This window comes from Saccopteryx bilineata, chromosome 3 (genome assembly GCF_036850765.1).
Source record: "Saccopteryx bilineata isolate mSacBil1 chromosome 3, mSacBil1_pri_phased_curated, whole genome shotgun sequence".
Taxonomy (NCBI): domain Eukaryota; kingdom Metazoa; phylum Chordata; class Mammalia; order Chiroptera; family Emballonuridae; genus Saccopteryx; species Saccopteryx bilineata.
This window is the reverse complement of record NC_089492.1, coordinates 150,251,862-150,385,383: the sequence shown is the minus strand read 5'-3', so window position 1 is coordinate 150,385,383 and position 133,522 is coordinate 150,251,862. Positions and strand designations below refer to the sequence as shown.

The 133,522-nt window shown below is 46.5% G+C and overlaps 3 protein-coding genes, 2 long non-coding RNA genes and 2 pseudogenes across 6 annotated transcripts; 4 read left to right on the top strand and 3 right to left on the bottom strand.

Moving 5' to 3' along the window:
- The first annotated feature begins 14,848 nt into the window (after positions 1-14,848).
- Positions 14,849-50,111, top strand: SNRNP200 (small nuclear ribonucleoprotein U5 subunit 200). Its single transcript, XM_066267741.1, has 45 exons — positions 14,849-15,026; positions 15,456-15,619; positions 20,063-20,234; positions 22,364-22,556; positions 23,028-23,083; positions 26,307-26,405; positions 27,063-27,215; positions 27,319-27,418; positions 27,585-27,721; positions 28,287-28,370; positions 28,465-28,638; positions 28,926-29,063; positions 29,299-29,454; positions 30,264-30,434; positions 32,345-32,538; positions 32,756-32,879; positions 34,531-34,680; positions 34,902-35,012; positions 35,564-35,695; positions 35,861-36,049; positions 36,370-36,567; positions 36,957-37,109; positions 37,221-37,301; positions 37,569-37,652; positions 38,286-38,392; positions 38,730-38,848; positions 39,135-39,289; positions 39,403-39,592; positions 39,743-39,916; positions 40,892-41,052; positions 41,371-41,598; positions 41,936-42,127; positions 42,210-42,388; positions 42,597-42,748; positions 43,894-44,002; positions 45,710-45,818; positions 46,635-46,824; positions 46,914-47,078; positions 47,289-47,410; positions 47,629-47,772; positions 47,868-48,044; positions 48,330-48,490; positions 48,589-48,670; positions 49,523-49,615; positions 49,706-50,111. The coding sequence occupies exons 1-45, from the start codon at positions 14,982-14,984 to the stop codon at positions 49,847-49,849; spliced, it is 6,411 nt and encodes a 2,136-aa protein (XP_066123838.1). The 5' UTR covers positions 14,849-14,981; the 3' UTR covers positions 49,850-50,111.
- Positions 50,112-51,219: 1,108 nt separating this feature from the next.
- On the bottom strand, positions 51,220-57,229 carry CIAO1 (cytosolic iron-sulfur assembly component 1). The gene is made up of 7 exons (XM_066267743.1): positions 56,946-57,229; positions 56,291-56,439; positions 56,043-56,154; positions 55,849-55,937; positions 55,411-55,612; positions 54,691-54,778; positions 51,220-53,588 (listed from the first exon to the last, which is right to left on the bottom strand). Exons 1-7 carry the CDS (start codon positions 57,082-57,084, stop codon positions 53,348-53,350), a joined length of 1,020 nt encoding a protein of 339 aa, XP_066123840.1. The 5' UTR covers positions 57,085-57,229; the 3' UTR covers positions 51,220-53,347.
- Positions 57,230-57,397: 168 nt separating this feature from the next.
- Positions 57,398-78,953, top strand: TMEM127 (transmembrane protein 127). Of its 2 annotated transcripts, none has more exons than XM_066267740.1 (4): positions 57,398-57,545; positions 57,939-58,256; positions 75,735-75,899; positions 76,637-78,953. In XM_066267740.1, exons 2-4 carry the CDS (start codon positions 58,013-58,015, stop codon positions 76,942-76,944), a joined length of 717 nt encoding a protein of 238 aa, XP_066123837.1. In that variant the 5' UTR covers positions 57,398-57,545; positions 57,939-58,012; the 3' UTR covers positions 76,945-78,953. The 2 variants fall into 2 exon arrangements, with proteins under 2 accessions (XP_066123837.1, XP_066123836.1); XM_066267739.1 differs by having other exon boundaries at positions 57,874-58,256.
- A 310-nt stretch (positions 78,954-79,263) lies between these two features.
- Positions 79,264-91,698, top strand: LOC136330645 (uncharacterized). The gene is made up of 3 exons (XR_010730352.1): positions 79,264-81,353; positions 85,244-85,422; positions 86,715-91,698. It is a non-coding gene; the product is annotated as an uncharacterized lncRNA (long non-coding RNA).
- On the bottom strand, positions 81,701-83,224 carry LOC136328853 (CKLF-like MARVEL transmembrane domain-containing protein 7 pseudogene; annotated as a pseudogene).
- A 9,037-nt stretch (positions 91,699-100,735) lies between the features above and the next one.
- On the top strand, positions 100,736-102,647 carry LOC136328852 (uncharacterized). The gene is made up of 5 exons (XR_010730103.1): positions 100,736-100,808; positions 101,267-101,335; positions 101,647-101,679; positions 102,025-102,146; positions 102,341-102,647. It is a non-coding gene; the product is annotated as an uncharacterized lncRNA (long non-coding RNA).
- Positions 102,648-107,096: 4,449 nt separating this feature from the next.
- Positions 107,097-129,668, bottom strand: LOC136329913 (cytoskeleton-associated protein 2 pseudogene; annotated as a pseudogene).
- Between the last annotated feature and the right edge of the window lie 3,854 nt (positions 129,669-133,522).

Genomic DNA, 133,522 nt, shown 5'->3' with positions numbered 1-133,522 from the left:
TTGAGAAATCACTAATTCAGTAAAACCTTAAATGGAACCTGCAACAAAGCTCTACATGTTTTGCAACCAATGGTGGTAAAAATATATGCGGAGTGGACAAACTTACAAAGTCTATGAAAACGTAAGGTGATTAAAGCCTATGGTTATTCATTGTTTTAGTCATCAACAGATACTTCGTGGAAAATATTTCAATCCATCATGTATTAGTGAACAATAGTGCCAATAGTGAACTCTGTTCACTCTCATGGATTTAAAAATCACCAGTGTGGTGACTTTTGGTCAGAAATAGAAGCTAAATATCCTGACGTGCTCTTTCACACATCAGTTTTGGTTGCTTGGCATTAGTAAAGTCTTACAGCAATTTCTTTTGTGTGTGTGTGTGTGACAGAGACAGAGAGAGACAGAGAGAGGGACAGATATATGGGAAGGGAGAGAGATGAGAAGCATCAACTCTTTTTTATGGCACTTTAGTTGCTCATTGACTGCTCCTTCATATGTGCCTTGACTGGGGGGCTACAGCAGACCGAGTGACCCTTTGCTCGAGCCAGAGACGTTGGGCTCAAGATGGTGAGCCTTGCTCAAACCAGATGAGCCTGCGCTCAAGCTGGCGACCTTGAGGTCTTGAACCTGGGTCCTCCACATCCCAGTCCGATGCTCTATCCACTGCACCACCGCCTGGTCAGGCAAGTCTTACTGCAATTTTTTTGAGCTCGAGATTAAATTTTTTCTAAATGAGAATTGCCCTCAACTGCTATTATCAAATACTAAATGATATGAGAAATTCTTTTATTGCATACTTGATACTATTTCTTAATGAATTTGAAATATAGAAAAAAAGGCTCTTAGCATAAATAACTTCATTTAGCTTCTCTTCTATCTTAAACTAAATAACACCAGAACTTACTTAGGTCTAAAACTCCCTACCCCTGGCCTTAAAGTTAGCTTCACCAAATAGCAGAGGTGTCAGAGGGTGGGCCATAAACCCTAGAATGTTTAGAAATGTTTTTGTGAAGCATACGCAACACATATCACTACTGTGTTATCATCTTCAAAGCTTATAGTCTTAGTGTGTAGTGTTTTTCTTTTACATTGATCCTATAGATAAACATTGTAATAAGACAGTAAAATTTAATAAAGCTTCTTAGAGAAATTAATGAATATGTTTTATTGCTTTTGTACCATGCTTTGCTGGTCTCCCCTCCTTCCCATGCCCCAACCAGTATGTGATTTTGTCTTTGAAAGCTGGCTTACATGACTTGAATGACTTAGATCTCCTTGCCATCGCCAGCTTTAAAATAAAGACTCCTTAATTTGGCTACTTAATTGTATGGCAAAACATCTATTTCTTGCTGTTCTGATACAACAGATTAAACGTAAAATCATAAGGCAGCCTGACCAGGCGGTGGCACAGTGGATAGAGCGTCAAACTGGGACGCGGTAGACCCAGTTTCGAGACCCCGAGGTTGCCAGCTTGAGTATGGGTTCATCTGGTTTGAGCAAAGCTCACCAGCTTGGACCCAAGGTTGCTGGCTTGAGCAAGGGGTTACTCCGTCTGCTGTAGCCCCACGGTGAAGGCACATATGAGAAAGCAATCAGTGAACAACTAAAATGCTGCAATGAAAAAAATGGATGTTTCTCATCTCCCTTCCTGTCTGTCTGTCCCTATCTGTCCCTCTCTCTGACTGTCTAAAAAAAAAAAAAATCATAAGGCAAAATGGCTTTTATGTGTAAAATGTGATGACATCATTTCAACAACTAATTTTAAATCACAAGTAATATCTTAATACACTTTTCATGCTGTCAAAAGACAAAAGCTGCCTGGCCAAGCGGTTGTGCAGTGAATAGAGCGTTGACCTGGGACACTGAGAACCTAGGTTCAAAACCCCGAGGTTGTTGGCTTGAGTGTAGGCTCATTCAGCTTCAGTGCAGGGCTGCTGGTTTGAGTATGGGATCATAGACATGACCCCATGGTTGCTGGTTTGAGCCCAAGGTTGCAGGCTTCACAAGGGGTCACTGGCTTGGCTGGAGCTCCCCCTTCCTGGTCAAGGCACAGAAGCAATCAATGAATAAGTGAAGTGACATAACAATGAGTTGATGCTTCTCATCTCTCTCCCTTCCTGTCTTCCATCCCCCTCTAAAAAAAAAAAGTAAGATGATTATAAATTTTGTTGCAAACATATTTTCTGAGCTCAAACTATAATTCCATCAGAGTTTAGCAGACATCAGTGTAAGCAGAAAGGACAGGTCCATACTTCAAAATCCATTTAATTTTGCAACTGTGCATCTCCCACATTACCTTCAATTAGAAGTGATTAATCTGAGGTGCATAAAAGGCAAATATCAAGAATCTAACTACATATTTAGAGTGCCTGTCTAATGGATTAGTCACCCACCTCCCCTGGGCTTGATATCTGCCATCGGTGTTCACATTATGAAATATGGCACTTAGAACAGAAACCTGCATCTTGGTGGTTAGTTATCTGTTGATTTCTCTAACATAGATCTGATACTCTTAAATAAAATGTTTGGGTTGGGACTAGTGGTGGGAGATCGAGGTAACTTGGCAAAATAACTGTGATATAACAAGCAGCCACAGGACAAGCCATTTCTGTTAACCATAAAGTTTGAAAAGTTATGTTTTTTACAACTGCAAGATTTTCATTGAACAAATTTCTTGTAATCACAAGCTCAAAAACGTATCTTCCTCTGGTGACAAAAATTTGTGAAGCTTACCTGTGTAGATAAACTTGTATGTTTATCTACAAAATAGATGCTTATGATTAAATAGGTACTTGGAAGCTCACAGCAGATTCTCTCCAAAGCCTGTCATAATTAATTGTCCATTTATGCAAAGTATTTATTTGATCTTTTTTTTTATAACCATAAAAGGTATATTTGGACCAAGACAATGAGAAGTATGAGGACAGGGTCAAAGTTCTTGACAGATATCACAGTGCTAGACACACATTTCCTCATTCTCTCCCGCTCATCTTACTCTCAGTTTGCTGACTAAATTCTCTCTCCTTAATGTCCTGGTCTTCCTCATTATGGATTTTTCTTTCCATATCTGGTCTATTTACTTTTTCTTCTTGCTTTTCATTTGCATTTTCTTCCACTTTTTTAGAGTGCTTACACAGATTTTTTAGTCATTTATAGTATATATTTCTTAAATATTTAAGCCTTCGAAGTAAACATTCAAAAATGCAATAACAGGCCCTGGCTGATTGGCTCAATTATAGAGCGTTGGCCTGGCGTGTGGAAGTCCCAGGTTCGATTCCTGGCCAGGGCACACAGGAGAAGAGACAACTGCTTCTCCACCTTTCCCCCTCTCCTTCCTCTCTGTATCTGTCTTTCCCTCCTGCAGCCAAAGGCTCCATTGCAGCAGGGTTGGCCTGGGCACTGAGGACTGCTCCATGGTCTATGGCTTGGGTGCTGGAGTGGCTCTGGCCTCAACTGAGCGATGCCCCAGATGGGCAGAGCATTGCCCCCTGCTGGGCATGCTGGGTGGATCCTAGTCGGGAGTCTGACTGCCTCCCCGCTTCTAACTTCAGAAAAATAGCAAAAAATCCCCAAAACAGCCCTGCCGGTTGGCTCAGTGGTAGAGCGTCGGCCTGGCGTGCAGGAGTCCGGGGTTCGGTTCCCAGCCAGGGCACACAGGAGAAGCGCCCATCTACTTCTCCACCCCTCCCCCTCTCCTTCCTCTCGGTCTCTCTTTTTTCCTCCTGCAGCCAAGGCTCCATTGGAGCAAAATTGGCCCGGGTGCTGAGGATGGCTCTGTGGCCTCTGCCTCAGGCGTTGGAATGGCTCTGATTGTGGCAGAGCAACGCCCCAAGATGGGCAGAGCATCGCCCCCTGGTGGGCATGCCAGGTGGATCCCAGTCGGGCGCATGTGGGAGTCTGTCTGACTGCCTCCCCGTTTCCAGCTTCAGAAAAATACAAAAAACAACAACCCCAAAACAAACAAACAAACAAAAATCTATTAACAGTCCTGGCCAGTTGGCTCGGTGGTAGAGCATTGGCCTGGTGTGTGGATGTCCCAGGTTCCATTCCCAGCCAGACCACACAGGAGAAGTGCCATTTACTTTTCCACCCTTCCCTCTCTCACTTCTTTCTCTGTCTCTCTTTCTCTGTTTCTCTCTTCTCCTCCTTTCCTGCAGCCATGGCTCGACTGAATGAGTTGGCCCCAGGCTCTGAGGATGGCTCCATGGCCTTTGCCTCAGGCACTAAAAAAATGGCTCTGGTTGAAAGGAGCAAGAGCCCCAGATGGGAAGAGCATTGTCCCCTGGTAGGCTTGCTGGGTGAATCCTGGTTGGGGCGCATGGGGTAATCTGTCTCTGTCTCCTCTCTTCTCACTAAAAAAACCCCAAAATGTATTAACAGCCTTGGATGGTGGCACAGTGGATAGAGTGTTGTCTGGAGCGCCAAGGTCACCAGTTAGATCCCAGGGGTACCGACTTGACCCCAAGGTCGCCCGTTTGAACCCCGGTCAGAACACGTATGAGATGCAATCAATGGGTGCACAACTAAGTGAAGCAATGAGAGAACTCTTTCTCTCCTCTCTCCTTCCTCTCTCTCAAATCAATAGAAAGAAATGTATAACATATTTATTAAATAAATACATGGTCAGAAAGACAGTCTATCTCCCCACACATTGCTTATTAATTACAAAAGGAAAAACAGTCACTTAATAGCAGAGAAACCTGAAGGTCACCATCTCAACCAAGACACAAAAATGAACATCACTGTATGTGTGATGCACTGAGGACGCAGCAGGGCTCACATGATACTCTTGCCTCAGATGCATGACCATCCCATGAGGAAGCAATATCAAATTGAAAAACACTTTACGGCCCTGGCCAGTTGGCTCAGCGGTAGAGCGTCGGCCTGGCGTGCAGGGGACCCGGGTTCGATTCCCGGCCAGGGCACATAGGAGAAGTGCCCATTTGCTTCTCCACCCCCTCCTCCTTCCTCTCTCTTCCCCTCCCGCAGCCAAGGCTCCATTGGAGCAAAGATGGCCCGGGCGCTGGGGATGGCTCCTTGGCCTCTGCTCCAGGCGCTAGAGTGGCTCTGGTCGAGGCAGAGCGACGCCCGGGAGGGGCAGAGCATCGCCCCCTGGTGAGCAGAGCTTCGCCCCTGGTGGGCGTGCCGGGTGGATCCCCGTCTGGCGCATGCGGGAGTCTGTCTGTCTCTCCCCGTTTCCAGCTTCAGAAAAATACAAAAAAAAGAAAAAAAAAGAAAAGAAAAACACTTTACAAAGTAATATGTATACCCTTCAAAATGATGGAGTCAATAAAAACAAAAAATAGCTCCAGATTTATGGAGACTAAAGACATAAGATAACGTAAAAAATGCTATAAAAGACATCGAGATAACTGTCAAAATTGGAATATGGAAGTAGTATTAATATGAGATTTAAAAAAATGTCCTTATTCTTTTTTTTTTTTTAATTTTAAGTGGGAGGAGAGGAGCTAATGAGACAGACTCCTGCATGCGCCCCAACAGGGATTCACCCAGCAAGCTCATCTGGGGCTGATGCTTAAATCAACTGAGCTATTCTCAGCTCCCAGGCTGACACTTGAACCAATCGAGGCACTGGCTGCAGAAGGGGAAGAGGGGGGGGGGGGAGAGGGAGGGGAAGAGAAGCAGATGGTCGCTTCTCATGTGTGCCCTGACCCAGGATCGAACTGAACATCCATACACCAGGCTGATGTTCTATCCACTGAGCCACTGGCCAGGGCCAAAATGTCTTTATTCTTTAAAAGTTCACACAGAAGTATTAAGGAATGAAGAGGAATGATATGTACAACTTTAAACTATTTCAGAAGAAAACATTTGAGAGAGGACTAGAGAATGATAAAAATGTGGCAAAATGTTTAGAATTGATAAATGTGGTTAAAGGATACATATAAGTATGAATTTACTTTAAAATAAAAAAATTTAAGATTTTTATTTTTTTTTATTTATTTATTTTACAGGGACAGAGAGAGTCAGAGAAAGGGATAGATAGGGACAGACAGGCAGGAACAAAGAGATGAGAAGCATCAATCATCAGTTTTTTGTTGCGACACCTTAGTTGTTCATTGATTGCTTTCTCATATGTGCCTTGACCGCAGGTCTTCAGCAGACCGAGTAACCCCTTGCTTGAGCCAGCAACCTTGGGTCCAAGCTGGTGAGCCTTTTGCTCAAGCCAGATGAGCCCACGCTCAAGCTGGCGACCTCGGGGTCTTGAACCTGTGTCCTCCGCATCCCAGTTCGACGCTCTATCCACTGCGCCACCGCCTGGTCAGGCAAGATTTTATTTACTGATTTTAGAGAGAGGAGAGAGGGGGGAGAGAGAGAGAGAGAGAGAGAGAGAGAGAGAGAGAGAGGCAGAAGAGGAACAGGAAGCATCAACTCGTAGTTGGCAGCATTTAGTTATTCATTGATTGCTTTCTCATACCTGCCTTGACCAGGAGCTCCAGCTGAGCCAGTGACCCCTTGCTCAAGCTAGAAATGTTGGGGCTCTATGTACAGCCAGGGGCCTTGGACTTCAAGCCAGTGAACTTTGGGTTCAAGCCAGCAACCATGGGGTCATGTCTATGATCCTACACTCAAGTCAGTGACCCCATGCTCAAGCTGGCAACCTCGGAGTTTTGAACCTGGGCTTTGTTTTTGTTTTTGTTTTGTGGCAGAGACAGAGAGAGTCAGAGAGAGGGACAGATAGGGACAGACAGACAGGAACGGAGAGAGATGAGAAATATCAATTCTTCGTTGCGGTTTCTTAGTTGTTCATTCATTGATTTCTCACATGTGCCTTGACTGCGGGGCTAGAGCAGACTGAGTAACCCCTTGCTTGAGCCAGCAACCTTGAGCTCAAACTGGTGAGCTTTGCTCAAATCAGATGAGCCCGCGCTCAAGCTGGTGACCTGGCAGCCTCGAACCTGGGTCCTCCACATCCCAGTCCGATGCTCTATCCACTGTGCCACCACCTGGTCAGGCTGAACCTGGGTTTTGAACCTTGAGGTTTTGACCCCAGGTTGATGCTCTATGCACTGCACCACCAGGTCAGGCAATCCTGTTTTGTTTTGTTTTTAAATTTTATTTGAAATAACTTTATTAAGATATAATTTATATATCACACAATTTTTCCATTTAAATGTACAGTTCAGCCTGACCAGGCAGTGGTGTAGTGGATAGAGCATCGGACTGGGATGTGGAGGACCCAGGTTTGAGACCCTGAGGTCGTCAGCTTGAGCACGAGCTCATCTGGTTTGAGCAAAGCTCACCAGCTTGAGCTCAAGGTCGCTGGCTCGAGCAAGGGGTCAAGGCACATGTGAGAAATCAATCAATGAACAACTAAGGAACCGCAACGAAAAATTGATATTTCTCATTTCTCTCTGTTCCTGTCTGTCTGTCCCTATCTGTTCTTTTCTCTGTATCTCCCACAAGAAAAAAAAAAGTACAGTTCAGTGCTTTTTAATTTGCATTCAGAATTGTGCACCAATTGCTAGTCTAATTTTAGAAAATTTTCATCACTGCAATAAGAAACTTTGTTCCCATTTGCAGTCTTTCCCTATCCCTCCTCTCCACACCCTTTTAATTTGCTAATCTTTCTGTCTCTGTAGATTTGCCTATTTTTGACATTTCATATAAATAGAATCATACAATATATGATCTTTTTAAATTTTTTTATTTTTTTAAAATTTATTCATTTTAGAGAGGAGAGGGAGAGACACAGAGAGAGAGGAGAGAGAGAGAGAGAGAAGGGGGTAGGAGCAGAAAGCATCAACTCCCATATATGCCTTGACCAGGAAAGCCCAGGGTTTTGAACCGGCGACCTCAGCATTTCCAGGTCGACGCTTTATCCACTGCGCCACCACAGGTCAGGCCAATATATGATCTTTTGTGATGCTTCTTTCACTTGTTAAATTAATTAAACAAGGAGGCCTAGACTGAGTTGGTTCTAATGCCTTAGCAGCCTATGTAAGCAAATCAAACCGAATGCTGAAATGCTTCAAGCACATTAAGAAATTAAAACCTAGGCTCTGGCTGGGTAGCTCAGCTGGTAAAAGCATCATCCCCATATGCCAACGTTGCAGGTTTGATCCCATCAGGGCACATACAACAAGGAATGCATAAAAATCAGTGGGACAACAAATTGATATTTCTCCCTCTCTCCCTTTCTATCTCTCTAAAGTCAATTTTAAAAAATCAAAACCTAATGACAACCAATCGAAGAGCCAACCAAAGAGCTTTCCCATATAAGGTAAATGCTTAAGCTACAGCCAATCAAATAATTTCCTTGCTTTGCTTCCTTATCTTCTCTACAAAAGTCTTTCTCCTTCTTGCTCTAGACCAGGGTTAGTCAAGTTTTTTATACCTTCCGCCCACTTTTTTTTTTTTTTACAGGGACAGAGAGAGAGTCAGAGAGAAGGATAGACAGGGACAGACAGACAGGAATGGAGAGAGATAAGCATCAATTATCAATTTCTCGCTTTGACACCTTAGTTGTTCATTGATTGCTTTCTCATATGTGCCTTGACAGTTGGCCTTCAGCAGACCAAGTAACCCCTTGCTGGAGCCAGCGACCTTGGGTCCAAGCTGGCGAGCTTTTTGCTCAAGCCAGATGAACCCGCGCTCAAGCTGGGGACTTTGGGGTCTCGAACCTGGGTTCTTCCGCATCCCAGTCCAACGCCCTATCCACAGTGCCACTGCCTGGTCAGGCTACTGCCAACTTTCGTATCTTTGTTAGTAGTAAAATTTTCTAACCGCCCACTGGTTCCACAGTAATGGTGATTTATAAAGTAGGGAAGTAACTTTACTTTATAAAATTTATAAAGCAAGCCCTGGCCAGTTGGCTCAGTGGTAGAGCATCGGCCTGGCGTGCAGGAGTCCCGGGTTCGATTCCCGACCAGGGCACACAGGAGAGGTGCCCATCTGCTTCTCCACCCCTTCCCCTCTCCTTCCTCTCTGTCTCTCTCTTCCCCTCCCGCAGCCAAGGCTCCATTGGAGCAAGGTTGGCCTGGGTGCTGAGGATGGCTCTATGGCCTCTGCCTCAGGCGCTAGAGTGGCTCTGGTTGCAACAGAGCAACGCCCCAGAGGGGCAGAGCATCGCCCTCTGGTGGGCATGCCAGGTGGATCCCGGTCGGGCGCATGCGGGAGTCTGTCTGACTGCCTCCCCGTTTCCAACTTCAGAAAAAAAATATAATAAAAAAAATTTATAAAGCAGAGTTACAGCAAGTTAAAGCATATAATAATAATTACTTACCAAGTACTTTATGATGAATTTTCGCTAAGTTTGGTAGAATAAATCTTTATAAAACAACTTACTATAGTTAAATCTATCTTTTTATTTATACTTTGGTTGCTCCGCTACTGCCCACCATGAAAGCTGGAACTCCCACTAGTGGGCGGTAGGGACCAGGTTGACTACCACTGCTCTAGACAATGGAGTGCTCCTAACCACACTGCCTAATTTGAATGTTCATATAAAATTTTAAATAAAATTTTAAAAATGTAATATGCGTCATTTTATCTCTTAAAACACTTAACACATTTTTAAGATTCACCTATGTTGTAGCATTTATCAGTACTCCATCAGTTTTGGGAGTTGAATAATATCCATTATACAGATCTACTCTACCACAATTTATAAATTCATTCATCAGTTCATGGGAAATTTGGGTTGTTTCCACTTTTGGCTATTATGAATAATGCTTCTGTAGACATTAGCATACAAGCTTTTGGTTGAACATGTAATCAATTTTCTAGGTAAATACTTAGGAGTGGAATTAATTTTTTTTTTATAAGGTAAATTTTTTTTTCTAATTTTTATTTTATTTATTCATTTTAGAGAGGAGAGAGAGAGAGAGAGAGAGAGACAGGGGGGAGGAGCTGGAAGCATCAACTCCCATATGTGCCTTGACCAGGCAAGCCCAGGGTTTTGAACCGGCGACCTCAGCATTTCCAGGTCGACGCTCTATCCACTGCACCACCACAGGTCAGGCCAGGAGTGGAATTATTAGGTCAAATTATAACTCTTTGTTTAACTTTTTGAGGAGCTATCAAATTATTTTTCAAAGTGGCTGTACCACTTAACATGCATGGCTGGAATGTATGAGAGTTCCAATTTCTCCATATCCTTGTCAGCACTTATTATTACAGCCATCTTACTGAGTATAAAATAGTGTCTCCATAATTTTTGTTTTGTTTTGTTTTTAAGTGAGAGGAGAGGAGATAGTGAGACAAGAGTCCTATATGTGCCCCGACTGGGATCCACTTGGTAACACTCACCTGGGGCTGATGCTTGGACCAACTGAGCTCTACTCAGTGCCTGGGGCCAGTGCTCAAACCAATTGAGCCGCTGGCTGTGGGGGAGAAGAGGGAGTGTAGTGGGAGGGGAAGAGAAGCAGATGTTCACTTCTCTTGTGTGTCCAAAGTGGGACTCGAACCTGGGACATCCATACGCTGGGTCTATGCTTTATCCACTGGGCTAACTGGCCCAGGCCTCCATATGGTTTTGATTTGCATTTCCCTTAATGACTAATGATGTTGAGCGTTTTTTTTATGTGCTTTTTGATCATTTGTGTATTTTTTTGAGGCATATTCAAATCCTTTGCTCATTTATAATTGGGTTATTTGTTTTATTATTAAGTTGTAAAAGTTCTTTTTTTTTTTTTTTTTTTCATTTTTCTGAAGCTGGAAACAGGGAGAGACAGTCAGACAGACTCCCGCATGCGCCCGACTGGGATCCACCCGGCACGCCCACCAGGGGCGACGCTCTGCCCACCAGGGGGCGATGCTCTGCCCATCCTGGGCGTCGCCATGTTGCGACCAGAGCCACTCTAGCGCCTGGGGCAGAGGCCACAGAGCCATCCCCAGCGCCCGGGCCATCTTTGCTCCAATGGAGCCTTGGCTGCAGGAGGGGACGAGAGAGACAGAGAGGAAAGCGCGGCGGAGGGGTGGAGAAGCAAATGGGCGCTTCTCCTGTGTGCCCTGGCCGGGAATCGAACCCGGGTCCTCCGCACGCTAGGCCGACGCTCTACCGCTGAGCCAACCGGCCAGGGCAAGTTGTAAAAGTTCTTTATATATTTTGGATACTATCTCACAAATCTTTTCACCTTCCTGATGGTGTTTTTTAAAGCACAAATATTTAAAATTTTTATGAAATCTAATTAGTTTTTCTTCTCTTGTTTGTGCTTTTGGTGTCAAATCTCCATTGTCAGAAGTCTGGGAATTCTCAGGAACATTTTTCCTCCATTCCCTCTTGTACCAAATGCTGCTTTCACTGAAATCTCTCTAGCTCTGTGTCTAGTATTCCATGACCTAGGTTTCCCTTCTCCATTTCAACTTTCCCTGGACACTACCTTCATTCCTTCACTCCCTAGAGTCCCATAAACACAACAGCGTTTACCACTCAGGATTTGAGTAAATGAATGGAGAATGTAGTAAAGTTCATATGGGTAGCTACTAAAAAACAATTTGAACATCACTGCATAAAAGTGCATAAGCCAATCACCATGATGAGAAATTTTCTTTGATAGTAGCTCCTTTAGGTCCTGTCTGACTGTCGTCTTCCTGAGCTCTCTTGCCTCCTGGATACCTTTCTTGTTTCTTGTCTGCATGCCAACCTCAGATTGCTCCTCTTCTTCTTATTTTCTTAGGTGAGAGGAGGGGAGTCAGTGAGGCAGACTCTTGCAATGTACACTGACTGGGATCCACTTGGCAATCCCCAGTCTAGGGCCAATGCTCAACTAGACAATAGCTCAACAGCTATTTTTAGTGCCTGAGGCTGATGCGCTCAGACCAACTGAGCTATCCTCAGCACCTGCGGTCACACTTGAACCAATTGAGCCACTGACTGTGGGAGGGAAAGGGAGAGAAGGGAGAGATGGAAAGGAAGAGAAGAAGATGGTTGCTTCTCTTGTGTGCCCTGACTGGGAATTGAACCTGGGATGTCCATACACCGGGCTGACTCTCTATTCACTGAGCCACCAGCCAGGGCCACCTTTTCCTTTTCTTACACAGTTCTTTCCTTAACTTGCTTTCATCAAGACCAGCCTCACCCTTTTCACTAAGAAAGGCCATGAAGTTTTTATGAACTGTTTCGCCCAACGTAACTCCCATCTCTGACTTAAACTATTGCCCCTTTCCTAGGGTGAGGAAGGATAGCTGCCACTTTTTTCTCTATATATTTTTTTACTTATTCATTTTAGAGAGAAAGAGCGAGAGCGAGAGCAAGAGCGAGAGAGAGAGAGAGGTGAGGAGGAGCAGGAAGCATCAACTCCCATATGTGCCTTGACCAGGGAAGACAGGGTTTTGAACTGGTGACCTCAGCATTCCAGGTCTACGCTTTATCCACTGTGCCACCACAGGTCAGGCACTTTTTTTTCTTAAAAAAATTTATTTATTGATTTTAGCCAGAGAGGAAGGGAGAGAGAGAGAGAAAGAGAGAGACAGATAGACAGAAACATCTATCTGTTCCTGTACGTTCCCTGACCAGGGATTGAACCAGCAACCTCTGTGCTTCGTGCCGATGTTCTAACCAACGAAGCTATCTGGCCAGGGCTTTTGTTTTCTTTCTATACCTACATTTCTCTGTGATAATCTTTCTTGGCTGCATCTTGCTCAGGTGGTAAGCTAAACCACTCTATCTCTAAAGCTCTTTCAAGTACTCATGTCCTCTGGAAATTTCCAAATCCATCTAAGTTACTATATGTAGAATTAAGTTTGGTAGAGACTGCTTAGCAAGGAAAAAGAAAGATTGGGGAATTTTCCTTTTCCTCCTGCTTCAGATTTCCCTCTGGCCCACTCTCAACTGTGAACATGAATACCACTCCTCAGAAATGCAGAGCAGAATCCCGGAAATACTTTTCAAACCCTGTTGTGTCAGGTGGGTAGACCACAGCATGACCATGGAATGAAAGTCAGTCTTGAGGATTCAGATTTCAATAACCTTCAGTGAGCCCCTACCTTAAGTATTAAGGCACTTTGCTGGTACTTTTAAACACACTACCTCATTTAATCATAACAGTCCTATAAGGTTTCATTGCCTCAATTTTAAGGATGACAAAATGATCCTCATCCAGAGAGACCAGGTAGCTACCTCAAGGCAAAACAGCCGCTGGGGCGCAGAGCTGCTACAAGGATGACTGACTGTTCCTTGGAAGTCTCAGAGCTACAAAAATCAGGTCAGGGCTACAAACTCAATGCCTACAGGGGTCATGCAGGTAACACCAAGGAGTGAGGTGGCCATGTATGAGAGAACAGGAGCAGTGGGAGGAGCATGTGTCCTCAAAGGCTGGCAAATGCTGATTAGCACTGGAAGGTATGCCCTGTAGGAATGCGGGTCTCATGTGGCCAGTATTGATTTCTTCCTAGATGCTGGACATCCGTATTTTGTGTGAACTATTTTAATTTTTAAAAATAACTTTTTAAATTTATTGATGGGGGGACTGACTTGTTTCACTTATTTTATGCATTTATTGGTTGATTGTTAAACGTGCCCTGACCCCGGATCCAATCCACAATCTTGGTGTATCGGGAGGACGTTCTAACCCAGGGGTCGGGAACCTATGGCTCGCGAGCCAGATGTGGCTCTCTTGATGACTGCCTCTGGCTCGCAGATAAATCTTTAATTAAAAAAATGTTAAAAATATAAAACATTCTTATGTATTACAATCCATTCATTTCCTACTGCTCATGTTCATGGTTGCAGGTGGCTGGAGCCAATCACAGGGGTCCTCTGGGACAACACCAAACTTTTATTGGATAATGCGTAAGGAATTACATTTTAAAATATGTGTTCATGGCGTTCATGGCTCTCTCAGCCATAAAGGTTCCCGACCTTTGCTCTAACCCAGGAACTCGCGGCCCGCCCACCAATTTTGTGCGGCCCACAGACTGGCCGGCAGATTAATCCACGAAGTTTGATTAGTCTGCGGGCCGCACAAAATTGGCGGGCGGGCCGCACGGCCGCGAGTCTAACCTATTCAGATAACCAGCCAGGACTGAATTATCCCAATTTTAAAATAAGGAGTGAATAGTGAGCCAAACAAAATATTCCTACAAGTTAAACTGGGCCCCAGAGACAGCTTGCTATTGAGAATGAATTCATTTTTCAAAAGCAAACAGGGTAATGTACCCATTCAACTGTTAGTTTCAATTCTGTAGGTGAGACCTGGTGGACTGGGTAGGGAGGGGGTGGGGTCACAGGCTTTGTCATAGGATGAGTTCACTGTCTTTAAGGATTTGGTACTTGCCTTCACCAAGGGTCCTAGTGAGAGCCCTGCTGTAGAATTCGACAAGCATTTGGGAAGAAAGTGAGAGCCCAGCTAGCCTAGGGCTTAAAGTAGGGCAGACAGGGGAGAGGAGCAGTTTTCCTTTTATTCTAAACTATAGAAGAGAAACCCAAAGGAAGATCAGTCTCTCTCTCTCTCTCTCTCTCTCTCTCTCTCTCTCTCACACACACACACACACACACACACACACGCCTAAATCACCTTAAACGTTCTTTCGTTTTTCCAGCCCGAATTTGACTCTCCCCGCCTGCCTAGTGCACCAAAAAGTTCCAGAATCAGAAGCGGATAGAAAAGTGGTCGGGTTAGTACAGGGAGGGGGGTGGGATGGTAAGTAGGCGTTAAATTTCGTCAAGAAGCTAAAGAGTCTTGGGGGTCAAAGGCAGGAGCCCGAAGCGGAGGTTCAGTACTGGCCGTGGGTCCAAACTGCCAGGAAGTAGTCGGCCCAAAATTACGCGATTCCCAGACTCAGGAACCGGGAATACGCTCGTCACATCCGGTAGGCCACAAGATTACGCCGCCGAAAGTACGCCCCACCCACACTTCCGGCACTCGACCCGGAAGCGGAAGGGAACTCTTTTTTTTGCCTTAAGTGCGTTGCTTCTGCGTTGTCCCCAGCCGTGGGCAGAGCGCAGAGCGGTGGGGAACGCAGAGCCTGTGTGGTTTAGGGCAGTGGGTCGCTGAGACCCCAGGGCCACCGCGGCCATGGCGGATGTGACCGCCCGCAGCCTGCAGTACGAGTACAAGGCGGTGCGTGTGGGCTCCGGGAGGACTCCGGGTTAGGACTCCGGTGGGGAGCGGGAGGCTGAGTAAAGTAGGTTAAGCGTTAAGGCCTAAAGGAGAATCATGAAAATGGAGGGGAGAGCAGATCGTGGTCTCTGGCCTCTTATCGCTATACCCGCCCCCGTTTCAAAAGTCACCCCAACGTGCCCTACACTTTCCCGGTGTGAGTTTTTATAGGTATTAGGAGCGGCATTGGTCTACGGATTTTCTTGCCCTTTGCTCACGCGCAGTCATACGATGCTATTTCTTCTTGAAAACATCTTTTTATTCTTAGTGATTATCAGCGCTTAGTTGCTCCGGTTTTTACTTCCTTTGTTGTCATCTGCCAGTATCTTTGTGATACAGGAATTGGCCCTGCTTATATCAGAATTTCGATAATATTGTGATCTCTTTTAGAACTCGAATCTTGTTCTCCAAGCTGACCGTTCTCTCATTGACCGGACCCGCCGGGATGAACCCACAGGAGAGGTACTATCCCTGGTCGGTAAGCTGGAGGGCACCCGAATGGGAGATAAAGCGCAACGGACCAAACCACAGATGCAAGAAGAAAGAAGAGCCAAGTGAGTACCAAGGGGGGAATGTTTTTCAGATGCAAAGGCCATTTATTTACCCTTGAATATTTGAGCAGCCTTTTTGCTGAAATGCTGGATGCAAGATGAGACATCAGTAGCGTTAAAACAACTTAGTGAAGGTGAAAACAACTTGATCCTGGCCTGGTGGTTCAGTGGATAGTCGGGATAGTCACAGGTTGGATCCCCAGTCAGGACACACATGAGAAGCAACCAAGAAGTGCACAACTAATGAAACGAGTTGATGCTTCTCTCTCTGTTCTCCCTTTTCCCCCTTCTCCCTTCTCATTACTTGCTCTCTCAAATCAATGGAAATTTTTTTTTTAATTAAAAAAAAATTGAGAGTTAAAAGGTCCTTTGGCCTTAACAAGTGTACCTGAAATGGCAAATAACTTTTAGACCATTTTTTTTTTTTTTGTATTTTTCTGAAGTTGGAAACGGGAAGGCAGTCAGGCAGGCTCCTGCATGCGCCCGACCGGGATCCACCGGGCATGCCCACCAGGGGGCGATGCTCTGCCCTTCTGGGGCATCGCTCTGTTGCAACCAGAGCCATTCTAGTGCCTGAGGCAGAGGCCACAGAGCCATTCCCAGCGCCTGGGCCCACTTTGCTCCAATGGATCCTTGGCTGTGGGAGGGGAAGAGAGAGACAGAGAGGAAGGAGAGGAGGAGGGGTGGAGAAGCAGATGGGCGCTTCTCCTGTGTGCCCTGGCCGGGAATCGAACCCGGGACTCGCCAGGCCGACGCTCTACCACTGAGCCAACCGGCTAGGGCTAGACCATTTTTTAAATTTAAAAAGTATTTGCAGCCTGACCAGGTGGTGGCACAGTGGATAGAGCTTTTGATTAAGATGCGGAGGACCCAGGTTCAAATCCCCAAGGTTGCCGGCTTGAGCAAGAGCTCATTTGGTTTGAGTAAGGCTCACCAGCTTGAGCCCAAGGTCACTGGCTTGAGCAGGGAGTCACTGGCTCAGCTGTAGCCCCCCCCTTCAAGGCACAAATGAGAAAGTAATTAAAGAATAACCAAGGAGCCACAACAAAGAACTGATGCTTCTTATCTCTCTCCCTTCCTGTCTGTCCCTCTGTCTGTCTCTGTCACAAAAAAAAGTACAGTGGTACCTTGACACATGAGCACTTTTTTTTTTTTTTTGTATTTTTCTGAAGCTGGAAACGGGGAGAGACAGTCAGACAGACTCCTGCATGCGCCCGACCGGGATCCACCTGGCATGCCCACCAGGGGCGAAGCTCTGCTCACCAGGGGGCGATGCTCTGCCCCTCTGGGGCATCGTTCTGTTGCGACCAGAGCCACTCTAGCGCCTGGGGCAGAGGCCAAGGAGCCATCCCCAGTGCCCGGGCCATCTTTGCTCCAATGGAGCCTTGGCTGCGGGAGGGGAAGAGAGAGACAGAGAGGAAGGAGGGGGGGAAGGTGGAGAAGCAAATGGGCGCTTCTCCTATGTGCCCTGGCTGGGAATCGAACCCGGGTCCCCTGCACGCCAGGCTGATGCTCCACCGCTGAGCCAACCGGCCAGGGCCCACATGAGCACTTTAAATCATGAGCAGTTTGAGGAATGAGCAGTCACTTGTGGGATTTTTTTGCTTTAAGTCATGAGCGGATATTTGAATCACGAGCTTCTGCCACCTTCCACTAGATGGCCTGCTGAATGTTCTGAAAGGGAGGAAGAAACAAACTTCCATGGAAGGGTTTTTGTTGAAACAACCCCTAAGTGAAAGTGAGGAAAGTGTGGCAAAAAAACTAAAAGTCAGTGAAGAAAACGATGATTAAGCAAAGTAAAATAATAGCAATTAAGTTTAGCGATAACGTTACATATCATACTTAGTGTGTAAGTTAAATTTTGCAATTCAATGTAGTGTTGTATTGACAGTAAGTTATGTTAAGCTATAGCACACCAAGTGCAAACCTTCTCTGCCAGTCTCCTCCCCTTTTGCCGGCATCTTCGCCTGACCTTGAAGGTAAATACATTTCATAAACCGGTTTATTTCTTTACATTCTTTCTTATTAATATATATATGTATTTGTTATTTATAAAGTACATTTCCTTATTTGAAAGCATATAAAACAAAAAATTTGCCCTGGCCGGTTGGCTCAGTGGTAGAGCGTCGGCCTGGTGTGCAAAAGTCCCGGGTTCGATTCCCAGCCAGGGCACACAGGAGAAGTGCCCATCTGCTTCTCCACCCCTCCCCTTCTCCTTCCTCTCTGTCTCTCTCTTCCCCTCCCGCACCCGAGGCTCCACTGGAGCAAAGATGGCCCGGGCGCTGGAGATGGCTCCTTGGCCTCTACCTCAGGCGCTAGAGTGGCTCTGGTCGCAACAGAGCGACGCCCCCTGGTGGGCGTGCCGGGTGGATCCTGGTTGGGCGCATGTGGGAGTCTGTCTGACTGTCTCTCCCTGTTTCCGGCTTCAGAAAAATACAGGGAAAAAAAAAAAATTCATGTGGTTTTTGGGGGCCGAAACAGATTAATTATATTCCCATTAATTTAAGTGGGGAAATTTGATTTGACACAGGAGCAAATTGAGTCACGAGCTCAGCTTTGTAACAAACTCGTGTCAAGGTACCACTGGATTTGCAGGTTTTTTTTATTGATAACATAACTGAGATACTTTTTTTTTGGTGAGAGAGAGAGACAGAGAGAGGGACAGGCAGACAGGAAGGGAGAGAGATGAAAAGCATCAGTTCTTTGTTGTGGCTCCTTAGTAATTCATTGATTGCTTTCTCTTATGTGCCTGATGGAGGGTGGCGGTGGGGTGGGCGGGGCTGCGGCTTAGCCAGTGACCTTAGGCTCAAGCCAGCGATGATGAGGTCATGTCGAGGATCCCACACTCAAGCCAGTGACCCTGTGCTCAAGCTGATGAGCCCGATTTCAAGCCGGCAACCTCAGGGTTTCAAATCTGGGTCCTCTGCACCCCGATCCAGTGCTCTAGCCACTGTGCCACCACCTGGTCAGGCTGTTCTACTTATTTTATACATTTAAATTATTTTCAGATTTAATAAAAATATTTTGCTACACTATAATTCAGAAATGAAAATATACAAAATAGTTTTAGGAACACGTGTTTTTACTTGCATATACATGCATATATCATACAAAGATACATATTTAGAAAGAAAATTTTTGATTATTTTGAACTTTTATTTATTGATTGATTTTAGAGAGGGTGGGGGAAAGAGAAAGAAACATCGATTTGTTGTTCCACTTATTTATACATTCATTAGTTGATTCCTGTATGTGCCCTGCCAGAAATTGAACTCGCAACTCTGGCATATTGGGATTACACTAACCGACTAAGCTACCCAGCCAGGGCCTCTTCATGATATGTTCAAGACTTTCCCTGTTCCTTTGTCTCAGTCCTTTTGTTTCTTCAATTACTAACTTCCCACCCCTACAAATTTTTCTCTGCTGTAGTCCTTTCCTTACTTTTGTTATAAACTGATATTCAAGCATCTGTTGCATGAATGACAGGTTATTTTTGTGTGTTTTATTATTATTTCTTTTGGGGGGAATATGTTTAAAAACTTAAGAAAGTCATTCGATTTCGTCTTACCATTTTCTTTTGATCCTGATTGTCTGTTTTCCTCTTCCCATGGTGAAGTCTCAAAAATTCATAGCCCCCCCCCCCCTTTTTTTTACAGAGACAGAGAGTCAGAGAGAGGGACAGACAGATAGGAACAGAGAGAGATAAGAAGCATCAATCATCAGTTTTTTGTTGCGACACTTTAGTTGTTCATTGATTGCTTTCTCCTATGTGCCTTGACCGTGGGGCTACAGCAGACCGAGTAACCCCTTGCTCGAGCCAGCAACCTTGGGTCCAAGCTGGTGAGCTTTTGCTCAAACTAGATGAGCCTGCGCTCAAGCTGGCAACCTTGGGGTCTTGATCCTGGGTCCTTCCGCATCCCAGTTCGACGCTCTATCCACTGCGTCACTGCCTGGTCAGGCTAATGTAGTTACATTTGAAATGAGTTAATGTATTATTCATCTTTCATTCTGCAAAGTATGACTTCTTTTCCAGTTTTGTTATAATTTGGGAATCAATGGCAGTAGATTTCTTTGGAGCTGTAGGTTTTCTGGCTGGAAAAATAAAAAAATCTGTCTGTAAAGCCAGTCAAAATCTAGTTATAATATTGTCATACAAAATAAAAAGGGTTGTGTTTTTTAAATTAATGAGAAGGTGTCTCATTGTAATGTTTAATGTATCTAGTGAGAGAATGGCTCAAGACTCCCTTTCTGTTACTGCATTCCTGTCAAGATTTAACTCCTGCGAGTGACTAAGGCCAAATGGCGATTATTTACTAAAGTACAGATTCATGTTTTTAAATATTACCTGTTTGCCACAAAGCTAAGGAGAGGAGCGTGGGCTTGATTTAGACTTGCCTCTGGGAGGGAAGGTTCTGCCTGTTCACCATCACACTACATGTCCATTAGGCGAAGAAAGCGTGATGAGGACCGGCATGACATCAACAAGATGAAGGGGTACACTCTGCTCTCTGAGGGCATCGATGAGATGGTAGGCATCATCTATAAGCCCAAAACCAAAGAGACCCGGGAGACCTATGAAGTGCTGCTCAGCTTCATCCAGGCTGCCCTTGGGGACCAGGTGAGAGAAGTCATGGTTTTAGAGAGGGAGAGAGTCACACCTGAAGGGGCCAGAATAATCTCATCAGAAGAACCTTGTCTGTGAATGTTCCTCTGTGGGTGTGCCAGTTTGCAGAAGTGGCTAATATTTCCTGAGGACTTTATGTGGGATACCACTTTATACAGGGGTCCCCAAACTTTTTACACAGGGGGCCAGTTCACTGTCACTCAGACCATTGGAGGGCTGGACTATAAAAAAAACTATGAACAAATCCCTATGCACACTGCACATATTTTAAAGTAAAAAAAACAAAACGGGAACAAATACGATATTTAAAATAAAGAACAAGTAAATTTAAATCAACAAACTGACCAGTATTTCAATGGGGACTATGCTCCTCTCACTGACCACCAATGAAAGAGGTGCCCCTTCCGGAAGTGCAGTGGGGGCCGGATAAATGGCCTCAGGGGGCCGCATGCGGCCCGCGGGCCGTAGTTTGGGGACCCCTGACTTTATGTGTTTTCTCTCTTAAGTTCTTTTGTCAACTCTGTAATTAGGTGCTATTATTCATTTCCAATTTTATAGAAGAGAGATGTAAGGCAAAGAATAGTTACTTAATTTTTCCAAGTCACCAAAGTTGTATTTGTTGTTTTTTTTTTTTTACAGAGAGAGAGAGTCAGAGAGAGGGATAGACAGGGACGGACAGACAAGAATGGAGAGATGAGAAGCATCAATTATTTTTCGTTGCGCATTGTGACACCTTAGTTGTTCATTGATTGCTCTCTCGTATGTGCCTTGACCGCGGGCCTTCAGCAGACCGAGTAACTCCTTGCTCGAGCCAGCGACCTTGGGTCCAAGCTGGTGAGCTTTTGCTCAAACCAGATGAGAAGCTGACAACCTCAGAGTCTCGAGCCTGGGTCCTCGGCATCCCAGTCCGACGCTCTATCCACTGAGCCACCGCCTGGTCAGGCACCAAAGTTGTATTTGGCAGAGCCAGGGTAAGAACCCGGGCAGTCAATATCCAGAATCTGCTTGTGACCATTATACATGTGTGATGCGATTAAGGGCCTTTATGAGTCTTAGAGAGGCTCTGGTGAGGTGGGTGCTAGAGAAGTTGAGGACAGAAAAGTATCAGAAGTTTGGCAGGCCAGAGGAAGACTATGGAGTGCCTCTGTCACCTGGAGAAATGTGGCAGACTGTAGTGGAAGTCGTGTTCTTCAGAAGACCACCTGCCTAATCTTTTTTTTTTCATCTTTTCCAAGTGAGAGGAGGGGAGATAGACAGACTTGTGCATGTATCCCGACCAGAATTTACCCAGCAACCCCCATTGGGGCCAATGCTTTGCCCATCTTGGGCCATGCTTGCAACTGAGCTATTTTTAGTGCCTGAGGTGGAGGCTCCACAGTGCCATCCTCAGCACCCCGGCTGATGCACTCAAACCAATTGAGCCATGGCTGCGGGAAGGGAAGAGGGGAGTGGAGAAGCAGGTAGGCCCTTCTGTGTGACCTGACTGGAAATCTACCACTGAGCCAACCGGCCAGGGCCTGCCTAATGTTTTTTTTTTTGTTTTTTTGTTTTTTTTTTAACAGACAGAGAGAGGGACAGATAGGGACAGACAGGAAGGGAAAAAGAAGAGAAGCATCAATTTTTTGTTGCGGCTCCTTAATTGTTCATTGATTGCTTTCTCATATGTGCCTTGACCGGGGGGCTACAGCAGACCGAGTGATCCCTTGCTCAAGTCAGTGACCTTGGGCTTTAAGCCAGTGACCTTTGGGCTCAAGCCAGCAACCATGGGGGCATGACTGTGATCCCACGCTTAAGCCAGCAATCTCATGCTCAAGCCTGTGAGCTCATGTGCAAGCCAGATGAGTTTGCACTCAAGCCGGCAACCTCGGGATTTTGAACCTGGGTCCTTTGCATCCCAGTCTGGAGCTCTATCCTTTTACCACCACCTAGTCAGGCCTGCCTAATCTTTTTAAAATGGGTTTTCCTTTAATTTTGTGACTCTTGGTGGCATTTGTTTGTTAACATTAATGAAAACGATCAAAACGTATACAAATTTTAAAGAGGTAGGTCTTTTCACATCTAGATTTTACATAAAGCTGGTCAGTGATATTCTGCTTCTCATTGTTTTGTTGTTTTGTTATCAGCCGCGTGATATTCTTTGTGGGGCAGCTGATGAGGTTCTAGCTGTTTTAAAGAATGAAAAGCTTCGTGACAAAGAAAGGAGAAAGGAGATTGACTTGTTGCTGGGGCAGACAGACGATACCAGATACCATGTGCTAGTGAACTTGGGCAAAAAGATCACAGACTACGGTGGAGACAAGGAAATCCAGAATATGGGTAAATGAGTTTTTTATGTCCTGATCATATTAACTGGTTGCCTGTTGACCCCTAAAGATGATCTAGCTTTAGTCATTAAGACACCTGAATGTGTCGGTTCCTATAACCTGTTTGGTATAATATTGAGGAGTTCATGCTTAGTGGACACCAGAATCTTTAGAATAGAAGCCATTTCTTACTCTGGACCATTTTATTGTGTAGAATATGGGGGGAAACTTGGGCAAAGCCTGCTGGACTCAAGTGGTTGAGCAAGCAGATCAGGGTCGTATCTAAGATTGGCAGATTGGAGAGGGCCTCACTGGTGGCACTGCAGGTGGCTCTCTTATGTTTATCCTTTTAAGGTCTTCGAGTCCTTAGACCTGAGCTCTGTCCCAAGGAGAGGCAAGTCAGGCAGTTGGGGAGGAAATGTGCTGTGTAGTACCTCATTTTCCTAACTGTTTCCTGTCTTCTTTCTCTAATCCCTCGTTTCAGATGACAACATCGATGAGACATATGGTGTGAATGTACAGTTTGAGTCTGATGAGGAGGTGAGTGTTAAAACAAATGGACTTAGTTTATTTTTTGTTTTTGAAATTGTTCTAGTGTAAGGAATTCAGATAAATTTTACAGTGTCACAAGAGTGTCAAACTTGAGTATAAGTATTATTTTTCTAAAAAATTATTATGGTCGTCTTCAGTTTTGTTTTGTTTTGTTTTTGTATTTTTCTGAAGTTGGAAACGGGGGGGGGGCAGTCAGACAGACTTCTGCATGCGCTCGACTGGGATCTACCCAGCATGCCCACCAGGGGGCAATGCTCTGCCCATCTGGGGCGTTGCTCTGTTGCAACCAGAGCCATTCTAGTGCCTGAGGCAGAGGCCACAGAGCCATCCTCGGCGCCAGGGCCAACCTTGCTCCAGTGGAGCCTTGGCTGCGGGAGGGGAAGAGAGAGACAGAGAGGAAGGAGGGGGGAGGGGTGGAGAAGCAGATGGGTGCTTCTCATGTGTGCTCTGGCTGGGAATTGAACCGGGACTCCTGCACTCCAGGCTGACACTCTACCACTGAGCCAACCGGCCAGGGCCTCATCTTTAGTTTTTTTTTTTTTTTTTCATTTTTCTGAAGCTGGAAACGGAGAGACAGTCAGACAGACTCCCGCATGTGCGCAACCGGGATCCATCCGGCACGCCCACCATGGGGCAACGCTCTGCCCACCAGGGGGCGATGCTCTGCCCATCCTGGGCGTCGCCATGTTAGCGCCTGAGGCAGAGGCCACAGAGCCATCCCCAGCGCCCGGGCCATCTTTGCTCCAATGGAGCCTTGGCTGCGGGAGGGGAAGAGAGAGAGACAGAGAGGAACACGTGGCGGAGGGGTGGAGAGGCAAATGGGCGCTTCTCCTGTGTGCCCTGGTTGGGAATCGAACCCGGGTCCTCTGCACGCTAGGCTGACGCTCTACCTCTACCGCTGAGCCAACCAGCCAGGGCTCATCTTTAGTTTTTATAAAGCAAATTAAACTTATAAATTAATATAGTAATTTAAAATCAAATGCATCAGCAGAAAGAAAAAGATAAGTACAGTGTATACTGTACTTCATTGAAGGTGTATGCTGCCCCATTTTACCTTGTGATAATGTCCCACTGGTCAATGCTATGTTCTGCCAGTTTCTTTTTTTTGTATTTTTCTGAAGCTGGAAACGGGGAGAGACAGTCAGACAGACTCCCTCATGCACCCGACCAGAATCCACCCAGCACGCCCACCAGGGGAGATGCTCTGCCTACCAGGGGGCGATGCTCTGCCCCTCCGGGGCGTCGCTCTGCCGCGACCAGAGCCACTCTAGTGCCTGGGGCAGAGGCCAAGGAGCCATCCCCAGCGCCCGGGCCATCCTTGCTCCAATGGAGCCTCGGCTGCGGGAGGGGAAGAGAGAGACAGAGAGGAAGGAGGGGGGGGGGTGGAGAAGCAAATGGGCTCTTCTCCTATGTGCCCTGGCCGGGAATCGAACCCGGGTCCCCGCACGCCAGGCCGACGCTCTACCGCTGAGCCAACCGGCCAGGGCCACCAGTTTCAAATAATGTACATTTGCCCAAGAACATAGACTTATTTTGTACATGGTTATGTAATAGTTGCAGCAGCCACTGAGGTTTACCACCTAATCTTAATTTCTTGAGTATAACTAAATACGAACAAGTGGAGCTCTTGAAAATCTTTGCAAAGTTACCTTAGAATTCTTAGTGGGTGAGTTTGACTCTTTTTTTTTAAATTTTTATTTATTTATTCATTTTTAGAGAGGAGAAGAGAGAGGGAGAGAGAGACAGAGAGAGAGAGAGGGAGAGAGAGAGAGAGAGAGAAGGGGGAGGAGCTGGAAGCATCAACTCCCATATGTGCCTTGACCAGGCAAGCCCAGGGTTTTGAACCGGCCACCTCAGTATTTCCAGGTTGACGCTTTATCCACTGCACCACCACAGGTCAGGCTGAGTTTGACTCTTGAAGATAAAATGCAGGTCTTCCACTATCATATGCTGGGATGGGAACAAGGGCAGCATAGGAGAGGCAGGAGAGAGCACCAGACAGTCAGGAGGTCTGAATGTTGGTCCTGTAACTTGGGCATATTGTTTCAGTTTTTCCATTTGTCAAATGAGGTGAGGGAAATACTTCACTGCTAAGCCACTTCCTGTAGTACAAGTTGATAGAAGTTTGGATTTTAAGTAGCAAGAAACTGAAAGCATGCTTTGCTCATAAAACTCATTTATTTAACAAATGTTTGTTATTAAACACCTGCTTTAAACATATCACTGTGCTGAGTCCACAGTCTAGTGTGAGCCAATGGGTGCATAAAGACTGGTGAGCAAGCCAAGAGTGGTCTGCAGTTCTGGATCCAGGCATGCTTCTGCATAGCTCTTCTCACCTGTGAGCTCTTTTTTCACATATGTTGTTTGTGTGTGTGAGAGAGATTGTGGTCCAGTTGGTTGCCTTTGTGGTGGCCTTAGGTGAGAGGCAGAATAGAGTAGAAGCACCTAATGAAGCCAGGCTATATGGACTTAGAATAGTGAGTAATAATACATTCTATTAAATGTACTCTAGATAAGACCAACCCTGGTCCCAATACGTTGGTTTCACTCCAAAGCTGTTGCTATAACCATCTTTTAAAAAAATATTTATTTACATCCCTGGCCCATTGACTCAGTAGATAGTTGGCCCAGTGTATGGACGTCCTGGGTTTGATTCCTAGTCATGGCACACAAGAGAAGCGACCATCTGCTTCTCTTTCCCTCCCTTTCGCCTTCTCTCCCTCTTCTCCCATAGCCAGTGGCTCAGTTGGTTCGACCATTGGCCCAGGTGCTGAGGATAGCTCAGTTGGTCCAAGTATGTCAGCCTCAGGCACTAAAAATAGTTGGGTTCTCGAGCATTGGCCCCAGGCAGGGGTTGCCAGGTAGATCCCGGTCAGGGCGCATGTGGGAGTCTGCCTTACTATCTCCCCTCCTCTCACTTAAAAAAACATTTACATATTATTATTTTTTTTTTAAATAAAATTTTAATTCTAGAGAGGAAGGGAGAGAGAGAGAAATGTCAATTTGTTTTTTTATGCATTTGTTGGTTGATTCTTGTATGTGCCCTAACTGGAGTTCAAACCTGCAACCTTAGTATATTGGGACAACACTCTAACTAACTGAACTACCTGGTCTGGGCCCTCTAACCAGTGAAGTGATTCAGGGGAGAGTTTCTGTGGCAATGTCAGAATCAGCTCCAAATCATGGGTTGGGGTTGGGGCTTTTTCCACAGGAAGGCGATGAAGATGTGTACGGGGAGGTTCGAGAAGAGGCTTCTGATGATGACATGGAAGGGGATGAGGCTGTGGTGCGCTGCACCCTCTCGGCTAATGTGAGTATAGTCTTCTCTTGCCCACTGCTGCAGGCCAGGTTCTTTCCCATAAGGTCCTATTCTGTCATGTATTGAGCTCCCTTTTTATGGGGTAGACTATCATAAACATTTAGTGTCTTGATTTCCTTAAGATTTCAATCAGTCGTTCTCCCTCACAAAGGCACATGTTGGTGAGATCTTATTTTGTTGTGTTCCCAAATTCAATATGGCAGACTTTTTTTTTAGAGGAACAGATAGGCAGGAAGGGAGAGGGATGAAAAGTATCAACTCGTAGTTGCGGCACTTTAGTTGCTCATTGATTGCTTCTTGCGCATGCCTTGACCTGGGGGCTTTAGCTGAGTCAGTGATGCCTTGCTCGAGCCAGCAGTTTTGGGCCTGAGCCAGCGACCATGGGGCCATGTCTGTGATCCCACACTCAAGTTGGATGAGCCCGCAGTCAAGCCAGTGATCTCAGGGTTTTGAACCTGGGTCCTCAGAGTCCCAGCTTGACACTCCATCCACTGAGCCACCACCTGATCAGGCAGTTTAGCAGACTTGTCTTTCCTTTGGAAAGTTCTCACTGGGAGGTAGGCCATCGGTGGCAAGTAGATCTCTGTTGCAGGATGAGAAAGTGGTTGGGGTTGACATAGACATGAACTCTGCTTGATACTCGTGCAGCTTGTAGCCTCTGGTGAACTAATGAGTTCTAAGAAGAAGGATTTGCACCCTCGGGACATTGATGCATTTTGGCTACAGCGGCAACTCAGTCGCTTCTATGATGATGCCATTGTGTCACAGAAGAAGGCAGACGAAGTGTTGGAAATCTTAAAGGTATGGTCAAAGTCATATTTTTGCATTTAGTGTATCATGGGGGATGACAGAGTGTATGAAGCAGATGGCTGCATTTGTAATCCTGGTGTTATCTTCTCTACAGACGGCCAGCGATGACCGAGAGTGTGAGAACCAGCTGGTGCTACTTCTCGGGTTCAACACTTTTGATTTTATTAAAGTGCTGCGGCAGCACAGGATGATGAGTGAGTACACAGTGGCCCTTCTGTAGAGTGTGTGTGCACCTGTGTGATGGAGACAGCAGTGCCGTCATAGCTTCAGCATGTGTTTCATTCATTTTCCTTTATACCCTGAGGTTGAAGGTCGATTTTATTCACTGCCTCCTTACCTTTCTCCTTTTGCTGTGTGTAGTTTTATACTGTACCTTGCTGGCCAGTGCACAGAGTGAAGCTGAAAAAGAAAGGATCATGGGGAAGATGGAAGCCGATCCAGAGCTATCAAAGTTCCTCTACCAGCTCCATGAAACAGAGAAGGAGGATCTGATCCGGGTAATGGCTGGGCTGGATTTTCTACCTGATTCCTGAGCTAGAGTGTTTGCTTTGGGAAAGAGACATTAGTTAAGATTGCATCATAAAGCTAAATGTCTATTAACAGTAAGATAAAGAAGTGAAGTTTTTCTCTAAAGTTTTTAAGGTTTGTAAGTGATACAGATTATAGTTGACATTCATAGTGGTATAATCAAGAAACTTCTGACCTATCTACTTTTCCAGCATGTGGGCCCTCTTTTGTTTGTTTACACAGTAAATCATGGTATTTTGTCAATATAGAGGGAAGGACACGTGTTTGCTGAACAGAGGGAGAGCCCTTGATGCTGACTTGTTGGCCATCTGCGTTTGAAGTCCCCACACTATGCATTGACCCTTTAAAGCCTTTTCCTTGCTTTCATCATCTGGTGGTCCCCATGGCAAGTGTCTGAAGTTGCCATGGGGCATCTTTCTCTTTTGGGACTTACTGGTCAGCACTTGTGAGTGAAGTTCAGCTAAGGAGGGACTGAGAAGGACAGTACCTAGAATGGTGATCAGTTGTTGCCTTTTTTGTCTTTGCCCACTACAGGAGGAGCGGTCCCGGAGGGAGCGTGTACGGCAGTCCCGAATGGACACTGACCTTGAAACCATGGATCTGGACCAGGGTGGGGAGGTTGGTGTGTGAGCTCTTTCCAAAATTCTGATGGATGGAAGTTCACTTGCTCAGTTTCCCATTGTCTTTGTATTTCTGTTTTTCCTTCTCTCAGGCATTGGCTCCAAGGCAGGTTCTGGACTTGGAGGACCTGGTTTTTACCCAGGGGAGCCACTTCATGGCCAACAAACGCTGTCAGCTTCCAGATGGATCCTTCCGTCGCCAGCGCAAGGGTTATGAAGAGGTGCATGTGCCTGCTCTGAAGCCCAAGCCCTTTGGCTCAGAGGAAGTGAGTTAGTTGCTTCTCTCAGCTTTCTCCTCAGCCCACCTCCCTTCCAGTTTGAGTTTCAACCCACTGACTACAATGTGATCTCATCTTGAAGGCAGTCTTTTCTAGAAGTGGAAGCTTTCCCATTTTTCTTTTGAGCCCAGGGGACAACACTGATCCCTCTGGTCTGTCCTTCAGTGGAAAAGAGTATGCAGGGAGCTTGCTAGCAAATGCAGTCCTGGAGATCCTGCAAGAATAGTCTGCTCAGAGTGCGGCCAATACAATACGAATGCCTTTCTTCCTTTCAGCAACTGCTTCCAGTGGAGAAGCTGCCCAAGTATGCCCAGGCTGGATTTGAGGGCTTCAAAACGCTAAATCGGATTCAGAGTAAGCTCTACCGGGCTGCCCTGGAGACAGATGAGAACCTGCTGCTGTGCGCGCCCACTGTAAGCACTGCCGTGGCTGCTCCTTTCCTGTGGAATGTGAATGTTTTAGGTGGCAAGAGGGTTCCTCTCCACCCATACTTTCCAATTCTTTATTCTTTCATGGAAGAAATGTTAAATGGTATAATAAAATTCTCAGGACATGCTCTACTCTCTGTTTTGGTTTTAAGCCCATGGGAGTTAGTGCAGTGAGCATTCCCATGTAAACAGGCCGTCTCACCCTTGATCTCTGTCTCAGGGTGCTGGTAAGACCAATGTGGCCCTGATGTGCATGCTTCGAGAGATTGGGAAGCACATTAACATGGACGGCACTATCAACGTGGATGACTTCAAAATCATCTACATCGCTCCCATGCGGTCCTTGGTGCAGGAGATGGTGGGCAGCTTTGGCAAGGTAAGGGTAGAACTCTTCTCTGGAAGGTGCCAATGGCATCTGGCACAGGGTTGGGGGCAGGCCTGGTGCTTCACTGCTGCTTGTTTCAGGGCATCTCTGCCGTGCCCAAGGTGATGTTTTTTCACTTCAAAGATGGTACTTGACCCAGGTATAGAGTGTTGCTGAGCCAAGAATATCCTGGATCTGTCCTGGCCTTTGCAAGGGTGTGTCATCTTTCTGTCACTCTGCACAGCAGTTTTCTCCAGCTCTCCCAGAGAGCCTTTGTCTCCTTCATTTGCTAGAATGTAAACTTGGATTTGTTCATATGGTCGACCTCATTCTTTTTTTTTTTGTATCTTTCTGAAGCTGGAAATGGGGAGAGACAGTCAGACAGACTCCCGCATGCGCCCGACTGGGATCCACCCGGCATGCCCACCGGGGGCGATGCTCTGCCCCTCCGGGGCGTCGCTCTGCTGCAACCAGAGCCACTCTTAACGCCTGGGGCAGAGGCCAAGGAGCCATCCCCAGCACCCAGGCCATCTCTGCTCCAATGGAGCCTTGGCTACGGGAGAGGAAGAGAGAGACAGAGAGGAAGGGGGGGGTGGAGAAGCAAATGGGCGCTTCTCCTATGTGCCCTGGTCGGGAATCGAACCCGGGTCCCCCGCACTCCAGGCCGACGCTCTACCGCTGAGCCAACCAGCCAGGGCCTCGACCTCATTCTTTAGTGGGTTGATACCTACTTCCAATACCTTGTGCTCAGACTTTTCAGACAGTTTGGTGACAAGGCCTCCTACGAGCGTTCTTACCTGTTGTGCTTTTCTTCCACTCAGCGCCTGGCTACATATGGCATCACTGTTGCGGAACTGACTGGCGACCACCAGCTGTGCAAAGAAGAGATCAGTGCCACTCAGATCATTGTCTGCACCCCTGAGAAGTGGGACATCATTACCCGCAAGGGCGGGGAGCGCACCTACACCCAGCTTGTGCGGCTCATCATTCTGGTGAGTGAAGGGCACTTGCTGGGGTGCAGAGACCAGTTTGGTCCAGGACCTTCTCTCTAGTCACTGGCCTTTGTCGTGAACCCTGTTGTCAGCACTGCTTTCACCAATAAGTGACAGCCTGCATGTCACTGAAAATTTCCCAATAGGTGCCTGACCAGGCGGTGGCTCAGTGAATAGTGCGTCAGACTGGGATGCAGAGGAACAGGTTTGAAACCCCAAGTTCCCAGCTTGAGTGTGGGCTCACCTGGCTTGAGCATGGGCTCACCAGCTTGAGCATGGAGTCGCTGGCTTGAGCGTGGGATCATAGACTTGACCCCATGGTGTCTGGTTTGAGCCCAAAGATTGCTGGCTTGAGCAAGGGGTAACTTGTTCTGCTGTAGCTCCTCGGTCAAGGCACATATGAGAAAGCAATCATTGAACAACTAAGATGCTGTAACGAAGAACTGATGCTTCTCATCTTGCTCCCTTCCTGTCTGTCTCTCTCTCTGACTCTGTCAAAAGAAAAAAAAAATTTTTTCAATAGGTGCATGGTGACTGCAGTGTTATACTTTATATCTTTTTTATGTCTGAAATATTTGAGATATATGTAAATGGACAAATGGAAAAAACTTAAGTGTTTCCTTCTAGAACACTAAAGGGCTTTATAGATAAATAGTCCATTCTCAGAGGGAATGAGTTGAGGAGTTAGGATGTCATGTTCCACAGAAGCAGAACTACCAAGGACCAATGATTGAGTCTGAGTGTAGTTTAAGTTGTCTGGGAAGGTGGAAAGGAGAGCTCACATGTTGATTTTGGCTAGTGTGGCTGCTGGATTTTGTTTGATTGGAACCCAGCCATACCTGTTGGTTGATACTGTTTTCAGCTGCTTTTATGCCACCATGACTGAATTAACTGTTTGTGATAGGGATTGTGGCCCATAGGCCTGAAGTATTGACTCTCTGGCCCTTTAAGAAAAAGTTTGCAAACTCCAGCTTTAGAGCCTCGCAGCTCAAAGTCTTGGTAGAAATAGAGTCCCTGGCCCCAAACCCAGCCACAAAATGCAGTGTGCCTTTTTCATAAGGTCTCCTGCTGCTTTGTTTCCTCGCTGAAATTTGAGAAGCACTGGTTTAGGCTCTGGGAACTCACCATTTGATGCACACACACCTTTGCTCTTGGTGAGGGTAACTGCCCAGAGGTGAAGCCTTATTTGATGTAAATGTGGTTTGATCAGAAGTTTCATTATCAGTAAAGAAATATACCTTTGGCCTTGGACTGGCTCAGTGGTAGAGCAATTGCCTGACGTGTGGAAGTCCTGGGTTTGATTCCTGGCCAGGGCACACAGGAGAAGTGCCCATCTGTTTCTCCCCCCTTCCCCCTCTCCTTTCTCTCTCTCTCTCTCTCTCTCTTCCCCTCCCGCAGCCAAGGCTCCATTGGAGCAAAGTTGGCCTGGGTGCTGAGGACGACTCCATGACCTCTGCCTCAGGCACTAGAATAGCTCTGATTGCAATGGATCAACGCTCCAGGTGTGCAGAACACTGCCCCCTAGTGGGCATGCTGGGTGGATCCCTGTTGGGTGCATATGGGAGTCTCTGCCTCCCTGCTTCTCACTTCAGAAAAATACAAAAAAATGAAAAGAAAAAAGAAATATACGTTTGTGTGAAGTTGGAAACCAGTTTACCTGAAGTATCAGATTTTCTTACCATAAAGCGTCATTTCATTGGGCTATAGCAAAGTGGCTCATGGCAGAGCTTGGTATATATTTCATGGTGAATTTTGTCTCATCTCATTGTTTGGTCTCTCTGGCTTGGGATCCCTTTTCTTGTTGTCTTTATCTGGCGTATTAGGTATGTACCAACAAAACGCAACTATTCTCAGGGAAGGGGCTCGATTTCTCTAGTCCTAGAGGTAACTTGCTGCTCTCCATTTCTTAGGATGAGATTCATCTTCTCCACGATGACAGAGGTCCTGTCCTGGAAGCTTTGGTGGCCAGAGCCATTCGAAACATTGAAATGACCCAAGAGGATGTCAGACTCATTGGGCTTAGCGCTACCCTCCCCAATTATGAAGATGTGGCCACCTTTCTGCGTGTTGATCCTGCCAAGGGCCTCTTCTACTTCGACAATAGGTATGAGAAGAGATAGGAACAAGTTTAACCAAGTGACCTTCCTGTTATCTTTCCCCTTTGCCAGGGTGTTCTGTTGGATTGGGTTTTAGAAGGATCTTAGGGTTTTTAAGTGGTATGACTCCAAAAAAGAGGAATATTGCTTCTGGGCAGTGAAGGGCTACTTATTTCTTAGAAGTCTGTGCCCAAAGCCTCATTTTTCTAACTGTTGAACTTTTAGCTTCCGCCCAGTGCCTCTGGAACAGACGTATGTAGGCATCACAGAGAAAAAGGCTATCAAGCGTTTTCAGATCATGAATGAAATAGTCTATGAGAAGATCATGGAACATGCAGGAAAAAATCAGGTCTGTCTGTGGTTTCTTATTCTTGAACTCTGCTTTTGAATTCTTGACTTACTGATAATTAGGCAAGATTGACAAAGGTAAAGCGAGAAGACACAATACAACTCTGATATTAGGAATGAAATGGGGTATTTCAGAAGCTGTACCCATTGAAAGAATGATAAAGGGATACACTGAACAACTTTTTGCCCATAAAGTTGACTACCTGGAAGAATTGGGCCATTTCTTCAAAAACTACCAAAATTCTGCCTAGATGAAATAGCCTGAATAGTTCTATAAACCACTAAAGAAATTAAATTCGTAATTTAAAAACTCCCAGAAAAGAAATGCCTAGGTGCAGATAATCAGTCTATTTACCTACATTATCAAGGGTTCTTCCATAAAAGATCTGGGTGGGTTTTACTAAAAATGTAACACAGTAGAGAAAAAAAAAAGAAAAAGTCAGCTAGTGAAAGAGGATATTTTAATAGAAAGTAGGATACAGTTTTTCAGTTGAAACTGACTTTAACTTTATTAACCAAGATAAAAACTAGGGAAAAGTGACAGGTTATGTATTTATTTTCATCTGATAAAAAGCATTGGATTTTGGTGAGGAGATGGATTTAGATGAAGCAAATCTTTTGGCATTAAATATGTGGAAGACTATTTCCTACAAAATGATGTTCATCTCATATTGAGACTTATTTCTTAATCTCCTTTTATAAAGGCCAGTTCCTGTTATTTCATAAACATTTTAGCTGTTTATTTGGCAGACACATTTGTCAGGTGGCTTAGAATCATATAGGGTATCTGAACACATTTTTTTTTTTAGAGAAACAGTGATTTGTTGTTCCTCTTATTTATGCATTCTTTGGCTGATTTTGTATGTACCCTGACCAGGAATCTAACTCACAATCTTGGCATATTGGGGCAATGCTCTTAGCAACTGAGCTACCTGGCCAGGGTTGAACATAAATTCTTAATTGAGATTCCTGAATTTGAATCCTCATTGTATGTAAACTTGATGTTACCGATATGATGCTGAGAGTTTAGTTACCCACGTCTAGGACTGTACTGGATAGTTCATTCTCTTAGGGTCTTTTTTTTAAAAATTTTTTTTTTGTATTTTTCTGAAGCTGGAAACGGGGAGAGACAGACAGACTCCCGCATGCTCCTGACCAGGATCCACCCGGCACGCCCACCAGGGGCGATGCTCTGCCCACCAGGGGGCGATGCTCTGCCCCTCCGGGGCGTTGCTCTGTTGCGACCAGAGCCACTCTGGCGCCTGGGGCAGAGGCCAAGGAGCCATCCTCAGTGCCCGGGCCATCTTTGCTCCAATGGAGCCTCACTGCGGGAGGGGAAAAGAGAGACAGAGAGGAAGGAGAGGGGGAGGGGTGGAGAAGCAGATGGGCGCTTCTCCTGTGTACCCTGGCCGGGAATCGAACCCGGGACTTCTGCACGCCAGGCCGACGCTCTACCACTGAGCCAACTGGCCAGGGCCTTCTCTTAGGGTCTTACCAGCCCTGTTTAGGCTTCTGAGTGAATACACCCTGCTCCTCTTTATGACCTTGGCTTCTGGTCTTATGCTGGTGCAGGCTCTGCTTCTTGCTGCTGGTGCTGGCAGAGGCACTGTGGGAGCTGTGTCTCTTGACTGGCAAACCTGGTTTCTTCTTAGGTTCTGGTGTTTGTCCACTCCCGGAAGGAGACTGGGAAGACGGCTAGGGCCATCCGGGACATGTGTCTAGAGAAGGACACTCTGGGTCTGTTTCTGAGAGAGGGCTCTGCTTCCACAGAAGTTCTTCGGACAGAAGCTGAGCAGTGCAAGGTGAGGAGAGACAGGCTTGTTCTCTCATTCTTCCCTGGGTACTGGCTAAGTTTGAGTTTCTCCAGATAGTATTCAGGACTGCCCCCTGGTGCTGCTGCTTCACACCGGTTCAGGCTGAGTCTGCATGTGGTTGTGTGGAGTGGGTAAGGGGAGGCTCTCTGTGAACAGGTTGATTTCCTCTGGGAGGGCTTACCTCATCACCTGGTTTTCCTGTTCCCCAGAACCTGGAGCTGAAGGACCTTCTGCCCTATGGCTTTGCTATTCATCATGCGGGCATGACCAGAGTTGACAGAACACTTGTAGAAGATCTTTTTGCTGATAAGCACATTCAGGTGAGGATGGGTAAAGCACAGACATAAGAAACCCCGGAACTTCAAAGGCAGTGCCATACATTTGTGCCTGGTAGTTTGTTGTTTCTAGCTCAGGTAAGCCGGGTCAGAGAGTTGTGGGAGGCACAGCTGTGGCCCCACTTCTCTCAGCTCTTCCCATACAGCCTGGGGGAAGGTGATTGAGTTTAGGAAAGTGTCTAGAATCATAGCGTGCTGGTGACTTCAGTTAGTGCCACATAAGGCCTCACACAGTCAGGACCTTCCTTGTTTACTCTTTCCCTTTGGAAAGCTTGTGTGTTTAATTGTCTGGTAACCTTAACTTGGTTAATGAATGTTACAGTTCTGCCTCTTAGATCTATCTGTGACCTTGGAAGGTTAATTCTTGAATAGATTAGGAACTGAAGGACTTTTCTCTTTATTTTGGTGTTACACTGAGAAGGATGGGACCTACCTCAGTCCTGCTGGAAGCTCTGGGACTGGTTGCCCAGAGAAGTTGGGGATATTGACTGTCTGGTGGTAATACCTGTTTTTATTACCTTGCTTTGCCTCTGTAGGTTTTAGTTTCCACAGCAACTTTGGCTTGGGGTGTGAATCTCCCCGCACATACAGTCATCATCAAAGGTACCCAGGTGTATAGTCCAGAGAAGGGGCGCTGGACAGAACTAGGAGCACTGGACATTCTGCAGGTATAGGTCTTTTGGGTGTAGTCTTGGTGGGGAGGAGTACCTGTTTATAGAATGCAAAGATGTGAAAATGTGACAGGTGGAAGATGAGGGTCTGTGAAGGAGAGCCAGGAATCCCATCCAGCTGCCCTGTGCCCACAGCCTCTTGGTTTGCTCTCTCTGCCTTAGATGTTGGGACGTGCTGGAAGACCCCAATATGACACCAAGGGCGAAGGCATACTCATTACATCTCATGGGGAGCTTCAGTACTACCTGTCCCTGCTCAACCAGCAGCTTCCTATTGAGAGCCAGATGGTGTCAAAGCTGCCTGATATGCTCAATGCGGAAATTGTGCTGGGGAACGTCCAGAATGCAAAGGTAGGATAGCACTGCCCTTAGGCCTCTTGCCTTCTCCAGAGAGCCAGAGAGCAGGGGTAGAATGGCGTTTATGGTGCTATGGGCCACCAGTACGCAGGGACCTCCAGCTCCAGTATGAGCAGTCTGTCCAGCTGCTTGGCTCTGTAGCTGACAGTTCCCCTTATTATAAGGTCTTAGAAAGGACCACTTCATAATCAAATATTCTAAACTTGCAGAAGGCATGTAACACATTCTTATAGTTGGGAGTCCATTTCTAATGATCTCTGGGAGGTTTTCATTGGGATACCAGTTCTCCATGCTAAGACCCATGTTTCTCATAGGATGCAGTGAACTGGCTGGGCTATGCCTACCTGTATATCCGGATGCTCCGATCCCCAACCCTCTATGGCATCTCTCATGAAGACCTCAAGGGAGACCCTCTGCTGGACCAGCGCCGACTGGATCTGGTTCATACTGCTGCCTTGATGCTGGATAAGAATAATCTGGTCAAGTATGACAAGAAGACAGGCAACTTCCAGGTGCGTGGGCTGGAGTGGAAGCAGAGCTCTCAGCAAAAGTCCCAGGAGACATTTTCAAATTGCTGTCTAAATCTGAATCCAGCCTAATGCCCATCACTTGGCACAGCAGAAAATGGATAGTGCTGTGCTGATTGAACCTAGGAATTCCTAAAATGGGACAGTAAAGTCTGATAACATCTCCTTTCTATACCTTGAGTGGAGGTGGCTATTTATCTTTTCTCTGTGGGCATCAGTTCACTGTACCTTAGGTTTTTGTGCCATCTTTCTTCATGCGCTCGGGCCAGGCACCTGTATTATGATTTGTTCACTGAGTGGGCACCTATTGTCTTCAGTGCGCTGTCGCAGCCTGTTAACGCTCAGTCAGCACTGGATTGTGTCTTTTTTCATAGGTGACAGAACTGGGCCGTATAGCCAGCCACTACTATATCACCAATGACACAGTGCAGACCTACAACCAGCTGCTCAAGCCCACTTTGAGCGAGATTGAGCTTTTCAGAGTTTTCTCGTTGTCTTCAGAGTTCAAGAACATCACTGTGAGAGAAGTGAGTCCATAGCATGTTGGAACGGGTAGCTGGTACTCACTGCCAAGTTGCTGGGTGGGTTCTCTCCTCAGCCACCTGGCTTTTCCTTGACCTGTTTCCTTCTTATGGCAGGAGGAGAAGCTGGAGCTGCAGAAGCTGCTGGAAAGGGTGCCAATCCCTGTAAAGGAGAGCATTGAGGAGCCCAGTGCGAAGGTGAACCCACACCTCTGCTGGGGGAAGGATAGGTGGTTTTCAGAATCCTCTGAAAGATGGACCTTGGATTGGGGTTTGTACCTGGTAACCTACTCAGTCCTCCCAGTGTTCTCATGTGTGCTTTTCTTGTGGAGCAACAGTTACCTAATGTCTAAATCAAGAGCTGTAGAAGATCTTATCTGGCAAGAATGCCCAGAGCAGAAATGTGATTTATTTCATTGGACTGTTCAGTGATTGCTGTCTTCTAGCTGACCTTGCTTTTTCCAGATAAATGTGCTTCTTCAAGCCTTCATCTCGCAGCTGAAATTGGAGGGCTTTGCACTGATGGCCGACATGGTATATGTCACACAGGTGAGGGCAGAGCTGTGTTGCTGGGAGAAGGGGCCTGAGCAGTTCACTCCCCTGTGTGCTGTGTGAATCTTGGAGAAAGTAGGCCAAATACTAGTAAGGGAGAGGGAATGCTGAGATTTGCCCTGGTTGGCTCCTTGATTGATGCATGTGTGGTACAGCCACTGTTTACTGCTCTTGAGCATGTGGGAAAGGTGAGGCCTCAAAGTGATGGGAGGGCTCCATGGAGAGAGCCACCAGGCATAGCATCAGCTTCTCAGTGACTCCCACTGTGGCTGCTGGGCTCAGAAATAATGCAGAACTGACAAAAGCCTTTAGTAACTACTCTTTGTCTTTACTTCTGAGAGCAAGCCACTAGAACCCTTGTTCTTGCTAGAAGCCTAAATGCTAAATGAGCCAAAAGCTTTAAAACACACAGTGAGCTATAGGTTAAAATGTGTGGTGGGCTCAAGCTGCTTATTCTACTTAGTCTGTTCAGTAAGCACCTGTTATATGAAGGGGGAGAGTAATTACAGTGGGTCTTTGTTTTTGAGTTGGTAAGGCTGATTGCATCAGAGAAAGACAAACTGTAGAGTGGCTTTATTAGTCTAGGGACAGTGGGGACTTGAACAAAGGCAATGCTTTATCTTTGCCCAGTCGGCGGGCCGGTTGATGCGGGCCATCTTTGAAATTGTCCTGAACCGAGGTTGGGCACAGCTTACAGACAAGACCTTGAACCTTTGCAAGATGATCGATAAACGCATGTAAGGGCCCAGGGCGCTGGCAGCTGGTTACCATATTGGGGTCCTTGAGCGGAGAATGGTGGGACAGCTGTACAGTGTCCCTGACCTCTGGTCCTGATTGCTGCATCAACTGGGACATGCACCTGGGGGAGTTGAAGGCCCTTAGGGGTGGTGCTGGGAGTGGCATGGGGTAGTGAGGGTTGGCTTTCCGGTCCCACAGCTGGCACAGTTACAGATGTTGATTTGTTCAACAGTTGTGTCTTAGGTGGTCATGGCTTATCTGTCAGCAGCCATGATGAGAGCAGTTTGTTACAGGCCTCACACGAGGGACTAAACAATATTTTTTCTTGCCGGGTAGGTGGCAGTCCATGTGTCCACTGCGTCAGTTCCGGAAACTCCCTGAAGAAGTAGTGAAGAAGATTGAGAAGAAAAACTTCCCCTTCGAGCGTCTGTATGACCTGAATCATAACGAGATAGGTGTGTGGGAAGCTATCACCCTTCCAGGCTTACAGCCCAGGTGTTTTTCTAAGCCTTCATACTTTCCAGTTCCTAGACTTTGTATTCTAATGTACTGGTTACCTCTCACGGCTCACGCAAACACTAGACCAGCTCCTGGTCTTGGCCTTTGACTCCTTTGAGCTCCCCTGAGAGTGAAGGAAAGAGCCTGCTGAAGTAGACTCTACCGCATCCCCGGTGACCCCCAGTGTGTGCAGGCATGTTTGGCAGGGGGCTACAGCCCTTGTACCCTCTTGTGTCCTCATAGGGGAGCTCATCCGCATGCCAAAGATGGGCAAGACCATCCACAAATATGTCCACCTGTTCCCCAAGCTGGAACTGTCAGTGCACCTGCAGCCCATCACACGCTCCACGCTGAAAGTGGAGCTGACCATCACGCCAGATTTCCAGTGGGATGAAAAGGTGAGCTTTTGCCTGGCGGAGGGACTGGCTTCTGTGTAATCTTGAGCAGAACTGGGACAGAGGTGCTGTGTGCCCACACTGGTCATGTCCCTTCTGCTTGTGCATGCTTTCAGGTCCATGGTTCGTCTGAGGCATTCTGGATTCTGGTGGAGGATGTGGACAGTGAGGTGATACTGCACCATGAGTATTTTCTACTCAAGGCCAAGTATGCCCAGGATGAACACCTTATTACGTTCTTTGTGCCTGTCTTTGAACCGCTGCCCCCTCAGTATTTCATCCGCGTGGTGTCTGACCGCTGGCTCTGTGAGTGTCCTCTGCATAGCTCCTTGGGGACACTGTAAGAATGACCTTATTGTGGGAGAGCAATCCATCTGTGGCCTCGGGGTTCCAGTGTGTGCAGGGGATCTGGGGCCATTAGGTAAAGAGGACTGCTTGCTGTTTCTCCTCTGGCAGCTTGTGAGACCCAGCTTCCTGTCTCCTTCCGACACCTAATTCTGCCAGAGAAGTACCCGCCTCCCACTGAACTTCTGGACTTGCAGCCCTTGCCTGTGTCCGCTTTGAGAAACAGTGCCTTCGAGAGCCTTTACCAAGATAAATTTCCATTCTTTAACCCCATCCAGACCCAAGGTAGGTGTGTTGGTTCTTTGAGGCCTTGTCAGGTCACTGTGGAAGAGCTGTTTTCTGTGCTGAAAGGCAAGTAGGGTGCTCAGGTCTCAGCAGGCATGGCAGTCCAGCAGTGCTGTTGGAAGGAGCATACCTTGTCATTTCTCCTCAAGTCCCTGGTTTGGGTTAGATTGGCTTTGCTTCTTTGTCTCACTGAGGAGGATTGGTGAGGCTCGGTCATTAATCATGGTGCATGGTCGTTCCTTAGGTTCAGGAAGCTGCCTGCTTAACACTCAACTATTGGGCAGTGTCCATCATTGACTGCCCCCCCCCCCCCCCCCCCCCCCCCCCCCCCCCCCCCCCCCCCCCCCCCCGTCACTTTGGATAACAGTTGCGTCCACAGAGCACACCTGTGTTCTGAGTGATATAGGCTAAGGGCATCGTGGACATTTTTCTCTTCTTTTCCTCCCACCAGTGCTATGAGGGATTTACTCTGTGAGATACTACTGTCAGTGTTCTATTTGACAGCTGGGAAAATGAAGTAGAGAGACATCCAGTTGGATGAGCTAATACTCAGGATTTGGACTTTGACCCAGCCTTGATGGGGGGTTAGGCTGTTCCCTTCTTTCCACATCAGACTTGCTAGGAAGCCTGAGAGAGCTGGAGGCAGGCAGGCAGCCAGAGCCCTGCTGCTCTGTACCCTGCTCCCTGTGAGGACCAGCTGAGGAGGAGAAAAGGAGACTTGGCTTCCTTTGCTTCAACACATTGATTTGCAAGTGTTCTTGGGACCAGAATTCTTTACTTTGGTCCCCGCTTCCTTCTGTATGGGAGGGAGACCCATGAGGGGATAGACAGGCAGCCCAACAGCAGGGAGGGGCCCACATGCTGTTGCCACTTGGTGCTGGCACCTGCACTGATAGCCGGGTTGCTCCTGCTGTCTCTGGTGATGAGTGCTCTTGAATCTCCTTGGTTTTATGCTGTGGCTCCATTGGTTTGCAGTGTTTAACACAGTATACAACAGTGACGACAACGTGTTTGTGGGGGCACCTACGGGCAGTGGAAAGACCATCTGTGCGGAGTTTGCCATCCTGCGCATGCTGCTGCAGAGCTCAGAGGGGCGCTGTGTCTACATCACCCCCATGGAGGCTCTGGCAGAGCAGGTGAGTAGTGGAGTGCTATTTCCTCTGAGCCCTCCCAGAGACTGTTTTCATCTGTGAGTCCAAGCCAAGCTTCTTTTAGCCCCAACATTTGCAGGGTCATTTGAGGCAGGACTGTTTGCTTTTTCTTGGTCATTCTTTCAGTGCATGAACTAAAGAGAAGCACCCCATTACTTAAAGGTTGGTGTGGGTTATAATGTAGATCAAGATTTACAGGGCAACAGGTCTCTCTCCTTTGGCTTCTCAGCTTTTCCTCAGAATAAAGGAAGCATTGTCCAGCCTGGCCTGACACTTTCTGCCCTTGCTCTCATTGCTTGCCAGGTGTACATGGACTGGTACGAGAAGTTCCAGGACAGGCTCAGCAAGAAGGTGGTGCTCCTGACGGGCGAGACCAGCACAGACCTGAAGCTCCTGGGCAAAGGCAATATCATCATCAGCACCCCTGAGAAGTGGGACATCCTCTCCCGGCGCTGGAAGCAGCGCAAGAATGTTCAGAACATCAACCTCTTCGTGGTGGATGAGGTCCACCTCATCGGAGGCGAGAATGGGGTATGGCCTGACCTTGCAGCACAGAAGGGGGGGTTGCTGGTTTGGGCTGCTGCTGGCCGGATGATCTTGGCATTGAGCCTCATGTTTGAGTCTGAGCCAGGGACTAGGGCATTTTTCCGGAACTCTACATGTCACCTTATTCCAGAGGAACAGTGTGAGACTTTTTGTGGTCCTCTTAGTATATATATTGGCTGCTAAGGGACAGGTGGAACTCCTAATCAGAGAGGGAACTAGGAGATTGTTTTGAGGTCATTGGACTGTACACAGGCATAACTCAGGGCCGAGGGTGGCGCCTGGGCCTGTGGTGACTTCCCCTCGTTCTGTCCCTCTCTCCCAGCCTGTGTTAGAAGTGATCTGCTCCCGGATGCGCTATATCTCCTCCCAGATTGAGCGGCCCATTCGCATTGTGGCACTTAGCTCCTCGCTCTCGAATGCTAAGGATGTGGCCCACTGGCTGGGGTGCAGTGCTACTTCCACTTTCAACTTCCACCCAAATGTGCGCCCCGTGCCCTTGGAGCTGCATATCCAGGTAGGACCTGCTCTTCCCGTTTCTGTGGCCTCCTGTCCAGAGTACCAGGTCTTGTAACCTCTGTCTCTTCCATGATCGTTAGGGCTTCAACATCAGCCACACACAGACTCGCCTGCTGTCCATGGCTAAACCTGTGTACCATGCTATTACCAAGCACTCGCCCAAGAAGCCTGTCATCGTTTTTGTGCCTTCTCGCAAACAGACCCGCCTCACTGCGATTGATATCCTCACCACGTGTGCAGCGGACATCCAGCGGCAGAGGTCGGGCGGGGCTGGGCTCTCCCCACTTCCTCTTGTTTAGCCTGGCTTCTGGGAGTTGGGTCAAGTGAGGTTGGCCCACCCTGAAGGGTGATCTGTTTATGATGAGGGGGTTAGCCCCCCTCTGGCTAGGGGCCGGATGACTGCATGGTTGAAAGGTGTCTGCTGGGGCCGGACCTCTCTGAGCTGAATCAGTGCATATGCTGCCTAGGTTCTTACACTGCACCGAGAAGGATCTGATCCCATACCTGGAGAAATTGAGTGACAGCACGCTCAAGGAAACGTTGTTAAATGGGGTAGGCTACCTGCACGAGGGGCTCAGTCCCATGGAGCGACGCCTGGTGGAACAGCTCTTCAGCTCAGGTGAAAAGCCTTGTGAGGTCATTTTATGCAAGGGTGTAGGTATCAGTTTTCTGCAGTACACTAGTCATTTTCAAAGTACTCTGCAGGTTATTGAATCTGTTATCTCAGTTGATACTCCCAATAATCTCGTGATGTCGGTGGAACAGACGTTATTCCTTCTTGCTAGAAAATAAGCAGATATGCAAGGCTGTATCATTTCAGAGCCTGGTATTTTTTTTTTTTTTTTTGTATTTTTCTAAAGCTGGAAACGGGGAGAGACAGTCAGACAGACTCCCGCATGCGCCTGACCGGGATCCACCCGGCACGCCCACCAGGGGCAACGCTCTGCCCACCAGGAGGCGATGCTCTGCCCCTCCGGGGCGTCGCTCTGCCGCGACCAGAGCCACTCTAGCGCCTGGGGCAGAGGCCAAGGAGCCATGCCCAGCGCCTGGGCCATCTTTGCTCCAATGGAGCCTTGGCTGCGGGAGGGGAAGAGAGAGACAGAGAGGAAGGAGGGGGGGGGTGGAGAAGCAGATGGGCGCTTCTCCTTTGTGCCCTGGCCGAGAATCGAACCCAGGTCCCCCGCACGCCAGGCCGACGCTCTACCGCTGAGCCAACTGGCCAGGGCCCAGAGCCTGGTATTTTAGACCAGCACCTTCAGCATCTGTACCTGGTTTTCCAAGGAGAGCAGACTTGCCAGGGTCGTTAGACCTCAGAGATGTGTAAATGGTATTATCATCTTGGACCTGGTGGAGCTACAATGGAGATGGTTCTTCCAGAATCACTTCCTATTGGGTGTCTGGTTTGAGGCATGGTTTTGATTGAGAACTCAATTTTGCTCCCATAGATTGAGTCAGCCAATGGCTGAGTTGGCAATTTTCAGTGAGCAGGGAGTCTGTCAGATATCTAAGCCTAGCTTTCCCTGGACTAGGAATTTTGTTCAAGTCTACCTTTTAGCCTCTAGGATAGTCCTCTAACCAGGTGACACTGGCATGGAGCCACCTCTTTTAGTACTGTGTTTGCTCTCTTAGTCATGTCAGACTTGTTCCCAGCAAGCTTTGCTCTAGGTTCTGAAATAACATAATCCCCTGCCTGCCCAGGAGGCAGCAAACCCTACCCTAGTCAGGGAGCCCTGCACTCAGTTGTCTTCTCCCCTTGCTGCTCAGGGGCCATCCAGGTGGTGGTAGCTTCTCGGAGTCTCTGCTGGGGCATGAGTGTGGCTGCCCACCTGGTGATCATCATGGACACCCAGTACTACAACGGCAAGATCCATGCGTGAGTTTTCCTGTACTCTGCTAAGGGAAGCCTTTCCTAAAATGGACATAACACTTGCAAATCCAAAAACTAGCTGTTAAGGGAGGAAAGGTGTTCCAGCAGTCAATAGCCAGCCAAGGTTCCAGCATAGCCTGGTTTGGGAGAGAGTTTTCAGTCTCAGGACATAGGTTCACATTGGCTTTTATAGTTCTCCTGTGTTTTTTTCTTTTTTAGGTGAGAAGAGGGGAGAGGGCAGGCACTTGCATGTGCCCCAACAGAGATCCCCTCCAGCAACCCCATCTGGGGCTGATGCTTGAGTACTGAGCTATTTTTAGCACCCGAGGCTGATATGCTCTAATGGAGCTATCCTGGATGCCGGAGGGCCATGCCTAAACCAGTTGAGCCACTGGTTCCAGGAAGGGAAGAGGGAGAGAAGGGGGAGAAGGAGGGAGGGAAAAGCACATGGTCACTTCTCCTGTGTGCCCTGACCGGGAATTGAACCTGGGGTGCCCATATGCTGGGCTGATGCTCTATCCACTGAGCTACTGGCCAGGTGCCTGTGTTTCAATAAGTAGAGAATTAGGGAGTTTGAGCCAGAAGGAACCTTAGGGATTATGTAGTTAATGTGCTGTTTTGTAGATTGAGAAAATGACTTGATCCAGGTCATCTAATACGTGGGGTGACAAGAAGTAGAAGACTTGGTTTTCCTCAGAAAAAGCTGAAATAATTTAACTTTTAGTAATAATTTTTCCTGAAATGGAGATTATTTTTGAAATGAGTTTTATTTATTTTTAAGATTTTATTTATTCATTATAGAGAGGAGAGAGAGAGAGAGAGAGAAAGAGAGGGAGAGAGAGAAGGGGGAGGAGCAGGAAGCATCAACTCCCATATGTGCCTTGACCAGGCAAGCCCAGGGTTTTGAACCAGCAACCTCAGTGTTTCCAGGTTGATGCTTTATCCACTGCGCCACCACAGGTCAGGTTGAGTTTTATTTTTAATGTCTAAATCTACTTGTAGGTTTGGATTTAAGTCAGGTGACCCAATAATTCATGAAATACACAGCTATTAAGTTTGGGCAGCTTTAGTTACATGTGATCTTTTTTTCTTTTTTTTGGTATGTTTCCGAAGTTAGAAGCAGGGAGGCAGTCAGACTCCCGCATGTGCCTGACCAAGATCCACCCGGTGCACCCACTTGGGGGTGCGGCCGGAGCCATTCTATTCTAGCACCTGAGGTGGAGGCCATGGAGCCGTCCTCAGCGCCTGGGCCAACTTTGCACCCATGGAGCTTGGCTGCAGGAGGGGAAGAGAGAGAGAGGAAGTAGAGGGGGAAAGGGTAGAGAAGCAGATGGGTGCCTCTCCTGTGTGCCCTGGCCGGGAATCAAACCCAGGACTTCCACATGCCAGGCTGACGCTCTACTGCTGAGCCAACTGGCCAGGGCCACACGTGATCTTTTATTAGGGAGTTACTTTGCTTTTGGCATTAGATGGGTTTGTAGCTTTGAATTGAGGATCCTGAGCAACAAACTCAACTCTTAAACTTGAACACTGCAATGATGTTTGCATAAGCAGGTGAAACTTGTGCCTCCACACAAGAACTCATAACCCCAAGTGTGCTGTGATGTGCCCTCATCTCCCCATGTTTACATTTTATTCTGACATTAGGGAGTCACTGCCTCCTGATGTGGTTCCTGTGTTGATGCACTTCTGCCTCTTTCCCCTCTCTGTCAGGTACGTGGACTACCCTATCTATGACGTGCTTCAGATGGTGGGGCACGCTAACCGGCCTCTGCAGGATGACGAGGGGCGCTGCGTCATCATGTGCCAGGGCTCCAAAAAGGTCAGTCCTGGTGTCTGCACCATCTGATCCTGGGCTTTGAAACAGCTTTCATCTTCTGATTGAGGTTTTAGTTAGCTTTTACCTTCTTTCTGTCAACTGCTTCTATTTTCCATGTTGCTTTGTGATGAGCCTTTCAGCCACAGGGAGTTTTGTAGCCTTTTGTTCCTCTTGATGGTGTTGCTTTGTGCTAAGGTCCTCGTCCTCTGGCTGGTTTCCTCTCCCGTGTACTGCCCAGCCTGCGGGTTCCATGCATGCCTGTTCCCGCTATAAAATACCCAGTGAGCCTGACCAGGCGGTGGCGCAATGGATAGAGTGTTGGACTGGGATGCTGAGGACCCAGGTTCGAGACCCCGAGGTTGCCAGCTTGAGCGTGGGCTCATCTGGCTTGAGCAAGATAAAAAATGCTCACCAGCTTAGACCCAAGGTTGGTGGCTCAAGCAAGGGGTTACTCAGTCTGCTGAAGGCTAGCGGTCAAGGCACATATGAGAAAGCAATCAATGAACAACTAAGGTGTCAAAACGAAAAACTGATGATTGATGCTTCTCATCTCTCTCCGTTCCTGTCTGTCCCTCTCTCTGACTCACTCTCTCTGTCCCTGTAAAGAAAAAAAAAAAAAAAAAAAATACCCAGTTATGTTGGAGGGACAGGCACACATCCAACATGTCAGGTCTGGACCCAGCTCATTTGCAGCTGCTTTCCTCCGTTTTTGTGTTATTTGTGTGTCACACAAAGGCCATCTCCTACTGATTAGTCCTTGGCCTTTCTTTGTGACCATGGTGTCATTGACTACTACTATATCCCCTCCCCAATCCACAGGATTTCTTCAAGAAGTTCTTGTATGAGCCCTTGCCAGTAGAGTCTCACCTGGACCACTGCATGCATGACCATTTCAATGCTGAGATTGTCACCAAAACCATTGAGAACAAACAGGATGCTGTGGACTACTTGACCTGGACCTTCCTGTACCGCCGCATGACACAGAACCCTAACTACTACAACCTGCAGGGTCAGTGAACCTAGGAGCACACTGTCCCTTTGTGGTTTTTGTAACTCTTGCTGTCTCTGTTATTCCTCACTAACCACTCTCCTTAATAGGCATTTCCCACCGTCACTTGTCTGACCACTTGTCAGAGCTGGTGGAGCAGACCCTGAGTGACCTAGAGCAGTCCAAGTGCATCAGCATAGAGGACGAGATGGACGTGGCACCTCTGAACCTGGGCATGATTGCCGCCTACTATTACATCAACTACACCACCATTGGTGAGGGCCTGGCAAGGGCCTCCCTCCATCTGCAGGGAGCCCTGCTTTGAAGGCTGCAGCTCCTGGGAAGAGGTTTCAGGCTTCTAGTGCCTTTGTCTGTTAGAGGGATGTGTACGCAGGGCAGGGCAGAGCAGGGGTGCCCAGGCAGTCAGCTTCACCCTGCTCCTTTCTGCTGCTTTTGACTTCTCCCAAATCTTGTGTGTCTGTCAGAGCTCTTCAGCATGTCCCTGAATGCCAAGACCAAGGTGCGGGGGCTCATCGAGATCATTTCTAATGCAGCCGAGTATGAGAACATTCCCATCCGGCACCATGAGGACAACCTTCTGCGGCAAGTGAGGATGCCTAGGCTTCAGGAAAATGGCCTGTGGGCCCAGAGCACACGACTCTGTTACCATGGGGAAATTCCGTGTCCCATCATCCACCCCCCACCCTAATACCCTCTGAGTTTGAAGGATTGTGAGGCTGGGGTGGATGGTACTTTGGGCCTGAGAGCTGGGCTGGTCTCAAGCTAGGTCACCTGTCCATCACCAACTGTTTTTGCACTTTCCAGTTGGCTCAGAAGGTCCCCCACAAGTTGAACAATCCTAAGTTCAATGACCCACACGTCAAGACCAACCTGCTCCTTCAGGCTCACCTGTCCCGCATGCAGCTGAGTGCTGAGCTTCAGTCAGATACGGAGGAGATCCTTAGCAAGGTAGCATGCACGGTATGGGCATGCTTGGGAGGGCCTGCAGGGGCTGTAAGGTAGCATTCCAACCCCACCTGCTCTTGTACTCCTCCCCCACTCAGGCAATCCGGCTCATCCAGGCCTGTGTGGATGTCCTCTCCAGCAACGGGTGGCTCAGTCCTGCTCTGGCAGCCATGGAATTGGCCCAGATGGTTACCCAAGCCATGTGGTCCAAGGACTCATACCTGAAACAGCTGCCACACTTCACCTCAGAGCATATCAAACGTTGCACAGACAAGGTTAGCTGGGTCCAGACCCACTGAGTCTGAGAGCTGAGTGTCCTGAACTTGGGGTAAGGGTTGGGAGGGGGGGTGAGTCCAGGAGGGCAGTCTTGTTCTCTCTGGTTCCTCTGAAGGTGATACACACTGAGATGCTAGAGGCTGCCGAACATGAGCCTGTTCTGTCTGAAGCTATGTCTTTAGATGTCCGACAGTGTAGGATGGAAAGTAGCAGCCACTGGAAGCCCATTTCATTTGTTGTTAGCACGTGTTCTCTCCTCCCTGACCTCTGCATGCCCACTGCAGGGAGTAGAGAGTGTTTTTGACATTATGGAGATGGAAGATGAAGAGCGAAACGCGCTGCTTCAGCTGTCTGACAGCCAGATGGCGGATGTGGCCCGCTTCTGTAACCGCTACCCCAACATCGAGCTGTCTTACGAAGTAGTGGATAAGGACAGCATTCGCAGGTAAGCCAGACACAGCCAGGTGCCTAGCCCTGGGTCCCTGCTAGTGTGCTGTGACTGCTGCCTGGCACTAATGTGTTGCCCTGCTTTTCTCCCCTCAGTGGTGGGCCCGTTGTGGTACTGGTACAGCTGGAGCGAGAGGAAGAAGTTACAGGTCCCGTGATTGCACCTCTCTTCCCACAGGTACGTCCTGGTAGCTGGCTTTTCCAGATGTCTGCTGGAGACCTTTATCCTTTGTAGAGTCAGAGTATGAGAGGCATTGTCACTGGGGAGAGGAATTTAGAGTGATGACAAAGTCATGACTCGTAGACTGAAAATTTCAATGTGTTTTTTTTTGTTTTTTTTGCCTTAAAACACTTTAGAATACTGGTCATTGTTAAAAAATTCTGTTGAACAGTATTTTCAGTCTGTGACTGTTAAAACATATGTCTTTAAGTTAAATGGCTCCACACAGTTGGGCTTTTCTAGGAGTTTCTGCTCTCTCCTCTCTCAACTGCCACTTCCTGTGCATCCAGTTGGCTGTTTCTTACCACCAGAAAGAAAATCTGATCCTTTATATAGGCGAGTAATTGAAGGTTGAAAGCAGAAACCAGATACAGTAAGTTTAATTTTACAAACTAGTTTAATACACTTTGAGGAATGATTCTTTCATCTGGTGTTGGGCTTCCTCACAGTGGCCTGCAGAACCCTATTGATAGAGGCAGGCTCCTCTCATTTATGTTTTAATCAATCTGGCATGTGTGGCTTACAAGGGTGTCTGAAGAGCTCAAAGCTGCCAGGCCAGAGTCTAGATTTCATGACACTTGGATGCAGTGGCAACTACTGAATGAAGAAGGTACTCTGAACCAGAATCAAAGAATGAACCCATCTACTACTTAAAAATTGAGTTGAGATACCTTGTAAGTTTTATCAAATTATACTTCAGGAGGTAGTGTTAGCTTTCTATCTGGTTTTTGTTTTCTTCTGTAACCATTCTCATGATCTCATGGCTGTCAAGTTTTATGTGCTGAAATTCTCGGCTTTTGGTGACTGCAGAAACGTGAAGAGGGCTGGTGGGTGGTGATTGGAGATGCCAAGTCCAACAGCCTTATCTCCATCAAGAGGCTGACTCTGCAACAGAAGGCCAAGGTGAGTGTCCACTCCAGCTTTTGTTTTGAAACTGTCAGGGCAGGAATGCGCTGTGTCCTGCTCGCCCTGAATCTTGCTTCCTCTCTCCAGGTGAAGCTTGACTTCGTGGCCCCGGCCACTGGTGCCCACAACTACACTCTCTACTTCATGAGTGACGCCTACATGGGATGTGACCAGGAATACAAATTCAGTGTAGATGTAAAAGAAGCTGAGACAGATAGCGACTCAGATTGAGTGCCGAGGCCTTTGCCTTTACACAGAGGAGCTGAACTTGAATTAGGCAGGGTCGCAGCTGTGGAGACTGGGTCTGTTGGTGGGAGCAGTGCCAGCCAAGGCAGGTGCTGCGCCAGCCCGCCTCTTCTCTATTCCCTCCCACTTTGGACCCAGTGTCTGCAGGTGTCGTGTAGCGACCCAGCATAAACTGTACAGCACTTCTAAGCATGTTCACGGTAGTTCTTTGATAAAGTCAAACAATTGAATAAAGTTGGAGAAATCATTTGTCTTTGTGATGATTCCAAATTGTTTCCTAACTTAAGGCCTTTGGCCAAAAAGAGATATTTCTGGCAGTGATACTGTACCTGTTTTCTATTTATTGTTATAGTTCACTGTCCTTGTAATCAAGATTTATTTTACCATGAAACTTGATTAAAATGAATACTTCTGGAGGACAAGGCTGTTTTTTGGATTGTCACTGGTAGCCCTTTCAGCAGGTATGGAGGAGGGGTTAGGTAGCTTCCTGTTAGTAATCTTGGCTCCCCCCTCGTTACCCAGTTATCACCACCACTGTAGGAACTAACACTGAGCTGCAAGGACAGATCATAGGTTAGAATTTTCCCAAGATCTGCAGTCTGCAACCCCTTCCCCCCACAATAAGGCAGCAGAGGGACTAAAATACACCAGCAGGGTGTGACCCAGGTTTGTTAAACTGATACTCTGATGGGACTTGCAAATTTCCCTCTGGTTTCTTGCCTTGTATGTAATTTGTTTTTTCAGAGGCAGGGAGAGCACTTGAGAAACGGACAGAAATGTTAAGCTGTTTCTGTATGTGCCCTGACCAGGGATTGAACTGGCAACTTCAGGATGATGCTCCAACTAAGTTATCTGGCCAGGGCTTAATTTTTTATTTGAGTTTTAGAGGGACAGAGAGGAAGGGGGAGTGGGGAGGGAGATGGGAAGAATTCATTTTACTGTTCTGCTTCTCATGTGTGATTGGGGATCAAACCCACAATCTTGTCGTTTGGGGATGACACACCTTGTGTTCTTTAGGGAAAACTAAAATTGTAAGGTGATTCTCAAGGGTAGTTTTCTTAGGTCAGCAGTTTCCTAGTGATTTGGTCTTAGCCCTTTACACTATAAAAATTAGGAACCCCAAAGAATTTATTATCCTTTGATATTTACTGTTAAAAATACAAACAATACATTAAGAGTAAATTATGTTGACTTATAAAAAATTACTTCCAAAGCAAATCTAGGGAGAAGAGTGGCCCGTGATACTTTTATGAATTTCATTCCTGTCTAATATAATAGAAGATAGGAATTCTTGTTGCTTCTACAACTGTGCCTGTTTAATTGAAGTGGAATAAAGCAGACTTGACACGCACTCAAGCAGATAGGAAAGGTTTTTATAGACCTTAGGAAATTGTGGCTATTTCATGCTATAGTGAGGACACCACAGTGCCAGTTTAAGTACAATGTGTAATCTGAAACCTTACCAGAGCTGCTTACACTGTTTCATTCATGGGTCTCCCTTACTACTTTTTTTTTTTTTTTTTTTTTTTGCATTTTTCTGAAGCTGGAAACAGGGAGAGACAGTCAGACAGACTCCCGCATGCGCCCGACCAGGATCCACCTGGCACGCCCACCATGGGGCTACGCTCTGCCCATCCTGGGCGTCGCCATGTTGCGACCAGAGCCACTCTAGCGCCTGAGGCAGAGGCCACAGAGCCATCCCCAGCACCTGGGCCATCTTTGCTCCAATGGAGCCTTGGCTGCGGGAGAGGAAGAGAGAGACAGAGAGGAAGGAGGGAGGGGGTGGAGAAGCAAATGGGCGCTTCTCCTGTGTGCCCTGGCCGGGAATCGAACCCGGGTCCTCCGCACACTGTCCCTTCTTATGTATGAATGATTCTGTGACATCACACATTAATCATTTGGAGAATGCCGATTTACTGAATCATGCAAATCTTCCAAATGTTGACATACTTCATCATACAAATCACACTTGGTTAGTATTACCACCAATCTCGTCAGAAAAGTCTCAAGTATTGGGAAGATGTCAAGCTCATGGTGCCTATACAAGTTTTCCAAAATTCTAATTTTAGCTTGATCATTGGCAATGCTATCAGTTGCTGTTGAAGTGAAATGCTCGTTCATTTCCCAGAAATTGTAAAGTTTCAGTATCATAACTTGCTACTTACTTCAAGTAAAAGGTACATTGCTCATTCAGCTTGCAACTCTGCTACACAGCTTTTTCCTCAAGACAGTCACACTTAAGTGTGCTTTTTGCATGCTGCCACTGCCACAGGACACGGCAATGTTCCCAAGCATCAAAATTTTATACAACTGTATTTGTTCTTGAAGGACATTTCTAAGTGATTGGCCAATACTTTCACTGAGCATAAGACTGAAGACCACACTACCAGTTGGTGCCACTACCATGGTTCCTGCCAACATGGCAACAGCTGACCGACCTCTCAAACCCCCTCACCCCCAGGTGCCCGGGACTCCCGGGATCTGCAGAGCACACCTGAGAACCACTGCTTTCAGTACTGCCCCCACCGTCTCTTCAGTTCATGATTATGAGTTTGTGGTGTAAAAACTAATGAAAACTGTGGATTGGGGAACAGTCAAGCCAAAACCCATATGGAAGTAAGACAACCTGAGAGAGATGGCACAACTGGTCACCTATGGCACTGATTCTCCACCTTTTATTACCTCCGCCAAGGAGCTGTATCAGACATCTTTCCTACTTGCCCTCACCATGAAAATTTAATACCACAAGGTATACTATGTATTGTGTGCTACGGTCTCTTGGCCACAAATTATTGTCTTAAGATTTTTTTTTACCCCTCAAGAACCAATTTTTCAGCCTCATTGAGAATGTATGGCATGTGGCAAGTAACAGCTCACCCTTTTAGAGTTTACACCCTTCCCCGTTTATTTTCTGGCATTCCCCACAGGCACAGAAAGAAGATAATGAGGGGAAAGCAGGTGTCTCTTTCTCTAAACTTGCCTACATTAAAAAAGTCTTCAATTTTGATGAAATGTCCTAAATGCAAAAACTTAAATCAGGAAGGCAGGACCTATTTCAGAAAAGGATTCCTCATGGAAATGTTATTAAATTGTGAATGTCCTAATAATATAAATAAGACTTGGGACTCAAGTGGATTATTTCTATAAAGCTTCCAATTTCAGAAAGGTCTCAGGGACACAGACCCTCCCCTACACATAGCATGATTTTAAGTACATTCAGCCCCCAAATTTTAACACTGTGCCCTAAAAGGAAGCACAGTCTGTGGCATAACTCCAAGATATTGCCGTTTTGTAGTTCAGAAGAACTAAGGGCCCCATGTCAAAGGAGGGAGTGAGTGGTTCTGTGGCCCTGCATGTCTATACAGGTCTGAATGGAAGACAGCCATGTTAAAGGAAGGCCAGGCTGCTCCTCTAGGTCCTCGGGCTAGGAAAGTCTTACAACATTTCCTGGGGAACCATGATTCTGTCCAAAGTCGAGGTGGATCAGAGGCCTTCAGGCTGCTGATACTTCCAGAAGGCCAACTCTCCATCATCACTGCAGGACGCTAGGAGGCCCTGTTCCTTGGGGTTCCAGGCCACACAGTTGACATCTTGGGAATGGGCCTGTGGCAAGTGGGCTGTCAGGGAGAAGGTGGGCTGCTGCGGATCTGAGCCAGGGTCCTCCTCAAATACTCGGATGGCATCATCCCCACAAGCTGTAGCCAGGGCCCCTGTCAGCGAACACCTGGGAGGAACACATACACCAGTATGTATGCTGGTGGCTCCTTCCTCCCCAGCCCAGCAAGTTAGTAGACACTATTGATTCTACAGTCCCTGGCTGGCTTTCTTCCCAAACGTCTCTTATTGAAGAGCTCCCCTAATTAATACACAGCCACAGACATCACCCCCTAAGCATTCAATTGTTGCCATCTAGATTTACCCCCAACATAATTAACTTTAAAAAGTGCTTAAGAGTCTCAATTACACTTTTGTCACTTAGCTCTGTCATGACGTTTGTTTAACCATTTTTTTTCTTTTTGAGAGAGAAGAGGGAGAGGAGGAGATGGGTGAGGGAGAGAGAGAGAGAGACACACACACACACACACACAGAAGCATCAACTTGTTACTCCGCTTTAGCTGAGCATCCATTGATTGCTTCTCATGTGCCTTGCCTAGGGATCAAACCAGCAACCTTGGGCTTCAGCTCCTGGGTTCTGAATTGGTGCTCTGGGTCGATGCTCTATCCATTGTGCCACCACTGGTCAGGTGCTTAACCAAGTTTTTAAAAGTGATACAACAGACCATTGAATTTTATCACTTAAATCTGTTTTTCTTATTCCAAATGTTTGCTAATGTAAATAAAGCTTAGAAGCACATCATCTTTTTTCATTATTTAGGATCATTTCCTAGAGACAGATTCTTAGGGCCAGAACTGCCCCTTGACCAATTCTATAAGAATGAATGGTATGGCTTTTCTAGAATCCATAAGGGTAGAATCAGTGATACCAAACTACAAAAACCCCAGCCATAAATAGTTTCATTAATGAATATTTCTGGATGGTACAATGCTGTGTGAGCCACCCCAAAGGCCGGTGCTGTTCTCACAGCCTAGAGTTTAACATAGGTGCAGGACTGGGTCTAAGTCTATTCTGGATTCCTGTGAACCTAGGCCAGCCAGCTCTAAGCCTGCTGGGTGGACATTCTGACCTGTTCTGAAGAAATGAAGGTGCTCCTCTCTATTCCTGTGCATTTTCAAAGTAGGCAAATAGCAGCACAGGTCTGACTTCTCTAAAATGTCTTCACATTGGGGGTGGGGTAGAGATGGGGAAAGGAGATGGAGATCTTACCAAGCGACGTCATAAATGGTCCTGGAGTGGAAGCCTGACAAAGTGCAGATACATTTCCAGCTGGGGTCAGAGCTGCTGCATGCTACACCTGCACGACAGACTTCTCTTGAGTCCAAGACACATGTATGTCCCGGGCACCTCAGGGGATTAAATACCCCACTTGGCAGATGATATCCTAATTTGCCCTTGCACACCCCTACCCTCAATCACGACTCCTCTTAATTCCTCTGTCCCCATCTTCACCGGCCTGCTTTATACACTGTGACCACACTGCTGTTTTACAGCAGAATTCTAAGAAGGTAATGTTGTTCTTCAAAAAATCCTTTTGCTGCAGACTATGTTCAACTAGCTGGCCTACCTTTGAATGTCACCAACCAGCCAGCCCAAACCACCTTGTTTCCCCAAACCCTTTACATATCCTATGCTTCACCTGTAGGTATCACTGCTCCTGGCATGGACCTGGCTTTCCCATTTTTAATGCCTTTGCTCATGCTGTCGTTTTCACCCAGAGTTCTCTTCTGTTAAAATCCTAAACACCTTTTCAAGCTCCAATGAAATAGTCCCTTCCAGCAGCCTTCCCTGATCCAACACTCTCCAGTGCCCTCTCATGGCACATCTTCCCTTCTACCCTAGTTTGCTGTGCTTTTTCCCTGTCTCTGTCCCAATAGACTGTCAACCTCCTGGAGAGGAGTCTTCTTAGCTCTGAGCCTGACCCCTCACCTTGCTCATTGCCTGGTAGATACTGGCGCCAGATGCGCACGGTACGGTCATCACTGCAAGATGCCAGACGCTGGCCGCTGGGGTCAAAGGCCAAGCTCCACACAGTGGATTTGTGGCCCTCGAGGGTGGCACAGCATACCCAGTCATCTTCTTCTTCCTGGTAGAGCTTCACCGTGTCATCATAGCTGGCAGATGCTAACAGCTGGGAATGCAGGGAAAACACAGCACTTATGGCCCAGGAAGTACCTGTGGTCCCCATAACTCCCAGCTAGGACAGGACAATCTCAGGGAAAGTCTTTGCAATAAGGATTAATGTCTTCTGGCCACAGATAACAATCTTCATGAAAGCCAGGCTGAGGCTAAAAAGCAAAGGCAAGCCATGCACAACCCTCCATCCATATCAGAAATCCTTCCCACTGAACTTTGCCAGACTCTTACCTCCTGGCTTGGGTGCCAGACCACATGCTTGACATCCTGTGTATGTGAGTTAAGGACACTAACACATTCATACTCATCTTCTTCATCAACTATGGGAAGAAAACAGAAAGGAGCCCATGAGTTGACCTGTCAGGGTCCCACAGCAGGTTGTCTGTCTGCTGGCTCCCAACTGCACCGGAGGGACCTGGACTCACTTTCCCAGACCCACACACTCTTATCTCGGCTGCAGGTAGCAAGGAGGTTGCCAGATGGGGCCCAGGCCACTGACTTGACCTCATTTTCATGGCCTTCCAGAGTGGTCACACACTGTGAGAAAAGAAGATGGACAAAAATCAACAACAGCTAAGATCCCTCGACAGCCCACTGGCCCAGGCTGGCTCAAATTCTTGACAGCCCTGGGGAGCAAAAAGGGCAACAATCCTGGTCCCATCAGGCTAGTTACCTCAAAGTCATCCTGATTCTTTTTCCAAATGCAAGTAGTAGCGTCAAAGCTGGCAGAGGCCAGGTAATTGCCGCAGGGAGACCAGGCTACCTTCCGCACAGTGCGCTGGTGGCCTTCAGCAAGGACAGATCTGCAAATCCAGTTGTCACCTAAAGGCAGAGGGCAGGACAGGCGCTGGGCTGGGTGTACAAGAAGACAGTGAAACACTATCAATACCATCTGGTAATTGTGGCCAGTGCTGGAGCCAAGCTGGGGACAAAGCTCAAGGGGCATATTTAACAACACGCTTTTAGAAAGAAATAACTGGTCCTCTGGAGAAATCGAGGAGTCACCCTCCTAATTTACAATAGTCAATGACTCCCGAATGCCCCCAGGATAAAATTCAAACTTCACCGTCGTCGCAAATTACTCTGCAGGATACTTTCCACCTCCCTTCTCTCCTCGTTTTCCTGCCTCAGCAACTATCACAATTTCCTCCACAGTTCCAGGCTGTCTCCTGATGTTTTTATTTCTAGTACTTGTCCGAAAATCTTTCTTGGAGTGGTTGAAGTCCTCCTCGAGGTGGCCTCTCCCTGGTCGCACCTCAAGCGCGCCGCTCGCACTGCACGCACGCGGAACCCCCAGTGGCGGGGTCGCGTGCCCAGGCCGGCCTTACCCTCGGTGCCCCAGATGCGGACTCTGCGGTCGCCCCCACAGGAGGCCAGCAGGGTTCCCGCGGGGTTCCAGGCCAGGAACCAGCAGCGCGAGTCCGGGTGCGCTGGAACACGGCCCAGCAGCACCAGCGAGTCCTTCATGACGACACAGCGCAGACCGAGAAGATAAGCAGACTACTAACGGTGGGTCCTAACAAGCAAATTCCCGCGACCACACTCAGTTTTCCGCGGCCTCAGGCCGGCCACTTCCGCCCGAGGACCCGGGTCGACCTGGGAACTGAAGTGCCCGCTAATACGGCCGCGCTGCCTCCTGGGAGTTGTAGTCAACGTCACACCCAGGCGTAAAGTGTCTCAAGGCCACTTCGAACTACCCGTCCCGTGAGGCCCCACGCGGGGAGGCGGTGGTGTGCCGCACTGTGACGGGCGCGGGTCAAGGGGAGGGGGAGCGGGCGGAGGCGGTGACTGAGGAAGAGGAAGCGGAAGTGGGTTGGACCCGGTTCGGTCCCGGTGTAGTGGGCTTAAGGCCTGGGATCGCTCGGCCCCGGGCAGTTGAGTAACACCTGAGGGGACGGAGCGGCGCCATCCCTGAGCCCTGCTGACTGGTGAGGAACAGTGATCGGTGTGGGAAGGGTCTTTTCTGGGCAGTGGTTGCACCCCAGGGCGCCTTGGCCGAATTTTGAATCCCGGAACCCTGCGGCCCAGACTTGTCCTCCTCCCCTTGGCACCCTCTGGCCGAGACCCCAGTCCGGGTCTCTCTTCAACCAGTAGCCCATACCTCTGCCCCGCATCCCCCAGTCCAGTCTGTCCAGTTTCCAGGCGGCCCCCAATTCTCTCGGTCCTCGTTCCGCACCTCCATTCCAGGGACCCAGTCACCGTCCCCGCCCCCGCCCCCTGAATCCCTGCAGCCCCCCCGTCTTGTCTTGTCCCCAGGTCCCAACTCCGGTGTCGGCCCTGGCAGCCCTGCGCCTTCCTCACCTGCCTCCTCCCTGGAACAGGCAGACTTTGTGCACCCCGCGGACGTCGGCGGGGAGCCTCAGCGACCGCGGAGCGACGGCGGGCGGCCCCGGGCATGTACGCCCCGGGAGGCGCAGGGCTGCCCGGCGGGCGCCGGCGGAGGAGCCCGGGAGGCAGCGCTCTGCCCAAGCAGCCGGAGCGTAGCCTGGCCTCGGCCCTGCCCGGCGCCTTGTCCATCACGGCGCTATGCACTGCCCTCGCCGAGCCTGCTTGGCTGCATATCCACGGTGGCACCTGTTCCCGCCAAGAGCTGGGGGTCTCCGACGTGCTGGGCTACGTGCACCCGGACCTGCTGAAAGGTGAGGCCGCCGCGCGCAGGGCCTCTTCTTCTTGGGCGACTGGGGCTTCTCCGCGAGGAATAGAATGTGGGGCGGACTGGGGCAGAGATAGCCAGTGGCAAGACTTGGTTGAAGAAACAGCCCTATTGCTGTCTGGTGTTCATGCCCACCAGGTGGCTCTGTTTGTGGTCCGGTTCCTCATTAATTAGATGTTATTCAGCCAAGCACCTTCACGCCCGTGCTAATCTGGACTGCGGCTATTTTAGGATTCTGCCGGAGGAAGGGCACTATGCCAATGAGCTCCTTTTTAAGGAGCCTCTGGAATGTAGGAAATTTTCTTTGGGGCAGTTGACTGGTGGAGAAAAAGGAACTTTTAATATGGCTAGATTTTAAAATATGTTTTTGCGTTTTAGATAACCAGGGGGAAGTTCCAACCTCAGTAAAACACTTGGAATTTGGCTCTCAACCGTACATCTGTGCCCGACTGAGGCGAGGTTTCTTTGTTGATCATCATGCTTCCTAGCCTGGTGGGCAGAGAAAAGGGGAAAGGGGTAGGGAGTCGTCTCCTTACTGCACATGTGGGAGCCCGCAGCCTTGGAGAGAAAGGGGGCGGTGGTTGCTGCCTCAGAGAGCCCCATAGCTGCTTCTGCCCAGCCTTTTCTCCAGCAATGAGGGTACAGGCTGTGTAGTGTGAGTACAGGACTTCACTGCCTGGCTTTTACCTGGGAAATGGTCAGTGGACCACACCACACACAGCCCTTAGTATATAATTCACCCCCCCCCCCAATCTTTTGAACCATTCCTTTTTTAAAAAAAATTATTTATTTATTTATTTATTCATTTTAGAGAGGAGAGGGAGAGACAGAGAGGGACAGAGAGAGAGGAGAGACAGAGAGAGAGAAGGGGGAAGGAGCTGGAAGCATCAACTCCCATATGTGCCTTGACCAGGCAAGCCCAGGGTTTTGAACCGGCGACCTCATCATTTCCAGGTCGACGCTTTATCCACTGCGCCACCACAGGTCAGGCTGAACCATTCTTTAAGGTCGTATTTTCTTCCTGTGCCACTCTGATGCATTCCAGAAATTTGCTTCCGCATCTGTTAGATATCTTCATGTTACCTCTTTTAAGGACTTAGACACTGGAATTTGGTGAAAAGGTTAAGTTCTCTGTAACTTGGATTTAAAAATTTTTTTTGGTGCTTTGGATCTTACACCACTTCTGCAGGTCTAGGTTGGAAAGCTGTATCCTTGTATTCTAATGTTGCTTTTGTCTGAGAGTTCTCTGACTGTTTTGCGTCTCCCTTGAGTTTTTGAGGGTTTAGGATGATTTAGAGAACAGGTTTATTTCCAGGGTCTTCCCTGATGCTAGCCTTTGCTGGATTGGCTCCTTAAGACAGAAGTTACACAGACAATGGAGTCCTTGTGACATGCAGCTTTGTATCTAGCATGTAGCGGAAAGGCCACCAAGCTGGAGCTGAGTCTGGACAGTTTTTCCCTCAGCCCACCTCCCCCGCTTGCCTTCTTTGAAGCACAGCTGCCACCTTTCTAGCGCTTCATCCTGACCTTTGCATTTGATCCCCTGGTATTTCAGTAGCTTGGTGTCACCTACAAATTGGGAGAGATTTCTGAGACTTCTCCCTTTCGATTCATTCTTAGGAAGGCTCATGAAATTTATGCGATGGGAGTGACAATGTGATCCCAGGTCCTTATTTCAGAGGTCCAGGAAGCTGTGTCTCAGGGAAGTGAAGTTACATCTCTCTTGGGCCATACAGTTGGGGGTGGCATAGCTGCATTTGCCTTATCTATGGACTTAGTATAAAATGATGCTGTCTCATTTATTATTCTTTTCTTTACTTAAGCTGTTATAGGATTGATCTCAGGGTTATTCCACTTTGGTGTGCATCCTTGTCAAAACCATGTAAAAAATAAAAATAATTCTTGGTACAGGTTATTCTTTATTCATATACATGTATATACATTCACACACATACATATATATATATTCACATACACAAATAAAAAGCATGTTGCCTTAACTTTTACATTTGCTCATGTGCTTAAGGATCTTAACTCATGGACAATTTCAACCTGTGGTCATCTCCTTGGCCACTGCAAGCTATTTGGTGTCCATTCCTAAAGGAGTTGACATCATACTGAAGTGCAGAGGTTGCCAGTTTGATTTCCAATCAGAGCACATACAGAAACAGATCTCTCTCTTCCTTCCTCTCTTGCTGAAATCAATAAATAAAAATTAAAAAAAAATTGATAGTAGTACCTCATGAGCTATCACAGTACAGGGCCCCTGATTGCTTCTCTTCTTTTTCTGTGTAGTTGTTGGTTTTTGGTATCTAGTGGGCCTTTACATGAGCTGTCCTGTGATTTTTCTGATCGTTGGGGCCTAACAGATGTCCTAGCATAGAAGCCAAGCCTGGTGCCTATTGTTGCTTCTAGAGAGAGAACAGATCCTCCCAGGTCTCTGCAGGGGACAGGCTATGGGCTGGGCCGGCAGGCTTTGGAGCAGTACCTTCCTGTTTCTTTATCCCTTGCCTGAATGCCAGGCATTGTGCTCAGCACACTTCATGCCTACCTTTAGTTTCTCCTAAACCAGCAGTTCTCAACCTTTGGGTCGTGACCCCGGTGGGGTCACGAGCCACAGATTGAGAACAGCTGTCCTAAACAATACCTTCATTTGGTAGGTACTGTCATCATGGCTACTTCACAGAAGTCTTAGGCTCTGAAGGTCAGGTGACTTGCTCAAGGCCACACAGCTGTCTACATGCATGGCCTCCACTCTTACAGCACACCTAGTGCGCTCCAGCTTTGTTTTTTGTGGGAGCTGTCCAAGGCATATTACTTCCCCATTCTAGTTGAGTTTTTATCACAAGCCCAGCCCAAGCAGTGCTTTGTATCTCTCATCACCTCAATGTCCAGCTCAAGTTTGTGATCTTGAGGCAAAGCCACTCACCCTCCCCCTGTCACTCACAGAGCCCTGGAGGCTTTAACAGATGCAGACTGGCTCAGACAATTCTGTCCTGAGTTCTCCCACTTTGCAGGGGTGCCTTCTTCTCACAATGCTCTTCAACCTGGGCTCAGGCCTAGAGATATGCTCAGATCTCTAGTGGTCCTAAGTGGGGCGGGGGGCCCCATATAATCATTCCTTTTGTAAACCGATGCCTCTCTGCCTCGCAGGGTTGGCCAGCGAAGGGCAGCGCTGACAGCAGCCTCCGGAAGCACCTTTGGGTAATGAGGAAGTCTGGGATTTGAAGTCAAGTGAATCATGATTGTCAACAAACCACTGGCTGATGTACCTGTAGTGTGGTAACTGATGCAGCTGGCACTTCTAGGACCTGTGGAGCGTGGCCTCTCAGGCACCTTATCTAGGACCATTGGTATCTGTGGTGATGGGCCAGCCAGGCACTAGGGGGCCCTATTGGAGTGCTATGTCAGAAGCCTGTCTGGAAGTCACAGTGGGGACAGGCTACACAGGTAGGGGCAGATGAGTGCTGACAAGGATGGTGTTGGGGCCAGGGCCAGGGCGTTGGGGAAGTGCTTCTAACAGGGACTCCAGATAGGGGAAGAGGGGAGATGGAACAGAAAAGGGAACTGGCCAGAAGCCATTTTAATCTTCCTGTCTACAGTCTGTTTGGGTTGGGAGGGGGTGAGAGCAGTGGGTAAGTAGACAGGAAGAGCCAGGCCTTCAAAACAAATCCTGCCCTGTGACTCACCAGTGACCTTGGGCAAAGTGAGTGCCTTGGGATCCTATTACATAGCAGCTTCCTTCTCTGGTGACCGAAGGAAACTGTCAGGCAATAGTTACTAAAAAGACAGGGCACACAGCACAACTGGAGGATAGGCTGGATTCTGTCTTACCAGACAATAATAGTGGGCTGCACCACTGGTATGACTTTAAAATGACGAACTTGCTCCGTGTCCCCTTCCTCCCCACAAATAAAATAATACCTGCGCAGCAGTTGGGGACTCTGTTTCTCTTTAGCAGTGCTCTCAAGAGAGCAGATATTTGTTGTCCTCCCTGCCACACTGACATCAGGCTGGGGAGGACAGAAAGAGCACTGAGCCCCTGACCCAGGAGAGCCTGAGCTTGCTGCTAAACATGTCCAGTGTCTACTCTGTGCCCTGAGACCCTCTGATGAAAGACACCTGGGCTGTGGGGCAGGCTCCTGTGTTATAGATTAGCATCACTTCAAGGGAAGTTTACTTCCCACTAAGCCTGAGAGTTACAACTTTGGAGTGAAGGAAGGGAATTGTCAAGGAGACAGTACTCTGGAGACCATATGGGGTCGACTGAAGGAGCTACAGGAGACCGCCTCACAATCCCCTATTCAGGTTTCATGAGACAGCCTTGACCCCCCAGTCCTTATAGGTATTTATTGATACACACAAAATAGAAGCAGGGACTAGAATGAGGAAGTCAGGAAGCAGAGAAGAGAATGAGCAAGTCAGGAAGGGAAATTTTAGGGCAGATTAAAGGGCAAGGGAGTAGCTCCAAATGTCCCCACCTATTGATTAATCAGAATTGCTAATTCTGTACCTATTGTGCTGTGTTCAGCACAGTACTGTGTTCAGTACTTTTGTCAGTAAAGCCACTGTGGCCTTTGCCTCAGGGCACTGAACTCTGTCCCTGTTCTTTGTTCCTATTCAGTAGGGCCTCTACATCTCCCCCTTTTTTGTTTGAGCTGTGTAATAGGGGTTCAAATCTTCAATAGGTATGGGAGGATATTTTTCTACAGATGACGTTAGTTGCAGTGGAAAGTGAAAGGCAAGTATGTATGAAGAGAGAAACAGGTTTTCAGGGGTCACAGCCATACCTGTATTTTGCAAAACATTTTCAGCACGCCTGGTTAGACGCTTCAAAGCGCCCCAGGTGGTGTCAGGTGTTCCCTGAGTGCTGGGGAGTGAGTTAGGTCTCCTCTGGATCTCCAGAGCCAGGTTGCTTCCTAGGGGCTGATGCTAGCTCATGATTAGGCTTCACTTTCCTCACTGGTATCCAAAGTGAACCTGTTGATGACAAAATTGTAGCATACCTTCACCCCCAGGTTAGCAATTGGACTGGACTCTGCCACTCAGGGCCAGCTAATACATCGCAGTATACAACATGAGAGGCTTAGACCATTGCTCGGTTGGTATAAAATGCCTCGTGGTTGTAGTAAATCCAAATGAGAAAATGTTAAAAAAATTACTCACCTGTGGGGTGAGTCTCCCCTATTCCCCCTTTTTTGTTTGTGCAGTTGGTGCTTAAGGCCATTGGCTGTTTTTGCAATACTTGTTAAATTTGGGTGAATTTCTCAAGCTCCTGAGGTCCCCAAGAATGTCACAAGGTTCATCTCTATTTTCCTTTTAAAAGTACCTCCATACCTTATACCTTTTATCATTAAAACCATATAATTTCCTTCCAATTAATCAGAATTCTCAATTTCAAAAACCTTAACTTTCAGTGAGGACTAAGTTAGTAATTAGCAATTTTAGATTGATACTTTTATGAATATATTTCATGACCTTTAGAAACAGGTTCTTTCATTGGCAAACAAACATATTTTCAAAAGATATAATAGAGATAGCAGGAACCTTTTATAAACCCAGGCAAAACATATTTTCTCTTAAGAACTTTAAAAGACATTAATTAAACTAGTAGTAATATTAAATGCTTTTAGACCACCTGGCTAAAAATTTTTTTGAATAGTTTTATATTTTACATTATTACTAATAATTATAGAGAATGTAAGACTCTATATTTGTCCTTGGCAACCTTCCAGGTTGACTGAAGAGAAGGGAGGGAATGGGTTACAGAGCTGCTTGGATTTTATTTATTTATTTAGACAGACAGACAGACAGACAGAAGAGAGTCAGAGAGGGACAGACAGGAAGGGAGAGATATAAGAAGCATCAATTCAAGCATCGACCTGGAAATGCTGAGGTCGCCGGTTCGAAACCCTGGACTTGCCTGGTCAAGGTACATATGGGAGTTGATGCTTCCAGCTCCTCCCCCCCTTCTCTCTCTCTATCTCTTCTCTCTCTCTCTCTCTCTGTCTCTCCCTCTCCTCTCTAAAATGAATAAAAAAAAAAAAGAAGCATCAATTCTTCATTGTGACACCTTAGTTGTTCATTGACTGCGTTCCCACATGTGCCTTGATGGGGGGGGCTATAGCAGAGTGAGTGACCCCTTGCTCAAGCCAGTGACCCCGTGCTCAAGCTGGTGTACCGCGCTCAAGCTGTCGATCTTGGGGTTTGGAACCTGGGTCCTCCACGTCCCAGTTCGACACTTTATCCACTGCACCACCACCTGGTCAGGTGAGCCGCTTGGATTTTAAAAGTACCCCATTTTCCCCATTTACATTGAGGTTGTAGTATGACACTTCATATTTCTACAGGCTGCACAGGGTCTAGAGAGTTGTTAATTCTCCTGTTCTCAGGATTGCAATAATTTACAAGTCTCCAGAAAACTTTAAGATATTTAAATGACCTGTTTTCTCTTTTCTTCTTCTTTTTTTCTGAATTTTACTGTCTGGCAAGGGGGATGAGATCTTTTCCCCACTTTGAATTATTAATTTTTTCAGTAGAATCTTTAATATGAACCACATGAAAGCTGGTGCATAACATAATAATCACATTCTAAACAAAGACAAAGTTCAAACAAAAGATATTTTTAAACCAAATCCTCTAGAAGGAGGGACTGGGTCACTAGTCTTTAAACCTTATTTCACATTAGTATTTCACTATTGTAAATGAAATATTGTAATATTTCACTATTGTACTGTAAATGACCATTACAAGGTCTAGGTGGGACAAAACCCAAATGGTGGAGGCAGATGATTTCTAGTGCACATAGAAATAGTAAAAGTTTCAGACAGACAGATGAGACAGACAAGAGCGCTCAAACTGAAACTGACTCCTGTTTCACACACCTGAGTACAATTTGACAGACAAATAAGGCAATTACAGTACAGAGACATGGGCATGCCACATAAATAAAACCCGATTAAACCTAATAGCAGAGTTGCTACTTGGCCCATAACTCTGAAGACAGTGAACACAGAACACAGCAATTAGCCTGGCAAGATCTTATGGAGTACAAAACAAAGAAATAAGTTTAGGATCCAAAATTCCATCTATTTAAGTTTAAATGAGTGCTCCTTACATATTTCAATTTTAAAGCAACAATGCCCAGAGCATTTAAATACAGAAATTAAACTTTTTTATTTTGTTCAATATTAGAGCTGGCATTTCCAATTTGTGTGCAAGAACTTAATTTAAGCCTCAAAAGAGCCACATCTTGGCTATCCTAAATTGATAACCTAGTTTTATATATAGTATTAAGTCCAGTTTTATTTATTTATTGATTTTTTTACAGAGAGAGAGTCAGAGAGAGGGATAGGTAGGGACAGACAGACAGAAACGGAGAGAGATGAGAAGCATCAATCATCAGTTTTTTGTTGAGACACCTTAGTTGTTCATTGATTGCTTTCTCATATGTGCCTTGACCGCAAGCCTTCAGCAGACCGAGTAACCCCTTGCTCGCCAGCAACCTGGGGTCCAAGTTGGTGAGCTTTGCTCAAACCAGATGGGCCCATGCTCAAGCTGGGGACCTCAGGGTCTTGAACCTGGGTCCTTCCACATCCCAGTCCGATGCTCTATCCACTGTGCCACCGCCTGGTCAGGCTTAAGTCCAGTTTTTACTTGATCTGGTGATTTTCATAAACACCAATTGATCAGGCCCTGGCCGGTTGGCTCAATGGTAGAGCGTCGGCCTGGCATGCGGAAGTCCCGGGTTCGATTCCCGGCCAGGGCACACAGGAGAAGCGCCCATCTGCTTCTCCACTCCTCCCCCTCTCCTTCCTCTCTGTCTCTCTCTTCCCCTCCTGCAGCCAAGGCTCCATTGACTCCGTGGCCTCTGCCTCAGGCGCTAGAGTGGCTCTGGTTGCAACAGAGCTACGCCCTGATGGGCGTGCTGGGTGGGGTTGGGGGCATGCTGGAGTCTGTCTGACTGCCTCCCCGTTTCCAGCTTCAGAAAAATACAAAAAAACAAAAACAAAACAAAACAAAAAAAACCACCAATTGATCATTTTGGATTTTTACAATCTGCTTTGCTGGAACTTTATAAAGAATTTTCAGATTGAGCTTTAGTTAACCCCTCGGGGCACACACCAAAGCCAAACTACACAGTTGCCGTTAGGCTCTGCCTGCAATCTTTCTGATAACAAGTTTGCGGCCTCAATGTGTCAGCAAGTACCTGGGCTCAATGTAATTCAGTACCTAAATTTTGACAAGCTGTAATCATTTCTGCTATATTAGGGTGCTGCCCCTTAAAAGGAGCCAATACCTTTTGGCAATCAGCATTTGTGTTCTCATAAGCCAATTGAAGGGTCAGCACCTTTGCTGCTTGTTCTACTTGTTGTGAGATGGAAGTTTGCAGGTGATTAATGAAATCAATATAGCGTTTGTTAGGTCTTCTGAAGGATGCTTGCAAAAGAGTCCATAGGAACCTTGCTATCTGAAATCTGAACCCATGCCTTAAAAGCCACTGTAAAAATCTGAGAAAAGGTGCGGTTCATGCGGGCTTGAGCCTGGGGAGTATCATAAGCCCCTGCTCCTGTGAGCATATCAATACCAGTTGGAACTCCCACATTCAGATTCTCTGCAGCTTGTGTCTGAGCTGCATCCTGGTATTCTTGTAGCCAGACGCTGTATTGAGCAGTGGTGATTACTGCTTACACTAACCCCTTTCAGTACCACAGGGTCATCTCATACCCTGTGCCAACTGCCTCAATCATCCATTTGGTAAATGTGCTTTGTACCCCATTTTCAGTAACACTTTTCCTGAATTCCTTAAAGACCTGGGAAAGGAGACTCTCATGTCTAACAGGCTGTTGGGCAGGTGGATTACTGGGAATGCCTGAAAACAATTTTAGCTGTGCTCCAAACCCTTGTGCAAACATAGACTGATCATACTTTCGGGTTTGTGGCAGAGACTGTGGTGATGGTGATTCTGGCTCAGAGGGAGCCTTGGGGGTTGGAGAGGTGGCTGGTGAGGTTGGGGCTCATCAAGAGGGGGAATCTGGTGATTTCAGCCCTGGATCAAGCATAGTGCCAGGTGACAATGATTCCACGTTGTTAGATGTTGTACAGTAATTGGCCCAAATGAGTTGCAGAGCCAGTGCTCCATTCGCTCCCACTCTTCAATGTCTAGGTTCCCTTCTTTCAGATACCAAGGACAGTGTTGATGCATTACAATATGGTTACCTTACACCCTGCACTGTGGAGAAGGCCATGAAGTTGGAGCTTATGGTTGCACTGTTCCAAGGTCAGGGAACAGCAAATGAAGAAGCAAATGAAGAAGAAGAGGAGGAAGGGAGGGAAATCCCTGGTCTGAAACCTATCTGACCTCGCAGATGTTTGGAGGCTATTCCTCTCTCATCTGTGTCCCACGTAAGGGATGTGTTGGACGTCCTTTCCTTTGCCAGGCTTTGGGAGGTCATTTCACCATTTGGTTCTCGTTCCTCACGTGAGGCACTACTTGGAAACCACATGGTGTGCACCCAAGGGACCTAGGGGAGAGGCCTCACAATCCCTTATTCAGGTTCATGAGACTGTCTTGACCCCTAGTCCTTATGGGTATTTATTGATACGCTCAAAATAGAACCAGGGACAAGAATGAGGAAGTCAGGAAGGGGAACTTCTTTAGAGCAGATTAAGGTGCAAGGGAGTAATTCAATTGTCCTCATCTGTTGATTAATCAGAATTGCTAATTCTATCCCTATTGTGCTGTGTTCAGCACTTTTGTCAGTAAAGCCACTGTGGCCTTTGCCTCAGGGCATTGAACTCTGTCTCTTGTTTTATGTTCCTATTCAGGGCCTCTACAGGGAATCACATTGAAACAAAACCTGTTTGAAATTGGGTCAGAAGAAGCTTTTTGTCTGTACTGCATCATCCTTCTGGTAGGGCACTGTGGGTCAAATAAGTTTGCAAATATGTATATGTTTTCTCCCTTATAGTTTGCATTGGGTGTGGGTGACAGGCTGTAAGCAGGCAGGGCCTTTCCCACCCTTTTAATACTAAGATCTCAACACTAAGCTTTTCCCCACACCCTTGACTGTTGCATGACATGGCACCGTGGTACACTCTTATGAGGAATCCTATTTATGCCTCAGATAAGTGGCTTTGTATCAGAGACTTCCTTATTTGTATACTGGTTTAAAGGCTTTAATTTCTACACTGTAAAATAAGAGAGACCACCAGGGGCTCTCTCTCTCCATTCCTGAAAGTAGCATTGTAGAGGAGAGGCAGAAAAGATGGCAGAGTGCTGAAGGAGAAGCCAGTTTGTGCAGAGAGGAGATGAGGAGCAGAGGAGAATAAGGCTGGTGAGGTAGAAATCTTTGATTCTAGGAAACTCGGATAAGTCAGTGGCTTTGGGAGCCCTGAATGGAAAGGGAAGTGTTTTCCCACTGTGTATTTTCTTGCCTGCCGGGTGCGAGCTAGGATTAAAGGTAATGGCCCACCAGTTCTTGACTCCGCTGTTTCATTACCATCTATCCGAATCCCATGCAAACCTGCACAGGCCAGGTGGCTGTAATGGTGGCTGTGGCTACTGGCTTTTTTTTTTTTTTTTTTTTTTTGTACTTTTCTGAAGCTGGAAACGGGGAGAGACAGTCAGACAGACTCCCGCATGCGCCCGACCGGGATCCACCTGGCACACCCACCAGGGGCGAAGCTCTGCCCACCAGGGGGCGATGCTCTACCCCTCTGGGGTGTCGCTCTGCCGCGACCAGAGCCACTCTAGCGCCTGGGGCAGAGGCCAAGGAATCGAACCCGGGTCCCCCGCATGCCAGGCCGACGCTCTACCGCTGAGCCAACCGGCCAGGGCCGTGGCTACTGGCTTTACAGGCATCCTTAGTCTAGGTTTAGAGGGCTCTTTCTCTGGCCAAAGGTGCTGTAAGCAGGAAAGGCACAGCAGGACAGAGACTGCTGTGGCCCAGTGTGGACAGAACAGGGTAGTTAAAGCACAGACTACTGAGCATTCTCTCTTGCATTGCACCCCTATACATAGGGCAGGTAGTACTGCCTTCATCTGACAGATGAGCGAGCAGAGGCCAAGGGTGGTTAATGATTTTCTCAAGGTAACCAGTCTTTGGTAGATCTAGGATTTGGTGCCAAGTCCAATGCTTTTCTGGTTTCCCCATTGCTTCCCAGAGCCAGACTCTGGCTGCAGAAGCTTAGACCACATCAAGCAGGTTTTGCCCAATAATACCCAGTCTGAGCACTTTTCATTGCTTAATGGCCCAACCTGTTTTGTCTGGAAGAGATTTTGTGCTTCCAGCTGTTCCCCTCCTGTGCTCAGCAGCTGCTGGCTCTAAGGGTGGCTCTGAGAGCATTTATACTAACTTTTGCCCATTTAAATGCAACACTTTAGGATCTGATGGATTAACTCTATAAAGCATCTAACTCCTGCTGACTCTAGTGCTTGGTGATTCTGAGCATCACAGTACAAGGGAGCCAACCCAGGGTTTGGAATCTACCTATGCATTGTGGTACCTGAAGGAAGTCACTTAACCTCATGGAGCTTCCAATCCCTCATCTGAGCTGCAGGATGGCTCCCCAGAGCGAGTGAGCTTGGACTAAGATAAGGTTTGACCCCCAGTATACACAGGCTATTCCTGGAGAACACAAAAGAAACTGCCAACAATGTTTGTCTCTTGGGAAGGGCAGTTACATGCCTGGAAGGAAGGGATGTTCTCTCTGAATCTTTTTTATCATGTGCAGACAAGGAATGCATGCTGTCACAAAAGCCCAGGGTCTCCTTGTATCTACTCTGGTTCTGTGGTCTGGAGGCCAGACCTTCTGCCCAAGACCCATAATGCCTTCCTTATTATTAGTGTACTGTGAAACATGAGACACATGGAGGTATATATAATGGATGTACATTTTTAAGATACCCTATAATCACTATGCAGCCTAAGAAAGTGGCTTTGAAGCCACTGAGCAGTGCCGTTTTTCAGTTAAGACTGGAAGTATTAAAGCTTGACCAGGCAGTGGCACAGTGGATAGAGCGTTAGCCTGGGACACTGAGGACCCAGGTTCAAAACCCTGAGGTTGCTGGCTTGAGCCTAAGGTTGCTGGTTTGAGCAAGGGGTCACTGGCTCAGCTGGAGGGCCCTCCTCCCCCTTCAGGCACTTATGAGAAAGTAATCAATGACAACTAAAGTGCTGAAGGTATGAATTGATACTTCTTATCTTTCTCCCTGTCTGTTTTTCTCTTGCTCGCTAGAAAAGCAAACAAACAGCTTGACCAGGCAGTGGCGCAGTGGCTAGAGCATCGGATTGGGACTCAGAGGACCCAGGTTTGAAACCCCGAGGTTGCTTCCCAGTCAAGGCACATATAAGAAAGCAATGAATGAACAACTAAGGAGATGAAGGAATTGCAACAAAGACTTGATACTTCTCATCTCCCTTCCTGTCTATTTGTCCCTGTCTCTGTCACAAAAACAAAAAACACTAGTTAAGTTCAAATTTAGTATATTTTTATTATTTATTTTTTTGTATTCCCCCCAGACTTAGTAGATTTATTTATTTATTTATTGTGACAGAGACAGAGAGAGGAACTAACAGACTGGAAGGGAGAGAGATGAGAAGCATCAATTCTTTGTTGCGGCACCTTAATTTCTCAGTGATTGCTCTCTCATATGTGCCTTGACTGGGGGGCTACAGCAGACCGAGTGACCCCCCTTGCTTAAGCCAGCGACCTTGGGTCCAAGTTGGTGAGCCTTGCTTAAACCAGATGAGCCTGTGCTCAAACTGGCAACCTTGGGGTTTCGAACCTAGTTCCTCAGCATCCCAATCCAACGCTCTATCCACTGCACCACCGCCTGGTCAGGGCAGACTTAGTAGATTTAAAAAATACAGTTGTCCGTAAAGTCATGGTGCACTTTTGACCGGTCACAGGAAAGCAACAAAAGACCATAGAAATGTGAAATCTGCACCAAGTAAAAGGAAAACCCTCCCAGTTTTTGTAGGATGATGTGGCAGCATGTTCGCATGCGCAGATGATGATGACGTAACACCGTGTATACAGTGGAGCAGCCCACGGCTATGCCAGTCGCGATGTGGACGGTACAGAGGGAAGTTCAGTGCGTTCTGTGGCTCGCTAAATTCGAATCTGTGACCAAAATGCAATGTGAATATCGGCACGTTTATAACAAAGTGCCACCACATAGGAATGACATTACTCGGTGGGATAAGCAGTTGAAGGAAACCGGCAGTTTGGTGGAGAAACCCCGTTTTGATAGGCCATCAGTCAGTGATGAGTCTGTAGAGGCTATACGGCAGAGGTCCCCAAACTACGGCCCCGCGGGCCACATGCGGCCCCCTGAGGCCATTTATCTGGCCCCCGCCGCACTTCCGTAAGGAGCACCTCTTTCATTGGTGGTCAGTGAGAGGAGCACATTGACCATCTCATTAGCCAAAAGCAGGCCCATAGTTCCCATTGAAATACTGGTCAGTTTGTTGATTTAAATTTACTTTTCTTTATTGTAAATATTGTATTTGTTCCTGTTTTGTTTTTTTACTTTAAAATAAGATATATACAGTGTGTATAGGGATTTGTTCATAGTTTTTTTTATAGTCTGGCCCTCCAATGGTCTGAGGGACAGTGAACTGGCCCCCTGTATAAAAAGTTTGGGGACCCCTGCTATACGGGATAGCTACCTAAGGGACCCTAAAAAATCTGTACGTGACCCCACATCGAACTGCACTGAATAGGTATGAAACTGGGAGAGTTTTCCTTTTATTTGGTGCAGATTTCACATTTCTATCATCTTCGTTGCTTTCCTGTGACCGGTCAAAAGTGCACCATGACTTTACGGACACACTGTATTGTTTCCATTGATTTGATAGGGAGAGGGGGAGAGGGGGAAGGGAGAGAGATAGAAAAGCATCGGTTTGTTTCACTTAGTTCCATTTAGTTATGTACACATTGATTGTTTCTCGTATATCCCCTGACTGGGGGCTCAAACTCATGACTTAGATGTGGCAGGATGATGGTTTATTCACTGGGCTACCTAGCCAGGGCCCAAACTTAGTGAATTTTTAGGAACCACAGTTAAAGCCGCATTCCAAGTGCTCGGCCACATTAAGTAATCTGAACATAGCCCACTGAAGAATGGGTGTGCTGTGAACTTCTGCACCCTGCTGCTCGCAGGTTATTCTCAGAAGCACTAGAGGAGCACTTTTCTTCCACCCTTGCCTGCCTCATGCTGTGTGGGTCAAGAGGAACTATCTCAGAGAGTTTTTAACAATATTTAAAGTAAAGCCAGGAGACAATCCCTGGCCTTTCTGTCAGCAAAGCCTCCTGCAGGCCCATAGCAGTCTCAGGCTGTGTAGGGCTGGGTGAAATGGGGGCAGGGCCTGGTTGCTGGCAGAGCCATCACACAGGCAAGCCTCCTGGTAGTAAGTGGATACCAGGCAGGATGATTGGGCCCAGAACAGATGGTCAGCTGACTAGAGAGTGACAGATAGCTCTCAGGGCAGCTTAGTGGATGACCTAAAGCCAGAACGTGACATGAGTCTGGTGTGGGCTCAGCCACCATCTGCCTGGTGAATTCTGAGCCTCAGGCAGGGAGTACATGCTGTCACAAAGGCCCAAGGTCTCCTGGTATCTGCTCTGGTTCTGTGGTCTGGACGCCGAGCCCTCTGCCTAAGACCCCATGATGCCAATGTCTGTTGGCTTAATTCTGCTTTGTTGGGTTTGGGTCCCCTCCCCAGGTTCTTGGATTTCATTCTCAGTCCCTCTTCCTTTAGATCCAGGATTTGTGTTTCTTGGAGGGTAAGGCTTGGGCCACCTGCATAGGAAAAGACTCGGGCTGCTTCTTAAAATACAGATCCCTAGGCCCTGCTCCAGGCTGAGCTCAGAATGCCTGGGGTCTGGGAACGTGCTTTCAGCCAGTATGCTGGGGACGGTGATGTGCACTAGAGAGTAATGACCACCATCCTCAGCCTCAGCCTGCGGTCAAGACTTGGGAAAGGAGCCTATAGCCTAAGTCCTGCCATCCCTCTCCAGATTTTCCTAAATCACTTGAAGACCTGACCCCTGAGCTAGGTGAAAGAAGAGCTTGCTGGAATAGAGGAGGGAGAGGAAGGTAAGGCCCATTTCCTGAAGCTTAGAACGTCATCTTTTTATTTTTTTTATTTTTTTTTCCAGAGACAGAGAGTCACAGAGAGGGACAGACAGGCAGGAACGGAGAGAGATGAGAAGCATCAATCATCAGTTTTTCATTGCGACACCTTAGTTGTTCATTGATTGCTTTCTCATATGTGCCTTGACCATGGGCCTTCAGCAGACCCAGTAACCCCTCGCTCAAGCCAGCGACCTTGAGTCCAAGCTGGTGAACTCTGCTCAAACCAGATGAACCCAAACTGGGGGCTTTGGGGTCTCGAACCTGGGTCTTCCACATCCCAGTTTAATTAATGCTCTATCCACTGCGCCACCGCCTGGTCAGGCGAATGTCTTCTTTTTAGGTGAGCCTTTACTTTGTATGTTTCTAGGAGCTATGGCAGTTTACATAGATATCAAAGGGGTCTGACAGTGTTGTCTAGACAAAATTTAAAAGAAATGAGAATGGTATTATGGTCCTAGAAGGAAATCTAGGTTGCTCAATGTGTCTGGTGTACAGTTGTCATCCTGGGCTCTTCCTTCACCATGATCTTGGGGACTCTGAATGTCAATGTCAAGTCTCCTTTTTCAGCGTCTTCCTTTTCCTTGGTTCACTTCCTCGTTCTGGTGGAGTGTGCACCCACCAACGGCTTTGCCCTCTGTTGTTGTTGTTGTTGTTTTTTAAGTGAGAGGAGGGGAGATAGACTCCTGCATGAGCCCTGACTAGTATCCAGTCAGGAACCGCTGTCTGGGGCCAACACTTGAACCTACTGAGCCACTGGCTGTGAGAGGGGAAGAGAGAGAGAAGGAGGAGAGGGAGGGGAAGAAAAGCAGATGGTCACTTTTCATGTGTGTCCTGATGGGGATCGAACCCAGGATGTCCACATGCAGGCCTAAATCTGTATCCACTGAGCCAACCAGCAAGGGCCAGCTTTGCCCTCATTTTAAAAGGTATTTGGTGCTATCAGTTTCTGAGCCTTTCAGGCTTTTGTGGTATAAATCAGTTGTTTCTTAGTGTTTCCACTTCTAGCTTACACTTCAGCTTACCCTGCTGCTGAGTTAGTTCTGAGTCCCTTTACTTTCTACTTACCGCAATTCTGTTTTGTCCCTCTTCCCTTTCTGTGGGTTTCATGCCTTTAAAATTTTTTGTTTTGGTTTGTTTTAGTAGAGTTCTGGGAGCAAACAAAAGTAAATGTGTCCTGGCCTGTGGTGGTGCAGTGGATAAACCTTCGGCCTGGAATGCCAAGGTTGCCGGTTTGAAACCCTGGACTTCCCTGGTCAAGTCACATACAGCAAGCAAACAATGAACAACTTAACATGAAGCAACTATGAATTGTTACTTCCCATTCCATGCTCCCCTTTCTCTTCTGTCTCTGTAAAATCAATAAAGTATTTAAAATAAAAGAAGAAGAAGAGAAGGAACACGAGCACTAGCTCTCTTACCTAATAAACAGAAAAAAAATGTGAAGATCCAGTCTACCATCTTTTCTAACTTATATAGTACTCTCTTGTAAGGATACATTTTTCTAAATGATTGCAAATTCTTTTTTAACAAAAAGGGAATGAATGAGTGGCCATATAGAAAATCGACATTGGGCTTGACCAGGCATTGGCGCAGTGGATTGAGCGTCATCCTGGGACACAGAGGCCCAGGTTTGAAACCCCGAGGTTGCTGGCTTAAACATGGGCTCGTCTAGATTGAGCACAGGGTTGCTGGCTTGAGCCCAAGAATGCTGGCTTGAGCAAGGGGTCACTCACTCCCCCCGCCCCCCTGTCAAGGCATGTACGAGAAAGCAGTCAATGAGCAACTGAAGAGCTGCAACGAATAATTGATATTTCTCATCTCTCTCCCTTCCTGTCTGTCTGTCTCTCTCCCTCTCTCTCTCTGTCTCTGTTACAAAAAAAGAAAAAAGAAAATTGACATTGGTTGTCCTCCCGCCTTGCCTCTCTGGCCGTGTCAGCTCAGTAGTTACTGGGCCCTTTCTGCAGCCCACAGCATGCTTTAGTAGAATGGGTTGACACGTTCGATTGTCTGGATCTTTAAAAATGGTTAGAAGACTATGACAAGTACAGTGAAGTGGAGGCCTGCACATAGACTGGTCTTGTTGAAAGGGAAGAAGTTGAGTGTGCGTGCATGGAAGCAGTGACCAGGGTTCCTGTCTGCTCATTTGGGTGCTGTTCTACTTCATATGTGGGCCAGCCAAGAGCAGGATTTACTGCCACTGTCTCTAGGACTGCCCTGGCTCTCCAGGACTGTGACTGAGGGGGACAGACTCCTTCCAGGTAGGGACTTCCTGCTCCAGGGTGTGCTTGGGGGCCTGAAGATTTGGTTCTCCCCCTACAGATTTCTGCATGAATCCCCAGACGGTGCTTCTCCTGCGGGTCATTGCTGCCTTCTGCTTCCTGGGCATCGTATGTAGTCTCTCTGCATTCCTTCTGGATGTCTTTGGGCCCAAGCATCCAGCCCTGAAGATCACCCGTCGCTATGCCTTTGCACACATTCTCACAGGTAAGCCCAGGCCTGCTTCCAGTGGGGGAGGAATTGGCACAGGGTGGGGGTACCCTGTGTGGAATTGCAGATGGGGATGGCAGAGTTTTTCTGAGCAGATACTGGTCCAGATGCTCATTTTAACTCTAGCCTTTCCCAGAGCACTAGGGCATGATAACAGCTTGCTTTTGTCATTTGCATGTACACCTGGCCCAGCTGTCGGGAGAGGATATTGTTAGAATTCCCTAAGAAATTTCATGGCTCTCCTAAAATGGGGTTCAAAGCTCAGCCGGGCTCCCGGGACCTGTAGCGAGCATGGAAAGGAGCTGAGTATCTTATTGTGTCTCCCTGGAGTGCACAATCTCCTCAGATTCTTTCTTCCCCTTTCGCTTCCCTTCAAACTAGCCTCCACCATGACTGAGTGGCTATTGATTTGATTTGTGGTGGTACCGACTCCAGTGCCCATACTACATTGCCTTGTCTGTTCCTTTCAAGAACTCAGTGACTTCTAGCAGCTCTCATATTCCAATTCCAGATTCTTAAGATAGAGAGACTCTGACTAGACCAGATGGGGTCAGGCATCTGTCCCTAGCCTCAGCCTAAGAACCCCTGGCCTAGAGAGATCCCCTTGCAGGATCCAGGGCCACACAGGTCCTTTGACATTGGAGTTTGGGTAGAGAGGCTGAAGTTGGTTCTGCAAGCATCCCTCTGCAGGGTGTCTGCTAACCCCCTTTCTGTGCTTTTCCTCTGTCCCCCAGTCCTGCAGTGTGCCACCGTCATTGGCTTTTCCTACTGGGCTTCTGAACTCATCCTGGCCCAGCAGCAGCAACATAAGAAGTACCATGGTTCCCAGGTGTATGTCACCTTTGCTGTTAGTTTCTACCTGGTGGCAGGAGCTGGTGGAGCCTCAATCTTGGCAACAGCAGCCAATCTCCTGCGCCACTACCCCACGGAGGAGGAGGAGCAGGCACTGGAGCTGCTCTCAGAGATGGAGGAGACCGAGCCCTACCCCTCGGAGTACGAGGTCATCAACCAGTTCCAGCCGCCCCCGGCCTACACACCCTAATGCCTGCCTGGGCTGCCCTGCTCCCGCTCGGCAGCCCCTCCCACCCCCCAAGGAGCGCCTTCTCCCACAGGCCTCACTGGAGGATCCTGACCATCTTCATCAAACCTTTTCCAGGAGAGACTCTGCCTTTTGGGTTATTCACATATCCCTGCTCTGGAAACCTGGGCTCATGGATTTTATGTCACGCACTTTTTCCCCTCTGCCACCTTCCGTTCCTGAGGTCACTAGTCATTACCAACCAGGGATGGTCATAACAAGTTTTCTCCCTTCATGGGCCATATCTTTCAGACCAGAACTTTCCTGGGGAAGCTGCAGAAAGTGGACAGTCCCAGATAGAAGTGTCATAGGGCCCAAGGGAAAGGAGACTGTGCCCTGCAGGCCTCCTTCATAATGGTCAGTATTTGTCTTACAGCTATAGCTGTGGGCTAACCCTGCCCAAATTCCTTCTCCGAGTGCCCAGTGCCAGGCCACCGCTCTGCAGAATTCTCTGCACTTTATTCTTTGGACTTCCCATCCCCTGTGTTCTGGTTTTACAGGGAGAAGAAATTGCTGTTGAGGAGCAGAGCTGGTCTTCCCCTCTTTGCCCTGGCTTAGATGCCCAGAGTCCAGGCAAGGAGAGAGCACTGGTGTGGCCTGAGGCCTCCTAGTGCCCAGGAAGGAGCAGAGTTGAAGGGGCTGAGAACTCAGCCCCTTCATCTTTTAAAATGGAATGATTTTAAAAAAGAAAAAACAAAACCAGGCAACAGCAACAATAACCTATTTTTAAACTAGTGACAAGACTGTTGTCTCTTTTTCGATATTTATCCCACTCTTTTGGGCTCTGCAGTGTTTTGGGCCAGAGTTCCTTCCAGCCCTCAGTAGTTCTTCCCTGAACCTGTCCCAGCAGAATGCAACCCTCTTCCCTTGCTCCCTCCCTCCCAGTGGCCTTCCTGTGGACCCAGATCCCCCTTAGCCGAGGCACTGAGGACTAGGGCCTGGCTGGCTGGCCGGCCAGCGTGGTGCTCCTCAGGGCTGTGGCGCTGAGATGTAACCTGGCCTTCGTGCAGGAACCGGGGCCACAGCAGGGCAGGAAACCCACCACTCTCCACATAGGAACCACAACCAATGGGCTCTGTTGCGTGAGGTGTGAGACTGGCAGACCTGACTGTGTCCCTCTCAGGCTTAATGTGACCCCTAGACTATAACTTGGGGCAACAGCTTGCTGCATGCCCCCTCCCTTCTTGAATGGACTCTGGTCTTGCAGTGTGCTACTTACTGGCTCTTTCTTGCCCAGCCATCACCCTGGCTTTCCTGTTTGCCACACATGACTCTGGGTCTGGCTGAATTTTCTGCCCTGAGATCTGGGGCATAAAAGTGGGAAAAAGTGGAGAGACCTTCAGTGTGGGTCTAGATGGCCAAGCTTCTTTGGAATCAGTGTCCAGTGCTGAATGGAAGAGCAGATGGTTCTCAATCTACTTCTATGGGTGGCAGAGCAAGGTTGGAGAATGGACACCACTGTTGAGCTGTGGCTGGAAAGGAACTGTCACACGCCTCATTCTTTGGCCAGACTGCTGGGGATATCTGGACAGATGCCTGTGTGGATGGTGAAGATCACGCTTGCACATGAACAAGTGGCTGCCTGGAGTTCACTGTGACGCCAAAATGTGTCCTGTTCTGACTTTCACACTTCCAGACTCTTCTGTTAGGCGAGAAAGCCTGCTGTGACACTTATACACAAAGCCAAGGGGCTGCATTGTTTTGTCTTTCTGTCAAGTCCAAGTTTATCTGGCAGATATCCAGAGTGTGCCAGCTCTTGTGACCTTGGGTGTCTGAGGAGCAGATCAGGAGACTGGGCACCGGACTCGCATGCCAAAGTGACCAGTCATCTTGTGAGGCCCCAGACATGACCCTATGGACTAGTTCACGTGATTTGGAACCCACTTTTTATTAGCCTTCTACACCTCTGGCCTTTCTCTTTCCCCTGCTATCCTGACACTGTCATATAAATTCCCATGTTGTGTTTTTGTTTTTTTCCCTAGGGGAAAAAAAAAGCAAAAACAAAACAAATGAATAGAAACCACAAGTAAGAATGTAAATGCTATTGGCTCCCTGTCGTTTTTCTGTTACTGTTTTCCTGAGTTGGTTTTTCCCCTTCCTCTTAGAGAAGCAGGAGATACTGATGAAGTATGTAATTAGAAAAGTGAGAGGGAGTGCATGTTCCTACTGTGTGCAGGGCACTTCCCCATGGATGCTCCTCTAACCTGACACCTCCACAGTGAGGCCCCATGGCAGCCCAAGTGCTTGGCCGCAGAACCTCCTGTCTGGGTCTGGGTAAGCCACAGAAAACTTGTCCTGTGTGAGGAGAAATAGACCCCAAGTCTAGGACTTGCCAAAGAAACTACTTTCTAATGAAACCATAGGGAGTGGTTCCTGGTTACTTCCTTACTGGGAGAGGATGTGAGTGGCAGCAGTTCCAGATGTAACTCTTAGGAGAGCCTTTAGTGTTAGTTGCCTCGCATGGCTACACACATTCTAGTCATTCATTTCTACACTCAGCTGTCAGACTGGACCCCAAAATGTGCATATGGTAAAAGATCTTAGGGCTCCCTTTGAGGGACAGCCTGTTTGTGAGGGTTTTTTTATTTTATTCCTGGGAAGAACATATATCTTTCTTGGGGGCTTGGACTGTGTTCTCATTTCAGCTCACACGTTTTTAACAAGTGACTTGTGTTGTATACAAGCATGTGAGTCATCATGAGAGAAACATGATAACCCACGGGGCCCTCTCTCCAAGGGTTTTGTATCCTCAGTTCAGGAGGTGAACTTGTCCCTGGAAGGGCAGAGTGAAGTGAGTGGTCTAGTGGACAACTAACTAAAAAGGGAGCTGTGCTCGCAGGCTCTGACCTGAGAGTACCAAAGGGTTCATGGCAGCAGCTGGGGCTGGGCTCAATTGAGACAGTATTTGGAGGTGGGGTGGGGGTGATTCCCATAGAGGGAATAGCAAGAGCTAAGCACAACTGTAGTCAGGATGTGGCTAGAGCATAGGGTAGCAAGGTGAGGGGCCCCATTGGAGGCACTAAAAGTGGGGAACCCTGGCAGGATTCTGAGAAGAAAAAGGACCATGTTTATCTGTTTTGTTTTGTTTTTTGGCAAGAGGGATTTAGAGCGACAAAAAGCTAGAAAGATGAGAAGCATCAACTCGTAGTTGCAGCTCTTCAGTTCATAGACTGCTTCTCATATGTGCCTTGATGAGGGGGGGGGGTGTTCAGGCTGAGCCAGTGACCCCTTGCTCAAGCCAGCAACCTTGGACATTAAGCCAGTGACTTTTGGGCTCAAACCAGTGACCTCGAGGTTTCAGACGGGTCCCAGGTCGATGCTCTATCCACCATGGCACCCCTGGTAAGGCAGACTAGTGACAGTGAAGAGGGCTGGCCTAGTGCTTGTGGAAGAGTCTGTGGGGCCCAAATGGGAGACCTTATGGAGCCCTGTGGTGTCCTGACACCTGGCTAGAGGGAAGAGGACAGCAGTCTCAGTTGGCTCGAGTTCCTGGTGTCTCAGCAGGTGTTAGAGCAGGAATGCAGGAGCCACAGCCCCTGTGGACCTGTCACAAGGTGGAAAGGAGTCAGTGCTGCCGGCTGAGAAGGGTTTAGCATGAGAAGATGCAGGATGTGGAGGCCAGCAGGAGAGCTAGAAGCCCGAGTTCAACCACGTGTCTCAACAGTTTGGTGATGAGAGAACTTTTACAGACTTCTGGTTCCATCTTATTTAAGGGCTATAGAGCTCTATGAGCATGGAGCCTTCAGCATAGGGCTGGCAGCATCCTGTCCTTCCGTCTCTAGCAAAATGGCAGCTAGCCCTGTGAAGGACTACTTCATGGCAATGTTTGGCCTCACCCTGTGGCTCGTCCTCCCTTGCTTTGACTTTACTTTTGGGGTTCTCTCACCTAGACTTCTAGTGCCACTGCTGTAGGTAGAGTTTTCTTCTGGAATAACCTTAGAATGGTGAGTGGGATTTGTTTTAATAAAGGGGAGGATGTTCCATATTCATTCTTTCCTACCTATTAGCCTGTCTGCTTGAATAAGAGTGGTGAGGAAAATTTGCGTGTGTGCGTTTGCACTTAAGCACTCACGTACCACACGTGCACACACACACACAATTTCCAGTATGTCAACAGGCTTTTTGTCTTGCTTTTTACCTTAGGGCCAGGGCATCATGCTTTCTTATGGAACATTTGCTCATCAAATACACTGAACACAATGTGCTTTGTAAAGAAGGTAGACATTAACCCACACTTTCTTTGCCCAACAGGAGAGATGAAACCTGACAAAGCAGAAGCCTGACACATGGCACTTGATGCCCCTTGAGACCAAAGATCCAGGAAGGCTTCATGGAAGAGGACAGAAGTAATTAATATTGGCCTTGAAGAATGGGTAGGCTTTTCAAGAGAGCAAGATGTAATCAGTGGTGTGAAAGCAGAAAAGAGGGACAGATTTTGGGAAACACTGAGTTGTTTTTGTTTATTTTTAATTGGCCAAGTCAATATTTTATTAAAAAACACACACACACGCCTGACCTGTGGTGGCGCAGTGGATAAAGCGTTGACCTGGAATGCTGAGGTCGCCGGTTCAAAACCCTGGGATTACCTGGTCAAGGCACATATGGGAGTTGATGCTTCCTGCTCCTCCCCTCTTCTCTCTCTCTCTCTCTCTCTCTCCTTCTCTCCTCTCTAAAATGAATGAATAAAGTCTTAAAAAAAAAAAAAAAAAAGAAAGAAAAAAACACATACACACACATTTAATGGTCACGAAGGCAGAGCCAGAAAGGAGACTGAGACGTCTTTGGGGACAAGCTGACCACACATGGCTTCTACAGGTAGGTATGCCTCACTTGAAAAAAGGAGGGCATTTTCGAGACCCGATTCCCAAGCTAGATAAATTAGGAGAGGGCTTTGTTTTTATAGGCACAGCAGATGAGGGCAGCTTCTCACCCCTGAGGAATGTGATTTATGCAGGAGTATTCAGAAACCAACTGTGCTAAGTGCAGTCACCAGTCCCTGAAGCAGTTTTAAAAGCAGGAGAGAGAGAGAGACCGGATTTCCCTGGAGGCCGCTTTTCTTTCCCAAATATGGGGGGAACATTCTCCAAGGAAGACCAGATAGAGAGACTGGGAGCAGGTCAGGGACCCAGAAGGAAGGCGAGTGCCCCCTCCTGCACCTAGTACTGGCCTGGGCAGGTCTTTGGCACAGGAACACAGGTTCAGAAGTCTTTCCTAAGATCACTGGCGCATGGATCCTCCTGTCTGCCCGGCCACGCCTCCTGCAGGGCCTCCTCTGGGCCGGGAGGCTGGGGTGTCCTCAGGTGCATCTGTTGACTGGGTCACACAAGAGATCTTGTAGGACAGCCACACGCTCACCAGGCAGAGGAAGGTAGCCACGAAACCGAAGATCGCTGCGGCCACCAGCTCGCTCTGGTTGTAGCTCTCGGAGGCTGCCACAATGGAGGCGATTAGGAGGAGCAGGGTACCGATTAAATAGTGCAGAAGTTCCGACAGGGGCAGCTTATGCAGGTGAGCATGCGGTAGAGGCGGAAGAGGTAGAAGGCGAGGATCATTATCAAGTTGCAAATGGTGACCACTTCAAAGTATCTGAAGGCACTGTGGCCACTCCACGGAGAGCTCCTCACACAGACGAAGGCAGTCAGCAGCGTGACCATCTGCACCACTCTCAGCATGGCCCCTTGGGTGCAGGGGTAGACCTGATCCAGCAGTCCCTCCGAGGGGCTCATCCCCCGCTGTCCCGTGCTGGCCCTGGGTCCTAACGCACTGCCACTGCTGCACGTGGTGCGGACGAGCCCGGCCCCGTGCAACATGGCATGGACCCCGCCTGCCGCCTCTGAGCTGGTGTTTTGAGCAATGGTGATATCCACCAGAGGGGAGTGATTAGGTGGATGGACCCTACCTGTGAGGGCCTGGAATACCAAGGTTATTGTCTGAACACTTAGAGCTGCAAGGTACAGAACTCTTAACAGAGAAATATCTTAAGTGGAATTTATTGGTTCCCATAGCTGACAAGTAACTTGGCTGGATCCAAGGACTCAAACAATGATGTGCAGAAATAATTTCTGTGTCTGCTCTGCTCATGGTCTCAGGAGTCTTCCCAAAGATGGTGAAGATGGTCACCAACAGCCCAGGCTCACACAAACTCTTATTTAAGGACTAGATGAGTCTCTATTTCCCACCTTAAATGAGACCCCTTTCCCTGAACAGTGGCCAAGGATTTGGAGGTCATCTTATGGCCCAAGATGAGGACAACTACATTTGCAGTATTGGAGTCAGAGATGGCGCTGATAGAGGGGGTTGGAGTGCGCAAACCCAAGGGCAAAAACCATCAATTTGAGATCCTTGCGATCATGAACAGATGTGAGCTGCCCCACAGTCTTTCTGTCTGCCCTCCTTACTGTTATAATAGGGTTTGTGGGCACTGGCCAGCTCTGCTTTTTTGTAAAAGTTCTGTGTGTCCCATCTTTGACCAGGGCTGGGCCTTGGAATGATGTTTGCTCACTGTCAAGCAGGCAACCTGGGCCTTGACTACACCGGCCCAGGCCCCCAGATTGGTGTCTTTTCCTTCCCTTCTTCGCTTGCCCCTTCTTGCCCCATTCCAATTAGAAAGAAAAGTTTATTACTTGTGACAGCATAGCACTGGAGTATCACCATTTTTTTTTTACCAGCTCTCTGAGCTCCACTTTCCACAGGGCGATGTGATGGCTTCTGCATACACACTGGCTGGTATCACAGAAAAGGAAGTGAGCTTAGGAAGCCCAAGTCTTTAGTAACGGATGGGCGGTAAACATGTCTCTCTTTGCTCACAGGGAGATGTCATCTCCATCTTCTATGACTATCAGCAAACCTGCCTGTTGCTCCAGAGGCAGACCCTCTCTTCCAAAAATGTTCCCTACACACAAAGGAACAAGGGCAGACGGAGCCCCTTTGTAAGACAAGCAGAACCATGATGGACCCAGGCAGAATTGTCTCCCATCATGGCAATATGTAACTTTCATTTTCAGAAAATTGGATGGTGAACGAGCACTCCTCTTCAATCTCAAGTTTCTTCTACACAAGTTAACTCAATTTCATAAGAACACGAGCTTGTCATTTATTTCTGGGAAGCAATATTACCATTAACCTAGTGACAATACACATTCATGACTACCTCACACCTTTTATAGTCAGGAATAGGGCATGGTGTAAGTGGTTCCCCTGACGAGTCTCACAAGACGGCAACCAGGGTTCTGGCTGAGACTGTGGTCTCTGAGGGTCTACAAGGGAAGGAGTGCTTCCAGTCTCACTCTGGTGTAGGCAGAATTGAGTTTCCTGCAGTTGTAAGACTGGAGGGTCGGATTACCTGCTGGCTGTGGGCTGTGGGCTGGAGGCCGCCCGCAGCTTTGAGAGGCCACAGGTAGGGCCTTGCCCCATGAGGCTCCCCAGCACGGTCACTTGCTACTTCACAGCCCACAAAGGAGAGGGCCGCAACACCAGCAGGACGGGCACTGCATTTTTTGTGAGGGAGTCATGACGTCGCGTCTGCCCATTGTGGTGGACACGTGCTATCCAGCTGTCTCAGATGCGTTCATGGAGGGGGCTCGATGGGATCAGTATAACCAGGGTGGGTGCTTCGGTATCTTAGCAGGAGCTACCATTCGGGTTTCGGTAATATGTGTGTGTGAGGAAGTTGTCTCCAAGGTGTCTGGACTTTGAAGCTTGGGAAAAGTGACTACTAGGTTATTGTTTGGATGATCTGACTCGATCTTTCTCTGTCCTGAAGCTCCCTGGTCCAAATTCCCTGAAAGTTGCCAAGTGGACCAGGGTCCCAGAACTTCTGAGTCCCTTACTGGGCTTTCCCCACAAAAGCCTTCAGCTGGGATCCCAGGTCACACTCCATGGAACCACCAAGGAGAAGGTGTGTTCTCCTGAGATCAGGGACTGCATCTTTGATTCTAGGGGGCAGGAGTCCTACAGCTGGTCAGTGCCGGGTTTGGGCTTTCTCCAGGGCACTCTTCTAACACCTAAAAGAATCGTGTGGCTCTGCCCAGTTAGTTCATTTAGTTAGATTATTACCCCAAAACAACAAGGTTGTAAGTTCGATCCCTGGTCAGGGCTCATATGAAAGCAACCAGAGAATGCACAACTAAGTGGAACAACAAATGAATGCTTCTCTCTCTCTTTTCCTCTCTCTGTCTCTCTAAAAGTAACAGAAAAAAAAAAAAAGAAACAACAGTATGTGGTCCGGGTCCTCATGGACTTCCACCCTCTGCCCTGTTCACAGATGCAGAACCAGCCTCAGTGCAGCCAACTCCAGGCCCCTGGAGCTGCCCAGGGAAGTTCTGCCTTTGGAGGGCAATGAATGGATGAAATCTTGCTGCCTGAGCTCCAGCCCCCAAGAACATCCAGGACGTGTCCTTCCAGATGGCTGTCAGTGTGACTGCAACATCTGGGCAGCTCTAGGTAATTAGTTATAATTTTTAAAAATTATGGTTAAAAACATGTAACATAAAACTAACCATCTTAATCCTATGTTTGTCTACAGTTACTACTATTAAGTACCTCTATATCAGTGGTCCTCAACCCCTGGGTCGTGGACTGGTAGCGGTCCGTGGGCCATTTGGTACTGGTCTGCAGAGAAAGAATAAATAACTTAACATTATTTCCATTTTATTTATATAATATATAAGTCTGAATGATGTTTTATTTTTAAAAAATGACCAGATTCTCTGTTACATATAGGCATCCCCAAACTACGGCCTGCGGGCCGCATGTGGCCACCTAAAACCATTTATACAGCTCCCGCCGCACTTCTGGAAAGGGGCACTTCTTTCACTGGTGGTCAGTGAGAGGAGCACTGTATGTGGCAGCCCCCCAATGGTCTGAGGGACAGTGAACTGGCCCCCTGTGTAAAAAGTTTGGGGACCCCTGAAAGACTCACTCTTGACCGGTGTTTCCCAACGTGGGGCCCACGCCCCACAGGGGGGCAATTCGATAGTTAAGGGGGGCAATTTGAAAATGGACTCGACACGACTTTAACTCTTTCGCCCCGTGCCATTTAAATGCAATGCTAGATATCGGTGCCAAATTTAACAAAAAATGCAATTCTTAAATAATTGTGGTAAATAATTATTAAGTATAATTTCGTTTGACGAGACCAAAATATCAACTGGGTGATTGGCGTCGTCAAGTAAACTTTGTCCTGGATTCACCGCGGAGCGTGCGTCTGCCGCGGGGAACCCCGGACATTTTAAAAACTCGCTAAACAACACAGTTATTCTCACCTAATTGACCCATTGCAACTTCTGTAGTGTTTCGCATCATTCAGTTGGTGTTAATTTGAAATAAGTGTCAGTCAAAACTGTTGTAAAAGCTCGTTGATTTAATAAATATACATACATATATTGTATAGATATAATTGGTAAGTATTTGATTTTATTTTTATCAATATTAAACTCTGTATTAAGTACTTCTTGCATCGGGGCTAGAAAGCACTAATATTTTATAAATATTATTGGGGCTATAATAGTGCATGCACGACAATTTTAATTTTAGAAGCATAACTTTCCAGAAAATTTTGTCAAGTGGAAAAAATATAGATACCTTTTGATTTGCGGTGGTAGTGTAGTAAATGTGTTATATACATTTAAATAAATATGAATTTTTAGTATACGTTTACTCTATGTCACATTGAATATATTTTAACACATATTTTAATATTAGTTTTTAATTGATCTTATTTTTATTTCTTATAGCCCATAGTAAAATGAGTGGTGCAAGCAAGAAAAAAACTCGTCAATATTTGGAGGAATATTTAAAATTTGGGTTCATACCCGCTGTTCACGATGAGTGGATTCCTTTTTGTCTTTTATGCCAGCAATGCTTGACCAACAAATCAATGAAACGAGGTCATCTTGAGGCGCATTTGAAGGCAAAACATAGTGCTCATATTAATTCAGATTTGAGTTACTTTAAAACTTTAAAGAAAAATTTTGAAAAAAGAACAACATTAAAGTCTCTATTTACTGCTCATACTTCAACTAATAATCGTGTTCTTGAGGCTAGTTATCAAATTTCTTTATTCATCGCTAAAACTGGAGAAAATCACACTATAGGAGAGAATTTAATAAAACCATCAATATCAGCATTTCTTAAAACGGTTCTTGAAAAAGATGACAAAGATGTAAAAGCTATGCCACTCAGTGACAATACTGTTAGCAGAATAGACGAAATGAGTGAGGATATTGAAAAACAACTTATTGAAAAGCTGAAAACAAGAAAATTCTCCTTGCAAATAGATGAATCAACTTTGAGAGACAGTGAGGCAGTATTGATAACTTACGTAAGATATATTGATAAAGGACATTTTGCTGAAGAAATATTGTTCTGTAAAAGATTAGAAAGCACCACTACCTCCAAAGATATATATAATAAGCTAAAAAACTACTTAGATGTCAATGATATACCAATGAAAAATATAACATCTTGTGCTGCAGATGGTGCTCCCAATATGATGGGCAAGAAAAATGGCTGCTTAAAATTGATGAAAGATGCAAATCCAGAAATGATTCTTGTGCACTGTGTTATTCATAGGGAAAACTTGTTAGTTAAAAACATCTCGCCTGTTCTGAATGATTACATACAGTAATAAAGTGTGTTAATGCTATTAAAGCTAGTGCCACATGTGAGCGTCTTTTCAAGCTATTTTGTGAAGAACAAAATGAAGACCATGTGAGACTTTTACTTCATACTGAAGTAAGATGGCTATCTAAAGGAAACTGTTTGAAAAGATTTATGGAACTGTTTGATACTCTTAGTGATTTTTTTTAAGCGACAAACCTGAAATGAAGTATCTGTTAACAATAGATGGTAAAGCATTTGTGAGTTATTTAGCCGATATCTTTGAAAAACTAAATATATTAAATAAGCAACTTCAAGGAACAAATAAAACTCTTGTTGATGCAAAAGCAAAGATATTTGGTTTCATTACCAATATTGAGTTATGTCAGAAACATATTAACAATGAAAACTTTAAACAGTTTCATTGGCTCCAAAAATGTGAAGTAACTGATACTGCTTTACTTGTTATTGTCAATCATTTGAATATTCTATCGGCTGATTTAAAAGAAAGATATTCTGATTTAAAACAAATTGATTTCCCAACATGGATGATGCAGCCAATGTTAGTGGATTTGTCTGATATATCAAATATGCAGTATCAAGAAGAACTCGCAGAATTGCAAAATGATGAGTCAGTTAAAGCTTTATTTAATATCAAAGGAGCTATGGCATGGCTTTGTGAGGAAACAGAAATCAAATACCCAAATTCAACCAAATGTGCAAGAAAATTATTGCTACCGTTTCCATCTTCATTTTTAGCTGAATGTGGACTAAGTGCTGTAAATGATTTACTGGTAAAAAAAAGAAATCGGCTGGATATAACACAACGTGGAGACTTGAGTCTAAAGCTAACCAAATTGGAACCTAATATAAAATCTCTGTGCAGCAAACATCAAGCGCAAGGATCACACTAAATTAAAATAATAAATTAATATAGAAAAATCTGTATTAAAATTATTTGGAATTTAAATTTCTGTTTTTCATTATATGTTTTGAAATTTTACTTACTGTGTTTTGTTAACAATTTCATAGTGATTTCTTCCTAGAACCTATCATTTATGTTTATTAAGTGAACAAATCAATTTTTTAATGTTAAAAATTATGTATGTTACATAAGGGGGGGACATAAAAATTTTAGAAAGGTTAAGGTGGAGCATGGCACAAAAAAGTTTGGGAAACACTGCTCTTGACGCTTGTCTCGGTCACGTGATACATTTATCTGTCCCACCCTAAAAGCCGGTCCCTGAAAATATTTTCTGACATTAAACTGGTCCATGGCCCAAAAAAGGTTGGGGACCACTGCTCTATATGGCTGTGCAACCATCCTCACCACCTATCTCTGGAACTCCTTTCATCTTTCGAAACTGAAACACTGGCCTGACCTGTTGTGACGCAGTGGATAAAGTGTCAACCGGGAACGCTGAGGTCGCCAGTTCGAAACCCTGCCCTTGTCTGCTCCTAACCAGGCATCTGGACATATGGGAGTTGATGCTTCCTGCTCTTCCCCCCTTTCTCTCTCTCTCTCTCTGTCTCTCTCTCTCTCCTCTCTAAAATGAATAAATTAAAAACATATATATATATATAATGAATTAATAAAATCTTAAAAAAAAAAGAAACTGAAACACTAACCTCACCACCACCCCATCCTCTGGCAGCCACCCTTCTACTTGACAGATCTGTGAATATGATTAGACCAGGAACGTCATGAAAGTGGGATCATCCATGTTTGTCATTTGTGATGCATTCATTTCCCTTAGCATTGTGTCCTCAAGATGTGTGCTTTTGTCCTGGCATGAGTCAGAGTTCTCTTCCTTTCAAGGCTGAATAAGACTGTGGGAGCAGGCAGTTTTAAGTTGGGGAGGGTGAAGGGGCTGGTAGCTCCCTTCCTTCTGCCCCCTGCTGGCTCCCTGTCTGGAGGCTGAGGCTTTCTCCTACAGGGCAGCAGGTCCCAGCACACAGATAATTGAACCAGGGGCAGACCTCCAGCCTCCCTTGGGAGATCAGGTCCTTGTCCTGGCTCCACAGGCAGCCCTGTGGCTCCCACTCAGCAATGAGGTTCACTAGTTTGGATATTAGGCACATGTATTATTTTAAACAAAAGTTGAATTTCTAGAGTCAAAAGGAGTCATTCAAATACCTCCGCCCAAGGCCTTCCAGGCAGCAGGAACAGCTGTGAAATGGGCCCCGAGAGTCTCCTCCTGGCCTCTGCTTTTCCTGGGCAGTGTCTGCTCCCCTTCTTGGCTTCTAGGCCCTGGGCTGGGCCAGGTTCTGTCCTCAGCTCAGCACGCCTGCCTTCCCCTGGAGGAGGCTTGGGTGACTCTATCACCCCACCCCACCCAGTGAGTCCCATCTCTCTCCAGGAGTTCCCAGGGGTCAGAGAAGTTCTGGTCTCAAACCATGAAAAGGACCCCACAGATCTGTGGTCTGTCCCAGAGCCTTCTGTTGGCAATGCAAGGCCAGGGCAGGAGGGGACATTTGCAAGGCCTTCAATAGGGTTACTCATTCATTTACCCTTTGCATGTTATGGAGTGCTTCCGACCTTTGGCCAGGTGCTAGTCTGCACCCTTTGGGGTTTACAGACACTGTAAGAAGAATTTTTTAAAATTACTTGTAACATAAAGACACAACACTTGTGATATGCCAATTGTTCCCACCATTTTTCAAACACTAATTCTTTAATAGTCTCCATAACCTCAGCGAGGGGATGTTTATTATATTGCTGAATGTTGGACAGGGAACCTGAGGCACATTGCTCTCAAACCTTGTCCTTGTAGCCTGACCAGGCGGTGTCGCAGTGGATAGAGCGTTGGACTGGGATGCGGAAGACCCAGGTTCGAGACCCCGAGGTTACTAGCTTGAGCGCGGGCTCATCTGGTTTGAGCCAAAGCTCACCAGCTTGGACCCAAGGTCACTGGCTTGAGCAAAGGGTTACTCAGTCTGCTGAAGGCCCGCGGTCAAGGCACATATGAGAAAGCAATCAATGAACAACTAAGATGTCACAACAAAAAACTGATGATTGATGCTTCTCATTTCTTTCCGTTCCTGTCTGTCTGTCCCTATCTATCCCTCTCTCTGACTCCTCTCTGTCTCTATAAAATAAAAATAAATAAATAAAAAGAAAAAAAAACCAAAAAAAAACCAAAAAAAAACCCTTGTCCTTGTAAAGTGCAAACACTAACGGCTCACAGTCCTGGCCAGGCATTTGGACATGGTTTGGCACGGTGCCTCTGTGAAGCACGGGCTGTGTTTCAATGCAGATTTGACTCGGGCAGATTTGCTCCCAAGGTCACTCGCCTGGTTTTTGTCATGATGCAGAGTGAATGGAGAGCCTGAGCTCCTGGATACTCCCTTTCCTATGTCACCTCACACAGGGCAGCTCAGAACAAGATGCTGGCTTTCTCAGTTCCATTCCAGACAGACAGACAGACAGACAGACATACAGAATGACTCAGAGAAATGACCTCAGGTGTAGAGAAGGGGAGGGAACTCAAGAATAAGAGTATGACAGAGGCCCTGGCTGGTTATCTCAGTCAATCAGAGTGTCCTCCCAAAATAAAGTTGCAGGTTAGATCCCTGGTTAGGGCACACATGGGAAGCAACCAATGAACACACAACTAAGTGGAACAACTAATGAATGCTTTTCTCTCTCCTGCTCGCTCTCTGTCTCTCTAAAAGCAATCAATAAAAAACAATTTCTTTTTAAAGTATGAGTATAGCCTGACCAGGGAGTGGTGCAGTGTCTAGAGAGTCGGCCTGGGACACTGAGGACCCAGGTTCAAAATCTTGAGGTCGCTGGCTTGAGTGTGGGCTCATTCGGCTTGAGCCTGGGATCACCAGCTTGAGTGTGGGATCATAGGCATTACAGCATGGTCACTGGCTTGAGCCCAAAGGTCACTGGCTTGAAGCCCAAAGTCTCTGGTTTGAGCCCAAGGTTGCTGCTTAAGCAAAGGGTCACTGGCTTGTCTGTAGCCCCCCAGTCAAGGCATGTATGAAGCAATCAATGAACAACTAAGGTGCCACAACTATGAGTTGATACTTCTCATTTCTTTCCCTTCCTGTCTGTCTGTATCTCTGTCTTGCTCGCAAAGTAAAATAAAATAAAATTTTGAATACCACAGAAGTGAGTCTTTGTAATTAAACTTGGACCTGACAAACCATTCATTGCCTTGGCTGTGTTCTGTTGTTCAGAAGCCAGTTACTAACCTTTCAGTGGATACACAGGGATGTTTATTCCAGGAGGCAAGAATCACTAGGAGCCACTGTGAAGGCTCCCAACACATAGACCAACATGAAGCACTTAGTCTAAGTTTAACAGGAGACCATGTAAGGTTTTAGGCTAGTGGATAATATCCTAATTTCCTGTAATTCAACTCCTTAAACGTGCAGACCTAAAAGTGAGAAGATGGGCGGTGACTTCCCCAAAATCACACAGCTGGACCCAGGCCTGTTTCCATGCTCTGTTCCACTCATTCTTGTAATTCTTCCTCCTCTAAGTTTATGTATCAGATTCAGGTAATGCCAGACCACAGGTGTTATAGGTATGATCTACTCTACACCTGATGATGTCCTTAGGAAATACATCATCCTCGTTGTGCAGGCTGGGAGACTGGGGATGCTCTGAGAGGCACAAAGGCTTTTCCAAGACAGAAAACTGGTAAGAAAAACGAGGTCTGACCTCAGCTCTGTCCTCAAAGCTGGGGACCTGGTACGTTCCCAGGGAGCTGTGGGGAGGGCTGTGTTGGATCTCGGTGTAGAGGTATAGAGATGACATGGGCAAGGTGGGTGAGCGGTCAGCAGCCCACCACGGGCTTTGGGTGGTTTTGATTGGAGGAAGGGGCCCAGGTAATGGAACCTTGAGGGGCGACCTCACTTCCTTGGTGACAGGCCCCAACAGAATTTAGAATCTAGTAACCAGGCACCCCTGTCCAGCTCACTTGACTGGCAACGGTCAAGAGAGCAGGATGTTTTGTGGCTGTCTACCGCATTTCCGAGGCTCTGGGCTGAGGAAAGCCCCGAGTGAGGGGTGTTTCTCCTGCCATAGATATCGGCACAAACCTTGGCTCCGATGCTTCTGGCCATTTGGCATGAGGCAACCTCAGGTAATAGAGGGCAGCCCGGGGCAGGCCAGTCCAGGCCAGGCCCCAACTGGGATCCTCTCTGGGCAGCAGGTCTGTCATGTTCATTGCCCAGGTCATGGCTGGCAGGAAGGGAGGCTGAGTGCTGGGGACTGAGCTCCTCTACTCACTTGTTAATTATTTCCCTCGAGGTGTCTGTCATCTCATGCCCCCCTGGCTGGAAATCTTTGCAGAGGCCCCTGTGTGTCTGATGTGAACAGCAGAATCTGTGGTGGGTGTCCCCCAGTGGGAATGCCCAGACAGCTCCTGACTCCTCCTGGCCCGGAACCGGGCTCTGTCTTTGTAGAGCTCAACCGAGGAGGAGAGTGTGGAGGAGCTGACTGATGGGTTCACCTATGCCAACTCCTGGTACCAGGTGCAGAAGCGCCAGGCCCCCAATACCAACCGGTACTGGTCTGAGGTGAGAGCAGGCTCAGGGGGTCTCCACACCAGAACCCCAAGATAACCAGGGAGGACCCCAGACTCAAATGTGAGGACTTCCCTGGGGACCCCCAGGGCTTTCCCATTGCCCCATGCACAAAGGAATCTGGGACTCCCCTTCTCCCACCAACAACATGGGAGAGTAGGAAGACACTCTCACATGTTGTGGGAACGTTAGAGGAAAAAAGGATGTTGTTTCACTTCACCGTAGAACACGAGCACACCTGCATTTTGCTGTTTTGTTGTTCTCACTACCTGCCCCAGGTATCCTGTGGGGCAGTAAGCTCCACGGTCCTTGCAGACTTTCGCCCAGTCTACACATCAGCACACATATAAAGGGTGCGAACGAGATAAGCTATTCTCTCTGTTTCTCAGAACACATCACGGGGCCCTGCAAGGTCAGGAGCTGTGGCTTCACTTGTGTTCATAATATTCCATAAGAAAGGATGTTTATCACAGCCTCTCAAAGCCACCGGACCTTGACATAGTTCAGCTGAGGTGCCATTTCAGCAGTGCTGCCGGAAATACTTCAGTGTGTCCTAATGGCCTGTGTGAGTTTGCTCAGGCTGCCATAGCACAGGGCCCCATCAGGTGGCGTAAACACCAGACATTCTTGTTCTCACCATTCTGGAGACTGGAAGTTCAGATGAGGGTGTCGGCAGGGCTGTTTCTCCTGAGGGGTCTCTCCTTGGCTTGTAGATGGCCATCTTCTCTCTCTGTGTCACATGGACTGCCCCTCCTCTTCAAAAGACACCAGTCGTATTGGATTAGGACCCACCCAAGTGAACTCACTTAAACTTAATTACTTCCTCAAAGACTGTAAATCCAAATACAGTCATGGTCTGAAATTCGAGGGGTTACAACGTCTTGGAATTTGGGTGACACAATTCAGCTCAAAATATATACTGTCCCCAGCTGGAGATATCTGCCCAGGTTTGGAACTGCTCTTGGAAGGACATGACATGTAAAATTTTTACAGCTGCAGACAGCTGCCAAATCAAAAAGGCGCTAGCAATGACATTGCCAACGGCAGTTGCTGATGACGGCTGCTGCCTTGCTCCCAGCCTTGCCTAGGGATTTCCCCTCCTTTTCCACGTTCACCTGTCTGACGTCAAGCTATCCGAGGCAATCACAGTGTCACTTGATTTGCAATTGCCTCGTGGGTACTTTGAGGCACCTCTGCTTCTCAGCCACCACCTGGGTTTTCTCCTTCCTGAGTCACGGGCTCTGATTCCTGTCTGGTCATCGGCTTTCTCCAGTCTGGACTCGCCAGGCATTTGCTTCTTTGTGGAATCTGGGATCTCGATGATGAGGGTCTCAGGATACCTTTTAGTGTAAAAGGAGGAGAAGTAAATGTCTTTTCTGGAGGCAGTGGTTTTCATAGGCTGTGTCTTTCCTGTACACGCTCTCTAAACTAGGGCGGGACAAGGTTCCCCACACCCTTTCTATCCGTGTCAGCAGAGATAAGTCTCAGGTAGCTGAGAGGGAACATCCTGCAGGACAGCCCTCAGTTCTGACCTGCATGACCCTGAGCAGACTTTCTACATCCCTAAGCCTCTGTGTTCTCATCTCCATAATGGAGATGTCTATTGAGGACTTGTGGGGACAATGTTTTCCATACATACTATCAATACAAGGAGGTCTGATGTTTCTCGGCTGAAAAGGTGCCTAGAAGGTAACACCAAACTTAAATGGTACTTTTAAAACCCAGAACCTTGTTCCATGTGGGCATTCCTGTCTCTCCTCTTACAAATGACCCCAAGGCCTGGGAGTTACTGGGTGAGCTCCAGCCTCAGTCCTGCTGGTGATTCATAGGGATGCCACTGACTGGATGTCCCTCCTCGCCCCCCCCCCCCCAGTGTGCAGAAGAAGAATTAACTCTTAACCTACGTGAGTGCTGCAGGATGCGGGCCCTCCAGGAGGGCACTGTGGAGATGGTGGTGGCATCCGTACCAGCTTACCCAGGGGGAGACATCTTCCACATCTCCACCTTCATGTCCATCCACCCGGCCTTCTCCAGAGCCCAGCAGTTCTTGGACCAGCTGTTTACTAGGTGAGCACACGCCCCCTTCTTTGGCACAGTGGTGACTCTGCCCACTGCTAGCTCTGTGTCTTGAAAATGTCACCACATGTGTCTGAGTTTCAGTGTGCTCCTCTGAAAAGTGGGGTGGTAGAGGACGAACCTCATAGGGTTCCTGTAGGGGCCACTGTGGGGACAAGCCATGGCAGGTGCTACCTGCTGTCTGGCTCCGCAGAGAGGGCTGCTGGACGTGCTGTGGTTCTGTGGCCGTTCTTTCTCTCCCCTGAGAACAGTCACCTGTCTCACCCGTCAGTGGCCTGTGGCATCTGAGTTTGGAAAAGTCCATGGGAAACAACCTGTTAAGCAGTTCGACACTTCACCTAGCCGGTCTTGTCCTGGTCCTTGGTGTAGCCAGATTAAGGATCTCTGGGGATCGCAAGGGCCCCGGGCCACTCAGATACCTGGGAGGGCCCTGGCTGGAGTTCACTTCCTCGGCAATGTGTGGTAAGCTCTTACTATCACCAGGCACTTTGGTCGACACTTAGCACAACTCAGTGAATAAGCAGACACAATCCCTGGGCCTCAGTGCTAGTCAGTGAGTCGGACAGTCACAATAGACGTCATTCGCAGGTCCTGTCCACCATCCTTCAGATCTGATGCCATGAGGCTCTTCTATACATCTGGAGGCATACCTCCTTATAATGACCGGGGTGACATACCACAGGACCAAATGAAAAAGTGAGTGGTCTTTGGGTCCAGAAGGAGGCCTCCTGTGACAACAGAGCGAGGACTGGGAGGGGGGAGTGCCTGGCAGAACGGTGATCTTACACACCTGCTGATTCCCAAGGGAGGACTGAGATCTGGTAGCTGCCACTCCAGGAAGACAAGGGTCAAAGGGAATTGTGAATGAGGCCAAGGCCCCCAGAACCAGAGGGGAGGCTAGGATGAGTTGTCCCCTAAAGTCCCATGCCCACCACAGACCCATCCCGCTCTGCCAGTTCCTCCACATCCATCACCTGACCACCCTCGCCAGGCTCAGAACAGAACTGAGGTGAGCAGCCTGCTCACAGCTGTCTCAATCCTCAGTCCCGATGCCCACATGCAGAGAGGGCTGGGGTGGGCAGTGTACTGGACCTTCAGAACTGGCAGTGGGAGAAAGAGACTACTCACACAGATTCTGTGTTAAACCTGTGGGATCAGTAGGCCTGCTGCTCCCAGGACAGCCACAGGGTTGGGGTGGCACTGGGCTGTCCCCTGGAGAGGCCGCCACAGGCTTACAGAAGGGCCCGGTTCCAAGGAAGGGTGCATGGGAGAGCAGTGTGGAAGGACAGACCAGGTATCTGACTCTGCTGCCCACCTGCCTCCCCCCAGGGCCATTGCTTCTGTGATGGGAACCTGGCCGGACCAGCTACAACATTTTGGCCAGCCCCTGCTTGCACCCTGGTTCCAGGTGAAGCAGGCCTTCGTGGAGGTCATCTGCCCTGTCTCACAGCGTGAGGGCCATGTCCGAATTCTTTGCATAGAGCTGGAACATCTAGAGCCCTCGAAGGCAGAGCTGGAAGGTGAGGGGACTGCAGTCTGGGAAGATGGTGGGGTGGGGTGGAGGAGGGCAATGTGGCGGGCTCATGGGCGAGCTCCCCTAAAGGTAAGGGCATCTTTCCTGTCTCTAGAAAAGCACGGGAAAGTCAAGTGTGTGTATGAACCTGTCTCTTTACCCTGCTCCAGAATCACCTCCAGAGTTCCAGAACACAGAGCCAGAGGAAGGGCCCGCTCCAAGGCTAGAGCCTGGTCCAGCTGTGCTAGGGCTGAAGCCAGTGTCACCTCTACCACCCCCTCCAGATCTGGAGCACGCACTGACCTCATCTTCAGCCCCCGGGCCAGCTCTCCAGCTGGGGCCTTCGGGACCAGAAGCTCTGATCCCAGTTCTAACAATAGAGCCAGCTCCATCCCCAGCACCAGAAGACCGCTGTGCTGTGACCACTGAGCAGCTAAGGGAGGAGAAGTGTGACATCCTGACCTTTCCTCCAAGACTGGTGGCAGAGCAACTGACAGCGATGGACGTGGTGAGCACCTGGGCTCTCAGGGTGGGGCGGGACAGGCCTCCCTCTGCAGTCTGCTGCCGAGCCACCTTGTCCTGCTCCAGTCTCCTACGATCTGGAAACAAATCGCAGCTCCACCACTCACCACCCATGGGTCCTGGGCAACTTTCTCCACCCCCACGCCTCAGCTGTCCACCTGCGGACAGTGGAAGTGGACATTCACAGGATCCATGGGTGCAGAGGGGCTGAGCAGATGAGAGGAGGCAGATCAGACAGGAAGCTGGGGGTGGGTCCTGTTCTGCTGGGTGGGGAGGGGAGCTCACTGTGTGCAGCCAGGTCCATGGGTCTCCCAGCCATCTGCCAGGAGGCTCAACAGCCTCGGCACTTATTAGGCACCTGATTTGTACCACACTTAACTACAAGGGAGACACACAAAGCCTGTGGTTGTAGCCACCACAGGGGAGTGTGAACTGACTGGGGATTCAGACCAGAGGAGCCATCAGGATGCTGGAGGGTGGGCCCTTAGGATGAGCAGACTGAAGCTGCATCCTGGAGCTTGGAGCTAGTGAAGATGGGCTGGGGGAAGACACTCCTGTTTCTTTCCAACCTGTCTTGTGACCTGGGTCACACAGTGCTGGTGCCCTTGGTGAACAGAAAATAAATCCCAGGCACTCCAAGGCTCAGGCCTCTTCCTCAGCTTCCTGAGCTTCAGTGTTGACCAGTGGCCCCTGCAGGGGACTGGGGACAGTGAGCTGGGGTGTGGCAGGGTTGGGTGACACTCCCCTTTCTCCCCAGGAGCTGTTCAAGAAGGTAGTGCCCCACCAGTGCCGGGCATCTATGTGGTCCCAGAGGAACAAGCCTGGCAAGGAGCACCTGACATCCACTGTGTGCGCCACTGTTAAACATTTTAATTGTGTGGTCACCTGTGTGATCACCACCTGCCTTGGGGACCCAAGCATGAAGGCCCGGGACAGGGCCAAAGTGGTGGAGCACTGGATTAAGGTGGCCAAGGTATGTGGTGGGCGGCCCAGCGGAGACCCCATCTGGAGCCTTGAGCAACGCCGCTGCTGCTTCCCCAGTGCCCAGGGCTGAAGTCTGAGCTCTGAGCGCCCGGTCCTTTCTGCCAGGAGCATGCTGACCTTGACCCACAGGTCCCATTCGTGGGAATTTCAGTTCCTACTGGCTTTGCCCTTTGGTTGAGCTAAAATCCTCCTGTCTGTGAGTGTTGGTCTTTGGGTCTGAAATGAGCCCACCCTGAGCATCCGTCCACCCAGCAGGCGGTGTGTCAACTGAGGGGGGACGGATGCAAGAGCTCCCTCCCAGCTTATCTCCCCTCCCCCAGGAGTGCAGAGCCCTCAGGAACTTCTCCTCCCTCCACGCCATTCTCTCAGCTCTGCGGAGCACGTCCGTCCATCGTCTACAGAAGACGTGGAAGAAGGTTTCCAGGTGAGTAGGCCTCTCCCCATAGGAGGATGGGGGTGAGGAACCCCCATATATCTCCCAGTGTCCCCGCAACAGCTGACACCTACTGGGGAGCAGCCAGCTCTGGGGACAAGGACTGGGTGGTGGGCGGGGTCGCTCAGCCTCCCTGGGACCTCAGAGTTCCAGTTCTGCTGCAGAAATCAGTTTCCTAAAATGTCGGAGACTGCACTGAGCCAAACTGAAGATCTTCAAGTGTCTATAGCATCAGAACCCTGTGCCCAGTGAACCCCAAACTGGTCAAAACAGAGCTTCCCCATCAGATGGGAATGGAGGCCCAGGTGTCCAACATCAGAGCCCGCCCAGTCCCACGGAGACATTCCTCTCAGAGGAACCCAGTGAAAACCCTCACCTCTGCGGTTTGAAACATTAGACTGCCAAAAGGAATTTACCCTTAAACACTGCCTTCCCGCAGTATTCCTAAACTGTCTTTCCCTCAACCCCCCCCCCCCCCCCAGGAGGAACAGCTATACAATGCAAAAGCTGTGTAAGGAAGAAGACCGCTCAGGGATCAGGGGACTGCTCATAGAGGTAGAGCAGAGGCTGGAGGTCTGGAAAGAGAGGAGGGTGGGAGGGACGGGGGACTTGCAGGATGTGGCTTTGATAGTTTGTTACTTGAGGATTCTCTGAGAATTTTCACTCTGTCTGTCCCGATTAACAGGTAGAGGGATCTGTTTGGTCTGTGGGCAGGTGGGAGGCAGTTCGACGGGCAGGAGGCCCTGGTCATGGCGTGAAGCGGTGGTGGCTGAGCTGTCCCAGGTCGGGGAGCACAGCCGGCAGGCTGAGTGGGTCTCTGGCTCCCAAGCTGGGCCCTCCCACTGGCACTTAGCTTTTTCCAGGCTGCTGGGTGGGTGGGGTGGGCGGGGTACTTTTCTTCCCTAAAGCAGCCAGCCTGTCCTCAGGAAGCCAGGCCCCTGTGGCTCCTTCTGTCTTCACCACACCTCCAAGGGCTGGGCCCCCTGCTTGCCCAGGGTTGGGCACTGTAGGGGATTCCCGCGGGCCAGGTGAACAAAAAGACTGCTTGGCCTCAGGCCCCAGTTGCTGGCCCAGAGACAGAGAGTGTGCGGCCTGTGACTTCCCACTGCCCTTCTTGCCCTCTCTGCGTCAGTCCCAGTCAGAATTCTCACCTGGCCCAGTGGGCAATAACACGCCCCAGGTGGCTTCTGAGAGGTATCCAGGGAATATGCATTGTTAGTAGGTCCTCCCTGAACAGACCTCAGAAGCTTCACATCAACATGGAGGCCAAGGATCCTGTCACCTCCCACCCGGACAGTCAGATGGGGCACCTTGGGGGTCCCGTCCCTGAGTGGGTGAAGAAAGACTGCTGGGCAGGGGAAGGTCCTGAGGCATTCCTTGGGGAGGTGAAGGCTTGGCATGGCCCGGGGTCCAAACTGGTGGGCAGAGACCCCAGTGGGGTAGGGTGAGCAGCAGATGCTCAGTCAGACTCCTAAGACATCTGTCCATCCACGGTTTGGCCCAGATGGGCGCCTGGCCACAACCAGAGAGCCCAGAGGACAAGGCTCTGGTCGGTGGGGCTGGGAGTGAGGTGAGGTCACATGGGACTGAGCCTCTGCCCCTCTGGCTGGAAGGGGCCGGTGGCCTCTCCTCTGCGGGCCCTGCGCCAGTCACTGTCCCTTGATGGCTTCTGTCTCCTCCTGTGGGAAATGGAGGAATGACCATCCTATGCTGCTGACCTCACAGAGTGATCATGAGGTTCAGGGAGGAAAAGACTGCAGGGCTTTCTTCTCTGTTCCACGTGGACAGTGAGGGCGAGGACAATGATGACAGTAATGGGACACTGAGTTCTCATGAGAACCTGTGAGCTAGGTGGCGGCCTCTCACTTTCCAGAGGAGGAAACGGGTTGGGGAGGCCAGGGCCCAGGCCTAGGGTCCCAGGCCGAGTGAGTGTTGGAGCTGGGAGTGTTTCAGTATGAGTGCATGCTGGAGTCAGAGTGGCACTGGTGTCAGCTGGCTGGGTCAGATGTCCGGGGTCTGAGGTCAGGGCTGGTGGTGGGAAATGGGGTGAGGGGAGTACAGCCTCAGTGACCCTGTCCTGGACCCTAGCAGGAGCAGCCCTCCAGGCTTGCCACTCTGATCCTGAGACTCAGGGGAGCTCAGAGGAAGCTGCCAAAAAAGGTGAGCGAGCCTGTCTGCCTGCGCGGGCCGGGGGGGGGGTGGGGGGGGGGGTGGGGGTGGGGGGGTGGGGGGTGGGGGGGGTGGGGGGTGGGTAGGGCTCCCAGCTGGAGGCTCCTCCCTCCTGCAGGCCCACCTCCTGTTCCCACAGAACCCAAAGCCCTTTATTGGAAGTGACCAAGAGGAGGGCCTGGAAGGCCTGGGGCAGGATGGATAAGGAGGTGGGGCTGGGCCCAGGACCACAGACCCTGTGATTTGCATAGAGTAGGCCCTGGGAGGTGATTCTGTGGAGTTCTTGGAGAGTGAGGGCAGGGACAATTGAGGGCAGGGTGGAGGGTCCTGGGCTGCTCCATGTGGGAACCCAGGGGTGGGCCAGGAGGCTGAGGGGGGGAGGCTTTCAGGGAAGGTCTGCGGGGGCAACTGGAGCAGGGGCTCATCCCACCCTCACTTATTTGGCCTAGTGTGTCCCCTTCCTTGGCACGTTTTTGTCTGACCTGGATAAGCTGGGCACTGCCATGGATTGTGTGAAGGTTGGTGACCTGGGGCCTGGGCTGGGGTGACCAGGATGGGCATTTGGGGAGAGATAGCCCCTATACTGAGCCCTGAGTTCCCAGCACAGCCGCCCTGGGTGCTGCGGTGTTGTGTCCATTATAAGGGTTTATGTCCCACACCCTCTGGAGCCCAGAGCCTGGCCTGGGTCCAGGTCCTGTCTTTCTGTATTCCCGCCCCCTCCTGGAACCTGGTGGGAGTGCAACACAAGAAGGGGTGGGCATGGGGGCTAGTCATGACCAGGGCGCTCCTGCTGATGGAATTTGGCCGTCTGTCTTCGTCTGTCTTCCAGGGGACTCACGTCAGCTTGGAAATAGAGAAGGAGGTGAGAGCTGGGGCCCTTCCTGCAGGCAGGGAGGGGAGGGAAGTCAGAGACCCCCTGGCCAGTACTCTCCTGGGCTCCATCCCCAGCCTCTTACACTTATTGGGAGAGTTGGGTAACAGAGTGGGAGGCCCCTCAAACTGGTGGCAAATGGGAGGGGACAACATCAGGATAATTTCCTGGAGGAAGTGCTGAGGATGCTCATCTCTGAGCACAGGTAGGGCTTGGATGGAACTAGGGGGATAGGAGGGTGCCCATGTGTGCCAAGTCCCAGGATAAATCCCCTCCCCCATACCCCACCCTCACTCAGGCCATATCTGTATCCTCTCTCGTTCCCTCCCACCCCAGGAACAGAATGTCCTGGAGGAGATAGTTCTGCGGCAGGAGGCGGCTGAAAAATACAAATTCGAGCCCAAGGAGCAATTCGGGGTCTGGTTCCAAGCCCAGGAGCAGCTCAGTGAGACTGAGAGGTGAGGCCCAGCAGGAGGTGGGCGTGAGCAGGGGTGGACTCCCCGTGCTGACCAGTCTCGAAAACCTGAGTCCATGGCTCCCTTGCCAGCCCCACACCTTGTTGTGAAGCAAGTCCTGGGACACCTGCCACTGGGAGGGGCACCTGAGCTGTGCCTCCTGGGTGGGTGGTCACAGGTGTCATTCTGTCCTGTAGTTACATCCTGTCCTGCCAGCTGGAGCCTCGGTCCTAGCCGGCAGCAGAACACTCCAGGCCAAGAACTCTAAAGGGCTTTGAGCTTCATTCTGAGAAGAAAAGAAGTCATCAGAAGATTGAAAGCACAATTGCAAATGATTCTTTTTTCTTTAAACTTATCTATTTATTTTTATTTTATATTTACATTTTAGATATTTGAAGTATTTATTTACCAGTAATTTTTTACATAGAAAAGAGCATGGCAAATTAATATAGAATGCTCCCATGTACCTTTTTACCCCAGACGTTTATTGTAATATCACTGAGAGTGATAACATAGTCATTGAACCAATAAATTAACCCTAGGACAATACTATTAAACAAACTATAGAACTTATTTGAATTTCACCAGTCTTTCCAGTAAAACAACATAACCATAAAAAACTGAAAAATATCAGTGAATATCAAACCTCAAGATATATGTCTCTCTGTAAAAAACAATAGGAGACATTAAAAAGGAAAAATGGCCCTGGCCAGTTGCCTCAGTGGTAGAGTGTTGGCCCTGCATGTGGAAGTCTGGGGTTCGATTCTGGGCCAGGGCACACAGGAGAAGCGCCCATCTGCTTCTCTACCCTCTCTCTCCTTTCTCTCTGTCTCTCTCTTCCCCTCCCGCAACCAAAGCTCTGTTGGAGCAAAATTGGCCTCAGGTGCTAGAATGGCTCTGGTTGCAGCAGAGTAACGCTCCAGATGGGCAGAGCATCGCCCCCTGGTGGGCATGCTAGGTGGATCCTGTTTGGGCTCATGCGGGAGTCTTTCTGCTTCCCCGCTTCTCAGTTTAGAAAAATACAAAAAAAAAAAAAAAAAAAAAAAAGAAAAAGAAAAGAAAAGGAAAACGTTCCATTTTAGTTAAAAGGATTTAAGACTGCCTATGTCAAAAACATCACAGACATGAACAGAAAGAAAACGAAGGAATTTTTTGAAATTGAGTTTATTGGGGTGGAATTGGTTAACAGGCCCCTAGAGGTTTCAAGAGTACATTTCTATAGTACATGAATTGTGTATTGCATTGTGTGTCTACCACCAACAGTCAAACCATCTAGGTAGTCATATGTTGGGAATGATTCTTAAAATGACCTCATTGACGGCCTTTGCATTTTCATTAACTTTATCCTCATGGAAAACATGCTTGGTTACAAAATCTGTCCTCATGGAAACTCTTAGCTTTTAGGTAAAAGTTTATTAAACTAAGAATCTTCAAAATATTAAGAGTAGCACAATAAATACCATACTTTTGTTGGGTATGCATACATTTCCACAGAAAGAGTAGGAATACCTTTAATGCTTGTTTAAATGATGAGAAACTATAAAGATAGTAATGGTAGAACTAGCTCCCTCGGGTCCCCACTTCCAAGATGACCAAGGAAAGAAGGAACAACCGTCATGCCAAAAAAGGCTGTGGCCACGTGCAACCTATTCTTTGCACCAGCTTAAGGACAAGGCCATTAAGAAGTTCTTCATTCAAAACATAGTAGAGGCTGCTGCCGGGGTCCAGCCCCAGGGGGGCATCCAGGGGTCCCACAGGAGGAGACGGCCTCGGCGAAAACGGAGTGAGAGAGCCGAATTCTTTTCTTTCTCTTTATTCTCTGGTTAGCATTTACTGCCAGGCATCTCTGCCAAATGCTAGTATAGCTCCCTTTTTATACACGCACACCGAGTTACAATCACATGGTGTTAATTATTATTTTTGTTTTCACTATGTTTGCATGTTTCCGGATAACAGTTAATTTACATCTATGAGTCACAAATCAGGTAGCAAATCATTCAAAATAACTTGAATAGCAATAACAACATCAGTAAAAAGCTTTTAAAGTATTAGTCTGTTGTAAGTTAAGGGGCAGAGAGAGATTTAGCAGACGACTAACAATGGACCACCGCTTGCTCAGGTAGATGGCCTTGAGTTTATGCAGTGTCCTACTTTTTCTCACAAGATTCTGAAAGGCTTGCCTCTAAAGAAATTAACATAACATTAAGAATAGCTTTCACCCAAAGATATGCAGAGTGCACTTGCAAGATAGCCCAGCAGCAACACAAGACATTCCATGGATTTCCCTACATTTTTAAATCTCATGAGAACATCTCATTGAGAAAGCCTAGCAATTGCCTTTAGTCAAAAGACAATTCTCTTAGTAAAACATTCTTTTCTTGCTGACTACGCTCTCATCCTAGGCCACACAATGGGCCATCCTACTATACCTTACCTAAGATACTATTGTCTAATCAAATATTACTTATTTATTATATTTAAACACTAGTTAAGTTCTGACTCTATTCTTCTTAGAATATACCACTATTTGCAGATCAAAGAAGAAAGGAATGTTTCTCTACTTATCACATGAAAAGGCTAGGGAGGAAAAATGTTAAGTGAAGGGTGCTCTGTGCACAGCCACTGCCTCCTAACCATTCACAAGTCACAATCTATTCTTTTTAACATGATTAAGAAGGAATTCTCCTACAAACTTAACCCTTTACGAGGGATATCATAGCCAGCCTCTTATGTCTATGAGCCCAGTTCAAGGGGCTTGCAGGCTTTTCTGTGGAACTCACACCCTCTGTCTCATTTCCAAAGAAATCACTATGAATCTACAGGGAAAGCACGGTACTATTATCCCTGTGCCACAAATAATAGCACACACCCAGAAAAGGGGGGATATAAGGCCAGATTAATTAAAAAAGTCAAAGGGGGAAGTATCGTTGTGCCTATCCTTTGTGGTGACTTTGTCACCCCGCAGCCATTGGTCTTCTCTGCTGTGACTTTGTCAATCAGCAGTTTTTGATCTTCTCCTGCTGTGACCTTGTCAGCCAGCAGTTGTTGATCGGCTCCCGACAGGCTGCAGCTGTTAGGGGCATTTCCAAGGCGACTGTCTTCAATGCTTGTGTGCTTCTCAAGCTGTACATGAAACCACATTACTATGTGGGTTGTACCATTCACTGCAAGGTAGTCAGGAATGGTTCTCCTGAAGCCAGAAAGACCGAACACCCTCACCCCGATTTAGACCTGTGGGTGCTGCCCCATGACCTCTAGTAAAGTCCATATAAAGGGCTAAGTCCTTAAGGACTAAAGAAAAGTTCTCAAAATGGAAATTGTATTAAAAAACAAACAAACAAACAAAACCTGACCAGGTGGTGGTGCAGTGGATAGAGCATTAGACTGGGACGCGGAGGACCCAGGTTCTAGACTCCAAGGTTGCCAGCTTGAGCGTGGGTTCATCTGGTTTGAGCACAGCTCACCATTTTGAGTGGTGACCTGGGACACTGAGGGACCCATGTTCAAAACCCTGAATTCGCCGTCTTGAGCTCAGGCTAATCAGGCTCTAGTGCAGCGTCGCCGGTTTGAGCGTGGGATCACAGACATGACACCATGGTCACTGGCTTGAGCCCAAAGGTTGCTGGCTTGAGGGGGTCACTGGCTCAGCTGGAGCCCCCCAGTCAAAGCATGTATGACAAGGCAATCAATGAATAACTAAAGTGCCGCAACTACAAGTTGATGTTTCTCATCTTTCTCCTTTCCTGTCTTTCTGTCCCTATCTCTCTCTCTAAAAACAAAAGAAAAATCAAAACAAAGCAAAAAAACAGCCAGCACATATAGAACGTGAAGTCCATGCCGGTTGCTCTGACAAAAGGTAAAGCAGAGATAGAGACATATGATGAGGCCATGTTCTAGTCTATGGGATGATGTAAAGGTCTGTGGGATCTAGTGATGGTTGAGGCTGCTTTGGGGATATGCAGATGACCTGCAAGTATAAGCATCCTCAGCTGAGCCCTCATTTTGGGCTCTGGTTCCAAAGCATTCTAGGTGGCTCCTGATCCAGGAGAGGAAGTGTGCCCAGTCTCATTCTTTACACAATGGAGGACAATGGACCCGGCCCCTGGCCTCTCTGGACCCCTTGCCATGACATCATCTTTCATTGTGCTGCATGTTCTTACTTTATTGCTGCTGTTCTGTTGTGACCTCTTCCTGCAGCAAACTAGTCAGCATGCATTCCTATGTAACTGACGCTCAGTTATATAAGTGCAGTGCCGCCTCTGTTTAATTCCAAATCTATTTTTTTTTTTTATTTATTGATTTTAGAGAGAGAAAAGAGGGGACAGGGAGCAAGAAGCATCAACTCATAGTAGTTGTTGCTTCTCGTATGTGCCCTGACTGGGAAGCCCAGGGTTTTGAACCGGTGACGCCAGCATTCCAGGTCAATGCTTTATCCACTGCTCCACCATGGGTCAGGCTAATTCCAAGCTCTAAATGGGCCACCTTACCTGTATGTAGTCTAATGCACCAAAAGGGGTCTCTTCTAAGTGCCATCTACATTGCCCAGGAAACTACAATTAGTTGTACTTGCCTCGGGACTTAAAGCATTGGAGCAGCCAACTACAAGAACTTGGCATTTATATTCCCATCATGTTGCTCGCACCTGAATGGAGGATAAGGGTCAAGGGGCTTAGAATCTGCAGTGTTGGAAGGTCTCTATATGGTCTGAACCAAGAGTTATGACAAAGATAGTGTGGAGGGAGTGCCAGTGATGTAAATACTGAAATCGTCAGGAACAATAGAGAGTTCTAGGAGTTTGTGGATGACTGCAGCAAGCAGGGCTGGTGCAGTCTGACAACACATGATTCAAAGCTGGAGACACTGGGGAGGAGGGACAGAGAATGATCTTAGGCAGCAAGGAGAACCTGCTTCCAGGCGCCAGAGCAAGAGGGCATGTGAGTGTGGAGCCATGGTTTAGCAGAGGAACATCAGGGTGTTGTGATTGGAGGGCCATTCAATGGCTCCGGGGTGGCTGAGAGCCACAGTGGTCTGGGCCTTGACTGGCACTATGGAGCCTGGTGGAGGTGCCATGCACTGGCTCAGTGATATGTCCCAGGTGCTGATCTTATACCTGGAATCCAGCACATGCTCAGTCAGTCTCTGTGGAATGGTAAGTGAACGCATGGCCCTCTTGCCCTGAGACTGGGATGGGGTCACTTCTCAGCACACTGTCCTTCACAGAGTATCCTGGGGCAAGCCAGGCGTGTGAACACCGGGCAGGGTGGACTTGGTCAAAGTGGATGGGAGGTGGCCAGCTGTGAACAGACAGCACACTGGGGGGTGGGTAATGGCACATTGGAACGATAAACAAGATTGGTAAACCTTATACCACACTCATCAAGAAGAAAAGTGAGAAAACCCAAGAAAATAAAATCAGAAATGAAAGTGCAGAAGTGACAAATGACACAATAAAATTGAATCAGTAATAAAAAAAGAACTGTCACAAATAAAAGTCTTGGACCAAATGGTTTTACAGGTGAATTTTGTCAAACTTTAAAAAATAGAATTAATACCTATCCTTCTGATTTAAGAGAAGGAAATGCTCTTAAGCTCATTTTATGAGGCCACCATATCCTGATTACAAAACCAGACAAAGATATTACAAAAAAAGAAATAATAGGCCAATATCCCTAATTATCACAGATGCAAAAATTCTCAACAAAATATTAGCAAACCAAAAAAACAATACTTTGAAAAGATCATACAGAACTATCTAGTGGATTTATTCCTGAGATGCAAGTTTGGCTCAATATTCACAAATTAATTAATGTGATACACCACATAAAAATAATGAAGGATAAAAATCATATGAGCATATCAATAGATGCAGAAAGAACATTTGACAAAAATCCAGATTTCATTTATGATAAAAAAGGAACTTAAAAAACCTCTAAGCAAATTAGGATTAAAAGAAATATACCTCAACATCTTTATTATATGCGGCTTAAGTGTCTGTCGCCAATAGCTTATTGGTTGCTTGCGTAACTATACTAGCCAATGGGGTGAAGTTGCCACGGCTGAACGCAAATTGAGCGGGTCAGGGGGAAGGTGAACATTTGTTTGCATTGGCAATCATCTGTTTTACATAGGAGAGGTTCTCCAATTGAAAAATAATGTCATAATAGCTAAGTCTTTGACTGGCTCCTCTAAAGGTGAAATACATGTCATTCCAAGAATTGATTTGGCTCCATCTCAAACAGGGTTGCCGTTTCAATTGAGATGTAGACAATTTCCTGTAAAACTTGCCTTTGCTATGACCATCAATAAGTCTCGGGGCCAAACGCTTAAGCGTGTTGGCATTTTTTTACCTGAGCCTGCATTTGGACACGGTCAACTTTATGTTGCCTGTTCAAGAGTTTGTGAAAGAACGGACGTAAAATTAAAAATAATTGATGGTCCTCTGCAAGGCGAGCTTAAAAATGATGGAAAGAACTACAAAAGAAATGTTGTGTACAAAGAGATCTTTGACATGTGAATTAACATTTTATTATTTAAATCACCTTTATTTATTGAGCTAGTGGTGGCTCTTAAGAAATGTACCGCCAGTGGTTTCCTTCATTGCACTCTACTTTAAGCAATTAAGCAAGTAGAAGGGGGAAACCCCGTGGGGCACTAAGCAAAGGGGCGTCCTCGCCGCCTGCCCTGGGTAATTCAGTTTGAATTAGCAGACACCTTTGCACAAATCATTTTAATTACAATTTATAATATCTAGAACAGCGGTCATTTCATATGACCACCAGGCTTTCTAGTAATATATATGAGGAACCCTTAGCTAACATCATACTCAATGGGGAAAGCTAAAAGCATTTTTACTTAGGATCAGGAACACAACAGGATTATCCACTTTTACTGCTTTTACCAATATAGTTTTCTTTTTCTTTTATTAAATGAGAATTGGAAAGGCAGAGAGACAGACTCCCATATGCACCCCGACCAGATCCACCCAGCAAACCCCCTACCAGGAGATGTTCTGTCCATCTGGGGCCATTGCTTCGTTGCTAGGCAACCAAGCTATTTTTAGCACCTGAGGTGAGGCCATGGAGTCACCCAGGGCCAACTTTGCTTCAACCATTTGAGCCATGGCTGTGGGAGGGGGGAAAGAAATACAAAGAGGAGAGAGAGAGAAGCAGATGGTTGTTTCTTCTGTATGCCCTGACCGGGAATTGAACCCAGGGCATCCACAAGCTGGGCTGACTCTCTACCACTGAGCCAACCAGCCAGGGCCTCAACTCCTCTTTTTTTTTTTTTTTTTTTACAGAGAGAGAGAGAGAGACAGGGACAGACAGACAGGAACAGAGAGAGATGAGCAGCATCAATCATCAGTTTTTCGCCGTGACACCCTAGTTGTTCATTGATTGCTTTCTCATATGTGCCCTGACTGCGGGCCTTCAGCAGACCGAGCAACCCCTTGCTTGAGCCAGCGACCTTGGGTCCAAGCTGGTGAGTTTTTGCTCAAACCAGATGAACCAGTGCTCAAGCTGGTGACCTTGGGGTCTCAAACCTAGGTCCTTGGCATCCCAGTCCAACGCTCTATTCACTGTGCCACCGCCTGGTCAGGCTCAACTCTTCTTTCTTCCTCATCCCAGTCCAACGCTGTATCCACTGCACCACCACTTGGTCAGGCTCAACTCTCTTTTCTTAAATTGAAAGCTTTCACATGTCAGAAGGGACATGATTAGACTGTTGGGGGCTGTGTCACAGTGTGCTGGTAGACAAGCAGCAGTACCACCCTCAGAAAGACAGAACTGGAGCCAGCCTGCCTCGGACTAACCCTGGCTCCACTAGCTGCTAAGCGTGGCTTGCTGACTATGGCATTTGACCTTGCTTTCACTTTCCTCATCTGGTACACACCTGGTTAGGGTCACTAGGAAGTTATTTAGTGAGTTAGCACAAATATATGGAACATCATAGGTGTGTGAGTGACAATGATGATGACTTAGATTAGGAAAGTGAAGGTAGAGATGAAAGAGGTAAACCAACAATTGGATGATAAACTGGATATGGTGGATGTGGGAGAATGGGGTCTCCATGGTGCAGACACTCAGTGAGATTGGAGAGACTGAGCACAGCTCAAGTCTGGAGGAGTTTGTGGATTTTGCTCTGCTCACCTGAGAATACTTCTAACTCATGGCCTGAGAAAAGAGCCGTCCTTTCTTCTGAACTGGGGGTAAATACATGAACTTGTGTCGCAGGGACCTCCCTCCCCTCCACACTCTGCACAGTACCTACCACTGCCTGAAATGAGCCAGCAGATGTCATCAGTGACCAAGACAAGAGGAGGTGCCTTCTTTTCTAAGATCTGGTTTGATATGTTTCAAGGTATCTCTCCCTGTTTATACATGAGAACATAAAACAAAGGTTGGAATTTTATTTTGAATAATAGATATTTTACATAAAAGTAATAGAATTTATGAAACCAATTTACATCAACTTTCCAAATTGAGAAGTTATAGAACAAGTACCTATGCTATTTACTTAAGAGTGCTTCTTTAATAAATTTAAGCGTGGTTACAAATAAAAAGCATTTTGTAAAACTAACGAGACACTGCTTGCTTCTAATAATGGCTGAGTAAGCTTTTCTTGGAATAACTTACCCCGTGGTGACAACTGTCAATTCTGGGTGGTAAACAAAAAGCAACTGTCTGAAGGCACCGGAAGTGTCTAAAAGCCATCAGACTCTAGAGGAGAGTAGGAACATGTTAGCCTGCTGAGGGGTTTTTTCTGTATTACCTCTCTGTTCCAGCCTCAGCCTGTTCTGTGAACATATTGTTTCAATCCCTTCCGAGTGGATCTCTGTGCGCGTACCAGTGGTGTCAGGGTGCACACACTCACCACAGTCTAGTGTCACCGTTCCAGTTTGTCAGAGAAACTTCACCTCCCTTTGTTATTGTTACCCTCTCTCCTTAATGCTGTAATCTGAACTATTTCCTTTCCGTACACTGAGTACCGCATCACACGGTATTATAATCTTTGCTTCAACAATCAAACATATTTTGACCAGGTGGTTGTGCAATGGATAGAGCGTTGACCTGGGATGCTGAGGTTCCAGGTTTGAAACTTCAAGATTGCTAGCTTGAGCGTGGGTTCATCTGGCTTGAGCACAGGCTCACCAGCTTGAGTGTGGGGTCATTGGTATGAGCGTGGGAGCATAGACATGACCCCATGGCCCCTGCCTTGAGCCTTAGGTAGCTGGCTTGAGCAAGAGATCACTTGCTTGGCTGGAGCCCCCTGGTTAAGGCACCTATGAGAAGCAATTAATGAACAACTAAAATGACGCAACTATGAGTTAATACTTCTCATCTCTCTCCCTTCCTGTCTGTCTGTCTCTCGCCAAACAAACAAACAAACAAACAAACACAAAACAAAACAAAAAAACCCCATCAAGCATAATTGAGAAACCTCAAAAGAAAATCTGCTGTGTTCACCTTTATCTTTACACTCCCCGTTGTCCATTTTCCCTCCCTGATGTCCAGAGATTCCTTCTTTTATCAAGTCCTTCCTGTTTGAAGAATGTCCTTTTCCCCACCTTTCCAGGTAGGCCTGCTGGCTGCAGACTCTCAGTTTTCTTTATCTAAGAATGTCTCTGTTTCCCCCTCAGTCCTGAGGGATGTTTTCACCAGAGATGGAATTCTGGGTTGGCAATTCTTTTTCTTTGGCACTTGACAAACATCTTGTCACTTTCTTCTGGCTTCTGTGGTTTCTAGTGAGAATTCACTGTCATTAGAATTGTTTTCCCATTAGTTAACTGAGCTGGGTTTCCTCTCTCACTGTCTTTGAGATATTTGTGTTTAGTTTTCAGAAGTTTGTGATGTATCTCAGCATACGTTTCTTGTGTTTATCCTCTTTGGGGTTTGTTCAACTTGTCAAAGTTGTAGTTTATGTCTTTTGCGAGAGATTTGCTGATTTTTCAGCCATTATTTTCTCTAATACTTTTCTTTTTTCTTTCTTTTTTTTTTGTATTTTTCTGAAGTTGGAAACAGGGAGGCAGTCAGACTCCCACATGCGCCCGACCGGGATCCACCCGGCATGCCCACCAGGGGGCGATGCTCTGCCCATCTGGGGCGTTGCTCTATTGCAACCAGAGCCATTCTAGCGCCTGAGGCAGAGGCCACAGAGCCATCCTCAGTGCCTGGGCCAACTTTGCTCCAATGGAGCCTTGGCTGTGGGAGGGGAAGAGAGAGACAGAGAGGAAGGAGAGGGGGAGGGGTGGAGAAGCAGATGGGTGCTTCTTCTGGGTGCCCTGGCCGGGAATCGAACCCAGGACTCTTGCACGCCAGGCCGACGCTCTACTACTGAGCCAACTGGCCAGGGCCTCTAATACATTTCAACTTCAAACTCTCCCCTCCTCTGGGACCGTAGAATAAATAAAATGCAGACCACATTAAACACCAGGTAATAATCAGAGAGAGTTTGTACTCTAGGAGGCCCAGTGGAAAATATATATTATTCTAGGAAGAGTTTAAATAAATTCATATATATTAGGTGTTGAAGAAAATGGGGACTTTCTTTATGTGAAAACCTACCTAGCTGCCCACAAAACCCTCCTTCTGTCTACTGTGATGGACTTTGAGGGTAGTGCATTGAATTTGACCTAAGATGATAATTTCTAATTACTTTTAAAGCTTAGTTTTGAAAGTGCTATACTAAAATAATTTTATCGAAAATAAAAATTGTTACCTGTTCTTTTGAAAGATGTCAATTTTGCCTGTAACTTTATAGAATGTGAACTCTTCTTTACAGTTTTGACTCTTTTGGTGTTTCATTGTTTTACGTTTATAGTGGGACTAACTTCTGCAGTGGCATTTATAAGAAGCAAATTGTAGGAAGAATAGCAATTATGGGGTTGGAGATGTTGAAGAAGATGGAGCTGTGTAATTGAGCTATTAGTCTTGTCCGTCTGAGGGGCAGGGTGATGGACCACACGTGAATTGTTCTTATGGGTCACGTTTCTTAAAAGGTCATTTGTACCTGAAATTTCCCTCACTTTTCTGGTACACCTAGCTCAGAGATTATGTATTTCACTTAATATAATTTATTACTAGTGTAAGGATCTGAGTCTAAATTCATTTTATTAATCCTTTTTCTGTGTTTTTTTAAAATAAATAAGTCCTGCCACATTTGTTTTTTAAGTCATTTTAAAAGTTATGTATGTTTTTTATTTTATTTTATTTTATTTATTTTTATTTCTGAAGCTGGAAACGGGGAGAGATAGTCAGACAGACTCCCGCATGCGCCTGACCGGGATCCACCCGGCACAACGCTCTGCCCACCAGGGGGCGATGCTCTGCCCCTCCGTGGGGGGGGGGGGTCGCTCTGCCGAGACCAGAGCCACTCTAGCGCCTGGGGCAGAGGCCAAGGAGCCATCCCCAGCGCCCGGGCCATCTTTGCTCCAATGGAGCCTTGGCTGCGGAAGGGGAAGAGAGAGACAGGGAGGAAGGAGGGGGGGTGGAGAAGCAAATGGGCGCTTCTCCTGTGTGCCCTGGCCGGGAATCGACCCCAGGTCCCCCGCATGCCTGGCCGACGCTCTACCGCTGAGCCAACCGGCCAGGGCCGTTATGTATTTTTTTGATATGAAAAGAAAACAAATGACAGAATTACAGAGTAAGAAGGGAAAGATCCCCTCTCAGCTCCACACGGCCTAGCCATGTCACTATTTACCGTTTGAGACGTGGAAGTTTGTTGATGCTTCAGAGAGCTTTCTACATGATTTCAAATAAGAAAATCTCGTTTTATCAATAGGTTCTGAGCAACATACATTCAGTCAGAACCACATAGCAACCGAAAAAACCCAAAACATGGACCTTTTCTCCCCAGGTAAGTCATCGGCTAAGTGAAAGGAATAAAACAGGAACTTCTTTTACCTGTTAAGTGAGACCCAGTTAGTTTCTAAGGTGAGGCTGTCCAAGTGTATTTCTGAAATGGCATGATTATGTTTAGCACAGAATATATGCAGTCAGATTTGAATCTTTAGATTATTTAAAGCTCTTTGAGGACTTTGATAAACATTACTCATGTGTCTGACTCACCAAGTTATTACTCTTTTGAATCATCTCATTCAATAGATTTCTACTCCCAACAAAGTAGATATACAGAGGGAAATTCCTCAACATAATAAAGTCTGTATATGACAATCTCATAATGAATATCATACTCCACGGTAAAAAGCTGAAAGATTTTCCTGTAAAATCAGAAATAAGTCAAGAATGTTCAGTCACTTTTATTTAACATAGCATTAGAAATACTAACCACAACATTTAGGCAAGAAAAGGAAAAGACATCCATATTGCAAAGGAAGATGTGAAACAGTCACTGTTTGCAGATGACATGATTATAGAAAGCTCTAAAGATTTCATTAAAAAAGCTATTAGAACTAAAAAGTGAATTCAGTAATGGTATAGGATACAAAATTAATATTAAGAAAGGAATTGCATTTCTATATACTAAAAAATGTCCTCCGATGAAAAATGAAAACAAAAAGATGACATTTAGGTAGTGTTTTTCAAAAATTAAATCTCCCACTGTGTTCATGAGAAGCTGTGCTTTCTTCAGATAAAACCAAGGGTGATGCCAGGGGCCTGGCACATCACACCTTGACAAGGGACTGTCAAGACTGAACAAAGAGGACTGGGGTGAGGTGGTAATTTCGGATCACTGAGTCAGAATTGCATAGGGACCTGTGAAGACGGAGAGGTCTGTGTCCATTTGATAGATTAGTTGTCATAGTTTTTCCCTTTATTTTTTCTTCCTCCAAGTTTTCATTGCCTTGGTGTTTACTTCCCATGAGTCACTGCACTCTAAGAACCATGGCATCAAATGATTTTAAAGCAAGACAGATATTCTGTGAGAGGCCACCAGGCCTAGAAAAGATAGGACAAGGGATTCCCAAGCTAGAGGAGAGGGGTTGGGAGGTAGCTTTCATTTTTTACTTATTTCTATGTCATTTAAACTTTTTATAACAATCTACATGTTACTTTTATATTTTAAAAATAAAATAAAGTCGCCTGACCAGGTGGTGGTGCAGTGGATAGACCGTCCGACTGGGATGCGGAAGACCCAGGTTCGAGACCCCGAGGTCGTCAGCTTGAGCGCAGGCTCCTCTGGTTTGAGCAAAGCTCACCAGCTTGGACCCAAGGTCGCTGGCTTGAGCAAGGGGTTACTCGGTCTGCTGAAGGCCCGTGGTCAAGGCACATATGAGAAAGCAATTAATGAACAACTAAGGTGTCGCAATGAAAAACTGATGATTGATGCTTCTCATCTCTCTCCGTTCCTGTCTGTCTGTCCCTGTCTATCCCTCTCTCTGACTCTCTGTCGCTGTAAAAAGAAAAAAAAAAGTCATAATGGCTTTATTCCAAATGATGATTCAAAATATTTTAAAAATACCTTTTAAATAACAAGTCATTAGAGACAAAATAATGACATCAAGAATCTTTCTCATTTTAATGTAGAAAAATGTATTTCTACAGTTCACAGTTCAGAAAGAAACGCACTTTATTTACTGAGATGATGTCCTACAGAAGGATCAACTTTCTTTTTTTTTTTTTCATTTTTCTGAAGCTGGAAACAGGGAGAGACAGTCAGACAGACTCCCGCATGCGCCTGACCGGGATCCACCCGGCACGCCCACCAGGGGTGATGCTCTGCCCACCAGGGGGCGATGCTCTGCCCATCCTGGGCGTCGCCATGTCGTGACCAGAGCCACTCTAGCGCCTGAGGCAGAGGCCACAGAGCCATCCCCAGCGCCCGGGCCATCTTTGCTCCAATGGAGCCTTGGCTGCGGGAGGGGAAGAGAGAGACAGAGAGGAAGGAGAGGGGGAGGGGTGGAGAAGCAAATGGGCGCTTCTCCTGTGTGCCCTGGCCGGGAATCGAATCCGGGTCCTCCGCACGCCAGGCCGACGCTCTACCGCTGAGCCAACCGGCCAGGGCCCAGAAGGATCAACTTTCTCATTCAAAAGTGACACATAAATAAAATAAAATGTCTATGAAGGTGTCTGTCTAAAAAATAATTAACTAGTGCCTCCAGTGTGTCAGAATGGCCACCACGGGTCACAGGCACAGCACACCCTTCTTTTGTAGGACGTACGAGCTGTTCCTGAGCGGCGGCACCCCTTATGAGAGAGGTGTTGAAGTGGACCCTTCAGGATCCAGAAGAGGTACAGTTTCTCCTCTCCTTAGAGCTCATGCGAACAGAAGAGGCATCAGAGAAGATAGCTATATCCTAACATGTCAGTAGTAAATTCACATTGAAAACATGTCATTCTGTATTAAAATCTCCGTCATTCTAAAAGAGGGCTTGTTTTCTTGGGGGCACACGTGAGACTTCACTGTAGGTAATGAGGAAGTGTGAGGAGGCTGCATCTGCTCCTTCTCAGGGACACTCAGCTAAATTCATAAATGGGCTAATTCTGAGATTGTCTGTCACTAGTCAAAGGGTGTGGACATTTGTACTTGTCCTCCAGAAACTGAACACCTTCTAAGATGCTCACTGAGCAGGCGCCGTAATGGACAATGGGAATGTCCAGTGGAATGTCCAGTGGAATGTCAGTCCAGAGCCTGACGAATGGAAACTCCACCTTCACTCCTTAGATCTCTTCTTCCTCCTTTCCAACCCAGGACACTGCTGATGCCCCAGCAATGCCAGTCCCCTCTTCTTGGGACAGGAAGGAGTTTGGGGTCTGGGATGCAGGTGGTTCCACCTAAAGTCAGACATGCTTTTCAACCCCCGTCCCTTTTTTTTGTAATTTGGCACAGCAATGCAGCTGTCAGGGGCTGGACTGGTGCTGGAAATACCTTATTGCATTATAAGAAAATACTTCGTGTTTTAATTAAAATTAAAATACTTTGTTTTGTTTACCTTTTTATTGCATTTATTGGGGTGACATTGCTCAACAATATCATATAAGTTTCAGGTGTATAACTCCACATTACATCATCTGTACATTGTTTTGTGTGCTCAGCACCCCATGTCAAGCCTCCTTCCATCACCATCTATCCCCCCATACCCTCCCCCACCCCCACTCCCCTTTACCCTTAGCAATCACCACACTGTTGTTCATGTTCATGAGTCTTCTCTTTTTTAGTTCTGTTTTGCTCAATCCACCCCCCCCCCCATCACCTAGCTTCTACCATTCACAGCTGTCGTCTGGCTCTATTTTGCTAGTTAGTTTTTTTTAAAAAAATAAATATTTTAAAGATTTTATTTACTGATTTTAGAAAGAGGGGAGAGAGTGAAAAGGGCTGGTGAGGAGCAGGAAGCATCAACTTGTAGTAGATGCTTCTAGTATGTGCCTTGACTGGGCATGCCCAGGGTTTTGAACCAGTGATCTCAGCATTCTAGGTCAACACCACAGGCCAGGCATTAGTTCATTTTGTTCATTAGATCCCCCATAGAAGTGAAATCATATGGTATTTGTCTTTTCTGACTAGTTTATTCTACTTAGCATAATGCTTTCCAGGTCCATTCATGCTATTGCAAAACATAAAATTTCATTTTTTTTTTTTACAGCTGAATATTATTCCATTGTGAAAATGTACCAAAGCTTTTTTTATTCATTCATCTACTGACAGACACTTGGGCTGCTTCCAGACCTTGACTATTGTAAATCACACTGCAACGAACTAAGGGTGCATATATTCTTTCAAATTAATGTTTCAGGTTTCTTCGGATAAATTCTTAGAAGTGAAATTGCTGAGTCAGAATGCAGATCCATTTTTAATTTTTAGAGGTAACTCCATACTGCTTTCCACAGTGGCTGCACCAATCTGCACTTCCACCAACAGTGCATGAGAGTTCCCTTTTCTGCCCATCCTCACCAACACTTGTTTGATGATAGCCATTGTGACAGGTGTGAGGAGATATCTCATAGTGGTTTTAATTTGCATTTCTCTGATGATTAGTGACTTTGAGCATCTTTTCATATGTCTATTGGCCATCTGTATGTCCTCTTTGGAGAAGTGTCTGTTCTTCAGATTCTTTGCCCATTTTTAAATTGGATTTTTTTCAAGTGTTGAGTTTTATAAGTTCTTTATAAATTTAGGATATTAAACCCTAATCAGATGTATCAGCAAATATGTTTTCCCATTCAGTGGGTTGTCTTTTCATTTTCTTTTGACAGAGACAGAGAGAGTCAGAAAGAGGGACAGATAGGAACAAACAGGAAGGAAGAGAGATGAGAAGCATCAATTATTTGGTGTGGCATCTTAGTTGTTTGTTGATTACTTGTTCCTTGATTGCTTTCTCATATGTGCCTTGACCGGAGGCTATAGCAGATCCAGTGACCCTTTGCTCAAGCCAGTGACCCTGGGTTCAAACTAGTGACCTTTGGGCTTAAGCCAGCAACCATTAGGGTCATGTTTATGATCCCATGCCCAAGCCAATGGCTGCATGCTCAAGCTGGTGAGCCCACGCTCAAGCCAGCGACCTCAAGGCCTTAAACCTGGGTCCTCTGTGTCCCAGTTCCACTTCACCACCGCCTGGACATCTTTTCATTTTATTGATGGTTTCCTTTGCTGTGTAAAAACATTTTAATTTGATGTAGTCCCATTTGTTTATTTCTTCATTTCCCTTGGCTGAGGAGATATAGCAGAAAAAAATATTGCTATGAGAAATGTTTGAGATTTTACTGAACTATGTTTTCTTCAAGGATTCTTATGGTTTCCAGTCTTATATTTAAGTATTTTTTTATTTCAAAATTAAATGTAATGGGGTGACATTGATCAATAAGAATACATAGGTCTCAGGTAAACATCTCTATAGCATTTGAACTGTTGATTATGTTATATGCCCACCACCCAAAGTCAAATCATTTTCTGTCACTGTATATTTGTCCCTCTTTACTCTGCTTCCTCCTAACCACTTCATTTTTGTCTGTGTCCATGAGTCTCAGTTTTATATCCCACCTAAGTGTGAAATCATAGAGTTCTGAGCTTTTTCTGATTTACTTATTTCACTCAGTATAATGCATGCTCTCTCTCTCTCTCTTTTTTATTTTTTATTTTTTTAATAATTTTATTTTTTTAATGGAGTGACATCAATAAATCAGGATACTCTCTCTTTTTTAAGTGAGAAGAACAAAGATACAGAGACAGACTCTTGCATGAGCACCAACAGGGATCCAGCTGGCTAGCCCTGTCTGGGGCTGATGCTGTATCAACTGAGCTATCCTCAGCACCTGGGGCTGATGATCAAACCAACTGAGCCACTAGCTGTGAGAGAGAAAGAGAGAGAAAGGGGAGAGGGAAGGGAAGAGAAGCAGATGGTCACTTCTCCTGTGTGCCCTGACCAGGAATTGAACCTGGGACATCTACACACCAGGCCAACACTCTATCCACCGAGCCAACCTGCCAGGGCCTGATCTTTTTAATGTATAGCTGGATCTGTTTTGCTAATATTTTGTTGAGAATTTTTATTATGTAGATATTTTAATTTATTTTTAACCTGTTAGGCACAGTTTAAAAAAATACAGGGGAGATGACATCAGAGTAATGGTGGGGTAGGAAGCGATACCAATAAATCTCCCCCAAAACTCAACAAGATCTTCAACCAGAAACAGAAAAACCTATCCTTGGAACCTCCAGATGTTTCACAATACACCCAAAGGTATGGTCGAGTGAAACATTGGCTAAATATATAACCAAACCCCAAAGGAAATAGGGAGTAAGAAATGCTCTGCCTTCCTCACTAACCTAAACAGGGTGGCTTTCACTGGGAACTGAGAATATAGAAACTAAGGCGGGCAAAGGGGGTGAATAGATCCAGGCCACGGCACAAACAGCAGAACCAGGCTGTGGAACGGAGATCAAAGCCGAGGAAAAACTGTTCCTGTGGCAACCTGGGCAATACAAGCTAACACTCGCGCCAAACCCAGACAAAGAAAGACAAGTGGGGCAGCCATTTTCCCCGATCCCTGGTTGGCGCGCGCAGATAGTGGGCCAGAGATTCCTTCCAAAGCCCCAGGAGTGGGCGCCCGGGTTGTCCCACAGAGGGGCAGAGTCAGAGGCCTTTGTGTGGGCCAAAAGCGGAATCTCCGGACCGCCCCAGCGCCCTGGGAAAGCCGCGCACGGGGAGGGAGCAAGAGCCAATTCCAACACTGGAACTTTTCCATGCGGGTGGGGGTTTCACTCAGAGGGTGAGCCTGATATCCTGGTCTGCGCACGCAGATAGTGAGCAAGAGATTCCTTCGAGTGCCTTGGCAGTGTGCGCCCGTGTTATCCCACAGAGGAGCAGAGTCAGGGGCCTTTGTGTGGGCCAAAAGTGGAATCTCAGGCCGCCCCAGCGCCTTGAAAAAGCCATGCACGGGGATGGAGCGAGAGCCAATTCCAAAGCTAGAACTTTTCCATGGGGGGGGGGGGAGGTTCACTCAGAATGTGAGACTGCCGGCCTGATATCCTGGTCTGTGTGTGCAGATAGTGAGCAAGAGTTTCCTCCAAGCGCCCCAGGAGTGGGCGCCCGCCGTGTTACCAGACAGAGTGGCAGAGCCAGAGGTCTTTGAGTGGGCAGAAGCCCCGCCTGATTATGCTAGCAGCTCTGACTGACTGAGTCTTACCCAGAGCCCTGTGCTGAGCGGGAATAGAGTGGGGAGTTACCAGCTCTTTGAGCCTCTTACTATCCAGGCAGAGGCAGCAGTAACCCCACAGCTGGATTATCAGGCTACTAATTGAGGAAGGAAAGACTAGGAGAAAGGCTCCAGGAACACGGACTCTCTCAATGGCAGAGCCTATAAATGCTAATGAGCCTCGACTGCCAACGAGACTAAAGCACAATACATGACATCGCCATAGAGACTTATCAACTGCAAACCTCTACCTGAGCATGCCAAAGGGGCAGAACCCGGGGTACAGAGTCACCGACCAGGAAGAGGGAGAGAAAAGAAAAACCAAGAAGATAACCTCTCAAAATCAAGAATAATCTGCAGACTTTATAACCTACCCCATTTTATTATATTTGTTCGTTTGTTTCTCTTATCTTCATTCTTGATTTTTTTTTTCCTCCTCCATTTTGGTCGATTAACTCTCTGCCGGTCTTACTCTCTCCTCTCCTTGAACTACACTACCCATAAGTGTTACATCTCCCATTATCTTTTCTTTCCTCTTCCTTTCTCTCTACGAGAGCTACACTCCAAAACCCTTAACTCTCTCTCTCTCTCTCTCCTCTGTTTTCTTTTTTCTTCTTTTAGTGGTTCCCTCTTTTTTTCTCTCTTTCTCTTTTCTCCCTCTATATTAGTTTCTTCCTTTCTCCTTTACGTCTCCTCTCATTCAAACCTCAATAACGAACAAATTATCTTATCTGGGACTCAAACTTATGTTTGTGGCATTTTGGGGTTTTTTAATTTCACCTGTTTAACTCACAAGCAGTGCTCCCATCCCCGGCTCTCCATTTTATCTAGTTCTTGTTCCACTAAATACAATAGTAATTTTTTAATTTGTCCCCCCATTTTCCTGTTTCCCTCTTATTCCTCTCATCATAACTCTTAGTCAACCGGCACCTAAAAGCAAATCATTTTATTCTTGACCCAAATTTTTTCCTTATTTGCTTTTTGTGGGTCCATACCCCCTTCTTTTTTTTTTTTTTTTGCCCCTTTATTACTTTCCCCCAATTCAGGCCCTCCATTACAGGTATTGTTTGTTCTATTTAATACAATATAATTCACAGTTCACCACAAGATTTTCTCAAGAAAGAGGGGAGAGGAGAGGAGAAGAAAAAAGGGGGGGGAATAATTTCCTTTTTTTAAAATTTTTATTTTATTTTATTTTTCTTTATTTCATTATTAATTTTTTTAAAAAAAACAACTCTTTTCGATTTTTTATTTTTTTAACTTTTTATTTTTTATTAAATCTCATTAATACTATCAACAAAACCACCCTCAGATGCCATTAAGGAAGAGAAAATCGAATATCATGGATACAAAAGAAAGAGAGGTAACACAGCTAGATGAGGAAAAATCTATGGAGAAAAATTTAATATTTTGGAAACCTTGGAGCTAAATGACAGAGAATTCAAGATAGAAATTCTAAAAATCCTCCGAGATATACAAGAAAACACAGAAAGGCAATTTAGGGAGCTCAGAAAACAACTCAATGAACACAAAGAATATATTTCCAAGGAAATTGAAACTATAAAAACAAATCAAACAGAGATGAAAAACTCAATTCACGAGCTGAAAAACGAGGTAACAAGCTTAGCTAATAGAACAGGCCAGATAGAAGAGAGGATTAGTGAGATAGAAGACAAGCAACTTGAGGCACAACAGAGAGAAGAAGAAAGAGACTCAAAAATTAAAAAAAATGAGATAGCCCTATAAGAATTATCTGACTCCATCAAAAAGAATAACATAAGAATAAGAGGTATATCAGAGGGAGAAGAGAGAGAAAATGGAATGGAGAACATACTCAAACAAATAATAGATGAGAACTTCCCAAGCCTGTGGAAAGAACTAAAGCCTCAAATTCATGAAGCAAACAGAACTCTGAGTTTTCTTAACCCTAACAAACCTACTCCAAGGCACATCATAATGAAATTGGCACAAACCAATGACAAAGAAAAAAATTCTCAAGGCATCCAGGGAAAAGAATAATACAACATATAAAGGAAGGCTCATTAGATTATCATCAGATTTCTCAGCAGAAACTCTACAAGCTAGAAGAGATTGGACCCCAATATTTAAAGTCCTGAAAGAGAGGAACTTTCAGCCACGAATACTATACCCATCAAAGCTATCCTTCAAATATGAAGGAGAAATTAAAACATTCACAGATACAGAGGGAATTTATCATCAGAAAACCCCCACTCCAGGAATTACTAAAAGGGGTTCTCCAATCAGATACAAACAACAACAACAACAAAAAACAAAGCCACAAGTAAAAGCTCCAAGAAGAACACAATAAAACCAAATTTAAACTGTGACAACAACTAAAAGAAAGGGGGGGAGAGGATGGAGATTACCAGTAGCAAAGGACGATGGAGTGCAAAAGTACTCACAAAATAGTGCACTACAATGAACAGGGTAGAAACCCTTTTCATTACTTAAAGGTAACCACCATTGAAAAAACCACCACAGAAGCACATGAGATAAAAAAGATAGCAACAGAGGAAAGATGTATGGAATACAACCAAATAAAAACAAAAGATAGAAAAACGAAAGAGAAGGATCCAACAAGACACAAAAATAACAGAAAGCAATATATAAAATGGCAATAGGGAACTCACAAGTGTCAATAATTACACTAAATGTAAATGGATTAAACTCACCAATAAAAAGGCACAGAGTAGCAGAATGGATTAAAAAAAGAAAATCCAACTGTATGCTGCCTACAGGAAACTTATCTAAGTAACAAGGATAAAAACAAATTCAAAGTGAAAGGCTGGAAAACAATACTCCAAGCAAATAACATCCAAAAAAAAGCAGGCGTAGCAATACTCATATCTGATAATGCTGATTACAAGACAGCAAAAGTACTCAGAGACAAAAATGGCCATTTCATAATGGCTAAGGGGACACTGAATCAAGAAGACATAACAATTCTTAATATATATGCACCAAACCAAGGAGCACCAAAATATATAAGACAGCTACTTATTGACCTTAAAACAAAAACTGACAAAAATACAATCATACTTGGAGATCTCAATACACTGCTGACAGCTCTAGATCAGTCATCCAAACAGAGAATCAACAAAGATATAGTGGCCTTAAACAAAACACTAGAGCACTTGGATATGATAAACATCTATAGGACATTTCATCCCAAAGTGACTGAGTATACTTTTTTCTCCAGTGTACATGGATCATTCTCAAGAATTGACCATATGTTGGGCCACAAAAACAACATCAGCAAATTCAGAAAAATTGAAGTTGTACCAAGCATATTTTCTGGTCATAAAGCCTTGAAGCTAAAATTCAACTGCAAAAAAGAGGAAAAACCCCCCACAAAAATGTGGAAACTAAACAACATACTTTTAAAAAATGAATGGGTCAAAGCAGAGATAAGTGCAGAGATCAAAAGATATATACAGACTAATGAAAATGACAATACGACATATCAGAATCTATGGGATGCAGCAAAAGCAATGATAGAGGGAAGTTCATATCACTTCAGGCATATATGAACAAACAAGAGAGAGCTCAAGTGAACCACTTAACTTCAAATCTTAAGGAACTAGAAAAAGAAGAACAAAGACAACCCAAAACCAGCCGAAGAAAGGAGATAATAAATATCAGAGCAGAAATAAATGAAATAGAGAACAGAAAAACTATAGAAAAAATTAATAGAACAAGGAGCTGGTTCTTTGAAAAGATCAACAAAATTGACAAACCCTTGGCAAGACTTACCAAGGAAAAAAGAGAAAGAACTCATATAAACAAAATCCAAAATGAAAGAGGAGAAATCACCACGGACACCGTAGATATACAAAGAATTATTGTAGAATACTATGAAAATCTTTATGCCACTAAATTCAACAACCTAGAGGAAATGGATAAATTCCTAGAACAATACAACCTTCCTAGACTGAGTCAAGAAGAAGCAGAAAGCCTAAACAGACCTATTAGTAGAGAAGAAATAGAAAAAACCATTAAAAACCTCCCCAAAAATAAAAGTCCAGGCCCTGATGGCTATACCAGCGAATTTTATCAAACATTCAAAGAAGACTTGGTTCCTATTCTACTGAAAGTCTTCCAAAAAATTGAAGAAGAAGCAATACTTCCAAACACATTTTATGAGGCCAACATAACCCTCATACCAAAACCAGGCAAGGATGGCACAAAAAAAGAAAACTACAGACCAATATCTCTAATGAATACAGATGCTAAAATACTAAACAAAATACTAGCAAATCGAATACAACAACATATTAAAAAAATACATCATGATCAAGTGGGATTCATCCCAGAATCTCAAGGATGGTTCAACATACGTAAAACGGTTAACGTAATACACCATATCAACAAAACAAAGAACAAAAACCACATGATCTTATCAATAGATGCAGAAAAAGGCTTTTGATAAAATACAACACAATTTTATGTTTAAGACTCTCAACAAAATGGGTATAGAAGGAAAATATCTCAACATGATAAAGGCCATATATGATAAACCATCAGCTAACATCATATTAAATGGCACTAAACTGAAGGCTTTCCCCCTTAAATCAGGAACAAGACAGGGTTGTCAACTCTCTCCACTCTTATTTAATGTGGTACTAGAGGTTCTAGCCAGAGCAATCAGACAAGACAAAGAAATAAAAGGCATCCATATCGGAAAAGAAGAAGGAAAGGTATCACTTTTTGCAGATGATATGATCCTATACCTTGAAAACCCCAAAGAATCCACAAAAAGACTACTAGAAACAATAAGCCAATACAGTAAGGTCGCAGGATACAAAATTAACATACAGAAGTCAATAACCTTTCTATATGCCAACAATGAAACAATTGAGAACGAACTCAAAAGAATAATCAATCCCCTTCACGATTGCAACAAAAAAAATAAAATATTTAGGAATAAACATAACAAAAAATGTAAAGGACTTATATAATGAAAACTAGTATAAACCATTGTTAAGGGAAATCAAAAAAGATATAATGAGATGGTAGAATATACCATCATTACCTTGTTCTTGGTTAGGAAGAATAAATATAATCAAGATGGCCATATTACCCAAAGCAATATACAAATTTAATGCAATTCCCATCAAAATTCCAATGACATTTTTTAAAGAAATAGAGCAAAAAATTATCAGACTTATATGGAACTATAAAAAACCCCGAATAGCCAAAGCAATTCTAAAGAAAAAGAATGAAGCTGGGGGCATTATAATACGTGACTTCAAACTATATTATAGGGCCACGACAATCAAAACAGCATGGTATTGGCAGAAAAATAGACACTCAGACCAATGGAACAGAATAGAAAGTCCAGAAATAAAACCACATATATATATATAGTCAAATAATTTTTGATAAAAGGGCCAATAACACACAATGGAGAAAAGAAAGCCTCTTCAATAAATGGTGCTGGGAAAACTGGAAAGCCACATGCAAAAGAATGAAACTGGACTACAGTTTGTCCCCCTATACTAAAATTAACTCAAAATGGATCAAAGATCTAAACATAAGACCTGAAACAATTAAGTATATAGAAGAAGACATAGGTACTCAACTCATGGACCTGGGTTTTAAAGAGCACTTTATGAATTTGACTCCAAAGGCAAGAGAAGTGAAGGCAAAAATTAATGAATGGGACTATATCAGACTAAGAAGTTTTTGCTCAGCAAGAGAAACTGATAACAAAATAAACAGAAAGCCAACTAAATGGGAAATGCTATTTTCAAACAACAGCTCAGATAAGGGCCTAATATCCAAAATATACAAAGAACTCATAAAACTCAACAACAAACAAACAAACAATCCAATAAAAAAATGCGAAGAGGACATGAACAGACACTTCTCCCAGGAAGAAATACAAATGGCCAACAGATATATGAAAAGATGCTCATCCTCTTTAGTTATTAGAGAAATGCAAATCAAAACTGCAATGAGATACCACCTCACACCTGTTAGATTAGCTATTATTAACAAGACAGGTAATAGCAAATGTTGGAGAGGCTGTGGAGAAAAAGGAACCCTCATTCACTGTTGGTGGGAATGTAAAGTAGTACAACCATTATGGAAGAAAGTATGGTGGTTCCTCAAAAAACTGAAAATAGAACTACCTTATTACCCAGCAATCCCTCTACTGGGTATATACCCCCAAAACTCAGAAACATTGATACCTAAAGACACATGCAGCCCCATGTTCATTGCAGCATTGTTCGCAGTGGCCAGGACATGGAAACAACCAAAAAGCCCGTCAATAGATGACTGGATAAAGAAGATGTGGCACATATACACTATGGAATACTACTCAGCCATAAGAAATGATGACATCGGATCATTTACAGCAAAATGGTGGGATCTTGATAACATGATACAAAGTGAAATAAGTAAATCAGAAAAAACCAGGAACTGCATTATTCCATACGTAGGTGGGACATAAAAGTGAAACTAAGAGACATTGATAAGAGTGTGGTGGTTACGGGGGGATGGGGGAAAGGGATAGGGAAAGGGGGAGGGGGAGGGGCACAAAGAAAACTAGATAGAAGGTGACAGAGGACAATCTGACTTTGGGTGATGGGTATGCAACATAATTGAACGACAAGATAACCTGGACTTGTTATCTTTGAATATATGTATCCTGATTTATTGATGTCGCCCCATTAAAAAAATAAAATTATTGAAAAAAATAAAAATTAAAAAAAAACACAAATCCTACTCTCTAGAACATGAGAAGACAACAGAAGGTGCTATTATACAAATAAAATATATAAACATAAATGAGTCTATGTGACTTTAAACCCATATTACAGTTTTAAAATTATCTAATCTTTTACAATGACCAGTTACCGAAATTAGAATAACATCTATTAACTATATTTAAGGAACACAGTAAACTACTTGACAAAATTTATCTACCTACTAGAAAAAATCTAGTCTTTTGAGATAGACAATGTATAATTTAGTTTGGACACCCAGAAGGCAATACCTGCTATAATGTGAATGTTAGCAAAAGAGCTCACTGTCACGAATACTTAGGTACTTGGCCAAATCCTGACCTAAGAGACATATGAAACCACAACAAACAAATAAAAACTCCCAGGAATAATAAAAACTTTATTCCTTATCATAGCTTTATTTCTCTTCTGTTGTTCCAGTCTCCAAATGCATCTGGCACAGTGCTGCATGAGGGTGGCATATACAAGCACTGATTTCATCTCCCAGCTCTGTTAACTGTTCCAATGAAGACACACAAGGATAATGGTCTTTTAACATATTGGGCAATTCAGAAGTCTTGTCTTGAAGATATTGAGAATGTCCAACTATGTATGAAACTTTAGCTCCTTTTTTTTTTTTTTTTTCCCTGAAGCTGGAAACGGAGAAAGACAGACAGACTCCCGCATGCTCCTGACCAGGATCCACCCGGCACGCCCACCAGGGGTGATGCTCTGCCCACCAGGGGGCGATGCTCTGCCCCTCCGGGGCGTCGCTCTGCCGCGACCAGAGCCACTCTAGCGCCTGGGGCAGAGGCCAAGGAGCCATCCCCAGCGCCCGGGCCATCTTTGCTCCAATGGAGCCTTGGCTGCGAGAGGGGAAGAGAGAGACAGAGAGGAAGGAGGGAGGGGGTGGAGAAGCAAATGGGCGCTTCTCCTATGTGCCCTGGCCGGGAATCGAACCTGAGTCCCCCGCACGCCAGGCTGACGCTCTACCGCTGAGCCAACCGGCCAGGGCCAACTTTAGCTCTTTAAATGTAGAATTTGTTTTGTCAAACTGCATTTTCTTTTTTGCACTTTACAAGTACAGTGTAGTAGACATGTTAAGTAAGCAACCTGCCCTAGTTTCTGTATTGAGGGTTTTAACATCATTGGCTATATCTTTTGTTTTGTCAAATTGATCTTTTTGACAATCTTGAAATACCACTTTTTTTTGTACTTTACTGAGGTGAGAAGCAGGGAGGCAGAGAGACAGACTCCTGCATGCACCTAACAGGGATCACCTGGCATGCCCACCAGGGGGCGATGCTCTGCCCATCTGGGGCATTGTTTCTTTGCAACTGGAGTCATTCTAGCGCCTGAGGTGGAGGTCATGAAGCTGTCCTCAGCGCCTGGGCCAACTTTGCTCCAGTGGAACCTTGGCTACTGGAGAGGAAGAGAGAGATAGAGAGGAAGGAGAGGGGAAGGGGTGGAGAAGCAGATGGGCACTTCTCTTGTGTGCCCTAGCCGGGAATCGAACCCAGGACTTCCACATGCCAGGCTGACACTCTCCAATATTTCTTCTTTTTGGCATTCCTCATTAATCAGGCTTAGGAGTTCAGAAAATGTCTTGTTTACTTTTTCAGTAAATAATCTTTGCTCATCTTCTTCTGCCATGGCAGTCCAAAAGAACCTAAGTCGTTTTTCATTTTGTCTTTCATTTTTGGGCTGGGTAACTACTGAGCTAGGAGGCATTTTCAGCATTCTTCTTTTGCTAGCTCTCCACTCATTCAGATGAGCTTTTCTCTCTTCTGTGGTTTCTTTGGGTTGAACTGACCTACTATGAGTAGTTGCTTTGCTATAGTATGTCTGCGCTGGTTAATGTTTTTTGACTTTTCTATCAGTTTGGTATTAGAAGATGAAGCAGGCTTGACTATAATTTCAGAAGTGACGCTTCTTGGTTTTGTTTTACTTCTTTCTACTTCCTGAGAAGAACTGGTTTTGATGATAGATAAAACTGTATTTAAGTGTAGTGATTCTTTCTCATGAGACCCCTTCCGAATTGTAACTTTGGCAAAGGTTCTACTGATGCCTTGTTTCAGGGTGTCCTGGGTATTATGGATATTATTGTGGTGACTTCTAATAGGAGGACACAAAAGTGGTTCGTTCTGAGATGCAGCCCTCCCAAATTTGGTGGTAGTCATCATGTTTGAGGCTCTATGACTTTTCACTGTTACACTGCTGGTGTTTGTAGCTGAGGTTTTGTGGCTTTAGAGATAGTAGCTGAAAGTTTCTATGTTGCTGCAGAACTCTCATCTTTGACTTGTACAGGTTTTCTAAATGAATTAACCTTAGACTGAACAATTTGGCCAAGATAAGATCCAAGTACAGGTTTCTTGAGTATGTTATCATCCTGCTTTGGTTTTTCTGTAGTCACTTGTTTCTTTTCTTTTTAATGTGAAATGCTTGGCTTAATGTCATATGCTGACCTTGGGGCTCATCTTTTATTGGTAACAACTGCAGAGTTCGATTATTTTCCAAATTATGTATATCCATTACTGAAGTTAAATTGATTAATTCATTAGAAGGTTTTAAAGGAATATAATTTTTTTCCACTGTTGTTATTTTTGTTCCTTGGAGATCCGCTGACATTTTATCAGCTATTTTTGTCTTAGGTTTCATAACTTTTGTCTCTTCTTTGATCTGACCCTCAGATGTCATCACTCTCTGATCTCTACTTCTGGATAATAACTGATTTTCCTGTTTGTAGGCAAAAAAAAAATTGTTTGTTTTTTGACAGAAACAGAGTTAGAGATAGGGACAGACAGACAGGAAGGGAGAGAGAAGAGAAGCATCAATTCTTCATTGCGACACTTTAGTTGTTCATTGACTGTGTTCCTACATGTGCCTTGACCAGGGGGCTATAGTAGAGCGAGTGACTCCTTGCTCAAGCCAGCGACTTTGGGCTTCAAGTCAGTGACCTTTGAGCTCAAGCCAGTGACCATGGGGTCATGTCCACGATCCCATGCTCAAGCCAGTACCCTGTGCTCAAGCTGGTGAGCCCACACTCAAGCCTTGGGGCCTCAAACCTGGGTCCTCCATGTCTTAGTCCGACACTCTATCCACTGTGCAACTGCCTGGTCAGGCAAAAAGTTTTTCTTTTTAACAGATGTTCCTTGAGTTTTTGTTTTCTTTGCTCCCTGAACGCAAACTGGACTCTCTGACTTGGAGGAAGCTGCAGGTCCTGGGGCATGGCCGGGGTGCTCATCACAGTGCAGAGTAAGTGGGTGTGTCTCCACTGTGATTGCCTAGCAAGCACTCAAACCGCAGCTGCTGCGCTCTCTTGTTGAGGATTTTAACATCTATGTTCATCAGGATATTGGCCTATAAATTTTTTTCTTTGTAGTGCCTTTGTCTGGTTTTAGAATTAGAATAATTTGTGTATATCTTTCATTCTGAAGTGGGTCTCTTGTAGACAGCATACATATGGGTCTTGTTTTCTTATTCATTCAACTACCCTATATCTTTTGATGAGAATATTTAAGCCATTTATATCTAAAGTGATTACTGCTAGATATGTATTTATTTCCATTTTATTCTTTTAACTATGTTTCTGTTTCTTCTCTCCTTTTCTTCCTCTTCTTTCTTCTTCTTTCTTCCTTCTCTTCCTCTCCTCGTCTCTCTTCCTCCCTCATCCCCTTGCCTCCTTCCCCTCCTCCCTCTCCCTTCTCTTTCTTTCCCCTTTCCTCCTCTTCTTCACTCTTTAATATTTTTTCTAATGCTGGTTTACTGGTAAAAAACTCCTTTAGCTCTTTTTTGTCTGGGAAGCTCTTTATTTTACCTTCAACTTTAAATGATCGCCTTGCTGGGTAAAGTAATCTTGGTTGTAGGTCCTAAAATACTTTGTTTTGTTTTATTAACTGTCCTAAGCACTTAAAGTTTTGACATTTGTTAATTTTTTTAAGCACCTGGGAGTGTTTTCCATCAGATGATAACGATGAGGGGGCGGCTGCAGCTTCCAGTAAAACTGAGGTCTTTGAACAGAAGATCAAGAGACATACTGAGGTTTGTGTGGCTTTCCCCTGTCTGGGAGCTTGGGTCACTCAGCATGTGACCGTCTCTGCTTTCAGAGTCTCCTCCTGCTTGGTCATCTTTTGTCGGTTATTTTTTCCTCATTAAGTTGTCTGCTAAAGATCAATAGGGAAATGGAATTTTAATAAAGTTCAAATGAGCTTACTCTTTTACTTACCAGTTAGCAAGGATAGATTTGGTCAGAAATAGTGTAAAAAACTTCTGAGTAAGTGGGTTTACCAATCCCTGAGCCTGTCTTCAGAGGACTTTTTTTTTTTTTTTTTTTTTTTTGAGGGAGAGAGAATCAGGGAGAGAGAGACAGGAACATTGAGTTGCTTTTGTATGTGCCTTGACCAGGGTCTTGAACCAGCAATCTCCATGTTCCTGTATGATGCTCCACCAGACTGAGCAATCTGACCAGGGCTTAGTTCCTTTTGATTTATTAGTTTCAGAGAGACAGAGAGAGGAAGGGAGAGAGAGGGGTAGGGGAAGGGAAGTATTCATTTGTTGTTCCACTCAGTCATGCATTCAACTGGTTGCTTCCTGTGTGTACCCTGACTGGGGATCGAACCTGCAAACTTGTTGTTTAAGGATGACGCTCTTAACTGACAGCTAACTGGCCAGGGCTCAGAGAACTTTTTTAAATGTTAAGTTTGTTGAGGTATATTTTAGCTTACTCATTTTAGTTTATAGTTCTTTAGTTTTGACAATGTATACAGTCATGTGACTGTCACCCCGTCACGATAGAGAAGGTGTCCATCACTCTAAACAGTTATCTCTGTCACTCTGTCTTTGTCCACAGGGCCCCAGCCCCTCCCATCACTCTACTTTCTTTCTGAACAGTTCTGCCTTTCCCAGACTATCTCATACATCGAGTCATACAGTGTGTAGCCCCCCTTTTCCTCTCCCCCCTTCCTCTCTGTCTCTCTCTGTTTCTCTCTGTCTCTGTCTCTCTCTCCCTCTCCGTCTCTCCTCTCAAATCAACAACAACAACAACAACAACAACGAACGAAGCATCAGTACAGTAGCAGACTCTGTAACAGGAAAGCCAAGGTTGTTTGGCCTCCTTCCTTCTCCTCCCACAACCCCCCTCTCTGATGAGCCTCCAGAGCCCAGAGCTCTCCTGAGCGTGTCTTGTGTCTTTCAGCACAGCGCTCAATAGTGTTTCTTTGGCCCCAAGAGGATTTGCAGATACTTTTTACAATCTAGAGATGCAAGTTGACGGGGCGGTGCAGAGTCGGGGAGGCCTGCCCTTTTTCCAAAGATGTTTTCTGTGTACTGGACTTATAAGGAAGGCTCCTGAGTCCTTGCCCCCCAGACTCAGGAACCGAGGCGCTGACTCCTGCTGTCCTTGCTTTGTCTTGGTGTATGCCCTTTTCTCCTCCTAGAACCTACACAGAGCTGAGCCCTGAGCCATACACTTCTGACAGTGTTGAGAGGGTTGGGGCACCCTGCTGCTGTGGCCCCAGGCTCAGGCTGCCTCTCATAGAAACCAGGCCCTGGGTGGGCACAGTGGAGCCAGAGTACCTGGGGTTGCTGTAGAAATGTGTGTGGGGCGGTTAGGGTATAGTTAAGTATAATTAAATTCCACTAAACTGATTACCCATGGGATCCTTTGCTTCTACACCATCATAGGGGTCACATTCATTCTGTTCTTTGTTAACAGGCTGGATGCCTGACTATTACTCACTTTTTCTTCTAAGATTCTCATTCTAGAAATGAAAATATATAATTAATTTACAAAAGTGAAGGTACCTTTTTAAATTTTTGGTGTTTTTTCTTAACCCAAAGATATATGTTTTTTTAGATAGAAGACGTTGTTTGCAGTAGTCCTGAGATTTTCTATATGGTCTTTCTTCATGCTAGTGACAAAGTTCATGTGTTTTAAAAAATAACATTTAGAAAAAATATATTTAGAATGGGTAGACATTTTGTTGACTATATTCTAATGTTGACTCTTGTGCTCAGTACTGTCCCAGTATTTAGCATG

Bases quoted from the DNA above. Each gene is read 5' to 3' on its own strand.
- SNRNP200 (XM_066267741.1), top strand. From the start codon at position 14,982: ATGGCGGATGTGACCGCCCGCAGCCTGCAGTACGAGTACAAGGCG. The intron at 36,568-36,956 runs GTGCGTGGGCTG...CTTTTTTCATAG, and splicing joins AGAAGACAGGCAACTTCCAG to GTGACAGAACTGGGCCGTAT. The intron at 45,819-46,634 runs GTCAGTCCTGGT...CCCAATCCACAG, and splicing joins TGTGCCAGGGCTCCAAAAAG to GATTTCTTCAAGAAGTTCTT.
- CIAO1 (XM_066267743.1), bottom strand. From the start codon at position 57,084: ATGAAGGACTCGCTGGTGCTGCTGGGCCGTGTTCCAGCGCACCCGGAC. The intron at 56,440-56,945 runs GTAAGGCCGGCC...CTCTGCCTTTAG, and splicing joins CCGCATCTGGGGCACCGAGG to GTGACAACTGGATTTGCAGA. The intron at 55,613-55,848 runs GTAAGAGTCTGG...CTGCATTCCCAG, and splicing joins TCTGGCACCCAAGCCAGGAG to CTGTTAGCATCTGCCAGCTA.
- TMEM127 (XM_066267740.1), top strand. From the start codon at position 58,013: ATGTACGCCCCGGGAGGCGCAGGGCTGCCCGGCGGGCGCCGGCGGAGG. The intron at 58,257-75,734 runs GTGAGGCCGCCG...CTCCCCCTACAG, and splicing joins GCACCCGGACCTGCTGAAAG to ATTTCTGCATGAATCCCCAG. The intron at 75,900-76,636 runs GTAAGCCCAGGC...TCTGTCCCCCAG, and splicing joins CTTTGCACACATTCTCACAG to TCCTGCAGTGTGCCACCGTC.